Genomic DNA, 144179 nt, shown 5'->3' on the forward strand with positions numbered 1-144179 from the left:
TTGCTACGTGCACATCTACACCAGCTTCATGGCAACACGGTACACAAGTGAACCGAGTCCAACCACTTTTTCCGGACGGGTAGGGTCTTCTTCCACAAAACTCATAAAAACACCGAGCCTCGCCCCCCTACACTGACACCGAATCACACCCAGCGCCTAAAAAATCAAGTGACATCTGACTGTGTCAGAAAATCTCGGAAAAGTCGCCGGTGTCCAGAAACCGACCTGTCAAAAATGGTTCATTCCCAAAGTAAGACGTGCAAAACCGAACGCACCGCACCCCAACTATAACTCAGACTAAATCCACCTAACGCGCTGCTGCGGCTCCGCCCTCCCCCCGCCGCCTGCGATTGGACGCTTCGGTTCGGGGGGCGGGGTTTGTCCGCGAATCCAAGCTTGCTGCTGGCCGAGTGTCAATGCCAATAAAGCACGATTTGCATAAGCAGGTCAGGTTGCAGAGGCAGAGGAGTGGGCAGGGTTGGGGTAGCGCAAGTGGACTGAACTTCTGCACTGCTCTTCTGAACCAATTCTCACTTTATTAATAAATGACACTATTTGGACGAGCGAGCGCACTTTTTTTTTGTCAGTTTGAACAGCAGTGCCCTTTTGCCAATTTGGACTTTTTATTCTGTGTTTGTTGATGCTGTTTGACGGGGGAAAACTTGAGCGGTGAGTAACTGTGGCTCCTAGTGTAAATATCACTTATTATAAATATTACCTGATAAATAGATGACTTATTGTGTTGTCAAATGCTGTATTGCTTTCGTTTTAAATGTGTTTGAATTTTTTTCACATTTTGTCTCGAGATTATTTTTAATAATCTGCTAAATATAGGGGTGTACTAAGTATTTCACCACAGTAAATGTTGCCCCTTTGCACAGTGGCCTCATTTAAAGACACTTCGACAGAAGCATCACTCATCCTATGTTAAACGGTTCATTTCCTGATAGAATCTCTGAATATTTATTATTTGGGCTCTTTTTTTGCCTCTTCTTTTTTTAATGAGAGCTGAACCTCCACGAGTTTAAATAAATCTCAGCGCTTTAACGTCAAATGCATTTGCCAGTGAGGTAACCAGACCTGTCGTTGATAGGCCTGGTAGTTCAACTCGACGGCTTATCCGTGTCCTGTCAGTGACAGTGACGGTCTAATGGTGTTTTCCACAGTCAATGTTTTTCAGTGACTTTGTCCTTTTGTTCCCTATAGCATGATATGGCGCGTTTCTGCCTATGTGAGATCTCTGAAAGCAGGTAAGCCACTGACTAACGCACATTGCGCCTCTTCTCCATTCCACTGTGCGTGTGACAGCGGCTAACCAGCTTTTGGACTCGGCTCTAGAGTTCTTCAGCGCTCCTACTGACTGCAGAGAGTGCTTAAAATCGCCCTCCGGGGTGGCTCTAGCCCTCTCCGTGCTGCTCCCTCTCCATTACTGTAGTGTAGCGTACGTGCCACATGTCACAGGAACGTACTTCGTCTACAGGCTGCTATACGTTTCCCACTGGAAGGTGCCAAGACTTACTGGAAAGGTAACCGGACTCTCATGCAGTTTTCTCTGTGCCTAATAAACTTTCTCTCTTGCTCTGACCTGTGCACTGTGTAGTGCCTCTCTCCCAACCTCCTGAACTCTTCAACTCCGTACAGTTACAGTAGGGCCAACTGTAAAATGAAATGCACATGCTAACCCCACTGTAATGGTTCTGCTTCTTGAACTTCATTAAAAGCTCAGTTGAAACTTATTTGATGTGTTTTCGACTTTTTGCTCTATCATGTAATCTGTACTACTGTAGAGTATAAAGAATAAATAGTGCCCACCAACCCTAACACATGGTAGGTTCATGGCTTTCATGTATGGCATCCATGTGGTGGAAGCATGGTAGTATGTGGGTAAAGGGTGTGTAGGACAGACACAGATGGCTATAAAAGGCTCTGCAAATAAAGAATAAAAAAAAAAAACAACAACCGGGAGCTCTTCTCCTTTTTGTATTATAATGACTTACTATCTTCCACATTAATATTAGTTTATTATTCTGTGTGACCTGCCACTCCTTTTTTGCCCTGTGTGCAGCTTAAGTGTAGCCTATGGAGACAACATGAACACTGTTTGTTATTCGAGTGCCATATAGAACTAGAGTAGTGTCACTCCACTAAAATCTCCAGCTTCAATCCAATATTAATGGGATTTACGTTTCCAAGGAAAGCGGAATCTCCGTAATTGCCAGTCATGCTGAGTTTGAAGAAATGACTGACTTGGACCAAGAGCATCATGAATGCCTGTTGGCCCGTCAACATGAACTCTTTAATCGTGTTTGCAGTGAAAGCTGGACAGTCATTAAAACTGCCAACGCGTTTACACTATTAACCGTCTCACAAATGTTTAATGCGGAAACCTATTTTAATTGGATAGTATTAATACTGTGGAAGATGAATATCGATATATCCATATTTTTTTCAACAGAGATGTACAGAGCCTTGGCAGACAGGACTGATAGGTGCCTCGGCTCTCAAATCTGTTGGGATTTGGGGCTTAGCTTCCTCTGGCTCCACCAGACAGGTCCCTGATCTTATCACCCTAATCCGATTTCACCTAATTAATCTTAATTTCAAAACAGCCAAGCCCATACAGAATAGCTCAGACACACTTTGTGCATTAATGTATGTGTCCGGATCCTGTAACATAGCTCTCTTAATGGTTATGTAACCATGGGAATAAAGTGGTGAAGTTGTTTGTGGCATAACCCAGCTCATCTATGGTTGCCAGAGTTGAGCAGCAAATCAAAAGTGAAAACTGTAGACTCGCTGCAGGTAATGCAGAGCAGGAACTAAGGCATGATTCACCTGCTTGCCTGAAGGGGTGTTGGGAACTGCTCTTAACAATTAAGGCGCCACTAATGGTTCTTTGAGCGATGCTATAGAATATTTATTTGGTTCCATGAAGAACCATGGGCCTTATTCAAGAACCATTCCTAAGAAAACATTTCTACTTAAAACCCACTTATATGAGTCTGACATTCACCAATGTTTTCCATTTTGTTCCATTCACAAGGAGAATGTAAGAGCTGTGAACATTTCTACGGTATAAAACACACCTAGAGTAGGTTCTTCACACTCACATACATATTGATATTACAAACGGACCAAAATCCTTACGGACCAAAAGTGGTTCTCCTATGGCAGCGCTCAAAGAAGCTTTTGTGGCACCGTTATTTTTAAGAGTGTGAGCCATGTGATGGTTACCCAGATGTACTTAACTGCCACAACTGTTATATTTATAGACTCTTCGTAGGTCATGCTATAGAGGCACACACTATTCTTTATATTCTATAAGCCCATTGAAAATGCACAGGGTCTTCCAGCTGAACAGGATGTGCTGCTTCCTTTAGCATTAGGGGGAAAAGCTTTTTATATCTGCACCACATATTATGAAACGTGTTGAGATCATAACACTGCTAGTGCTACTTCACATTCCCCAGTGAGAAAGAATACATCATACTTCACACACACTGATTGAAAAACAGACACACAACCAGGCCCGAGCCCGAGGTTATCTAAAACACAACGCACCGTCTTTATTATACTTAAATACATTGACAAAAGTAATAGTTCTCTAGATATAATCTTTCTGGTAATATCTTACAGTAAATACATGTTTCTGCAGTGTAACAAAATGTCAATATATAGATTTGTATATACAGACAGGATATAATAGGTGGTTACACTGATGAGCAGGTCATTAAAACAGTAGGTGGTTAAGTACATTAGGGTGCAATAAGAGATCCTTGGCCCTGCGTGTCCAGGTTTTACCTCCAAGACGACTCCCTGGATGTCAGGACTGCAAGACACACAAAAATATGATATGGAGTGATGCTTTCAGTGTTTCATTCTGGAAAGGTGACACTCTCGGGTCACGCAAAAGACCCTTACAAAAATAAAACCCATGCACTAGAAGCTCTCCTGGGTCGTCCCATGCCACAGAGGAAACCTGGAACCACACAGTAAACAGCTAAAGAAGAAGCCCAAAGCCCAAAGGAAATCCAAAAAAAAGGTACTTTTTTTCTTGACCATGTACTTCAACTCTACTGGAGAGATAAAACAGATTCCAAAAAGCCCAATCTGAACACAATGAGAAGCTCATTTATGAAGTATGGTATGAATTTGTAATAAGAAATTCATAACATAGCATTATTAATGGGACACTTCAATACTTAAATTCTGTTATATATGTAGCACACAGTCAATTCATGCCCCTGTCCTTAGAAAAGACTAACAACAACACTCGGAATTCATAATTTGTATTGTCTGTTCTTTTACTGTACAGAAAACAGAGCAAATGGATTTTCTTCATTAACTGCACTTAAAAATAAAGGGGCTACAAATGGTTCTTTGAGCGATCCATTAGAAACCATGCTTGTAAAGTGCAAAGAACCTTAACATCAGTGGACACTATAAACCGCTTTAAACCTTTAAAAGGATCTTAAAAGGATCTTCACACTTCAAACTCTTAGGGTTCTTCATGGAACCCAAAGGTGGTTCTTCAATGGCACTGCTCAAAGAACCATTTGTTGCATCTTCATTTTTAAGCATGTGCCACAGATACAGTAGAAGGTGGTCAACAATCAGAAGGTTGAGAGGAGTTCTTTGGACTAGCAAAACAGTCAGCTTTCCATGCCATGGAGATTTCCACAGTGGCTTCAAGAAGGGTATGAAAAAGTACTGAGCTGTGTTCATCTCTGTCGAGTCCACTACCATTTTTCACTGGTGTCCTTGCCTATAGATTACTGACCGGACAACAGTTGGACGTGCTGGACTTCGGCATTACATTCAGACATAGCCGTAGCCTTAGAGGCCAGAAGTTTTGGACAAAACAAGTTTAGGACAAGTACTCTTCATTTCATTAGCTACTATATGAAGAAAAATCAGGAATGAATACACGTCCCAAATATAGAATAAGGAGAATTAGAACAGTGGCGGACTCACAAGCACAGCATCAAGGGGCTTTTTCCAAAGCCCAATACCTGTACTGTCTGTACACTGGTCTGACTTTTTTAAAGTTACAGTCTGACCAACATACTGATTCATCATCATTCATGCTCCTTTATGTCTGTGCAAATACTGTACAGCAGGACCTACAGAAAGGGCAGTGCTGTATTGTGGTAATCCTTCTTCGTCAAGCACAGTCGTGTTCTGTTGATAAAGCAGCTGTTACAGAGATGTGTGCTGTCTGTGGAATTGTCGAGTTACACACACACACAAACACACACACACACAAAAAAAACCCAAAACCAACACAGGGCCAGAATCAGCAACACACTCAGAAGACTATTCATCTATGTTGATTTGTGTGCTTAGGCCAACCAACCAAAAGCCATAGATAACAGAGATTACCACACAAACATGGCACATATGCCAAACCAGCAGCAGAAAGTCCAGCAAAACCAAGGCAAAGGCTTAAAAAGTGTGTGACAGAGCCGAGCAAGTCATTACAAAAATAAACATTCACAGATACAGGGAGAAGAAACACTTTAGCTTGTTATTATAAAGCCAGAGCCAAAAGAACACCTTCACAAGCTACACGTAAAGATTCAACTGTTGCCTGACTGCCAATGAGTGTAGAGGTGGGCAATATGACTGTATTTCATCAACATGAACAAAATAATCAATGCTTTTTATGAGCACAACATCAAACACTGACCAACTAACGTCCTGTTACACCACAAAGAGCATAACTAGTCCCGTTTACCTGGATGTACTGAATCAGATTCTGGATAAGGAATCACTTTTGACGTTTTCTATGTGCCAAAATATTGTGTAATGTCAAAATGTCCAAAGTATCATGATACAATATTGCCCACCCCTAATTTTGTGTCTATAAAAACCTCATACAGATAGTAAGGCTATAAGCACCATGCTATGAAGACACTGCAGGATGGCCTTGGGTTAACAATGGCTTACGCTATGTACTGAAGTAGGGGTGTAAAATGTATTAATACCAAACAGTCACGGGATGGACATCACAGTTCAGTGCACGCAGTCGCACAGAGAATGCACAATACTTATGAACTGAAAATATCCTAATGATTCTGACATTCTGACCATCTTATTTCAGTTCATAAAATCACGATGGATCGGTTTTGCTGGACAGCTGTAGGGTCAGTGTGCATGTATTGACACACATTCAATATGGCAACATCTACAATTTACAGATTTACTCCCTACAGGCTGTAGCAGCTACCACAGGATTAATTATGCAACAAACTATAACTTGCACGACTATCAAATGTTTATTTATTTAGTTTTGGGCTTGTTTTTTTCTTTGTGTTTCAAACTATGAGGTCCTGTGGTGTGAACCCACCCATGACTTTTGTGAACCGTTACACCCCTGACCTTAAGCGTAGCTTCTAAAGATGCTGTTCAGCTCTGGCTCTAGGTTGTTTAAACTAAAGTGTTGAGACAGATATATGTAGTTAACACTTCATCTGAAGGGCACCAAGTAAGGACTCCAAAGCGTTCACAACAAGATCTTTCATGTCAGGAACTGATGCTGTGCACTTCTGAGATCTAACATCTGATCATAAACGCTTCATAAATGCGATTTCTAATGCGATTTTGTTTACATTCATAAAATACTACACATTAACAATGAACGCAGCTACCTCTGAGCTCATAGATACCTCAATAGCTCAGTTAATGAACAGTCATGATCCAACTGTATGGAGCTTTATAATTGTTTGCAAACACTGATGGCGTAAACAGAAATCTTGTGCTTAATGACATGTTCTATTGGATTAGAGCTCTGTCTAGGAATTTAAATGGTGCACTGCTGCTGTTCAAAAACACAAATTTGTCTTTACGCAGGTTTACAGCTTTCTCTTACGTTGAGTGGAAGTGATAGAACAGCTCATGGGAATCCAGTCTGGACATCTCCATGGGAAAAATGCACAAAGCTTTAAAGTGAGCCCTAATTTATTTAGCAAACAGTGACATTTCTCCTGTTGCGCACAAGCACAAAAAGTGTTGCTGTTTTGTAAATAAACAAAGCGTAATTCCAGAGTAATTCCTGCTCCTTCAAGAAAACGTGGAGTGTGCAAATTGTCTAGTATTTGTCTTCGCTGGTCTGTGCACTTCTAAAGCAATAAAAGCTTACATCTGATGCATAGATGGCACTCATCCAAAACCACATAAACGGCCTATACGTGAATATTTAAACACTGCTTCCCTGCCATACGTGCCTGCCTCTCAGATGAGTTACTTTCACAACCTTGTGTGGGGCCCTTCAGATGAAGTGTCAGTGCAGACATACAGATACAAGCTTTATTAGAGGAGGGCGGTTAAGAAAGGGACACCATGCAGGGACCTCCACCCAGAGAGGGCTGCCACCAACGCTGGGCTCGGCTGAGAGAGGAGGGGTTGCAGGGCAGGATGGTTGAGCAGGCAGGGCTGCAGCAGCACGCTCTCACACATACACACCCTCAGGGTTGAGGCTGGATACCAGCGGGTGCTGCAGGTTGCGCGGATGCCCCAGAAACTGCTTAGCGGTGGGGCGCGGGGGGGAGTCTGTGAAGAGAGTAGAGGGTGTACAGTTTAAATGATAACATGAGTTGTATTCCAACTGAACTGCCTATGATCCGTCTACAAATGTGTTAACAACTGTTAAGCTGTGGACAAGCGAAATTGTAGTGTAATCTAAAAATGCAATAATAATAATAATAATAATAAAAATAATAAAAATAATAGTAGTAGTAATGTAGTATTAATGGCAAATAACATATGATGAAGCATGTGAAGAGATTACAATAGATTTCCAACCTGCCCTGCTTTAATGAGCTAAACAAAAACAAAAGCAAACAAAAATGTATGTTTAACAAAAAAATAAATAAAAATAGTACCACAAAATGTTATTGTCTTTTATTATTTATATTTCTGGTTTATTACCCATATATTATTTATGGACTTTCCACACAACAGTTTCTAAACAGTATTTTTGTAAACACTCTACAGGCTGTCCAACGTCACAGCATTAGCTACAGCAGAACAGGCCAATTATAGCCATGGTTCATAATGTGGCTAAAATAAAGGTCTGCTTCCCATCCTAAGCCCAACATGGACAAACAATATATCTGGTTTCAGGCCAAATTTTCATGAACCAGATTGGGTACTTTGGTATGGCTTTGGCCGGTTTGTCTAATGTCATTTATTTTACATGCAATATGCCTATGCTGCACTCTCTCTCCCTCTCACATTTTATGTATTTATTTATTTATTTATTAGCTCTGGAGTTTTAGGAGCAGGTAAATGTGCCTCTGAATGAAACCTGGGATAAAATCTGAGAGTACATCAGTACCAATCATACCAAGAATGATGAGAGGGGTGTGCTGGGTGGATGGAAAGATCATAGTGGATCTTTCCCATTTTGTGGAGCAGCAGTAAATGAGTGGAACTATAACAAATCAGGTGATTAGAGGTTGGAGGATGCTGTTCTCTGCCAGGTAATAACACCTATACTGTTAATAAATGGAATAATAATGGTTTTTAGGGTCAGGTTCTGGATGCAGCAGTTTCAGTCAGGCCTGTTTTGGTCAGTTTCGGGTTTCCGTTCTTCTGCAGATCTCTAGTTTGAATCAGTGCTGGTAGTCAGGCCCTAGTATGAGAACTTTAGGATCGCCCAATTTAAAGCCCGACACGTGTGTGAGAGGCACTGACTCCCTCCCCATCTGGTTTAGGACCAGTCCGAGTGTATCAGAAGTCTGCAGTTTCTCTTGTTATTAGCATCTATTACTAGTGAGAGAGCAGCACGTTTTTTTAAATAAATGGGACATGTGAAGTTCAGGTCATCAAAAAGTAACATGTTAGTCTCAAAGACACACCCCGTCCTTTTATGATCTAGTATTTAAAGGCTTTATTACAGCCTAAAGCCTACAAGTCGTTCTACGGCCAGTTCACAAAGTATTACAGATAAACATGAGAGTATGTAAATCACCATGTTATCCAAATACAGTACGTTTCTTTCTTTTACACTGACTCCATGTTTGCATATAAGAGAGATATAACCGTATGCATGTGTTTTTCTGTCTGTATTTGCTTACATGCGTGAGCACCATACCATTGTCTTTAGATCTGTTCTGCAGAAGTTGAACAATTTCCAGTTGGTCCAGTTGCTGGTGGAGGTCAGTGCGGGAGGATGACTGGGGTGGGAGTGCTCCCGTCTGCTGGATAAACTGCTGCAGGTTGCACTGCCTCAGCTCTTTATTCAGCTCCTCCAGCTCCTCCTGCTTAGTCTAGAAACACACAAGGAATGTAAGAACATAAGAAATGAGTCAGAGCTGTTAAAAGAAAAGCGTTGACAAGAAAAGCTTTACAGAAGAAGGAAACAAAATGTATTAACTATTAACTTTTAGTGGAATGTCAAGTTTTTATTCCAATAATTTTTGATGATTTGTATTGGTCCATACATCAGTTCATTTTGACACAATGTACAGAATAACTGCCAGACGCAATTTAAAAATCAAAAAGTGAGAAACCATGCCATGGGAGAGCTTAGTGATCCTTGTATGGACAAAACAGATTATATTTGTAATCAAGTAACCAATCATGATCATGATAATTGTCAGTTGTGGTCAAACAGTAAAACATAACAAACTGACCTATTAAAGCATGCCCAGATTGTTTACCTTAATTATTATTATTAAAGTCATGAAACATTGAATGGGCATACCTGACCGGCATATGGTTATCTCCAGAAACAGACTGAAAGTCTATTTAAGGGCAGTCACAATTAAGGCCATTTCAGCATAATTCACATCTGCACTTCTCCTACACACCAGAAGAGGGCACCACTCTTCCAATAACCACTGCAGCATAAAGTTTATGCCTTGTAGCTCTATTGACGGTACTCCAGGGATTTGTCCTCTAAGGGTGTGTTTTAACGCCTACAGACTATGGTCTATTAGTGACATGACACAAGCCAATTACTTCAGAATCAGACAAGTCAAGACTAACAACAGTGCTCATGTGCCAGACACAATATGACAACTGACACTCTTTATAAACACACTCTGCTCCATCTCAGGCATCCTGTACTTTAGGGAACAGCTGATAGCTTTTCTGACCAGTAAGATTGATGGTAAGAATCATTTCAGACTGAATTAAATTGATAGCAGCTAAACGCAATGAAAGAAATCAATTCTTTCAAGACTTTATGTGGACGCTGCCCAAAGTAAGGTTAAGAGAAGATGAGATTAACAATAATTATGTTTAATGTTTTCACCTCAGGAAACATAAACCTTCATACTGTACAGACGTTACATAATCTGTATGGAGAGAAGGGTAATGGTTAGATTCTTTCCTAAACCCTATCACCTCACCTGCAGCAGATTCTCTGCCTTTCCCAAAGCCTTCTCTGTCTCCACAAGCTCCACCTCTAACTCCTCACCACGTTTCTGTCGATTCTGAAGTTCTGCCTTTACGGCACCTACAGAGTCGTCTGCCCCTGCCTGGCCGGGTGGACTCTCAGCCTGTAGCCTCTCCCTCTGAATGTCCTGCTCCAGCTGTGCGGAACGAGCAGTGAACTCGAGGAGCCTGCGGCCACACTCGTCCAGCTTTGCGTGCAGTTCACCAATTCGCCGCCTCATGGCCTTCTCGCGTTCCGTTTCAGCCCTCAGCTCCTCCTCCCAGAGCTCCTCGTGAGCAAGCTCAGCCTGGTTTCTCATCATCGTCTTCTCCAGAGTGTCCATCTCTTCCTGCAGTCGTGGTTCCGGGCCAGGATGTCGCTCCCACGACTGCGACTCATGCTCGAGCACCTCCAGCTGGGCTTCTAGAGCCTGCAGACGCTCCTGCTGCTGGAGAACATGCCGGAACACCTCCTCTTTGGATGGGCCAGGGAGAAAAAAAGGCACTGGAGACGGAGACGCTCTGAGCTCAGGGGAGTCTCTGTGACCCAGACTTTTACGGGACTGTTTGGGTTTGGCACGCGGAGAACTGGAAGGGCCCAGGTTGAAGGTTAGGGATTTTTTGGGTGCTCCTCGTTTTAAAGGCTCTGGCTCAGAGGCTTTGTGGAGAGGCAGAGAGCGGTCATGCTGGTCCTGGCCGTCGCTGCTGCTACTGCTGGGGCCGGTACGGCGCAGGTAAAACTGTACCTCACTGCCGTGCTGCCCAAGCTTGGCCAGAGACTCCAGAGGACGCTCATTGGCCAGAAGCTGCCGTTCAGTGTCCCTTAGTCTCTGGATAAGGACGTAACGGCCCGTCTGGCCTGGTAGAAGCAAAGGAAGGTAAAAAGAAGTTCATTATTACAGTGTTTTATTTTCTCACTTTCTACTTACTCAGAATGTAAATGAGAAAAGGTAATGGTGTATGCATGATCTTCCAACACTGCATTGTACACCATCCAGATAGGCTTCTGATCTACAGTTAGACTTTCCTGGACATACAAGCCTATGCCTTGATTAAAGTACACTGTTCTATAAAGATCCTTCCCTGAAAACCCTTTAAAATGTACAACTAGACTTAAAATAGGAGCAGCCTAGGGATTCACACTGTAAGCCAATCCTGTCTATGAAACTTGCCTATAGCTTGAGCGAGCGCGATGACCACATCTTGACAGGATGTTTCTTCAGACAGGCCGCATACCACCCGCACCACACCGTCCACCCACACCTTGAGCTCCATCAGCTACGCACTGGGCCTCAGCTCAGCCAGGATCAGAACAGATCAGGTGCGATCAGCACTGCATGACCTGGTGCAGGTTCTGGAGCAAAACAGACAGAGAACACCACAGGTAAGTAAGGGAGCACCAACAGTACTGTTCAGGTAGAAGCTGAAAGAGACGTTGCTCATGTTCCACAAGACATTTACAGTTTTGGCACCTGTGCTGACACTCTTCTCCAGAATGGCTTCCATTTGTTAAGCACTTAGGTGTAGGGTTACTTTCAACAGACAGACCATTTACATTCAACTTAGAGTTTAGTTACATTTAACAGCTATTCAGTTGAAGTTCAGTAGAATTTCAGGGGAGCGTTGACAAGGCATCTACAATGCATCCAAATAAAGTGATACCCAATAATTAAAAGACCATCCATTTTTTTAACTGCTTCTTCCTAATCAGAGTCACGATAGGCCCAGAGCCTACTTGGATTTGATGCAAAGCAGGAATAGGCCCTGGACAAGACCCCAGAATATTGCAGGGTACCTCTCACACATTCACATCTAGGGGCAATTTAGCAAAGCCAATTCACCTACCATGTCTGTTTTTTTGGGAAGTGGGAGGAAACTGGGATACCTAGAGAAAACCTAGTGGACACAGGGAGAACACACTAAACTCCTTACAGAGACCAGAACAAGGATTGAATTCATAACCCCAGGCTTCTGTAGCTGTGCGATACATGTACAACCTACCTGTAATTTCAAACTAGGAAACCGTACTGAATGTGGATTGGTCACATAGCCAGACCATTGAATAATGCTGGTACAAGCACCAATAACAAACTATAATATCGGATTGGCATATAATTGCAAAGCATACACATACAGACACAGAGAATATCCAAATTCATCTTTCTAGCATTATAATGATACTACTGGTGTTTAGAGGGGCATTTTAGAGCCTTCAGAGATTTTTTATTTTATTTTTTATTTACTGCTTACTAACTCATGCTGTCTCTCTACTGCTTTCTTCGAAAAACAAAGCCCTGCAGGTATGCCAGAATTGCAAGTTTGAATAATGAAGAACAACTATTCCAGTGGGTAAGCAAATTTCTAAAGTTATCATTAGCCTGAGGAACCTCATGGCTCAAAAGAGTACCTCTGTTCCAATTAAATGCACCACTGGCTCTCTTCAAAGGAGGTATGGCAGATTAATTCTTAAGGGAACAGACAAGCAGAATGGAGTTGCAGTGAGAGAGTGTACTTGTGTGGGTGTGTGTGTGTGTGTTTTCACATGTGTGTGAGCATGTTTGTGTAGCAAGTAGCCAGTGCTTCTACTTCACAACAGGAACACTGCACAGCTCTGGTGGGGTGTAACATCAGAGAGTTTGGCAGTGCAGCAGGTAGCAAATGAGGTCCTAAGTGTGAGATTATTGTCAGTGTAGCTTGATGGTTGCTGACTCTGTGCACTTTTTCTGCACTAGTTTACAGCCTTTGTAAGCAAACACCCTGGCAAAGTCAACTGCACTGAGTCAGAAAAGCCTCTTCAAGTAGGATCAGACAATAGTAGACAGCAAAAGCAATGCTCCTTCAGGATCAGCCCACGAAACAAACAATTATTCTCTAAGGATGAGAAACATGCAGAAGAAAAACGCACAAAGGTAGAGGACATCATAGACAGACATTACATTTGAATCATGTTACACATGTAGGTACTGTGGTTGTACTCCTTTTAGCATAGAGATAAGATGCTGTATAATCAAAATCTGTTATGTGGGGGCTCCCAAAAGAGGCTAAGCTGACCATCATCAGGAGATGCCATAGCCATCCGGGGCTGCAAGTTTAAGACAGCATAATTAGGTGGGTATGATGGCTCTCCCTCTCCTCCCATTGCTTGGTGTGATGGCTAGATAGCTTGGGCATCTGTTAGCTGACAAAGCAGAATTGGCAGTCCACTCCTCACTCCTCCAAGCTCGCTGAGCTGTCCAATATGTCGCATTGGAACAGAAGCTGGAAAAGATGTCTTGTCCCTCTCACATGACTCTTAGGATGCATGTGCTAGCCTTCAGTCCCCTGGCACTGGTGGCATCATGTGACAAGGGAGATCAAGCTAGTAAGTGGGGTAAAGTGGGGAAACCTGGGGAAAGCTAATAAAACTGGGGGAAAGATTGTGAGGCCGAAATGCAAAGATTTAAAGAAACGCAAAAATCAGACCAGATCGGTACCCTCAGATACTCAGAATTAAGGTTCTCTGATTGAAAGGAGATCGCAAAAAAAAAATGGCACGGGACTTCCTTAAACCACTGGACTCTGTTTTTAACCATATAAAAGCATGTCCTCTTAAAATCAGCATCTTTACATGATTTTGGTCGGTTCTAAGTATCAGACCTAAATATGGCTCCTCCTTAAGATTCCATTGTTCTCTGTTATCACATATGAGGAGAGGGTGGGGATGGGAGGTACCAGTGCTCTGCTCTGAGAAAGCATCAAAAAGGAGGTGCTCGCTGGAATGCTGTGACTTCATCCTACACCGCAGAAACTGCAGAAAGCCAGAGATAACAAAACCTACAGGACAGCCTGACCACATACTGCCTGAGTCATTGACCATTGAGTCAGGCCATAAACACCCTGTTTAAGTGCAGATGAAGTGACCGTTATCTCCTTGGGAACATGGGTAAAGCTTGGACTACTGAGAGGCCAAAGTAAGCTTGGTGATATCATGCAGAATCTGCCTCAATCAGCTAGATCTGTTCAACCATGTTTTAAAGAGTACTCCGCACACAGATAACAGAAACCAATTGTTACCAGTAGCAGATGGTAGAGTGAGAGGAGATTTCATTCAATCAAAGCGCTTCCAAATTCCTCTCTGACCACAAGTATTTTTAGTAGCGGTAGGTTAATATGCTGTCATTAAGTTCCAGGAAAAAATAGCTGTGGGCATGATTTCAAACATTCCAACATTTTAGCCAACGTTCATTCATTCTTGTTACTATGTTGGAACGACACCAGTGGGAAAGCTCAGTGGTCCATCTCTAAAATCGTCTGAAATCTTCCCTCGACCCTCGCCCATTAGTTAGCGGAGGAATGCTACCTTTCAGGCCAGCGTGAGGGGGAGAGACTAAAACAAATCTTCCTTTGTCTGCAGTGCTCCGACAGGCTTACACACTAAATCAAGGCCAGGGCCCCAGGGTACACGTCCCTACACAGGCTGCGGGTTACCACGGCTACCAGCCACCCAAGCCCTACGATAACACAGGCTGGAGGCGCGGCAACAGGTGCCACTGGAGTTAGCTTGAACATTTCAGACACGGGCTAAGACACTAGGTTCTCAGGCCTGGTCCTGAAGTACCAGCAGCCTGCATAGTTTTTCACGCCCAATTCTACAACAGAAGGGTGATCCTTCCGGTGACCTTTTGCATCTGTATGGTTGAGATGCAAGGAACAATAATTTATATGTGCTTAGAGAAGAATCATTGCCATCATTGAAGACAACGAGCAGGTGCTGAAGCAATCCACAGGAAATCCACGCTGAGCTGATTATCTTAAAAAATGCTGGAGAATTGCTTTAAGGCAAGTAGGAAAAGGAGGGTACTTTACAATTAAATGTCATTTTAGTTTAAAATAACTTATAGAACTTTATAATATAATGTATTAGCTATGATAGAAAACACACCTGAATGAGTAGGGCAAGGTAAGTACAGAGAGTGGACCAGGGGCGTCTTTCACAATTCAGGACTTTTACAATAAGTCGGGTAATTTAAGCCCAAAGCCAAGCCTATGCATGCTTAACCTTAAAGGGTCCATATAATGGGAAAGACATTTCCATTGCCTTTTTTGAAATGAAAGAGTTTGATGTACTGCTCACTCTCCAGTCCCTTACAGTCCATATATATATGGAAACTTTAAATTCAAATTTTTATGTCACAAGAACCTACATTTACATATATGCACTTACATATATGCACTAATTCAGTTATTAACCCCACCCATTCACATCAATCATGTATCATAAAGAGCTCATTTACATATCTCTGTCTCACAGTAATAATAAAAAAAAAAACAGCCTGTTTAATTCAATGGAGATGTTGGACAATTAATGATGACTGTTTTGGTACTTAAACACACACAACACTAAAAAAGAAATAAAAGAAATATATAGGGTATGAGCCCTTTAGAGAGATTTTAGTCCAAAGACGGTCAAAAAAGACGCTTTTCCATGTATCTCAAGACATTTTTTTTTACATTAAAAAAAAAAAAAAGAGTGGCAGCTTTTTCAGAATGTATTCAATTTCAACACTGCTACCCAAACACAGTCAGCCAGTGCACTCTCCAGACCTCTCGGTGTGACATATATTGATCTGGGCTGAGTGCATGGAAAGGCCTGGGTGGATGGTGAACTCTCACTTTGATCTTTGGGGTGAGGCTCATCTCCTCAATCTCGCCTGATCGCTCACACATGTTCTAGCCCAGAAATGACAGCAGACCCGCCCCACAGCAGCCTAAGCCTCCTCTCCCCTTCCAGAGAAGACCTCTAAAGCTATGATTATGGGAATCATCATGTTTTTCTCTCTCATCATCTCACTACAGCTTCAGAGAAGAACCCTGGAGAAAAACGCACACAAACACAGGAGCAGAGTGTTTGTTGTAAGGCTGGAAACGCTCCACGGGGTGTGGCCCAAACTCAATTTCCCCAGCATGCTCATGTCTCCTCAAAGGGAACTGTTAGAGTAATTACCCCAAAAGACAATTATGGTGTTTCATGCATAGTTATGGAGGACAGGAACTATGGTAATACAGTGAGGAAAAGTTAAGGACACAGTGTCAAGAGATTAAGTACACATACTGTACTATGCCAAGGTTTTAGGCACCTGTGAAAATCTTATCTGTAAAGTAAGGGTACATTTACACAGTAAAACACCACTATTAGAATAAATACAAATAACATTCATACAGAAAGTAGTGGATTTACATCACTGTGTTCATTAAAACATCCAAAGCTCTCCTCGTGGAAGTCTAGTATTATTTATAGTCATATATAAAGTATTTATACTTCAAGTATGATATAGTATTTATCATACTTGTGGGCAGTTCAGAAACTATAAATCCCTAAAGCCCAAGGACATTTCATGGGTGCAGGACCTCCATTTCTACGTATTGTATTACAAATGTCATTACAGGAAAAAAAAAAAGCAAAAACATCTGATACTCCTAAAGTAAAGAGGAAAGTGGACTGTAGGATATTATCCAGTCTTAACAAGACCAGGTTAACCCATTTCTACTACCCTGCCTGGATGTCTGTTATTAGCATAGCTAATCCAAATAATAGCATTAGCATTGGCTACTATAGAAGACAAAAAAAAAAAAACAGAACAGAAGACAATATAATCTTACCCCTTTCAACCAATGGAAGAAGGTGAAGTAAGATGTAAATAATCAGAGTTGAATACAGAACAGCCTTTATATAGAAAACCACCAAAATGGTCTCAAAATGAACTTACGTCATCTTACAATGACAGACATGTACAGTAGAACTGAACACTCACCTCCTTTTCTAGCTAAAAACTAAAGAGTTACTCAAACCTTTTACTAAAATGCAAGACTAGGCAGTTCTTTAATAATGGAAGATCTGACTGACAGTGATGACTTCAACAGCCAACAAGGAGTTAACACCAAAATATTATAGCATGAACAAAGACAATCTGTGAATTTGATGGTCCACTCCAAAAAACCCACAATCATTCCAAATCCTCATCCTCTGAAAGGGTAACTCCATAAGAGAAGCTCATAACTTGCCACCCATTACTGTGACAAGCAAAAAAAAGAAACATTTATTTACAGAGACAATTAAAATGAAAAGTATAAGAAAAAAAATTCTTATGACAGCAATGACATGTTCCCTCACCACAAGCGAATACTACGCTTCTCAAAAAACGCTAGCACCTGATCATATGTGGATAATGTCTTTGGCCAGAGGCCAAGCACCAAGCTGATCCCCTATCCACCCAATTCCACCTGCCTGCCTGAGCCAACTCATGAGTGTGGGATAATGGTCTTATTTTTTGAGAAACTATCATCACTGAGGCCTTTCTGACCACAGCACCACACTGCCTTATCCTCCTGAAGCCTCCTGCATACCTTCTCAATCCTTCCTGAAGATGTTTAATAACCTTAAAATAGACCACGGATCTTATTTTAGAACACTTAGTAATACATGCTTAGTAAGATGAAGAAGACCGGATCAACAAACATCTTCCCATGAAATGACTTGATGTCTGAATCACTTGCTGACTAAGGCTTGAGTAAGCCCCTAGAGCTAATGCCTCTCTGGTGTAATAGTGCAGACCAGTGGAGTTTTACTATGTGAGGACAGTTAGACTTCGTTACTCCTCGCTGGTTCGCGTTGCTGGCTGACTCCAGGGAGATTTACTCACAACGCCATCTCCAGCTAGGTGATGAGGAGTTGTGTTCTGACACAGGCGACTGACTCCACTGACAGTGGCTCATGAGACAACAAAGAAACAAATGGATGCACCATGTCTATATGTGTTCTTAGTGAGAAATGGCAAGCACTGTGTAAAAATAAATAAATAAATAAAATCAATAAAGACAAGCAGACACACAACACAATGAAGTTCTAATGAATCATGAATAAGCCTTGGTTCTATACAGTACTAAAAGGGTTCTTTACTCAAGATCAAAATAGAAATCCTGTTTGCTGTTTTAAAGAACCACTTTAAAAGGCAGAAGGTTTTCCAATACAAAGAACCCATTACCCAGGCAAAGAACCATTTAAGCATCTGAGCAGTTCTTTGAGTTGGCTTGGTTTTATGTGGAACAATTGCCTTTACTAAAGAACCCTTGGAAAAAAAATACCTTTTAACAGTTCCTACTTTTACACTGGGCATGTATGTGCAAGACAAACTGCTACCGTGTTGAATTCAGAGAATGCAAAATTTATAGCATATCAGCCTGTGGCAAATCCATGCTAATGCCTGAAAGGGGAATTTCACCAACTTTTCAAAATATGCACATAATTAAGTTGTTACTACATTTCTTATTTCCGTTATCTGTAATGTTGATATTAGTAAAACAGCAGTAGTCCGAAATAAAAGTTTATTATTTAAAAGGTAAAGGTGCACACATTTGTCACTGTACACTGTACAGCGAAATGTGTCCTCCGCATTTAACCCATCTGGTAGTGAACACACACTCACACACTCACTCACACACACACACGTGTTAGGGGCAGTGAGTACACACACACACACCCAGAGCGAAGGGGAGCCAACTCCAGCGCCCGGGGAGCAGAGAGGGTAAAGGGCCTTGCTCAAGGGCCCAACAGTGGCAGCTTGCCAAGCCTGGGAATCGAACCCACAACCCTGTTATCGATATCCCGGTGCTCTAACCGCTGAGCCACCACTGCCCCCAATGGTGGCATTTTTGAGTGGCATTTCACAACACCCTGCATGTACCCTGCATGTACCTTCATTGCACTAAAAGATGAAATGGAAAAGAAAAAAAAAAAAAATCAGCCACAATCTGCTTAACACTATTGTAATACAATAAGAAGCATTAAACGTTTCGGACACCTGGTGCCCATCACCACCACCATAAACTATTCTGGTTGGCAAGTTTCTGTAGAACAGTTAATTTCTCATCAGACCATTCTGAATTACTTTGCTTACATATTAACCATTTAAATGATGCTGCAGTTTTCATAAATCAGTGGAATTCCTCTTTTTTAAAAAGCAGAGCAGCTACCCTAATGTGATAATTGCAAAAAACGCTGTCTGCCATGAATGAAACATGCAGGGGGGAAAAATAAAATATTCCAGTAACACAATAAACGTGGGAAAAAATGAAAAAGATATTTCTGATTAGCCTCAAATTTACGAAAAGAAAGAAAATAAATAAATACATTTTTAAAAATCTGATTTTGCTCTTTATTTTGTTCAGTTTATGAGACCCAGAAGCTTTGCTAGTCTTCAGACTTGGAGTTTCATCGTTTTGGATGGAGTAGAACATGGGGAGTGTAGTTCAGAGGAACTAAAAGTGTTGTGTTTAAGGAAGGCAATATGACAAAGATCCACAGGATCTACCAGCTATCGCACCCATGCTGCTTTAGCCCTTTCGAGTTCATAGGAAAGTGGCATTATGAGGTGCATGGCCATGATGTTGATACCAAATTACTCAAAACAATACTGACCATGTGCAACACACGAAAACATCAATAACGTCCAGATCACACAAACTTGGAAAAAGTCAAAAAATATATATACATATTTTTGGCCCCTGGGTCATTTTTCTGATTTGAGCATAAAATTTAAAGTACGGAAAACAACCCGTTACTTGTTTTTTTGACATCAGATTCACAAATGAATAACAATAAAAAATATTTTTTGAATTTTCCAATTTTAGATTCTCAATTGAATATGAAAAGAACAAATACTGCACTGATTTAACAGCTACCAAAGACATTCAAACTAATAATGACTGCCTAACAATAAGCAGTCAGTTCAGTTCAGTGTGCTGTTCTGTACTTTACTGTACATATACACTGTATGTGCAAGCTGCAGCAATTTTGCAGCTGTAGTTCCATGGCACCAAGTGGCCGGGCCCCTATACAACCACCTCCTGCCGCAACCAGCCAACAGAACAGCTGTGCAGCTCCAGCATTCAAGCCAACAATACATCCTCGTGCTTCCTGTAGCTCGATCATTATCATGCTCTGACAAACGTGTCCTGAACATGCCCCTGAACCAAATTATGAGTAAGCTCATTATTATAGCTCACTTATACTCTCCCGTTGAATGATTACCCATGTTGCCGCCAAATCGGATGCATTTCCTCTGACGGTGTTCCATGATTTCCTTTGAGGCTCAAAGGGCAGATACAACACTGTTCTTGCTGTAACTGTATGCGAAGGTCTACATTAGTTAAGCTAATGTCTGATGTAGTTCCTCATGCATTAGACTGCGACCTGATTTCAGCAGTTGTGCTTCTACAGAACAAAAAAACCCCAAAAACATTCACGTCCATTCTGATTCATAACCCGAGCGCGGGTGAAAAATATTGCTCAATAATGTCTTTGCACTCAACAGAAGAAATTGCAGTCACAAGCTAAATCAAGTCAGTAATGGTATGTGTGCCTCTTCTGTTATTTCCTGTTGAGCATAGCAGCAGGCCCCATTTGCGTTTTAGAGCCAGACATGTGTGTGCAATGTCGCTACTCGTATAATGCAAAAGCATAAGGCTTGGTAATTAGGTGGAACGGTTGCTTTGCTGCATACAAACAAAAATAAATTGCCCTGAATGAATAATGTATTGCTCAGTACGTTCATTTAGCAAATATCATTTTCTAAACAAATCCCAAACACGCACAATCTTCCAGTCAACATACTTCTGCCTCTGTAGAACTACAAACACATTAGCTAATGAGGAGAGAGAGAGAGAGAGAGAGAGACCCTCAAAACAGGACTAGGCCCACATATTTCTATATGTGGGATCTGGGTCATACAGATTCTTGTTTAGTATTCCAGTGTAAAACCATGGGCTTGAAACTTATTAAAACAAGATGAGAAAATGAAATAGAAAAAGAAGACCTGGGCCTCAAGCCTTCAAACAGCTCAATGCTGAGTGAACCAAACACTCAGGCCTCACTTCAACGTCAAACACAAAGCTTCTACTCACCTGGTTCCTCGCTCTGGGTGAAAACCCCGGCCTTGGCATCAGGGAACAATAAACACTAACGCAAACAGACACACAAAGACGCACACTGTAATTGCTACTTGTGCTTGTGGAGAGCTCTTTGTGGGTGTCCTTCTGGAAATTGCACCCTGGGTTTCTGACTCAGTGCATCTTTTACTGCTGTAGACAACAGCCTAGACTACGGCTTACGTTGCAGCGGCCATGCAAAACCATTACTGCTGATTGTCTGTGCTCGATTTGGCCAAGTGAGCTCATCCTTGTGGCACAGAGAGAGTTCCTCCTAATGCAAATCTTATCACGGAAGACCAGAATTTCACCTTTCGTAAGTCAGACAGTCAAGTCAGATCCTGACGTACTCCATGCAAGGGTATCCACAGAGCAGGCACGGCTAGCTGGCGTTAAATATAACCCACCAACAGTGCCTGAGGCTGGGGAAGGCCCAGCACACATTAAATATGAAATGATATTTCCTCTCAACTGGCCATGGAGCTCCGCTCGCTTTGTCAGATACAATTTGGAGAATTCTCTCGGCAGAGGAAATGAAATAAGACGCACCTGTTTATTTTCAGGACTAAATGACCACACTTGTTCTATTCGGTGAACGCATCCTCTCCTCGGCTGACACGCATACGCTATTCCTGGACCCTGTTTCCGTTCAGCACGAACACAGTGTTAACATGGTGGAAAAAGAGAGATGGAGCGTGAGAAAGAATAAGAGAGAAAGTGTGAGCAGGAGAGATAAGAAAGAGGGCAGTAATACACTTGGTTCATTAGTTATTTAAGCTCTTTTCTCCATGCCTGCTGTTCTGAATAATTTACTAATGTTTTCCTCTTCACTCCTGTATAATGTCGCTGGCTGCTCCAAATTTCTCTAAAATCATAAATATGAAAGCTTGGGGCAAAACAGACAAAGACTGCCAGCAACATGAGGGGCCTGGGGGACCAGTCCATTTGCAAGGTAACCCAAGAAAGGACAGGTGCATCTATTATAAAAGACCATAGAAATACACCACTTATGATACATGTCAATTGGATCCATATTGAACCAGGTATCAAGTTGATAGAGAAGACATTCAAGTGGACTTACACCCTAAATAACTTCCTAAAGAAGATTAGCACAAACTATCTCTATGGAGGCTGGAAGGAGGTCCACTTAATTACGGTCTGTAATGGTTAACGCATATAATGTTGTTTTGCACAATTAGCCAGTCCCCCTCAACCTCATTCATCATCGTTTACCCTCTGACCACAAAACCACTGTGTAATATTTAGGTGGTGGATCTTATTCAGCTCAGCACCAGCACTTACATGGCAGTGGCATGAAAGTGTGTCTGCTGTGCCTGATATATTTGCACCACTGCCAGTGTTGATGGGGTTTTACACAAGCCTGCGTCACTGCTGAGTTGATAACCGTCCACTACACAAAATCCAGCAAAGGTTACCAGAATGGTTCATAAAAACTGTGCATCAAGGAACAGGCTAGAGTCTCTAGCTGTACACCAGTAAGATATACTCGCTGTATTTCTCCATCCCAGATTAGAAAGCCAGGGTCAGAGTCAGCTATGCTACGGCTCCCCTGGAGCAAAGAGGGTTAACGCCCTTGTTCAAGAGCCCAACAACGGCAGCTTAACAGAACTGGGTATTGAACCCACAACCTCCAATCATTGAGCCCAGCTGCCCAATGTTGAGGGGTGAGACAAACATGACAGCATTCTATTGTTTTCTTGATAAAGTCCATGTTTTTGAGCCTACTTTAATAGCACGAAGCAGCTGCAGGTTTCATTGTGAATTATAAGAATAATTAGCCCTGTTTAATTGGTTGTAATGCAGAGCAGGACCATGAGCTTATCTTTTTGTCATATTGCCCCTATAGAGGAGTGCCCATTACTTGCACTCCAGGCCTTGTTGTGCTCACTCCTCTTTAAAACAGAAGCAGGTAGAGGTACGCATGTGAAATGTGTGGTTTCAGGTGGCTCGGCCGGTCACTGAGGTCTGAATCTGTAAGATGGAAGAATCCCTGCGGACTCGAGCACAAACATCCAAAGGAATGTCTGTTGCAAAACAATGCATTCCAAGAGTGGGAGCTTTTAGAGATGCGTACATTCCAATCGTCCCCCAGCCTGTCCAATTCCACACAATGATAACAGAACGTGCAGCGGAGTTGAAAGCTTATATAGAGAACACAAATCAACTCGGCACCCCTTTTGTAGACAGGCAAGCCATTGGTTTGGCAGCGGTGACGCTGTTCAAGTTCCTACAAGCACAGAACAGATGCACATGCAGAAACATCATGCTACATGCTACATTAAGCATTAAGCTATGGCCATCAAGCGCCTGGTGGTTTATAGAGGAAATATCTATTATAAAATAATGTATATGTAATTTGTGGAGCGCTGCCTGGATGGTTGATCTTCTGAAAGGTTCCCCTATCTCCACTAAGATACACTAGACTTCTGTCAAAGGTAAAGGTAAATGTGAATGGAACCCACAACCCTGTCATCAATAGCCTGGAGCTCTAACACCTGAGCCACCACTGCCCGCAGTGTCATATATTTGGTATATGAGCCTCGGGTACCTGCTTACCTCTCTGGCCCCCATGGCCTGTCTTCCTTGATTGCCCAGTTTGAAAGGTCTACGAAGATTCTTGGTGGTACCAAACCTCTTCCATTTAGGAATGATTGTGACCACTGAACCTGTAAAGGACCTATAAAGCTGCATCAATTTTTCTGTACCCGTCTCGAGATCTATGCCTCAAAAGAAACACTGTTTCTGAGATCTGCAGAGAATTCATTTGGCCCTATGGCTTGGAGTTGGCATGCACAGTCAACTGTGGGACCTGTATGTACGCAGGTGTTAGCAATCCCCAATCATGTGCAACCAATTGAATTTCCCACATGTGAACTCTAATAAGGTTGTAGAAACATCTCAAGCATCAGCAGTTTAGAATTGTAATAAACCGGCACAAATGTCTAAAAACATACTTTCCTGTTGCCATTGTGGGCTATTTTTCATCTTTACAGTGAAGTTTACAGTGGTTAGAACACATCAAGAGACCGATTTCTCACAGTCGTGAGACGTCTCTACCCAAGGAACGGCACATAGTTCCAACAGATGATGAGAGAACAATCAAGCTTTAAAAGAGACAAGACTACAGCCCTCTTAATCAGGCATGAAAAAGTGAGAAATAATCATATTCAGTCTTTCTAAAAGCTCCTTTAAAGCTGTGATTCTGTAGCTAAAATTACTAGCAGACACAAAGGCTGGCTCAGGCTGAAAACGAGATCCAATAAGGAAAGAAAGCCACATGAGAGGATGATATCTTTACTCATTTTTGCCAAAAGCCAAAACCCTCAAAAACACAGTTTGTCATGTGGACTTGATAACCTTCCGTCTCTGCTTTTGCCTGCCAACCATCCAATTCGTTGCGATCAGGCATTTTGAGGCACAACCAGTTGAGTACTCTGACAAATAACAGTCAAACCACCTGACAAATCATTGGTGTTTCAGTTGACTGCAACCATGTGTGCTGAGGCTAGACTCCGTGAAACTAAGCGCACCACCCTGCCTATCTAGATCCCCTGCCATGCCGCTTGTCTACTGCCAGACCTGGAATGTAACAGATATCACTTACTTCAACAAACCCAAAGCACGTTGTCTCAGCCTTGGCTGATGCAATCTGTCTCCATGCTGGAGATCTGCACAGATAATAATCACAAGTCCTTCAAGAGCCGCTAGTGTTCTTCAAGTGAATGTGTGTGGGTTTATTGTGTGTAGTTCAGACTGGTAATCAGACAGGCCGGTGATCCAATGATAAACATCACTGCTGAGAAGCACATAAAATTGGGTGCAATCATAATACATACATAGTTGCCAGATTATTAGCTACAGCTACCTGGTACCTAGACCTGTTAGCCATCAGAGACACTTCCCAGATAAAAAAACAAAACAAAAACACTTAGTAGATTGACAATTACTCATTGTAGTCCTATTGTTGTTGCTATAGACACTTAGTCACCCTCTACCTAATCCATTAATGGAAAGGGACCACAGTAGAATGACTGCTGATCAGATATTATATGGGTGCTGGACCATTCTCAGCACAGCAATAGTGCTACCCTGGTTGTGGCATGCTGGCAAGTTAGTGGGTCCTCAACGTCTGGGTTGAGAATAGCCATCAACCAAGAGTGGGGTCCTGGGGTCAGAAACTGAACACTTATGAGGGTTTGGAGGAGAAGTCACCAACCTCCTCCTGGAGACCTATCTTCCTGCAGGTTTTACTCCCAGCCAAAATGTAGCACTCTTGATCAGGCTTGGAGTTAAAGTCTGCTGGATGGTAGCCTAGATCTCTGTGAGCAGGGTTGGTGACCACTGCGCTAGAAGAGGACTAACTGTGCATAGGAAAAGAAAAGCTATGGTCTGTAATTGCAATCCTTCAAGGTATAAAAACAAGGTGATGGGTCTTTGGTGGTAGCGGACAGATGGACTTCCTTTGAGTGCAGCAACAGATCTCAGACTATGGCCAGTACAAAGTACACATATATGGTGGGTGTATCTGATAAAACAGTCAGTGCTTGTATATACAAGGGGAGTGGGAAGCCCAGTGTATGTGTAAGGTCTTCAATGGTGGGCTATTTTGAGGATTTCTGCCTCTGATGTGTGTGTGTGGCAAACAGCAAAAGTCAAATAGGTGAGTAACAGCACACACACACACACACCTCTTTTCTAGTCCTCTGAGAAGGACCAGATTCACTACCTGACAGGGACACACCGTCCAAATCGATTACAGTCCTGTCATCCTCTCTTTATTCAGGGGCATGTCCTGTACAAGGTAGAAGTCAATGAATACTCTTCAAACACACTTCACGACAGCTTGTGAAGGAAGACCTGTCCCATGGGTTGTTTGTTCTATAGGCCTGTATGGCGAATAAGGGGACATTTTTTTTCTCTACCTTACACTCACAGTATGTCTCTCCAATGAGCAATGAAGCAGCAGGGGCAGCAACAGCTCCACATCCAGCTGCTTGGGTCACTGAGTAGCACTTATCTGTGGCGAGTGGCAGATGGCCAGTTTCATAGGCACTTTTGACTTTGCTGCTCCTAAACTGTTGAGTTTATTCAATACTGTAAAGATTTTTCACCCCTCTTCTTCAGTGGACGCTGACCTTGAGAGCTTAAAACTGGTTTATGCGTTCTCTCTGGAAAGTTTTTCTCACTTTTGTGCACATCTTTTCACACCATGCCAAATCTGTCAATGGAGTGTGAATGTACAGACAGTCACTGAGTGAGACTGGCAAGACATGAGAACAGAGACAAAAAGAGAAGGGGGGGTGGGGTGGTGGTGAGAAAGAGAAAGAAACTTGGGGGAATAATAAACAGGGATAAACTCCTTTACAAAAAGTGGTGATTCATGCTGTATCTCAGGTGAAACTGAGGACAAGGCACATAGGAGCCCCCCCCCCACACACACACACCCCTATATATATATAGTGGTTGGTGTGGCGCAACAGAGAACACCACCACCTACCATTGCGTTATAACAACACCATGTGGGAGACCAGGGTTCGATTCCCGGTCTGGGTGACTATGCTGCGCTATATATATATATATATATATATATGGAGTGTTTCATGCTGAATTGCTTTTCGTATGAGAGACAATACAGAGCAGCCAATCAGAGCAGTAGGTTATTTACATGTTTCAGTTTTCGAGGTACAGTTTAAAAAGAAATAAATAAAAATAGCAAGCATTATCCTGCACCCTTCTTCAGAGTCATATTTGTGTAAAATACGGTAATATTACTCTCCATCACTATCACTTTAGTGTCGGCTCTGTATCTTTCAGCTTGTCCAGAAAAGTCCAGTGTGTCCTCTAGCGGCGGCTCAAAGCCTAAATTACACGTCCCAACTGTAGGGTTAGACCAGGAACAAGACATGCCAGTTTTCCATAGCACTGCTTTAAAGAAGCAAACTTCAAACATTAAGCGTGTGTTGTGTCGTGAAAGCTGTCAATTAGGTCTTAGACTTCAGTGTTTGAGACGGAAACCCTACAGCATTCAGTATCTTCTAACTCCCTCGCTAAGCAAGCTACGTAGGAGGATAGGAGGATCAATCCTTAGTGGCCAGCCGCAGCGTGCCTTCATTTCTAACGGATGGCTGTGTGCTGAGATGTGCTGTTCTCCATCAGAAACGGTGGGGCAGGCTGAGCGAAGCACCCAGCCTGTACATCACCTCTGTCAAACCCACCTCACATCAGCTTAACAGGCCAAATGCTGAAGCACTACTTCTGGCCCTCACCAAGGGGCTACTCTTGGGAAGATCTCAGCCTGGTGTCCTCAGAGACATGCTGCTGGGCTCAGTCGTCCATCAAACGTCTGCAGGTGCAAGAGAATCCAACTGACGTGACTTTATCTACACTGAAGCTTGGTGGAGTTTTGAGATCACTTGAAGGCATGTCAGAACGGGGATTTGGTTGACTAATGACAAGTTACAGCTGTATATAATCAGCAGATGACAGGGTAAAACCAGACGAAGAATTGAAGCACTGTAAGCTCAATATGAAAGGGAAATTCGACACAGTATTCAGTAGCTGTGGGTGATGAACGGCTCTCCAAAAGGCATAAAAATAAAGATAAAGTTCAGCATTTTTAGCAAGATTAGCATATTATTTCTGTTCTGTTTTTTAGACTGAAACAAAGCAATGGTGCATCATGCTAAAGTTTGGGCACCCCAAGATATCTAAAAGCTCTAATCCCTTTAACCAAGCTCTTAGACCTTAATTAGCTTGTTAATTAGCAGATTACAATCATCGTTAATAAAGGCCAGGTGATGCAAATCAATGCTTTATAAGTACACTGACTCCTCAAGCCTTGTCCTACTTCTTCCTCAATCAGCAGCCACATCATCCTCTAAGCAGCTAATTAACACAAACAATTTAAATATTTTTTTCCCATTTAAGCAGAATAAGGTTATAAGAACGTCACTGTTTCCTCAGCTCATAATGCAATTAAGAAATGTCAGTTTACAGGAAATGCAGAGGTCAAGTTAAGGTCCGGAAGACCAAATAAACTTAAAGAGAAAAGAGAATTGCTCGCAGAAACTGCAAAAGATCTTCATGAAGATTTGCCAGACTGGAATGACGGTGCACTCTTCTATTGTGCAGCGACACCTGCACAATACGATCTTAAATGGAAGAGGCCTAAAAGCAGTACATGCAAGATGGCCAGAGAATCTCACAGAACTAGAAGCCATATGCAAGAAAGAATGGGCACAGAATACCATGAACTACTACATGAACTAGAAGATAAAAACACACCTAGAAGCTGTAATACTTGACAAAAGAGAGTGTAACTAAGTACTGATCAAGCAGGGACAGCACAGTTTCCTATTATTTTAAAACTGAAATAAAAGATGAAAAATAAATATCTCGCAAATATTAAAGAATATTAAAGAAATGTCTTTAACCTTTTGCCTGTAGAAAATATTGTTTTCACAGTCACACTAAGTGGCCAAACGTTTCCTTGCCACAGTAATCATGAATAAAAAGAAAAATGTGACTATGATAATCCTTAACTGTCCATTTTAGGAAACTACCAATTGTAGTTAAAACACTACCAAGCGGTGAAATGATCTGAGGCACAAGTGGACTTCATGACCTAATATCAGTTTGACCACAACTTCCATAAGGTTAGCAGACCAAGCTAACAGTGTAGATCAGGCGAGATCTGAGTTAGACAGAAAAAGACCTAGCGAGAACAGCCCACTTAAAGGGCATAAATGACCACACACACACACACACACACAAAACTCACACCCTAACACTGCTGTTTTGTTTCTCTTCTTCCAGGTCATCTATTATCTATGACATTATCTATCCTGTCCCACTCATCTTACACTGACAGATAGTTTAGTCACGACTGTTTACTGTCAAGGGACCAGAAACACAGAAACACCCCCCTCCCCTAAAAGCCTTCAAGCTAAAACATCAGCAGTTTGTCTGAATGCTCATTTACAAACCTCCCAGCTTTCATGGGTTTTCACATTAATAAGCTTCTCTACTCATGAAGGAAGTTGTTAATTGATAAAGAACACATGATATAGCTACAGTTTCAATGGGCAAAGAACTCATTGACCTGAACACCTACGATCATATATCAGTCTTCCTTCTGTGCAATAAACTAAGCTTTGTCTGGAACATAGGTTCCTCATCATCAAATGGGTCACCTGTGGGAAAACAAAGACGCGCAGTGTAGGGTACTGCTGGCTGCTACAGTATCTTGATACATCATGGGAACAGATGATTTTTTAATTTTGCATTAATAAAGCTGAAGAACCCATGGCCCTCGATACTAATTTTTTTTATAGCCCAGTAATGTGATGGCAGTGAACAGGAACAGTGGAGGTCAAGCTGAACTCTGGAAGACCAAGAAAACTTTCAAAGACAACTGCTCTTAAGAATACTAGAAAGACAGTAGAAGGCATTAGACTCCTCCTTAGTTATGAATGCGCAGTTCAGAGCTGGTTTAGAAGAGCATTTCCACAATAGTTTTGTTTCTACGTACTTATCAATTAAAAGCTTTTTTGTTTTGCTCATCAAAATAATGTCACAAATAGGAGATAGGGTACTGAAGTTTGTCTGCAGCAGCCGAGGCTCATGGCTGATAATGGCCAGATGTCACTCTGCTACAGCAAACCTAAGGATCGGTAGTGGATCGGAACCTTAAAAGCCGATACACAATCCATTCAAAATGTCTGCATCTGTCCCCAATCCTTATAGAAAGCCTAATCTAAACCCTCGAATGACTGCAATTGGCCTTCAGTTATACTAATCAGACTGGAAAGGTGGTGCACTATTCTACTGTGCAGCGACACCTGCACTTATAATACCTTCACAGAAGAGTTGTCGGAAGAAACCCTTCCTGTGAAACAAAGTCTTTCTCTTTGAAGGCTTCAGGCATCTACATTATATCTGAAAGCTAATTTACGACACCCTGCTTGCATGAGGACATGCATTTTCTCTTTATGAAGGTTCTCTACTGACTGATTGATAAATCACTACAGTTTCAATGAGCAGAGAACTCAGTGACCTGAACAACTATGATCATATCAGTCTTTCTTCTGTGTAATAAATTAAGCTGTGTCTCTGCCTGCAACACAGGTTCCTCTTCATCACAGGGTGATGACCCCATGGGACCTCATATAGCCGTATTCTCAAGTGACAGCAATATCTGTGAACAGGTATAGAAGATAGATCACCCAGCACTAGCATAGCTCCAAGCTCCGACACCAACAGCAGGAGACACTCAACACCAACAGGTTGATTTAAAGCCACACACACACACACACACACACACACACACACACACACACACAGACACCAAGCAACTGCAGCACAAAGAGTCAAAGACAGACGGACGGACAGACAGACACACTCACATTCTGTGTCTTACCTCCTCCTGTACTTCCACTCTTGACCTGATAAATCTATGGTTCTCCGGCAGTTCCACTCCTTCAGAAGGATGGAAGCAGGGCAGCCTAAGACAGGATAAACTCCGGTAGAGGTGTGTATGTGTGTGTATGTGTGTGTGTTTGTGTTGCAGCTGTGCTGGGATACACTTCAAGCAGAGCTGCTAGCGGTTAACGGCTCTAAAAGCTTGAGAGGAATGTAACCCTCCTGTGTCTCTGACAGCACTTCCCACTCACATCTGAAGCTGTTTATCCCTCCCTCTCTCGCTCCAGCTCTCTCTCTCCCTCCCGCACCCCCTCAGTAAGCTCTGCTGACACTGCAAGCACCTCCCCCTCTCCAGGTAGGAGGAGTGTCCAATTTCCCCTTGCTTATTTTCTGTCCTTTACACTCCGGCTGTGTCTGAAGTGGAACAAATGCAGCTTGCTTTTGTTGAACAGATTTTGGAAGGTTAGCTAATGGTCAGCAGTAGGCGGTCAGCAAATTCGCAGGTATTGATCCATTCTGAATGTGTTTCAGACACAATGTACATGTGCCTTTTAAGACACAAGCTTAGCTTGCATAAAGAAAGTTATCATTTCATTTTTTTCACTGGTCACTGAAATCAAAAACAGCTTGGTGAATGTAGCTTATAGTCCCTGGAAAGTTAATATATTAACCGAACTGGGCCTCTTTCACAAAAGTTTAGTAAGAATAAGGCGACTTTGGTAGAGAGAGTGTTCGTTGAGATGCTCGCTCTACCATTTAACAACAATCTCTGCGCTAAGAAGCTTCGGAGAAACACGGTTTTGGCTACTGAATTGCATTCAGGCAAACTACAGTGCACTTGCCAGTCACACCTCTTTGCTCTGCTGTACCATTATCATAGTCGTTGCAGTAAGGCACTCGTAAAGTGTGCACTGTATTCGTCCCTAATACTTGAGTCCGCACCCTGGACAGACTCTGGGCTCGTTTGTAGGAGGGGCTCATTATCGTTGGTTTGGATTTCACACACAAAAAAATGGTAGGCACTAGCTTCATCTGTTCAGGAACACCAGAGATGGGTTCTTCTTTGTGTTTGTGTTCTTTAGTAAATACAGTGGTTCTATATAGAACAAGGACAACACAGTTGTCTGCATATACAAAGAGAACCTGTGTACTGGGCTATGTCGTATACAACTCTGATCTCGCAGGACCAGATTCCTGCACAGTTTTATGCTTTTCCTGCTCAAACAGACCTGATTTGACTCACCTGTTAATTGCCAGGTTTAGTAGATCTGTTAGAGCAGAGAAATCAGCAAACTGTGCTGGACTCCCGCCCCCTGTTGCCCACCCTGCTCTAAGCTTACCTCAGTCAAAGAACCCTTTTTGAATAGTGTGTACATGTGCATAAGCTGTGCTCAGTGCAGTACACTGTTAAAAGTATAAGATCTTTGAGGAACTTTGGAAGGTTCTTCAGTTTGAAACAGTGGAGGAATCTCTTAAGGTGCTTTGAGGAACCTTCAAGGAACCATTTTCTTCTAAAAACCTTTTCCTGAGGGTTTTCCTCAAAGCCTTAAGAGGTTCCTTCCCAAAGACCTTAATTCCCAAAGTTAATGTATATGGTGGATCCTCTTGCTTCTGATTCTTCTACTATGGCGATACTATCATTTATAGTTGGTAAGGCCCCTCACCAGCAGAAGCTCTCTCAAATTTACAGGAAGCATTTGTAACTATTCAGCATAATCTTTACTCTCTTAACTCTTTAAGGTTAATTTATAAAATGATATTTTATATAGTCTCGTCCCAAAGACAGCGCTGTGCTCACTAGGTTCTGTTTATCGTTCTGCACTGAGATTTAGAACATGCTAGTTATTTAACTCATCACTGCAAACTCTATGAAATGACAGATTGGGTTTCACTTTCAGTACGACATCAAATACACTGGGTTATTTTTGTGTAGAGAGCAATTATTGGGCAGCTCCCTTCATACTTGTCTGAATTCATATCAACAAACAGGTCTTTGTATATATTATGTTTAAATAACTGTAGATACTAGGATATTTCAGTTCACCTTTTACATGGAATGATCTTCAGAAACACTTTAAATTTAAGCAGTGTATTTCTTTGAATGAATGAAATAAACAGTCTTAATCTTGTTAAAGTATACTTGTATGTCTAGCTCTTCTCTGTTATTATTTAACAGTAGTCTGTGTTTGTGCTGCTGTCTCAGACAGGGCTCACATGTAAAATGGGATTACCCTGGTTAAATAACGGTTTATATTAAAAAAATAAATACAAAAGTGGGGTTTTAATACAACAACGATGAAATCTAAATACACCACAATTCACACAAACACACTGCATTCATTCAGTAAAAATACTAACCTATACAAACCTATTCTGCTACTCCTGTGGCTGGAGAGATCGACAGAATGAGCGAGAGACAGACATTATTGTTAGGTCAGACAGTAGGCCATGTGAGTGTAACTAGAGGCTTGCTTCGGATGTACCCGTTTCATACGGTCAAATGACTATGCAAACAGCATTCTCCCTCTCTCTCTCTCTCGCTCACTCATTATTCTTCTCTCTCTCTCTCTCTCTCTCTCAGGTGAAAAGCTCAGTTTCGCAACTGAGGCAATAGCTCCCCACACATATGCTAATATGTGCTGTTAATTCAGGTTCAAACTAATGGCTTTTAAAAGGGAGTGTCCCACGTAAGCAAAACACAGGACAGACCGAAATCTGAGCCTTCGGGTTGTGCTGAAAGGAGACACCACACCGAAGAGTTTAAATATTTAAACAGATGTAAAACACATGCACCTCTCCCAGCGATCATACACAATTTTCATACACAAACAGACCGAACAGCTACGCAGATACAGACATATGGATGTCGGCATGTACCACTGCACTGCAACACAAGTACATGAACCACACAGTCTATGAGGGAGACATAATCAATGAAAACAGATTAAAAGAAGGAGGCCAGGTCTGTTTTCCATTAGCACTTATTTCTCTCTCGCATGCACACACCCTGCAATCTATCACTGATAGCTCATCTTCCAGCTTAGCATCTACACCTACAACAGTCTACAGCTAAACCAGCGACACCTCAGCAGCAGCAGCAGCCGCCTTGTTGTCCTAGCTATAAACTGGTCAACTAGGGTAAGGCATTATAGTATAATTTATTATATCTCCAGATGAGGAAAGTACTTTATAACATACATGATAGGCGGAGCAGGTGGGAATGCTTATGGGGATTTTTTGTTCTTAAAAGCCTGAATCTTTTCCAAAAAATGAAGTTAAAAAATAAACAATATCTTTAACCGAACTGGCAAAATCATTGCTCCGAAAGTTCTGGGGAAATTCCTCCATCTATGGATTTGTCCTGTTACGAGTTGTGTTGTGGGTCATCAGAGACGTTATAAATGAGGAGAGCGGCCAATGGTTGAAATGCATTCTTGTAATGGTCAACATGACGTTTGTTAACGGACAAATTCCCACCCTTTAACAAAAAGAGCCAGCTTGATGGTTACACTGCGAACAAAGGAGGGTCAATGTGCGAAGGGAGGAAAGCCCCCCCCCGCCCCCCTTGATTTGGAGATCTGCACAAGTGCATTAGCCAGAACAAGCCTGGAAAAGTATAGTCTTATTAATAAGTATTTTGTCCGATTTTATCAGTGATATAAAATATGCCTTTGAAACAGTCATTTGACCTTCAGTTTTAAGTATTTTAGTCTCTCCCTATTCACCTTAAGCTTGGTAGTAGGTAGCTAGCTAGGTAACCATGGATATAAGAACATTAGAAAGTGCCACAGAAAGTGATTCAGCTTCAGCAGCTTTCGCATTGACTGGTGAACAGCGGAAAGATGTGGTTGATGTGGTTGATGTGGTTAGCATAATTAAACGTTAGCTGCAGTTAGCTTGCTGGCTAACATCAGAAGCCTTCAGACAGAGATCTGGTTAACGTTAGTTGAGTTTTACTGTGGGAATGTTTTTTGTGTGAATATGAATATTTCATTAGTCTATAACTACGTAATTAAAAGAATCAGAATTGAATTGTGAAGCCTAAATCTTCTGAGGCAAGCATTGTCCTGGATATTTGGGCTAAGCTTCGGATGTTAAATGTTCTGTTTCTATCTAGTACGTGACCAAATAAGCCCATTCACTCAAGTGCATTCAAGACAGCCACAGGGTGGGGGCGCTGTGGGAGCTCACTGATTGGTGGAAAACAGACCTTTCATAACTGTAAGTCAATTAGCAAACTAATTGAATCATTCCAAATAAAATGGAGAGCAAGCAAAATTGGATGAACCGGTCTGCTAAATGTGCCTGAAAACAGTCGCAGCCAAGGATGAAGACACATGGAATTCCTCATCTTCATCCTTCAGATTTGAGACAGTACTGTCTAAAGGTTTATATTTCAGTCAGACTTGAGTGTGTTCTGCAGCTAATGCTAACCAGCTTCTCTCTCCTGATTGGCAGCAGTTTAACATTTGCTATGTTGTCAGAACATTTGAACATTTATTGAATGACGGATTTAAAATTTTGCATGGTGAGCACATGGTGACCTGTGAGCAAATTGAACTTTGTATTTAATCGTAGAGCTGGGCGATATTGGAAAAATTACCATCACAACATTTAAAGACATTTTTTACAATTCATGTAGACAAAATGCACCAAATGCATAACATTTTTAAAAACTGCTATCCAAATACTCTTCCATAGAGATCACGGTGATATCTACTTAAAATATGCTGCACTTTGTTCAATTCAATAAGACTGATTACACTCTTTGTAATGAAATGTGCAGTTAATCGGTATTCTGTAAGCACAGACAATATGCACCATGTACTCATAAAAGCATATTGTGTACCACAATAACAACAACATTTATCATGATACAATAAAATATTGTCATATTGGCTAATTCTATTTAATCTTTTTTCTTTTTTTAATAAATGCTGCATGAGATACACAGAAACATGTGAACCTATGCTACTCACACTGCTCCCCGCTGATACCTTATATTGCGGTAATATTTGGAGACAGTATGAGAAAAATTAATAACCCCAAACTCTACCATCAACAGACAACATAAAGAGTAAGAATAAAAGATCTCCATACTCCACTTAGACTAGCCTACACTACACTACAGCAGGAAGACTGATAAAGACTATAAACGTATAGTGCTGCTTAATACTCATATAAAGTGCATTCCTTGAGGCATTACAGTGTGAAGAGCTTTTGACACATGTAAGGCTTTAGCTGTGAGTCACACTCTCTGATTTTCCCCACCAGGCCTAAAACACTAAAAATAAGATTCTCAGAACTAAAGCATCACCGTATTCCCTGGAGATTAAAGGGCAAAAGGAGGGAATTTTGCGATGGTTACGGGACGGAAATAAGCAAGTCAGAAACAAACTGGCTCGTAAATATGAAAAGTGCCCAAAATAGCTAGCCTAATTATATCTTTTAAAAATGTTTAAAAATACAACAATGACTAGGCAGCACTATTATTAAAAAAATAGAAAACCACCTTGTGGGGTTAACACCAGCCTTGGCTGTGTACTAATCACTCAACCTTTTAGTTTATCCCCCGTCACACTTCATGCCTGCCTTCCAGGCATTCCTGGGGGTTGCTCCCTTAACCTTTCCCTCCCCCCCACTGAACCACTGTGTACCCCCCACCTACTTGGTGCCTATGATAAGACAGTGGGGTGAGACTGTGGTTTTGGTAATGATGAGATGTTATGAGATACCATATTGATTTAATTCAGTTCTATTTTGCAGGTCATGTATTCGCCTGATTCAACACTGGCTGGTTGTCTGCATGACCATTTTCCAGCTCTCCACACACACAGCACCTTATCACCAGTATGTTACATTCCATTTACTACTGTTAAATAGCTTAAAATAGTTTATTTCAATGTTTAAACCCCAAAAATCAGTTGTACTCTAAGGCTGGCTGTGTAACTCCTCATTTCTCATCAGCATGTCACATTCCATTTACTACAGTTTAACAGTCTAAGGTTTTCCTTAGCACTTCAGTGTTTAAAATCAGGATGCACAATGATTGCAATATCAGAATATTATCATTATTGGAAGCTTATCATAAAAATAAAAAAAAAAAAAACCCACAAAAACACACAAAAACAAATCGGCACATGAAAGAACATTCCAGGGTAGCAGAACTTTTAGGTGCCACTTGAACACTTGTGTTTCAATGAATTCCCTCCATAAAGAGATTTATTTACATTTATTTATCTAGATAAATAATTATTATATGTCTCTGTAATGCCAATATCCTGTACTTCTTAAAGATGCGATACACTAAAATGGAAAATTGTATTTCCTTTGGCTTGGTTGAATAATGAGAGTTCGGTACATGGAACTGACGCACCATGAATGTCTGATGTCTGCTCCTTCAGAAGACAATTCTGCATACTCAAAACAGAGCTGTAAAACAAGCCAATTCCACCCCCCACCCCCCCCGAAACTGTTATGTAAGAGTCTTTACTCATAATATTTATGTCTCCACAATTTACATACACTCAGCCGACTAGCGAAAGCCCTAAAGCTGGTGAAGTGATAAAATGCAATGACGAATTTGGGAAGATATGGTGTAGTTTATATTTTAAGTGAGTTTTCAAATACAAGCAGCTCCTTAGTTGCTACCTAGTTGATGCAAACCGGGTCACTACACCAGCTAGGCTTCAGGACTGTGACTTTGCCTGTGCCAGTGTCCACAAAGGCAAGTATAGATTATCCAGGCTTGTGCAAATCCCTAGTTGCATACATCGTCTGCTTCTTCAAAAATAAACTGGACTACCTCAGACTAGAGCTAGCCTCACATTAGAAGGGGAAGCAGCATGCAAGGAAGCCAAACCTGGGGAAGCGAGTGGGTGCTAGGCAAAAAGCTAACCCTCTAACAATCTATGCAGCTAACCAGCTGGTAAGCTATGGCATGCTATGCTACATGGCTACTGTGAGTAGTTATTGTGACGTCAATCTCATAATTACCCACAAGGTCAATCAATATGGTTCATCCTCAGGAAAAATAACAGGGTTGTAAAAGGCTTGTGAAACTGCAACCCAATCATTGCATTCTAGCATTCTACCACACCTGTAATGTCTGGATTTTTTGCATCAATGTTGGCAGTGACAGAGAGGCACATGGAAAAACTATAAGGATAACTTTAAAAGGTCCATGCATTTCATGTTTTCTTGGTGGTCTACTTATTAAGTTTAATCTCTGTTCTGATTGGGGGCCCTGTATCATGCCTGACTGAAAATCTGTCCAGGCTGAAACACTAATAAAGGATTCCTAAAAACCTTTGAATTATGAAACTCAGATGCTGTGGGTGGATATATGTTTGTTTCACATGAACAACCTTCTTGCAGGAGGTTTCCATATATTGATTGTATGAACTAGGTGGAGAATGGTTTGTAAGCACACACTGTTAAACATTAAATAAAAAAAATAATAAAATAAAATAAAGACCACCCTGATGTTCAACACAAACCAGCGGAAACAGTCTAGCAAGGGCAAAGGGAAAGCCATTCACATCTTAAGGCCCAGTATCTAAGAGAGCTTATCTCACCTACTTTTCTTCAATGACCATAAAGTAAACAGCAGCAGAGTGAACAGGGGCACAGTAATTCATTCCTGGCATCTCTGCAAGAGACAGTGTTTGCAGAACAAGGCCATCAATGAACAAACGGCCTGTCTATAGTGTGCATTACTGAAATGGAAATCTCTGCACTGCAGCGGATCCAGCAGGTGCCAAAAAATGGGGGAGCGCTGATGAAGCCTACCTGTTTAAACTTGACCACAAATCTCACTCTTCAGAGAAAACTCACACTTTCTCTGGGCTTTAAGCGCATTTCATTCACCCTGAGTGTACAGGTGCACATTAAAGAATCAGCCTCAAAGGCTTTAAGCTCTTAAACCACATAGCAGAGTTTAAAGACACCACATGGCTTCTCCTTTCCTTTTTATGGAAAGTGCAGGTCAGCTCAAATGAGTCGAACAAAACTAGGTTAATGATCTGAACTGTAAAAAAGAAACTTGTTTGGCAGCAGCGTTGTAATTGCGAAGGCTAGTAGGGTATGACTGTCTGTAAAACCCATGGCCTAGTGTGCAACTCTCCAGCAGACAGATAGACAGACAGATAACCTCAGCTCATGGTTAAAATTCACCGTAAGCTCCTATTATTAGCCCAGGTGTTGAGCAACATGAGTGCCAGATCACAGCGTTCTTGCTTTTGTTGACATCACTTTCGCATTGATGTGAGGAAGGAAGAAAACAAGGTAGTGGTGTTAGATTGCTGTTTATACTCTCAGCAGTTAAATATAGATTCACACTGTCATTATGGTCAGTATGATAACACTGTTCTGTAACGTCAATTACACTGTGTGCTTTTTTCGGCCCCATAACAAAACAGCGTTGTGATATTCAGCCTGGCTGAGCTCGTCAACAATGAAAGTTTAAACTTTCTTCCCTTGGCATGAGGAGCAGACAGTCTTTTTAAAGCACCATTGCAAGCTACTGATTTTCTCTTAAAATACACTTTCAAGCTTTGCTACCCTTTGTGTCCCTGCACCCTTTCTGCGTACCCTCTTAATCTTCAGAGGCCTTTTACACACTCCTAACAATACTAGCACCAATACTTTACCAGAAACAAACATAGAAATATGTATATTTTACTCACCATTACCGGCACAAGCGTATCAGCAGTTCACCCGAGTTCACCAAGTGCTTGTGACTAGTTAAATTAGTATTACCTGGCTAGTGTGACATGTTTTTTAATGAAGCTCTGTGGCTAGATGGGAAGAACAGCTAGATTTTAATCATCTGAGGTCAGACAACAGTGCCATCTGATCCCTCAAAATCCCAACAATCTAGCCACTGATTTCACAAAAACTGGAGAAGGCTATAAGAAGATTGCAAAGCTTTTTAAACTAAATGTTTGCTCAGTTTATATGTAGTTCAATGTAATTCAAAAGGTTGGTAACAGGAACAGTGGAGGTCTGAGAGAACTGCTCATAAGATTGCTAGATTGCTAGAAAGACAATCAAAACCCCTGTTTGACGGCAAAAGACCTTCAGAAAGATTTAGCAGCCTCTGGAGTGGTGGCACCATTCTACTGTGCACCACTACACCTGCACAAATATGACATTCATGGAAGAATCATGTGCAGAGAACCTTTCCTGTGCTGTGGAACATCTAAACAAGCCTGATACGTTATAAAAAATAAAGTCGTCCGGACTGACGAAATCCACACTGAACTATCCCAAGAGGTGACAGCTGAAGGTTCTGCCATGGCCTTCTCAGCCACCTGACCAAAACATCAACGAGAGATCTGCAGATAGACATCAAAAGAGCAGTACATGCCCAAAAATCTCATGACATTTGCAAGAAATGAAGAAAATGAAAACCCCCAAACAAGAACTGAAAGAAGCTACAAAGTCATCTGACATTTGCCAAAGGTGTTACTACGTGCTGACCATGCAAGATGCCCACTTTTCCTTTTTTTGTTATTTTGCCTGGGGTACCAAAACCTTTTCATGCCATTATATAGAACCATGCCGTTTTGACTAATAGTATATTCTGTTAACAAACAGTGAACAGCTCCTAACTGCACAGAAATAGTCTGACCCATTCACATACATCTTTGCATACCCCCAGGGCAGGGATGTCCAATTTTACCTGCTAAGGGCTGGTGTGGCTGCAGGTTTTTATTCTACACAACCAGCAGCACACCTGATTTCACTTGTTAAATCAATTGGGGAGTCTTCAAACAACAGATAACGTGATTCTGCTTGGCTGAAATGAAAACCTGCAGCCACACCGGCCCTTTGCAGATAAAATTAGACACCACTGCCTTAGAGTTAGACGTAAACGTACCTACCTTTGCGTAATACAGCAAACTTAGATCAAAGCTTACCATCAAGGAGAACATGTTTTATCATCGAATCAAACCTGTTTGTTTGATCACTAACCACTACAGCAGCGACAGAGGCTTTAACATACTATTAACAGTGGTGTCTCAGTGGTTAGAGCTCTGGGCTATTGATGACAGGGTTGTGGGTTCAATACTTGGGCTCGGCAAGCTACCACTGTTCGGCCCTTGAGCAAAGCCCTTCACCCTCTCTGCTCCCCGGGCGCAGGAGTTGGCTGCCCACCACTCTGGGAGTGTGTGCTCACTGTCCCTAGTTCACTAGTATGTGTGTGTGTATTCACTACCACAGATTGGTCAAATGCGGAGGACACATTTCGCTGTACATAGTACAGTGACAAATATGTGCACCCTCACCTTCCTTCAGTTCGTAACTCAACTCTATAATGTGATGTTAAAAAATCAAATACCAATTTGATCACGCAAAAAGACCCTGGAGAAGACAATGAGGAAGACTGGAATGTGTCAGCGGCCAGTCACAGTCAGACGCCATTCATCCTTCTCAGCAGCGCGCTGGCCCGGGTCAAACAGAGGGCACGAGAAAGATGAAGAGAAGAGCATCAGGAGACAGCAAACAGCACACGACCAAAGCACTCTCTCAGTCACATCGACCCTCTATCTCTACACACACCGTTAAATATGAGGCAGCTGGAAAGATAATGTTTTTTTTTTAATGCAATTAATTTTTCCGGTAAGAGAAGGAGAACGGAAATGTTTCAGTCAGAGCCAGGAAAGATAGAACAGTCCCAGAATCTCTATAGCTAGAAAAGTAGTTAGCACAGTTAGTACCAGTATCCTGTCTGAACTATTGTCCAGCCCTGGCCCTAAAGTCGCTGCGTCATTGGTTCTTAATACTGATGAAAATGGCTCTGTGGGTGATTTTATACAGAACCTTTTAAAATGGTTCTCCAAAAAGAACCACTTTTCAGTACCATATAGGAGGCTTTTTGTTTAGGTGTACATAAATGAGATTCTGACACACTCCAGAACATTAATACGATGAGCAGGGAGATGGCTTGGAGTGGGTGCATTTTCTGTGTGTGTGTGTGTGTGTGTGTGTGTGTGTGTGTGTGTGTGTTTTTTTCTTTGTGGCCAAGGGCTTTCAGACACACAGAAAGGGAGTTATAAAAAAGCAGCCCATCAGGTGTGTGAAGGTTAAAGGTTATGAGCAACAAAAAGCATGGAAACTCATCCTTCAAAGCTGAGGCACCTCCACCCCACTGCTGCCATTTGTGTCCCATCTCTCTCTCACTCTCTCTCACGCTCGCTCGCTCGCTCTTTCTTTTTCTCTGTCAAACACAGAGACAGCAGATATCCAGCGAGAACAAAGATGCTTTCAAAAGCTTTCACTTTCATCCTGATCTCCATCAAGAACCTATGTTGACAGATACGCACAGAATTGGTAGAAAGCCAATGCATCAAGGCTTGACCATAACTTCACTTTTCTTCCACATATTCTCATAAAAACCAGGTTCATTTCTAGGGTGCTAACTGGCTGCAGGGCTCAAACAGCTTCCAAAATGTTATGTCCGGACACTGGATTCTAGGAGTTTGTAGTTAAATGCAAGCTGCGGGTTTCTGGGTGGAGGAGAGAAATGAATAATTAAAGGAATGTTAGTCTAAATGACGGCTGGTGGGCGGCTTTCTGAAAGAGGCAGCCATCAGGGGCCACGGGGGCCTCGGGAATACTGCCAGCAGGAAATTCAGGACTGCTCTGTCAGCCAAGGATGACATCATCTTGTCAATTAAGTTTCTTTGTTCCTGATCACTGAGCACTGGTTTGGGTTTTAATTAAAGCAGATTTGCTTTATTTATTTATTTTTTAATAAAACGTTTGTGTGTTGTTATTTTGATTAATGTGGCGCTGACTCACACGCTGTCTGATACTTTGAGCTTTGAGTTTTGATCTAGTTAAAGTATTTGAGTCACCACAAGGCTGGTCTTGAGAACTCCTGGAGCAGTTTCTGCACATTCCCCATTTCTGGAACTTGTCTCTCTAAGCAAAGCTTTTTTTAAAGTTTCCCCTGGATGTACAACTAACCCACAGTCTCTTAATGTTCACAATGCTTGATTAGATCCTAGAAATTCATGGTCGATTAAGATACTTAAGCAAGAACCTTGCAAAAATCTTGGGAACAAGAAAGTTCGATTTTTTCCTAGGCTCTCGCGAAGGGCATTAGTGGTCTACTGAGTCAATTAGAAGTTAGTCAAGAGCCAATTATGGACATTCTGAGTGCAATAAACAAACTAGTACATCTCTTCCCAATGAGTTTGGCAACCTCCCCAATTGGATTAATCAGGCTAATTTTATTCTGCAACTGTGAAAGGATCGTGGAACGTGGAGTGCTCGGGGAGAACTGGGCTTACTCAGTTAAGAACTGTGGATTAAATGCAGGCCTTTGTGCAAACAGAACAGGGTAAAACAGGATTTTAACCACTCCCCCCCCAAAAAGAAAAAGGTAAAAGGAGAGCTGAAGGCCTCAGCAACGTCCTGTCTGATGGGACAAAGCCTGATGCACCTCATGTGCTGTGAAAGCAATCAGCCTAGTACTTGGCCCCACACACTGCACTCAGTCATCTTGTCAACAGGTGTCTTCCCACTAGATTCTATAGACTCCATAGCTTCATGTTCACTCTTAGAAATAAAGGTGTGACAAAGGGTTCTTTGAGTGAAGCCACAGAACAATTTTTGAATGTTTTGGTTCCATAAAGAAACAAGAGATGCATGCGTGAAGACCCTTTTAAAGTCAATTTAAAGGGTCTTTACCAACTTACAGGATCTTCTTGCTCATCTCCTTTAGAGGTTCTATGCATTGCTCATTTATTTTTAAGAGCATACCTGCCTACAGACTATGCAACAAAAGGACCACACAATAAAAGTCGAAGGTGAAAAAGCAATGCAGACCACACAGACCAGCAAACCAATCATACGAAGAGGTTGTGGGTTCTTATGGCAAATAAATATATAATATTGATATAAAAAAAAATTATATAAAAAAATAATATATATATATTAAATGCACGACAAAACTAAATACAATACTATAAAATGAAAGTAACTCTACTGCAATAAAACATTTCCCTGCTGTTCCTCATCTGTGAGGAAGATTTGACTGTTTGTTTCCATGGTAACAAAGACAGAAACTTTCCATTAATTACAGTGAGCAAGGAGGTTTTTGAAGATCTTTATATGAAAAAAACTAAAACACACCTTTATAAAAACACACTTCACTCCACCTGCCATCCTGGGACAAGTCCACTAAACAGAATTCCCACTCTCAGCATTCGAAATCCACTCACCTTTGTTAACTCTGTTGGAGGCAAAAACCTTGTGCGATGAGCTGAATCAGTAGAGACTACCAGCGATCACCTCACGGAGTCTGCAGTCTGCACAAACCACTGCTGAGAAATCCAAATAAGAGGCAGGGGGGGGAAAAGTGAAGTGGTGCCGCCATGCTCTGTTGCCCTGGGAGACCGATGCGCTTTCAAAGCAATCGGCCAATGACAAACACTGCCAATTGTGTGGAGACAAAAATCACATGACAGCAGGGCTGCTGTTCAGTGTGCACAAAAAAAAGAAAAAAGAAAAAAACAAGGAGGGTTTTGGGGGGGGGGCAACGAAGGCCTGGGAGAGTTACAAAAGAAACCCAACTGAAGCAGCCCACCATGCCGAGCCCCGAACTTCATTGTCTCCTTTTTGCCTGTTTAGAGGCCCTTCTACCACTTTGGTCATCCAAGTTAACCTAACCCCAACCTGTTACTCTGACCTGGAGCTAAATCTGTCTACAGAGACAGCTTCACCGCTGCATTTAATACCCAGGCTAGACACTTTTAAAGCACAGCAAAATCCAATGCCTTTTACACAACAAGCGGATTACCATTTATAGTTTGCGAGCCAAATGAAAATGTGCTGAGAGGGCCTGATGCAAAAAGCAGAGACAGTAAAAGAGTTTACAGTATGTGTGTTAAATTTTAGTCCCAGATGTAGAGACACACAGAGCAAAGAGAACAAAAAAACATGTTGGGAAGATGGTCAGATGGTGCATTTATAGCAAATGGCTGAGAGCTTCACTCATAATATTGTATTTTAACACCCCATACAAACCGCCAGAGTCTCTCACTCACCTTTGCCTAATTTTTTCTTTCTTACAAAATCAAGTCATAACACTGCTATGATTATAGTTACCCAAAGTCACTCAACCTGAAAAGAAAAGACCCAGACACTACTTCAACTGAAGAGAAAGGAGCTTATGACACAAAACTCATGGTCATATGTCAAAAAATCATAAAGTGCATAAAAGAAAGAGTACTGATTAAAGTCCCAGAGAACGCAGTGTACAAATTTGCCAGTGCTTGTATGTTGCTACAGTTAAGTATTATATTTTGTTAAAATGAAAAAGACAGAAATATGATCAAATACAGTTTATTTAATCATATTTCTGCTATATCATATAACTGCTAACTGGTGCTGCTGAACTGGTGACTGGTTAGGGTAATGATTCACAACAACACTAGAACTAAACAACAGCAGAGGAGAATGACAGGATCCACTTATGTCTTGGCACAGTTTGGACCGTTAAAACAAACTGCCCATCGTTTGAATGCCACAGTCTATTTAAGTAGTGTTGCTGACTATTTGCATCCCTTCATGACCACAAATGACCGATCTTCTAACGGCTACTTCCAGTACGATAATGTCACAGAGCAAATGTCAGCTCTTACAGGATTTATGGACACGAACAATGTGTTCAGCAGTAGCCATTAACACCTAGGGTCGACAGGCAACATGTAGGTGCTTCTGAAACATCTGCAGGTAATGCAGGATGTAAATTATAGCAACATGGACCAGAATCTCCCATTCTTGTGGAATCCATGCCACAAAGAACTGAGGCTGTTTTGAAAACAAAAGAAAGCCTTATCCAGTAGTAGTAGTACAGTGTTCATGTTACTTTGCTTGGTGAGAGTATATTTTTAGTGTTCTACCTTATTTAAAGTAGTTAACATCTAGTTACCATCAGTCAGAGTAGTTGTATAGGCCTGTATAGGCCTCATAAAGCACTGAATCATCGTTCAGCCTGTAGATTTCCTAAATCTACCAGTAATTAAGTGTAATACAAACCTAAACTGTGATCAACATTTAAATGCTGACACCTCAAACCGTTAATGGAGTACTCACATGCCCATGCACATCACTAGTGGAGACACTGATGCATCTGCACTCCTACTAAAAAAAAAGGAGAAAATAAAAGACAGATGGACAGACAGGCAGGCAGGTGATAGAGGGGGTGAATGACCGTACGAATGAACAGACGAATGGATAAACAGAGATAGACAGGTGAACTTGCGTACTCATTTTGTAAAAAAATAAACACATCAGTTGGACTCAGTTGGAGTCTCGGACTCAGGGCAAGTAAGGGCATTGGGAAACGCATATGTTTTGTTAAAGCTGCAAGGGCTTGTTGTGAGAGTCTTGTGATAAGTGTGGATACTTCTTACGTGAGTGGTACCCAATTAGGACCTCCTAGTTTACACTCAGAGGGTAGAAATATTATGAAATATAGCGCTCCTGTATCCAGCGTTATTTACGTGACATACTTTGAACACTGTGTGCCCACACAAGCAGGATGAATCTAATTAGAACGAAAACACATCTTCCCTGGATGTTTAAAAACAAAAGTTATGGTATATTATGAAAAATATAAGTTTAAAAGGATATGTGACTTCATTTTAACTTAAGAAATTAAGATGCAAAAGGAATGCAGAAAGTGCTCACTCTATGGGACAGATGCCAAGTTCAGTCAAGCAGCGGAGTGTGAGAAATTGCGAGGGGTGGATGTCTGTGAATAAGTATGTGCTATCTCCAGCTGGTACATAAGCCTTTTTTGTTCTTCCACCAAACAGCTGGACAAATGAGTCAATGTGAAGGCCGTTGGAGGAGAAGGAGGAGGAGGAGGAGGCAGAGGCTGACACCATTTGACTTAAGCCCACGTTTTAGCCTTCAAATCACAGATTAGCTACAACAAGCAAAAATATTCTGCAAAAAAAGTAGAATGTGATACATGTCACAGAATAACATGGCATCTTCAAAAATGTTAATTTTACAGAGGAATTAATGGAAGTCAAAGTAAAAAGATTTGGGAGCATTTCTATTGACCCATTTATCATGAAATATTGACACAATGCATCAACAACTGCCAGGCACAAAGTTTGCCAGGAAAACAGCAAAAATTGAGATGCATGGTTGTGTGAGACAGCGATCATATAGAGCTAGTACACGTCAGACAATTAAACCATGGTGGCATGATGGTACAGCTTCATCTTGAACTCTGCAAAGAGTAAAGAGTCTGTAAAGAGATGCCATGGTCATCACATTAAAGCTTTAGGCTTTAATACTACGTGACTTGATGAGTAGCAGATATAAAGCCCAACACTAACCTACCTCACTCTTCAATGGCTATGCCCACAGCGGTGTCAGACTGCAGCCATAAATGTGTACTCGAAGCATCACGATCAGAAAATGATTAGCAAAACCTGAAGACAAGCTGTCAGCTGTTTACAGTGAAGCGCTGCTACATCAATCACCCTCGCACATATCAGACTAATGACAGTGTCCAAGCAGCCAGCCGAAGACAGGTGCACTGCATTGCCTAAATGACACCAAACATTAGGGGCACCATAAGTCAAACTGACCGCTGCTCATCACTCACTCCCAGACTTGTAATCTACATGACACCAAATGCTTGTTTGTATGCTGTGAGGGCAACAAATACAAAACACAGACATACACGTCAACGGTTCCCCCATTCTGCTAGTTCGATGATCAGCTTCTGCGGTCTACCTCAGCACCTGACAAAACCATATACCACTAGATGCGTGGTATAATAAGTAGTGTCAGGAAGTGCTGGTAAAAGTCACGGCTGACAAAAAAAAATATACCCCAATATGTCCAAATGTTTGTGGACACCCCTTCTAATGAATCCCCTTTTTTTTTTTTTTTTAGAATAAAACAATGAATTAGTGGTGTCCCAATACTTTTGTCCAGACATTATGCTGTATCACAAGTACTTAGCTACACCTGAAATGACTATCAAGGTTTACTAAAACAAAAAAATATATCCCAATATGTCCAAATGTTTGTGGACACCCCTTCTAATGAATCCCTTGCTGTGCAAACGCTCACACAGCACACTCTAGTCCCTGTAGAGAAAGATGTATTGCCATTAGAATAGGACTCTCTGGAGCAGATAAACATGAACCTACTGGCTCCATGCCTAACGCCAGACATGGGCTAGAGGGGTATAAGGTGGGGAGCTGGGGATGAGATGATGCAATTAAATGCTCACAGCAATGTTCCAAAATATCATAGAAAGCCTACTTTCTTGGACAGTAGAGAGAGAGAGTTACTCCAACAAAAGCAGGATAAACAATTTTTTTTTTTTTAGAAGAAGAAAGAATGAATTAGTGGTGTCCCAATACTTTTGTCCAGACATTATGCTGTATCACAAGTACTTACCTAAACCTGAAATGACTATCAAGGTTTACTAAAACAACAAAAATAATAACTTAAAGTAACAGGTGTTAGCCTCAGTGGCATCGAGCAGGTGCACTGTTTCATTAAATAAGCTGGTGCTGGCAAACTCCGAGCACTACAGAGACAGAGCTAGCTGCTACTCTCCTCTGTCAGACGTGCTGAAGGCTCACTTCATCTTCTGGCTAAACACATTTTCAGCAGCCTCACCACAGCCTGGCTCGTATGCAGCTAGCTAGCAGTAGCACTGATGTGACCCTGATTCATCGACGCTAAAACTTCTCTAGCGCGCTTGGTTCACTGTGTGTTATTTAGACAACTTCAGCACCGTGTGAAACCGGCACGATACTGACGGTCTTCAGAGGAGCTTCATAAAGAAAGCTGAAACTTACCAGCCCGGCTGCTTCTGCTCTTCGGCGTCGGTCTGCTTCAAGAGACGCGCTGCCACATTAGACAGAGAGAGAGAGGGTGTGTGTGTGTGTGTGTGTGTGTGTGTGCGCGCGCGCAAGTGTGTAAGTGTGTTTGTGTGTGTGTGTAAGTGTGTGTGTGTGTAAGTGTGTTTGTGTTTGTGTGTGTGTGTAAGTGTGTTTGTGTGTGTGTGTGTAAGTGTGTGTGTAAGTGTGTTTGTGTGTGTGTGTGTAAGTGTGTGTGTAAGTGTGTGTGTGTGTGTAAGTGTGTGTAAGTGTGTTTGTGTGTGTGTGTGTGTGTGTGTGTGTGTGTGTGTACACGCACGCACGCTTCATTCTGTTGCCATGGTTCATCTTAAAGGTGAAGAACGGTTAGGAGTTAGCAACGCAAACCGTCCATAGCTACATTTATTTTCTCTGCATAAACTAATAAACAAAACCTAAGATAAAAAGAAAAGCTTGTAATTTCACACAGAAACTGTGCAGTTTAAATTTTAATTTTTTAATTAAAATAATTAAATTATATTAGTTTTTTTTTTTCCCTCTCTCTCTCAGGACCAGTCTGGTCCAACAAAACGACCTTATTAGCCTGTCCAGAAACCACCCTTCCTCTGTATTATGTGTATACTGAAATTATTATTATTATTATTATTATTAGGTAGGCAGTGGTGGCTCAGCAGTTAGAGCTCCGGGCTATTGATGACAAGGTTGTGGGTTCCATACCCAGGCTCGGCAAGCTGCCACTGTTGGGCCCTTGAGCAAGGCCCTTCACCCTCTCTGCTCCCCGGGCGCCGCAACAATGGCTGCCCACCGCCCCGGGCATGTGTGCTCACTGTCCACTGTGTGTGTTTCACTGGTGTGTATGTGTGTGTGTTCACTGCACAGATGAGTTAAAGGCGCAAGCCAAATTCATCTGTGTCAACACTAATGGTGAATATGGTTGTCTTGTTCTAGAGACTTAATATTCATGCAAGTGAAGTTTACCCCGCCTACCAGTACCTCGACATCATTTTATCCACAGATTAAATGCACTGTTAAAAAGCTGGAATCTAATAAGTAAATAGAAATTAAGTAAAACTTGAAATGGTGTTGAATGGCTGAAGACCAGGGGTGTACAGTTTGCCGGTTTCCCTGCCCTGACACACCTAGTAAACCTGGCAGGTGAGTTAAATCAGGTGTTCTTGAACCGGAAAAGCACAAAATTGTGCAAGATTCAGGCCCTTCGGAGTTCTCCACCCCTGTTGTAGACTATAGTCTTTGAATGAGAATTTCACCAAGGGTGCATTGTACAGAAACTGCTGATAGGGGTTAGAGGTTGGGATGCATGCAATGCAGATATAGCCAATTATATAGTATTATTTGCTATACAAATAATGTTTTTGATGATAATAGGGCACTATGGTACATAAATGGTCAAACATTGGTAAATAAGACACTATGGTTACTCTTCCTTGCTGTTTTTAACAGTGTTTAAATGCAATGGTGAGATGAGTTGTATTCATTCATTAAGACCAATAGACAGTACCCATAGCCTAATGAAGTGTGAGTTAAATGTGTGTGATGTACATCTGAGCAGGCTGTGTGCTGTTTGCTCCTCACTTCACTTACTGTAAAGGTCATTGCTCTCGCTTCAGCCTCCACATTAGCAGCCATGCGGATGTTTGCTCTTTAGCCGAAGAGGCCAGGTGTTAAAATGAAATAAGCACTGAAGCTGAACTGAAGAAAACAACCAAGTGAGGGTTAACCAATGGTAGCCTTGAAGGTGTGTGTTCGGGTGTGTGTTTGAGTGTGTGAGTGGGTGGAGGAGGCGGGGTTAGAGGAACCATACATTGTTGACGGAGAGTAGAAACAGATGAATTAACAGTAAGTAGATATGTGATAGTTAATCTCTGTCAAACTAACCCCAATTTGAGAATTAGTAAAGTTCAGAAGATGTATACAGATCTTCCAGCTCAAATGATCGATTTCAGCACTATACACATCATAATATCAAGTCACATCATTCATGTGTTTTATTGTCAGATAACTCTGATTTCCATGTAAATAGGAGTGTTGTGTTTCCTCTCTCTGTTGTGAGAGTCGCTGGATTAAAAACTACATATTTAAGTGACATGTGGCAAAGCTTGTCGTTTATCTGTACTTGGAATTCCTTTCCACATACAAGGAGGTCTGCCGCACAGGATTGGACTTGCTCAAAAATCCCAAAACAACAGTGAAGGATCTCACCTGGCATCGACATGGACCCCCACGTGAGGAGACAAGATAAGGTTAAACATAACTTTAAAGCATGTGTTGCTAAGTTCATCTGTTATGAATATAAGGTCTTAATGACATAAATCTCTCTTGCTTGATTGTCTTAGCACAGATCTCACAGCATTGCTGATAACAAAACTTTGGAAAAGCATTGGAACTTCATTTAGGCTGGTGATGTTGAGAAGAACTATCATATTTCAGGGAGGAAAAATACCAACTTGACATTGGGTGTATGGTGAGGCATGTATGTAGTACATGTTTGTTGACAGGGTTGTCATGGTTGGTACTCAAATAGCACCCCCAAGTGGTTGATACAATATTAATTTTATCTCCAGTTTAGAGCGGTTTGGGTGGTCACACAATGTTGTTCAGCTATCAGAAAATTCCATATGAACTAAAAGGTGAACAAAGAGCCTAATCCATATGGAAAAAGAAGCAAAATGCAGAATCTTCACTTTGTCCACTTATTCACAGCATGTTAACCATAATTTACTCATCATGACAGTTGAGATGAGAGAGAAAATCATTCCTCACAAACAGAGATTTGCTTAATTCAGCCTGTGTCCACACACTTTTTTTTGAAGGTGAGCAAACAGGATATCCTCAGGAGATAGTCCTCCATGAGCAGTCCACAGTATCTCACAGTCCACAGTGTCTCAAAGTCAAAAGGCCTCAATCCAAATGCAGGCTTCCTCTGCCAGGGAGGAGACTGCGATATCCAGGATGTCTCTGAAGAGTGGCTCTGGCTGTGTGTGGGCGCGTGGGTGTTGGCCTTTGGGGTGTAATGGAGCAAATGATCTGCTCACGCTCATTGATGGACAGACTAGTTCTTCCAGGAGGTCCTGAACTAAAATAAAAAAAAGGCAAAATACCATAACTGTATCAACACACAAGTAAAGAACTAAAGCAAGCAAACAAACAAGAATGGAACATACCAAGGTTCCCTAAGCGGGGGGATCACAGGGTTGGAGTCTGGTCGGCGAGGCTTGTGCAGGATTTGAGGGGGTGCAGGTTGAATTGTCATAGTTTCTGTACTCACAGACTTAGGGACTGTGTCCCTTCTTGCCGCTGTTTTGTTTGGTAAAAGGATTTCTCCTGTAGGTTTCTGTGCGCCAACACCTGAGTTACTGACTCTTAGTCTACGAGCACGAATCTCTGTTATCCGCCTGCTAGTGGAAGGTGCCATGACTTTGGGTGGTGGAGAAGGAGACTGGGTGTGATCTGATAAGTAAGAGAGTCTGGACACCTCAGGGGACACTGCACCTGCCTCAGACAAATCTGATATAGAGACAAAGAGGTTGTGTGTGAGTGCCTGATTAATATAATTTAAATAAATATTTCAGTACTTTTCAACCTAATCTTTAATTGCTGCATTAATAGCTTAATATTGATTACGACCACCAATAATTTTGTTTGATTCAAAACTCCAAACAGACCCAATATGTAAAAATCCATTTGTTCAAATAACTGTATTTAAATCTAAGGGTGCAAGTTTTTGTCACTGTACTATGTACAGCGAAATGTGTCCTCCGCATTTGATCCATCCGTGATGGTGAACACACACACACACTAGTGAACTAGGGGCAGTGAGCACACACACACACCTGGAGCAGTGGGCAGCCAACTCCAGCGCCCGGGGAGCAGAGAGGAGCGAAGGGCCTTGCTCAAGGACCCAACAGCGGCAGCTTGCTGAGCCACCACAGACCATAAGTTATTTAGATGTTTAGAGGCAACTAATTCATATTCATTTCCTCTCAAAGATTCTCGAACGAAGAGATACAACCAACTGTCTCTCTTTCTCACTCAGAACAATCTAGGACCCTAACCAGTCTGGCTATAAAGCTGCACACTCTACTGAAACTGCTCTCATTGCAGTTACAGAGAAGCTCCATGCAGCTAAAGCTGCCAGACTGTCCTCGGTTCTGATCCTTCTTGACCTCTCTGCTGCTTTTGACACAGTGGACCACAAGATCCTCCTGTCTATCCTTGCCGGCCTTGGAATTACCGGCTCTGCATGGCAATGGTTTGCATCATACCTGCAGAGACGCTCATATCAGGTAACATGGCAGGGCGACACGTCCGCTCCTTGTAGTCTCTCCACTGGCGTTCCACAAGGCTCGGTTCTTGGTCCTCTTCTTTTCTTACTCTACACTCACTCTGTGATATCCTCTCATGGAAGTGATATCCTCTCATGGATTCTCTTACCACTGTTACGCCAATGACACTCAACTTATGCTCTCTTTCCCACCGTCTGACACACAGGTTTCTTGGATGGCGGCTCACCACCTCAAACTCAACCCCAGCAAGACGGTCATGTTGCAAACGTAACTCGGTCCTGCAGATTTCTCCTATACAACATCCGGAGAATTCAACCCTTCCTCTCTAGAGAGGCCATCCAGGTGCTTGTTCAGTCTCTCGTCACTTCAAGACTTGACTACTGCAACTCTCTTCTGGCTGGTCTTCCTCTGCGCACCATCAGGCCCCTGCAACTCATCCAGAATGCAGCGGCACGGGTCGTCTTCAATGTCCCTAAATTCAGCCATGTCACTCCACTGCTGCGTTCTCTTCACTGGCTTCCTGTAGCTGCCCGCATCAGATTCAAAACCCTGACGCTGGCCTACAAAGCCAAGAACGGACCAGCCCTATCTGATGGCAATGGTCAAAAGCCGATCCGCACCTAGAGCCCTTCGAGCTTCAAGTAGCTCGACCCGCCATCCCTTAAAATCCGCAGAAGACAAGCGTCCAGGCTTTTTTCTGTCCTGGCACCAAAGTGGTGGAACGAGCTTCCCCTGGGTGTCCGAACGGCCGAATCGCTTGCTGTCTTCAAACGCAGACTGAAGACCCACCTCTTCCGAGAGTATTTGGACGATTAGAGTACTATGGTCACCTTATTGTCTTGTGTTTAGTAATGTCTAAGCTTAGAGGTATCCTTTGAATTACTGGTCTATTCTAACTAAAAAGGTTTTTCTTGGGTAAATAGCAAAGCACTTTGTAAGTCGCTCTGGATAAGAGCGTCTGCTAAATGCCATAAATGTAAATGTAAATGTAAATGAACCACCAAAGTACAGGCCTGACATGTACAAGAGGCTGCTGGTATACCAGTGTCACTGTCTACTGTCATGCAAGTTTTGCATCGCCACGCACTATGAAGGTGCCGTCTAAGAAGGAAGACCCTGCTCCAAAATTGCCACCTTTAAGCTTAAAGTTTGCAGCTGACCACACGGACAAAGAAAAGGCCTTCTGGAGGAATGCTGTATGATCAGATGAGGCAAAGCTGTTTGAAGGACTACAGGTGAGGCATTTAATCCTAAGAACACTGTACTAATTTTTAAACATGGGGTGAGAGCAGCATTCTGGGGCTGTTTTGCTGTTAGCGGAACGGGTACATTACAAAAAGAATTCTGCTGCATAGCCTCAAACCATCAGCTAGGTGGCTGAACCTGGGAAACAATGACCCCAAACACACATCAAAGAGGGCTGTGGATTGGATGAAGCAGCTTATAATGATCTTCCCAAAATCCTGATCTTAACCCTACTGAAAATATGGGGACTGTGCCAGGAAACCAACACACCTAATTGATCTCTACCAATTCTGCCAAGAAGAGTGGTCAAATATCCAACCTAAATTCTGGTAGAAGCTTGTTGATGGCTACTAGCAAGTTTGTCATGGTGCAACTTGCTGAGTGACACTTGGTCAAATATTAGGTGTGCTGTATGTATATTTTTGATCCTGTGTTGCTTTCAGAAACTCCCAATTCCCACTCTGTAATCTTTCAATGATCGAACCTGCAAGCTTCTGATGATAGCGCCAAAGCTTAGACGGCTACGCCACAACTTTGATTATTTTAAGACTTTTTAAGGATCCTTGTGATAATCACCAGTATGCTAAAGATGTGACATATAGAGAGTAGGTTGAAAAATACTAGTATTCCCCTAATGAGAAAGCAAGGCCTGTAATGTGTGAGGAAAAAAAGGTCTACCTGGTCCCCCAATGAACTCTTCTTCTTTGCTGCTGAAGAGGTCCAGACTATGGCTTCTTTCGTCAAACTCACTGAAGTCTTCAGCGTGTACAATTCTCATGATCTGTGGCTGACGGTCCTTCTCAATGGCCAAAAGACGCCTGCAATGTATCAGAAAAACACATAGGGTATAAAACACTATGTTACACATTTGTTATATGAAGCATGGATTTTGTTGGATGTATATGGACAGTGGATTTTGTTGGTCAGTACTTGCTATGTTCTTTCCTCCAAACTCTGAGTTCGGCAAAGACATCACTGCGGTCCTGAGTGCTTGTGTCTTCGACATCATATGTGTGCTCAGGAACGTAACTACCCAGCTGAGTACACGGCCTGGAGTGGGACTTAGTGACTTGGTGCTAGAGAAGAAGACCCAAGAATAGAAAAAAAAAGTTTGATCTTCTTTTCAGTTTGTTTTTAATAATTTTGTTTCCTCACCAGCATGAAAGGGAAAACGCTATTGCTATATGTTTTCAGCATGTAGGGTCTATACTGGTAGCTCTGCCTGTTTGTCAGTAGCTGGCCTCCACAAAACTCATCACCTAAAGCACTGCAGCTGCATACCAAATACTTTTCTATATGTATGCTCTAATCCCAACTACTATAGCAGTGCCCTCTGGTGTTTGCTCTGGTTAAGGATGCTAAATGAACACAACACTACCTTGATTTTCTGGCGCCGTGCCCGAACAGCTTGAAGTGGATTCCCACAAAATAGGACTCTTCCCACCCCTAGGAAGACAGATTCAAAAGTAAATTAGAGATGACTACTAGATAGTATTAACAATATGAATGTGTTTGCAGAGGCTACAGAACAGTTCAGGGTTATGCTTAGTGGTCAAGTATTAACTAAGTCACTGATATACAGCTGATGTTGACGATGATACGCACTCACACACCTTGTATCTCACTTTTTGACATTTTCACTTTGTGACTTCATTTGAAGCGGGCAGTTATTTACCTTGTGTCAATATTTTAAGGACCAATAGAAATGTTCCCAATTGACCTGGAATATAGTATTTTTAAATAGACTTTTGTAAGTTAAGATGGTTTTGTTCTTCTTCTCCTGTACAGCTGCCATATTAGAGATACAGGGTTTTCGTGTGATAATGATGACATACAGTCCAGAGGTTTTAAGCACTAAACTGTATCAAAAAACATTTATCTCACCATTGAGACTGTTTCAGATCACACTAGAACGTGTATAATGTAATATGATGATGTAATGATGTAATAAACATTAATGACATAAGGTTAAAAAAAAAACATAACAAAAAGTAGTCGAAATCTTGTGAGCTAGTTTAAAGAACAAAGCTTGGTTCCATATTTCCCCAGGATGCCCTTAGCCAATGCATGGATTTGTTCAATTCATTGACCAGCTCACGTGATTTAACATCATTAGGCACTGATTTGCCAAACCAGATGTTGTTGATAATAACTATAAAAAATGTGCTCATTAAGAGAGCTTTTTTTTAAATGAACACAGTTAAATCTATCAAACTGCTATTTTTTTTATAATATATATTTATATATGTATATAGTCATAGTCACTCTCACATAAAAACATTGTATCTCCACAATGGCAACTTCAAAGGAAAAGGGAAAAACTATTCTGAAAAAAACTTTCAATGAAAGTACTAGAATATTTGATTCCATTTCTATTGGTCCATTCATCGAGTCATTTTGAACAACTACCAGATTTACTTAATGTCAAAAAGTAAAAAAAACCCTGCAAAAATGGAGATACAAGGTAAATAACATATTTGTTCGTTATGTCCATGGCAGTTAGGGGAACAATTATTATTTAATAATTATTGTGATTTTTGTCCACAGGGAGGCAGTGTTCAGCAGTGAAGACAACAATGATTCACACAATTAACAGAGACCAAACTGTGCAGAGCACCTCTGCGATGGATATGCTGGATGGACAGACAGATAGATAAACTAACAAATACATGAAAAAACAGATGAAAATCCAAAGATGTCTCACCGTGGGTTAAATCACTGGTCTCGTGCTCCTGGGTGTCAGGATCAGAGCCAGCTGAACCAGGTCTGGAGCTAGAGGAGGATGAGGAAGGCCTGGCGGTCGCAGGGCGACTGGAGAGGCTGCTGAAGCTGAGACTGGTGCCTGGACGTTGGGCAGAGGCGGGGCGGGACAGGCCGCACACAGAGGCAGCTCCCTCCTCTGTTTTACAGAGCAAATGACACAATTAAGCTTGGACTTTTGCATAAAGATTTGCATACAACTTTTATCTTAGGTAAATATTTTGTCAATTACACATTTTACACAATTTTCCCAGTTACTGTTGAGATATTTTTATCTCTAAAATGTACAAAAGCACTGACAAAATCCAGGCTTTGCGATTTTAGCTTTAATACATACTGTTTCTATATAACAGTGTGTCAAACAGTGGTTAGAAGCCACATAAGCAAATCTATTACTTAACAACTAAGCCAAGTGTGTGATGATTTAGCATTTACACAATGCTAATTGATGGGGTTCATGCTTCTATTATTTGTTGGCACATTTGCATTCTCAAGCATTGCATTCCCTGCAACTCAAGAAGGATGATGAACAAATGATCTAATTTGAAAAGCGTATATGAAAGCAATCAAGTAATGATTGATCAGTACATCGATTCATTCAATGGCTTGAGTGCTCTTCATCTGCCCACACCTTCTAAACAGTCACTGGCACTGTCTATAATGGATGCACTGTCTTTAATTGACTCTTTGAGCAGAGTCCAGTCCTCCATCGAAGTGCTGGAACAGCGAAGCTCCACGTCCTCCGCTGGAGCATCATCTAGGCAATGTAGCTGCGGAATCAGCTTCCTCACAGCAGCCCTATAGTTGTATTCTGATACCTGTTATTCAAATACATTCAGATGAAGAAATGATGCACTGGATTCAACTGTGTATATCAATTTCATGTAAACAGGTTGTATTAGATCAATGTTGTTGTTATTAATTTGGAAATGATTTATACTGTACATTTAAACCCATGCATTTATTTTTCTGGTGTAGGACATAGATTTTCAACCCAGACCTAAAATTGTTTCCCATCATTTGTAATTTGCAAAGCACACTCTCACTATCATATATACAGTCAGGTCCATGCAGGATGTGATTGAAGTCACAGTAAAGAAACCTGACACTCGCCACTACTGAAAGCACACATTTGGACCAAAGCACTGCCTAAATTCAGGTATAATTTTGAAAAGGTTCATATTTTTATTGACAGTAATAGCATTGAAACATTTAAACAACTATTAAATCAAGGTGTAATCTCACAGTGAATTGCTATCTGGTAAATCAACTCAAAATTCTGTGGTAGAATTCTCATCTGCCACGCAGGAAACCCAGGTCCAATTCCCGGCCAAGTGCCAGCTTTTCTAGTGCTCAGTGGTTAGCGCACGAGCTATTAATGACAGGGTTTGATACCTGGTTTGGCAAACTGCCACTGTTGGGCCCTTAAGCAAGGCCCTTAACACTGTCTGCTCCCTGGCCGATGCAGTGATTGCTGCCTACCTCTCGGGGCACATGTGCTCACTGTCCACTGTGTGTGTTTGCTCACTAGCGTGTATGTGTGTGTTCACTGTATGGATGGGTTAAATGTTAAAGCCAAATTTTCTGGATAAATGAAACCAGAATTAACTTGAGTAGGAAAGGTTCATGATCTAAAACATTCCATTTCAACTGTCAAACATGGTGGAGGCACTGCTAGGGTCACTGGTGTTTACTGATGATGTGACTGCTAATAGAAGTATCAGGATGAATTATGAAGTGTAAAAAGCTATACCATCTGCACAGATTCTGCCAAATTCTGCAAATCTGATAGAACAGTGCTTCACAGTACAGATTTAAACGATAGTACAAATGTAACCAAAGAGCATCTTAAGGCAAATAAATAAAGCAGTCTTAAATGGCAGAGTCAAACACCTGACCTCAACCCAAACTAGGCATACTTTTCGCTTACCAAAGACAAAACTGAAAGCAGAGAGACCCACAAACAAGCAGCAACTGAACAAGCCCTGCAGCTACAGTCAAGCCCTGGCAGACTCTCAAAGGTGATGGTCCATAGGTTCCAAACTTCAGGCAGTCATTGACTGCAAATGAAATACATCTAGTTACGTTAATTTGTCCAATAATTTTGAAGTTTGTAACTGGAGAGACTATGTAAAAATGTTTGTAATTCCTAAACGGTTAATGCATTCATTTTGTTAAACCCATTGAATTAAAGCTGAAAGTCTACACACCAAACACAACAACTCCATTGTGGTTGTGTCCAGAGGCAAAATTACGAAATAATGGACCTGACAGTAAATGTTACACGTAAATGACAGGAAACACGGCATGTGAAAGGTCACAGCGGAAAAAATAGTGTGCTTCTAAAGAACCTATTGACAGACTGAATGACAAACCAGGGGGAATACTCATGTACATGTTAATGTAATGGATGTCATCATGATGAAACTATGGCCTTCTAGGTGTATGCAAAGGCCAAAGTCTAACAGGTAGACAGACAGGTCATATGAGCTAGTAACCAGATGAATTAATTGTTTCCAGTTGCTCATGTTCAGAGTCTAATATGCTGAATGCAGCTTACATCACTTCAAGGTACACACACAAAGGCATTTCCTCTGATAGGATGTATGTCTGAGAATCTGGTACTCGCAATGCAACCAACAAAGCAAATGTGTGACCCAGTTTTATCACCAATAAAAGAATTGAGGGGGGTGATCGGCAAGCACTACAGCTGCAAGAGCAAATTAGCACCAGGCCTTTCAAACACACATCCATGACCAATCCAGAGAGGGAGAGAAAGAGAGAGAGAAAAAGAGAGGATGAAAGAAAGACACGCAAACGAGGACATCCCTTATTCACCACAAGAGCTAATGCATATTCAGCAGTGTCTGGCCCGACTGCGGCTTTGCCCCAGTTTCATAACTGCTGGTGGTGAGTGAAAATAAACTGATTACTGAGAGCCTGGAAACCAGGGTAAGAAATTAAATTGAATAAAAATTGGGCTCTGCAACCACAGTGCTCTCTGAAATGTGCCCTGATTTGGTTTATTAATGAAAAAGTTCCCTTTTTGAATGAAATATTCACACATGCTGTCTTTGGAGCCTAGAAAAGCAACACTAATAGACCATTATCTTCATGCTCTTTATGACGGACACATTATTATTATCATTCACAAAGCAGCACATGCAATAAAAATCCAGAGGTTTGATTTGACTTACTGTTTACGATCTAAAGGTGTACAAGAAGAACTCGAGAGAGAAATGCTCCAAAATGACTACAAATACACTTCCGATGAAAGTTTAGAAGATTTTTTAAATATTGAAATATGAGATTTTATTTTGACATTGGCAATATATACTATATAATTATAATTAAATAATGATGATTGTTTAATTTACCTTTTGCAACAAAATAAACTACAGCAACAGGGGAAATGTACATGCTTTACATAAATGATTACAATATGATATCAGCGTAATAGACAATCATGCAATCCTACCTCCCACTGCAGTTGATCTAAATCTAATATATTGGTTTGGGGAGGAAAAAAATATTTCTCGCATAATGCTGGTTTTACTGCATATGAAACATTGTGGGTCAGTCTCTGGTCAAGTATTAAATCTGTTCTCAGACTACACAGCATCCTGAAGGATGATTTCCCATTGAAGGTAAAATGTACTGTAGAACTAGGCTTGGTGGCTATAATTTTTAAATGTTTGAGAAAATATGCAAACATTTCACAGCTTTGTTGAAAGTCGTTTTACATGAAGAAATACATTTTGCTTTTAGAAGCTGGAGATTTACAAGCTAATGGCAAGCCTGGACCTTGAGCCCAACATGCAAAAGATTGCTTATCCTCTCTGAAATTGGGATGGGGATCTAAAATATGACTTTTAGAGGTACTGATGATACTTATGGTGTACTCAGAAAAGCATGTGGTGATGTAATTTATTACAAAGATGATACAGTTGCTTCCTTGGATATTTTCATACATGACAACACACTGTATAAAAGTGCTTTACATTCTCATCCATGATCTCACTAATGGACACAGGCTGGCTTGGTGAGATCAAACATTAGATAGCAGCTTTCATGTCTCAGAGGAGGCTAATTGCATTTCAATGACCTACAGAGCCATTATGTTTCTGGCCCTCAATATCAGCCTGCAGAGACAGTGAAGACACTCACCCACCAGGCATGAGGCATGTTGTCATGGCACAACATACACAATGTGAGACTGTCTCTCATAGAGGGCACTTCTTAAGCAATAAAATGACTGGCACGTGCTGCTTGGTTTTGAACAGAAGAGGTAGTCGTGGCTATGCGACTGCTATAGGTGCATCTGGATAGCGGCTAGTGTGCTAGCGCCTTTAAGTTTGTGATCTGAAGCTCAACCACAGAGAAGAGTTAAGTCGGTTAAAGTTAAGCCTAATCTTATCAAACACACACACACACACACACACACTCCCTGTCTTTCTGCCCAATCTGGAGCTCCTCCACAACAAATCCTTGCAAATCATCTTAAACTGCTAAAGCTGTAAGCAGTAGTCACTGATATCAGGGCATAACATTAGGTTTTAAATTAGGCATGAATGACTAAGCGGCTCCTTTTGTGGCTAATGTATACTGACGATTTCTTCTTAATGTGAGTTATCTGGTCCATTAGCAACAAACTGGCTACAGTGCAATACATATAAATAAACTGTCCTAGATTACGCTCAAAAATCCATACTATGTAAAAAAAAAAATGTTATAGATATAATGTGTAGTCTTTGTTACCATTTATTGCAAAGTGTGAAACATCAGGGATAGAAGTATCCAGCTGAGAGAAGTAAAGTAAGTAAAGTAAATGGTGCACTGGCCTTACCTCTGTTTTCTTTGGGTGAGGGCACATACATACTGGGTTTCCCACCAAGGACAGGATTCTGAGTCGCCCAGAGAGAGCCAGGTACTGCACCTGGACCAGGTCATCCACATCGTTCCCCTCAAGGTCCAGCAGTTCTAGCTGATCCAGCAGGCCAACCTGGCTCAGGTCTGACACGTTGTTGTAGGCCACATAGAGCTCCTGGAAAAAAGAGAAAAACATGGACAACTGACAGAAACAAGCTTCTTCTTAAAATACTACAATAGTACAAATAATCCAATTAAAATAGCACAAACTTCTACTTTATCTGGAATGATATGCCATACTTATTGTAAGGCCTAAACTCTAAAGCCCACTATTCAATTCCTCATCCTGTCATTTTGCTGAAAAGTGATCAAGCCTAGTCCTGGACTACAGAGCATACTCAGATTCTCAACTAAACAAAAAAATACAGTCAATGACCAGGATTATACTGACAAAAAACAACCCTTTACTTTATAGCTTGGCTGGTGTAATGGGCAGTAGACAATCTAGGCCTTCAGATAAAGATTCTCTGCAGAATTCTTTCCTTGGTGAAAAACTCTTATCATCTAGACAAGTCGAAAACACTCTCAAGGAGGTAGGTATTTTACAATCAAGATACACAAATAAAGATGCAAACCACTGGTAACATTCAAGACCAGAAAGGCCAGATTAGACTAGAGATTAGAGAAAAAAAACCCTGTCTAGTACTGGAATAATATTCTTTGGGCAGATGAAACCATGACGAGTTTTTACCTGAATAAAAAAAGTGCAATTGTCCGAAGAATACAACATTATCTGTAAAACATGGTGGTGGTCATGATATTGCATGGTAATGGCTGCCAACGGAACTGGGTCACTGGTGTTTATTAACAATTAAATAGAGTCAGCCACCTGACCTTTTTCACTTATGGAAGAAGAAAGACCCACAAACAAGCAGCAACTGAAGGCAGTCCAAACCGAACAAGTTAAATAATAGCCTCAAATAAAACAGGGAATGTCTCTGACAAGCTTTTAATATCTGTGTTTAATATAGAACAGCCAAAAATGTTAAAGGCCAGCTGAACTTAGCATTATTATAGATGCACTTTTTCACATGAACTGAAGGCCTGTGTAATACTTAGAGTTTACCATAGGTAGTGGGTAACACTGCTACCCTCCATGTGGTTTGGTGCCCACCCAAGCAAGTACATCCTGATGTACAAACATGAGTCCTTGGCTAAGACTTGCACAGACATGTACCTTTATAGCAGATATTCCATAAATGTAAATGCAAACATACATACATAGAGTAGTTGCTGAATTATTCATAGTAGCTGCTAAATAAGTTACCCCTTAAATCCCTATTAGTCCCAGGAACCACCGCTAAGTCCTGTAAGACCGTCAATGCTGATTTCAATAATAAAATGTAACTCTTCTCTCTCTGTCATTACTGATTTGTAACCCTTGGGAATTACTTGGGAAATGCATAGGGGTCTCACCTCCTTCTTAGAAAACTGAATCATTTTCCACCCTCTTTGGGTTCAGTTGATATGCTCTGATACAATCATGATGTGCTCATTATGTGGTATACATGTACATAAGATGTGTAACAGATATTCCAATTCCATCTAAATTTTATATTTACACTGCCTTGAATGGAATCAGAGTTACGAGCAGGGAAATGTAGTTGTGTAATTAATTGAAACAATGGTAATTACAATGTGTGTCTTTTTATTAAAGACAAACCAAATAAACACCAATTGTTCTTCATCTTCTGAAAGCTTCAGATTACCTTAAGAGACAAGAGCAAAGAGATTCCGTTTAAGTCAGCCAAGCCGCAGCGAACCAGCGAGAGCACTTGAATGTTTGAGAGAGTGGTTCCGAGATCCCTGAGGAAACACAGTGAACAATGAGCAACCACTCCCATCTGCTCCTCCAGCAGCCTGCCCTCATCCTCTCCCCTCGGCCATGTGCTGGACCTCTCCATTCCCCCATTCACCCCACCATCCCAGAGCAGGAAATGCGATCAAGTCTTTCAAGTCCCTTGTCAGCTTTGAGCTGTCCAGTATTCCCGTCTGCCTGTATGTCCCCTCTCCTCCCTTCCGCCACAGAGCCTGCACATCTGACTAAATCATCCAGTGCACCGCTTAAACCCCACAATTCTTGGAAGGGAAGATTAAAGGTCAACTTACAACCTTGGCAAAATCACACTGAAGATCTAGAAAAGAGATTAGGCGTATTCATTCAGAGTGGAATTATTTGATATCTTATTGTTGCAATTTGAAAATGACTTTTTTTTTTGTCTTTTACATTGTGCAAATGAACATACTAAATGAGCTGTCCAATGGCTCATAAAAATAGTCCAAATGAATTAAAATGGAATCTTGTAACATTAACAAATTGACACCAACTTTACAAAGCAAGGCTTCTTAGCTTTCAATGGAAGTCAATGTAAAAAGCCATTTTGGAGCATTTCTACTGGTCCATTCATCATGATATATAGGTACCATAAAAGAACAACTGCGTCCAAAAATTAAAAACAACAAAAATGCATGAGGGTGACGATATATTTAAGTTAAGAATGTTTTTTGCTTCTTCTGTGAAGTTACCGTTTCAGAATTATGAGGTGTTGTACAACAGCAGTGTTATACTAAATGATCAGAACAGAGTTGCATATCAGTCTCCACCTGACTGTACTTCTCTTCTTTTCTTTTCTCTCTCTCTCTCTCTCTCTCACACACACACACACACACACACAGTTGCTTAAAATCCACACACGTTTTCTCCATTTGCCTTCCCCAGATGGGTCAGGTCTACAAAGCCATCCTTTGAGACACAGGGTCATTCTCTAAATATGCAGCATCACCGCATTCCGGAAATAGGATTTGCTGTGCTCAAAGACTGAGTACTATACCCCAGCACAGGCTTTACCTCTAGGGAAATGGAGGTCATGCACCTGTACCACACAACAGATCACAAGGTTCTACTGATCAACAGTGGCTTCACTCTGCACAATTCCCGTTCCTGACTGCACTCTTGAAAATAAATGTGCTAAAATGGGTTCGTTTATGCAAAAAGCACTTTTTGTTCTCTAAAACGGTTTCATCCCCTTGTGAAAACAATTCCACAGACCCCCACAGATTTCTTTTTTGACTATAACCCAGCTGTTGAAATGTTATTCAGTCTTTTACTCAAACATTTGTAAATGTTTTGCTGGTATAATCAGGGTTGCCAGCTGTAGTTTTGCTAGCTTCAGGCCCCTTTTTGCTGGAATCTGGAGACATTTTGGTTTACTATCACTGCTCTCACTAAAACCACACTTAATATAGTCTTTTAGTTGATTTTAGTTGACCAGGTGGTGATCATATTGGTTGCTGTGGCATGCCAAGGTTTACATTGGCTCGCAGACCACCTGTCTATACAACCTGTACCATTGTACCCTACCCATGGCATATTTTTAAATTTTTTATATCTGATATAATATAATATTATATAAGATAGGATGATATAATATACTATAATATAATGCAAGGTCTTGGGTATTTTTACCTTACATTTTTATATCTACAGTATACGACATATATTTATCTATGTACTGGCTCGTTTTGTCACATAGGACGTTGCATGTAACAAATAAACACAGTTGTTTTTTGTTTTTCATTTATAATATTATATAATTTATAATTGAATGTAATAGATTTAGAACGTACAATCATATAAGGCTTAATAATAATAAATAATTGATTACAATAACATATAGAAACATGCTAAGATTTAATTTTAATCATTTCTATTAATATAAAACATCAAATAATATTTTAATGCTTTAGTTCCTGGTGCACAATTGGCTTTCTCAATCACATAAATTACAACACCACCAAAATTCGTACATTCACACACATGTTTTATTTTTTCTATCTGTGTATCATTTGAGCACACCAAAGCATTACTCAAACGCTGTTGACTGCATGTTATGATGTTATGCTTGGCAAAAGATTCTAGTGGTAAGAGCAGTAAGAAAGCTAGAGCCTTACCGCACTGATAAGATCAAACTGTTGTTCATTTTCAGCTGCACAAGCTTGGGCAAGTACACACCTGCAACACGACAAATGAACAGAGACATCACAGACGCTGATGATGCAAATCAGTTGAGTCTTTCATTGGGTTCTGTCCAACCACGCCCAATCTCTTAAAACCCTGATCATTAGCGGGAGGAGTATCTCTAAAGAGACATGATTCACTTCTGGCCTCATTAACTTCCGTTCTGCCTGTATACATTGCGCAATCATGGTTTTCCTAGGTCAAAGGAAACCCTAATAGAACAAATGAATAAGGCCAAGAGCATGATTGCAATTGTTTCTGCACCACTGAATTCTGAAGGCATACATTTAGTGTTAAAGGACATTTAAATGATCTTGAATTGGATACAGATGACCTTTGTAATCTAGGCCACAACTGGATATGTATTACATAACTGACTGATCTCATTCACATATTGATGCCGTCATCCCTCACCTGCACATTATATAAAAAACAATTATGTTTGAAGCCGATTGTGTATGTGGAGCTCACCAAAGTTACCCAAGGTGTTCTCACGAAGGTCAACACACATCTCTAGGGTTGTGACTTGATCAAGATCATCAGATCCAGTCAGACTTCTCTGCAAGGCAATTAATAATCACATTTTGGCATTCGACTTTACTTTCAACTTGTGTTTAAAAAAAATGTGTTTTATGACCTTACCAGCTTTTCTGGGGAAAGGAAAAGTCCTGTCAGTAAGTCTGTGTCCACGATAGTGGCAGGACTCGGGTTTATATGGCCAGATCCATCAAACTCAGTCACAAAAGCTGTACCTGGACGTCTCACTGCAACGATACTCTGTGAAGAATCCATCTTCTCCTTCCACCAGCCACCTAAAGAAGGTATTCATAGATATTGCACTTAGTGAGCAGAACTGACAGCTGTATATCTGCATCACTGTGCAAAAGCTTTGCCGCTAAGCAAACTGTTTAAGGGCATTTATCTTGCCAAATAATGCAATCAGGAGTAAGCCTTTTCCCTATTGTATTAAATTAGGCATTTACAATTATATTAGGCAATATTCGCTGATCAGTCATAACATTAGTACTATTGACAGGTGAAGTGGCATCTATAGTGGCATCTCTCAAGGGGTGGATATATTAGTGAACAGTCAGTTCTTGAAGCTGATGTGTTAAAAGCAGGAAACATGGCCAAACATAGGGATACCAAATTGAGAGGTTTAGGCGACTGTGACAGAGCATCTCTTGGCGGCAGATACCACAAAATGCCTTCAGACGTCTTGTGGAGTCCATGCCTCGAACGGTCAGATCTGTTGTGGCGGCACAAGAAGGACCTACTCAATATTAGGCAGGTGGTACTAATGAAATGTCTGATCCTCGTATATGCCAATTATTTAAATATAATACAGTATAACAATGTTTTAAAATATGAAATGTATCCAACATGACTAAATGTTGGTGGACACCTGCTTGTCCACAGTGCTGCAGTAACTGTCTACTCTTTTAAAGAAGACATACCACTACATTCACTAACAGGACCCTTAGTCAGAGCAGGGACCTACGTGAATTTCAGAACTTCCTAGCTCTTAGTATGCTTGGTAAACCCACTTTTTTGCTTTAATGGTTGGTATTGGTATCTTCACTACAACTATAGCTATAGGTTGTTGTTTTTTGTTAGCTAGCTAGTTTTTTACTTTCTAAAGCAAAAGTCCTAAAATCGTAGCTATCATGTCTATTTATGCATTATTCCTGACCTGATATTAGGGCTACTTGTAGACCCTCCACCATTTAACCGCTTGAAGTTAAGCTACACTTCACGTTAAATAAGCAGACTGCTGCGTTTCCAATGCATTTTCCTTTACGATTGATAAAAAGCCCCCCTTACCTTAGCTACATTACAGCGCCTTTAAAATGTAGCTACTTTCAGTTTTGCATAACTTTTCTGTCCTTTTCCCAGAAGACGAGTGTCCAGCTAAACTGGATGTGTTGCAGATGCTAGCTAGAAAAGTTTGCTTGACAACGGGAACATAGCTTCCTGGATACGGCGCGAGCGCTGGGTGGGGGGGTGGCTACAGGGAATTGTAGTCCTTTAACGTCGACTTCTGTCGTTGTTGTTGTTTTTGTCAACTCTAAAAAAATGTTCTTCATATTCGAGTAGTAACTAGATATATGGAGATATATGGAAGCATTTTAAAAAGTACAGAATCTTTAAGAAAACGAAGAGAATAGCGATTTCTCAGTCAACCACACAACTTAAAAGACAAGCATGTCTTTCGAGAGTCATTTCTTATTTATTATAGCTACTTATTATATTAAAAATAATATCATTGAACATAATAAAATGCGTCAAAAAGTAATATATTACTACAACGATTGAGTTTAATGGTTATTATTAATATTAAATGTACGAATTTAACAAAATTGTTGCACATATTATTTTAGTTTAGTTACAAATATTTTTAGTTTTAATAATTTATTTTTGTCTAATGGTGTTTATTTTGAGGACTCAGAACCACTACTGAAATATTGTTGACAACAAGATGTGATGTTTGGCCAAAAAAAAAAAAAGGTGTTAGCTATAGTGGTATGAGCAATAAGAACGATCACGTTTGGTTAACATTATATAGCTTTACCGACATAAATGCTGTTTTGTGACAAGAAACCGTGTGTGTTTGTTTTTGAAAAATAAAAAAGCCCCCCTGTGATGTCAGCTATGGCGGTGGTCAGCTGCAGCCCTCCGGCAGCCCCACTGGAGGCCCTTGGCCTGGGCGGTGCTGCCGTGTGGGGCTGGGCGTGGGCTGCCTGCCTGCCTGCCTGCCTGCCTGCCTGCCTCACTCCTTTGCACTCGGGCGGAGGAGCACATTGTTTGCGGCGGTCTGGGGCGCACACGCAGCAAAGACCACAGACTTTCGACAGAGAAAAGCGAACAGGCTGTCTGCAGCGTCTGTCTCTCAGACCGAGCGCAGGTTAGGGGAGTCTGCTGGCGGTTGAACCACCTTCCTGTTTTGAAATTTCACCGAAACGTTAATAGCTAGCCTGAATCAAGTGGACCGAAATCTCCCCGTCCGTTGGCTGGCAGATTGGAGCACTGCTTGTTGTAAGTAGGACATTTTCTGAACACAGGTATCTGGCTAGCTACCATCCACACGTACGACCCGCCAGCTTTAAGAAATGTTGGTTAGAGCTGAGTTTTGGTGTTTCGCTTATCGTGATTTAACGGCTGTTTTTCAACCAAGTAGAAATGCTAGACGCTCCTCGCTCGCTCGCTCGGCCGGCCGGCCAGTCAGTCAGTCAGCTACCGTTAGTCAAAGATTTCAGGGAGCTTATAGCTAGCTAACGTCTAACGCGTTTACTCGTGTCCTCCAGAATAAGAAACACACACATCGCTGTGTACACCGCCACCAGTTAAAGCAACAGGCAGTGCCGCCAGCACAGGGAGAGGGCTACCCCCGCCTGTACCACCCAGAGCGGCCGTAAACCGAGCAAACGCGGTGGCTTCGGTTCTTTTAGGACCTCTGATTTGAACAAGCTGTGGACCCCCGCTGTAGTGATGAAGGCAGCGGGAGTTAGTGAAGTTTGGGGTGGCTCCATGTGACAGCTGGGAGTGGGCTTCACAGACAAACAGGCAGAGAGGAGAGGAGAGGAGACGCCCCACCATACTGGAGTGAAGAGGAGGGAGTAGTGCGGAAGCTGCATACCACTACAGCCTTCATAGACACTAGTGGTGGTGGTGGCTTCCTCCTTGAGCAGCTCATTCAAGCAGATGTTTCAGTGAGATGCATTAAATGCACACCTATTAATAAAAGACTGGGGGATGGTTTCCTAGGCGTAGATTGAGCCCATGTCAGGGCTAAATTGGAGTATTAATGGTGGAAAAAAAACAGTAATGTTGTTTAGTAGTGTTGCACCTTATCTGTGACAGTGGCCCTAGAATTGGGAGACCTTGAGATCTGTACATCATATTTGTCCACCTTAGGAGGAACAGTCTGTGTGTTTACATTCACATTGATGGCTTTTGGCTGATGCTCTTATTTAGGGAGTGACTTGCACAAGTAGGCGATTATAGTGTTAGGAGTCTTGCCCATTGACTCTTATTGGTGTAACGTGGTGAGCTTGTCCAGCCGGGGAATCAAGTCACAGGAACAGCTGTGTTACCCATACAGTGTATATGTATGTATATGTGCATATATATATGTGTGTGTGTGTGTGTATATATATATATGTATGTATGTATATGTCCTTTCGTGCCTGCATGAGCCTGTTACTTGGCTGACGCTCCTATCCAGAGCAACTTCTATCTGGATTATGTTATCCTGCCCATTGACTCTTATTGTTAGCATGGTGTGCTTGCCTGGATTGGGAATCGAACCCTAGTCTGCCACAAAGAAGGTGGTTGTGTTGCCCACCACGCTTCATAATACTGTGATTGATGAAGACTTGTGACTGGTTGGCTTTTGTAGATCTATTTGGATTAGGTCTATTAGCCCCTTGCCTGCATCTGACTGTGGAAATAATGTTGTTTATAGAACAAAAAAATATATATATACAATTTAATTTCATTAATTGTGTTCATCAAGTGTTTGGATGATTGAATTGTGTGCTGAAATTTAGGATGCATTGGATTGAATGTAACTCAGTGTTCTGGAGATGTGGAATGAGGTTATTTTCATACAAAATAAACCTTCATGTGGTTTTATTTTTTTCTGCCAATGAGAAAATGATATGTAGAGGTTATTTAAATATGAGACAATGTTTATTAAAAAAAATAATAATAGGTGAAGTCCTTCAGCAATAACCATTCAGTATGTTTATTCTTATTTTCTAGATCCTAACTGTTTTAGTTTTTACAGTAATGTACACAAACATGCACATCTCTGCAAAATATTGCATCACAACAAAAACAGACAGACCATCAAACAAACAGAAAAGACAAGGGAGGAGGTCATGGAGTATAAGAGCGTACAGCAGCAGTAAAAACACAGATGTAAACCAGTTTGATCAACAAGGTGTTTAACAAAACTGGCTGTGGCCAGCTCTACAAGAATACTAGATCCTAATTTTCTGAGTGTGAGATTTACTGATCTTAAAAACATAGCCTAAAGGTGTTGAAGCGCTCCTACAGGCGTGACAAGAATAAGACGGATCTGGTTGTGAAAAGCTGGATCACTCGCATGCTTTTGAACTCTGAATATTGTGTCAAAAGCCACGGCCCATGTAATGCTGGCCATTTAGACCGGTCTGCACACGGCGTATTGTTTTTGTGGAGGGCACCAGTTTCGTTGCCCTTATGTAATGGCACAGGCATCAGTAGCTCAGGTTATTTTTATAGATGCAGCCTCTAACCATGCAGCAGTTAAACAGCTTCTGTAATGTACTATTAATTGCTCCTTCTTAATAAAATATTTTTGAGATCAAGCTAATGCCCTGTCATGTAGAGCTCATAATGTAGGGCACAGTGTTGTAGTACCGGACTTCAACGATCTGTGTTATTTTGAGGGATGATGTCTACCCTGCCTCTCTGATGGCTCCACAGTGTTTGATTCCGTCTCTTCCCTGGAGAGATTCCTTTTACCATCTTCACTCCATTGAAAATCAATTATCGCTGTAGGAGGCTAACAGCTTAGCCTGGGTTGGATCCTTTAACCAATAGACTGGGTTATAAAGAATCTGGGAAAGGAGAGATTCTCTGACTGTTTTTCACTCTATAAGGCTATTTTCTATTTTCCTTTGTAGCCAAATTAATGTTAGCTATGTAAACTCATGCATATTATGGATGATATATATATTATGCACATATTCTCAGGGTTATGGCAGTTTTTTTTCTCTAAGTAGAGATGGCGTATCCGTTTTCATGGGTATGGATACTGGGCATATATCAGCAGAAAATGCTGGATCACGTATCGAGGGGGGGGGTGGGTTGGGGGGAAGAATAGGTGGAAAGACAGCTTACAGGACTCACAGCATGATGTAGTATAGTATAGAATAGCTTTGTTTTTAGCACTATCAAGAACATTGATATCTCACCACGTAGTGTTGCCGTTCACTTGTGTGTGTGTGTGTGTGTGTGTGTGGGGGGGGGGGGGTTAGCTAGCTGAAGAGATTGTAGGCGGTTGGGAGGGTTTGGCTGGTACTCAGTAATGGGATGGTTTGCTTATTTATTAATAATTTTTTGGGCTTACAGTAAAACTCAGCTTATTTGCCTTTTTAGCCTTGCTTGATTCTACTGACGTAGCTGCTGCATTTAGTCTTAAAAGGCTTTCACTAGTAGTCTAGATGTATGTCAGGTTTGGTGTTGTGAATCTGAACTGTTGCGGAATAGTCTTAGGGGTTCAGAATTTGCCCATGTTACATTTCCATGAGGACTGAACAGTGTTTAAGCATCACAGGAGGTCACTTCCATATACCAAACTCTTATTATGCAACTATGCCAAGGAAAGTACAGTTTTCCGTCATAGAGCACCTTTTAAGAACAAGTATGGGCCCATGTCACTATTCGACGATGCTCAAGATAGGGAAAGTAAAGTGGTATTGTGCTGTCTCTAATTGTAAAGTCACTATTTGAAGTTTTTAATTTTATGTGTTAAAAGTCTTCAGAGCTCGAATTATGCACATAGATTGTTTTGATCCAAAAAAGAATCAAAGATTGTATTTTGGGCACACACGATTGAGATGTAGCAGTGTTTCCTTGTTTAAAAATAAATCAAATGGTGCAAACAATCCAAAAATAGTAAGAATACACCCAGACGTTGGGTTGTGATCACTGACAGTGATAAAAACAAAATCTAATACAGTAACTGAAAGAGCCTTGAAACAGAGTGAAGGGCATATTGGTGATATACGTTTTAAAAATTCCACACTTTCTTAAACACTCTTTTGGTTTTTACTTTTTCTGAAACTGTATTGAAATTGTTACACCCATATCATTAGTTATACTGGATCACAAGCACAATATTCCTTGTGCGTTTTAAATATCAGGAGGAAATCATCTCCTGAAGTGAAAATGTCTCATCAGATTTGCCTTTTTACGTTGAACAACTTTCTCTGTCTCTCTCTCTCTCTCTCTCTCTCACACACACACGTGCGCGCGCACACACACACACACACACACACACTCTGGCCTCTGTGCCCTTGCGGTTGTAAGTAAAGTGCAGCCTTTGGGCTTGTCTGTGGACTCTCCCACTTACAGTCGGTGTGCTGTCATGTAAGATTACCCTCAGGGTCCAGGGGGGCTATAGAGTTTCAAAATGAGCTGTTCATTTACCCAGATCACTGTGACAGGCTATATGCAGCCCCTGGCTCTGACATGGTGCCGCAGCAGAGCTGAAGAACTGGGTGGGTTTAGTTGTTGCCCCACTTGTCGTGTGTAGTTCTTTAGCTCTGGCATCTGTTTCAAAGGCTGAGACCTGCAAACGTTTTTCTCTTAAGTACAGCAACTAGAAAAAACGCCTGGAGCTGATTTTCTGTCTGTGGGATCTCTATCATGACATGGTGTGATGAGCTTATCTTAAAGGAACACTCCAGTGCTTTTTCAACCTGATCTCAATCTGCTGCACCTGTAGCTGAGAGTCAGTTACCATGGAAAATAAGTTCAGTGTGTTTTGCCCTTCTTGGGAAAAGAAAAGGAAGACTATTGAGTCAACACACTTCTAATTGAAGCCAATGGGCCGATGCTTCAACTTATGTTATGAATGTGTTTTAGTACAATGATTTTTCTGTTCTGTTTCTGGTTTCGCTTCTATTCTGTTCTGTTCGAGGGATATTATTGTCCATATCAAGCAGTCAAAGAATTTATATCTGTAGTATTCTTTTAAATCTCTTTACATGGTAATTGCTTGTTCTGACCTAAATAAAAATTGACCGCATAGCATTTATGGGGTTTTGGTCATTACATTACACCTGAAATCTGTATTAAAAGCAGCTATGCATTCAAGGTATGCTATACCTGGGTGATATTGAAAATAGATAAACGTCTGCTGCTGATGTTTTGATTTCTCCAGCACAAAACATCCAGTTTCAGACACAGATCGACGGTGCTTAGAGGGCTCATTATCTTTCTGAAAGCAGTCTGTGCTCAGTAACTAATTATAAGAGAGAGAGAGAGAGAGCAAGAGAGACAAACACTAGGGAATATTCGATGGGCTCAGAAGTCCTCTCTCAGCACCACTATCAACAGACAAAATGCCCCAACAAGAAGTAGCGCTGGCGACTGAGAGTGAGTGCAATCATTTCCATCTGTTTGCTTGTATTATTAATCCTCTCTGCTGGTCCTGGCCTGTTCTGATTGAGATGTGTGGGTTGTTATGAATGATTATTTCAGAGAAGACAACTTGTAGTCTGAATTCAAAGCTACAGATTGAAAAATAAGCTTTTCTTAATAAATCAGATCATGTTTACTGAAAATGTTAATAGACTAAGGGTCTTTTTTGTTAGCAGTAGCATCTTAAAACAAATAGACTGATACTGTTAATAATTATTAATATCACTTAAATTATTGTGGATGAAAATATAACAAAATGATCACTGTTTGGTGTATTAGATCAAATATAACTAGTCAGTGGCATACATGTTTAGTTTAGTTAATTTCTTTATCGCCCAACAAACACCGTAGTCTGTACAGTCATCAAATGTCCTGCAATGCCTGCTTGGACATCTTTTGAAGAAAAGGAGTACAACCAGGTTGCGAGCTCTTAAATAGCAACATGTATTTATTTGGAAGACATGAAATGTTCTATATTAGGTCAGCAAATGTTGGAACATGTGAAGTTGATTAGTTAACTAGAGAGCAGCACCTATTAATTTTGTCTTCAACATGTTAAAACAAATACCCATGAATCTACATATAGATCTGTCTGCCTTTTCTTGGTTTGTTTGCTCTTTACACCAAGCTAATGGTTTAAAGATGGTGTTGTGTTTCCCAAATTTTATTAATTAATTTTTTTTAGGTTCATTTCTTCAGTTGGCATTAAAAAATGTCAATAAGGTTAGATTAAAAACCTTAACCTTACTGGGTGATTTTATCAACCAAACAATACATTGGTTAGACCCTGCAATCAACATCTGTGAAATAACTCTATGTTGCATCTTTAAATATTGTGCCCTAGTTTGGTCAAACATTCGTGGTATACACAAATCAGCCATATCATTAAAACCACTGTCAAATGGTACATTGATGAAAACATTGATTGATTATCCTAATTATTGACATCTATCAAGAGGTGGATATATTGGGCAGCTAGTAAACAGTCAGTTCTTGTGTTAGGTGCTGTGTTAGGTGACGTGTTAAAAGCAAATGAGCAAGAAGTGATGGCTGGACGACTGGGTCAGAGCCTCTCCAAAACATTAGGGTGACAGGTGACAGGGTAATGTCGCTGAAGTGATCCCTTGAGGACCCACCTCCCAATGTGGAGGACTTACTGTCCTAAGGATCTACTGCTAATGTCTTGGTCCCGAATTTTGTGGAGCCCATGCCTTTGATGGCATCAGGGGGGCCTACACAATACTAGGCAGGTGGTGTTAATGTTATGCCTGATCAGTGTCGCTGTGTTTTATTATTATTTCATAAACAGATGTGAGGTATGAAAGGCTTCTTTTTCCCCATACCAGCATTAGCACACTTAAAGTAACCTTAAAACATGGAGTTCCCCTGTAAAGGTGAAAACTGAAAGTGGAATGTTTGGGGTTTTCAGAGTGTGTATTTGCCTTTTGACAAGCCTTTGTCCTACCATGTGTCTAACCAATCTGTTGATGTGATTCTTCCTTGTTCCTGTAGCATGCCTCAGAGGTCCGGGATGTGCGTAGAGTTGATCATTCTCATGTGTTAGTCTTATGTTCAGGCGTGGGGAGGGGCCTACTATGAGAGTGGGGCAGAGAAATGGGATCTGGGCTTTTTATTTAAACATAGTTTGAAACCAAAATCATAGAAAATCTGTTAAAAAGTCTGCCTCATAGAAAAAAGGGGCTATCCTTGCTTTTCAGTGTAAAATTCCAAGCATACTAGTCTACTAGATTTTAGAATGAGATTCAGTTCCTTTCAGAGCAGGGCATATTTTACATAGTATCAGCACAGTAACATAATTGTAATTGACAAAGAGACATTAGAAATGGACATGTAACAAAGGATCCTGACTGTTTTGGTGCATAAATCCATTTACATAGGAATTTGGCCCTTTAAATATGACTGGGAGCAATAAACATGTCCAGTACCTTTCTGTCATCTCTTTCTCTCCCTCTCTCTCTCTTTCTTTTTCTCTTTACTTTACTGACCAGGCCTTAAAGGCCCATGTCAACGAACAGCAAACCCCAGCTGTGCCTTGTTTAGTGGGAGGGGTTACAGATAGGCAGATGCAATAACGCTCCAACTAGTTCATCAGCCGTGGCAGGGTGTGGTTGTGATCCTCTGCCTGCTAGCAGAGTCCAACAAATCAGTTTTTTTCATTATAGAGATCTGCTTGCAGGGATCTGCTAGGCTACTGTTAAAGGAGTAACTTTAGGAGAACTGCTAAATCGATATTTTGTTCCATATTATGTGCAAAAATACCGCTTCTCACTTCTTAGTATGATCAGTTATTTGTAGTCAGGATATCACTCCAAACTGACACTACGTGTCTATGATGGTGAATCATTGCTCACAGACTCACTGAACAACTTCTACGCATGGTTTGAAGCACATAAAAACTAGCCGAAAAGAAAAAAACCCACCTCCCATTGACCAAGGACTGAGAGTCTGTCCACAGCTGACATCAGGGCAACCCTTTCCAGAGTTGACACCACTTAAGGCTGCAGGCCCTGTTTGAATACTAATTCAGGATACTAATTAAATGTTCTGACTGGGAGACCTGAGTCTGTCAGGATTGGGCATATACCACCTCCAGCATCACCAGCACCGCCATACTGAAAACCCTGCTATTTACAGTACTGACTCAGGACTGTGCCGCAAAGCTTAGCTCAACTCTGAACCCCGGCTGGCAATAATTGCTATTGTTATGATAAATAATTGATAAACCACTAGGTATGTCTAATTTAATTTAAACATATATGAAAGAGAGAAATCTAATATGAAATAGAAAAATAATATGAAATTCTGTTTGTTTTAGAGGTGTAACGGTACACAAAAGTAGTCACCATAGTGTTATTCCTATGGTAAGCGTAGTGGATCTCCCTGGTTGCAGAGGTTGTTTAGACTTGATAAGAGGGGAGAGACATGTTAGCCTTGTGACTGGTCAGAGGAATAAAAACCTGAAAACAACAAACACTTAAACTGACCCACTTTTAGGAGCAACCCTGGTAAAATACAGCAGACATTTATTAGACTTTGGGAAGATGTTCATAAGACATACTTTATACATTTACACTGGGAACCATTGGAAGCCAAAAGAAAACTCCCAGAGGCTTTAAGATTTACGGGTTGTGAGATTTACATTAATAGTAGTCTCTGCTGTGTGTTTCCTGAATTGTAATATACTGTCTGAGAAAGAATCCAAGCTTTGAAATACAGAGTAGGTGTTCTGGTGGTTTGTATGTGTTGTAAAATAATATAATATTAAAAATAATGTGGGAGTCACATAAGTGTGGGTGCAGTTAATAATAAGTATAAAAATCTTGTTTGTTTATACTGATTATCAATTACACCACCGCTTAAAATGCCATCTCGGGGTGTTTGTTAAAAGCTAGATTTGTATCTAACTCTAACTGAGAGGCGTGATCCTGTTGCCGTTTTTTTTAAATCCCTGATTCCCCTATCTCTGAACATTATTCCCTGAAGTTTGGTAACCAGGGTATTTTGGCGGCAAGTGCTTGTTACAGGTGCTTTTTATTCCGTCAGGCAGCTTTTTTGCATGTAGAAGTTGTTGTTGTCATCTCCGGCACAAGCACTGGTCCTTCTCACAGGGCTAACAATGGCAAATATACTTCTAATTATATGACAACACACCCTGAGATCAAGATAGACTGTGTTCAAGGTCTGCTGGTTTCACTGCACAGGATGTTACTACTGTGTTGCTGCAGGCATATGTGGCTGTGTTTCTAACGAGGTATCTGTATTTTGGGACTCCCTGATAGTACTAGTTTTGAATTGCACTCCTGTAGTGCTTGTTAACTTATTATTGTTGTATATCTCAATGCATCTCTAAGTAGGTTTGCATCAGCTGATGTCTTCCTGAATGACTAGAAGCACTGTCACATTGAGCCATTACTAAATGCATCAGTGCAGGTGCTGAAATCAGACAACCTCAAATGGTCATTAATACATTCTTAGATTTGGGTAGATCATTGGATGTTTTGGATCGTTTGGACCTACAATTTTGCTTTGAAAACACTTTTACACAGAAAGTGTGACCAATTCCTGACACTTCTGGATGATGTACAAGATGGTGATGTGAACCTGACATCGTAACCACAAGCCAATTTAAGAGTGGAAGATTATAAGGAAATGTCTTTATATTCTTTATTATTTATTTAACCCATACAACTTAAAGTGTTCTGCATGGCTTTATGATTCATTTTTGATGAGTTTAACTTACAGCCATGATACATGTATCATAACACTAAGCAGGACTTGCAGCCTCTCTTAACTATATAGGAATTATGTATTAATACCACACACAGTTCATAGTTGCATATCTAGGAGGGACGAAATTTCATTAACTGACTTGTTGCAACGGTGGTGTCCTATTAAAGTACTACACTGGAATTCAATGTGCGATAACACTTTACTTGGTTGGTCCATATATCTCCTCAACCAGTATTGCTGTGTCATGACTGCACAGCTTGGCACAGAAGAACAGAACACAACTTTCAGTATCATCTGGACAACTGGTGAAGGGATGATTGTAAGCTTGACTTATCCTGGTAGTAGATGAAGGTTCATAGAGAGTCAGTAGCATTTTTGTTCATTTTTCTTCTTCTTTTTTTAAATATTTATTTATATTTCTAAATATTTCTGGAATATATATATATTTTTAAAATTTTCTTTATTTACACTAACCGTACTTGCATGGCCAACTGTAGATTACACGTAAGTGTGCATTAATTTAGTCTCTATGCTTAGAATCAGTGTAGCTGGTTGTGTATACAGTAATAGGATACTGGCACAGTAAGAGGTTAGGGTGCAGTGTGACACTGTTGGGCTGAAATGAATCCCATAATAAAAGGGTCCTGATTTATGTTCGTGACTGACTGCTTTAATGGCCCACTCCTTCACATAGAAACATAAGATCAGGAGAGGTAATGAAAGGTGCATCTGGTTGGCATAAAATATAGACAGCTGAGGGCACCATCGCAATGTTGGTTTATATACTTATCCAGAGACTGTACAAATGCTCCAATTACACTTGCATATTTGTATTTGTACCATATTAATTTCCTTATATACTCCTACTATCCTTTCTTGTCATTGTTTGCTCTGTTTCTTCGTCTATAAATCAGTTGCGTTAAAGCTGTTTCCCTATGGAATCCTGCAGGGCTGAGCAGTTGAAGAGGAGCTGAGAGAATGACTGAGTACAAGCTGGTGGTGGTGGGAGCTGGAGGCGTGGGCAAGAGCGCTCTCACCATCCAACTCATCCAGAACCACTTTGTGGATGAATATGACCCTACCATAGAGGTAAAGTGTGAGTGTGGGTGTATGTATATATGCCATATAGATGTGCATGTAGTTTAAATCTTTGGTAACTTGATCTCTGTTTGTCATTAAGCTGTTGAATTCAGCAGCTTTATTGGAACAAATGTTTAGAAAATACAAGATCATGAACAAGGTTTTCACATTGGTGGAACATAACAAATACACATAGTGAGCGACACATTAGGAACAACTCATTAATATAATTATATAATTAGCCAATCGTGCGGCAGCAGCACAGTGCATAAAATCATGTAAATATGGGCCAGCTGCTTCAATTTTGGCCGTGGCATGATGGTTAATACAGGATGAGCTAGAATATTGTACTATTAAAAATAAACATTAAATAATAAAATCCAAAAAGGCCTCTCCGATTATATAACATGTTCAACTTTGAGACAGATGACACAATAGCAACAGCAGAATACACATAGATTTTTGTCAGCTAAGAACAGAAAGCGAAGTCTGCAATAGGCACAGGCTCACCAAACTGGACAGCTAAAGACTGAAGAAACCTAGCCTGGTCTGACAAATCTTGATGAGATACACATATGGTAGGGTCAGAATTTGCCCAAAATGTGAATCCATATCTCTTGTCAACAGTTTAGACTGGTGGAGGTTGTGTAATAATGTGGGGAATGTTTTCTTGGCACACTTTATGCTTGTTAACCACAGATTATCCATCTTCTAATGGCTACTGCCAGCATGATAATGCACCATGTAACAGAGCAAAAACCGTCTCAAACTGGTGTCATGACCATGACAATGTGTTCAGTGTTCTTCAGTGGCCTTTCCAGTCACATTTAAGTAAAAAGATCTCCATATGAGACAAGCTGCCATAAAATGAACCTAATTTCTAAATTCAATGTTTTTGTCTTTTGCTTTTGTTCTAGTAGTAATCGGTTATTGTACTACTTTTGTTTTCTCCGCCTCTCGCACTCTGTCCCTCCTTTCTCTGTTCTACATGTCTATCTATCTCCTTCTTTCCCTCACTCCACTGCACTACACTCTTATGCTGTCACATGAACCTCAGGGTTATCTGTATACTGAAGCTTGAGCCAGTGATTGCTCTCAGAGACATAGGGAGGGGTGTGTGTGTGTGTGTGTGTGTGTGTGTGTGTGTGTGTGTGTGTGTGTGTGTGTGTGTGTGTGTGTGTGTGCGCGCGCGCACGCGCGCGCATGCATGTCCGCATGTCCGTGTCTTTCTGCCCTCTCTTTTCTCCTTTCCCACCACGCCTGCCTCTGGACAAACAATGTCCTTTTCATAGCTGTTCTCACTGCACTAACATTCAAGACCACTGGGCTGCATGTTTGTGTGCACTGGGCCCTACTGTCAGATTAAAAAAACACCACTACACTTCATTCAGTATTTCTTTTGACCTTTATTTTTATAAATAGTTCAGCCTCTATTACCTAATTAATTATCAATTAACTTGTATACCATACAGCTTGCCATGAGGATTTAGTCTTGTATCAAAACTGTTACTTACAAACTCATTTGGATTGGATTGGAGTGGTTAATAGTGTGTACCCGAGTTTTTGTTGACTGCTCTAGCTTTAGAACATTTCTAGATTTTATTTATTTATTTTTAGGACTCATACAGGAAGCAGGTGGTGATTGATGGAGAGACATGCCTACTGGACATCCTGGACACAGCAGGTCAGGAGGAGTACAGCGCCATGAGGGACCAGTACATGAGGACAGGAGAGGGCTTCCTCTGTGTCTTTGCCATTAATAACACCAAGTCTTTTGAGGACATTCACCAGTACAGGTCTGTTTTTCGTGTCAGATCGCAGAGTGATTGGCAGTGGCCGCTGTTTGCATGTTTAGTAAAATTTCCACTTAGTAAAATTCACTTTTGACGCATGTATTCACCGTATATAACTGATACAAAATCTTTTAAAATTGCAAGCATGTGGTTGGTGTGACTGGCAAACTCACATTGATTAACGCAGGTGTTGCTGTGTTTCGGCAGCATTGTAGAGACACTCTACACTGTTTGTTGTTTACTGTGGGGAGCAGGTTAGATAAACTAGTGAAATTAAAGCTAATTTTGGCATCCCATTCTAAGCAGAATTTGCAGGAAGGCATTCTTTTTTTTTCTTTCTTTTTTTTATTAAGGTAACAAACTCTGATTGAATTTAGTTACATCCAACTTAAATCCCACAGGGGAAAACTACTGAAGAAATCATTTTTATAGAGAAACTATAAAGAGGAGAGAATCATAAAAACTAAGTAGATGGGGAATTTAAAGTACTGTTTCAGGAAGACTTTCTTCTGTGTAACAAAAGAAATAGACCAACATACAAATAAAGACTTGAACATGGCTGCTTTGTCCATTTTTGTAGGTATCATTGGTACATCAGTGTCAGAAACCACAGAAAGAAGCTTACTAATAAGCTGCTAATTAGTGACTATAAGTTTCCCTTACTAATGACCTATATTAGCCTCGTAGCTCCAGTGCAAAAAAGAAGCAAACCTCAGATATCAAGCATGTCTTGGCTGATGGACTACTTTTTGTCCTGAACCTCTAAGCAAATGCAGATCTGTGTTTTTCAGTCATTTTTACAAATTGTGAAGCAAGAATTACAGATGAAGAACACAACATATGGCATCTGCCCCATTTCTGCTGCCTCTATTGTGGCTAGAGGAAATATGGCCTCAGAGTGAAAGATTACAGTAAGCTGCCAATGAAATCGATCCAAACTCAATTAGAGAGCAGACGGGAGCGTGGAAAGGAGATAGCGAGCACTCAAGGACATAAAAGAGGAACTAGAAAAGGGGGATAAATGAATTATGCTCTTTTTGTTATTTATGGGCAGTACATAGAGATAGTGGACGTTGTTTTGCTTTGGTGGAGTATAATAATGTATGTATACAATAGACAAAGCATCGGCTTGACCTGTTCAAGCTAATCTTGAAACATAGTTTAAGTCGTGATCATTAAATTTTAATCTTTGTTCATTCAGTGTCCTGCCCTCTTTAGGTCATCTGTGGTTTTATAATTTTCTGCAGTGATGAAGGGAAACTTCCTTTTGGCTTAATGTGAGCTAATCCTAGCCCTTGAAATTCAGTTATTGTTGATAATTAATTCAATACAAATATTATTTATTAATAAGTATTTAAAAAAAAGTAATGTAACACCACTGTTACACAAACATTGAATCTTCATTTTTAACTTTTTGACATAAATTAAAATTTGGCAGTAGTTCATTATGTTGTGTTGGAATTTCATGATGAATCGATCAATAGAAATGCTCCAAAATGACTTGGATTAAGATCTCTTTACATTGACTTCCATTGACAGTTAGAACTTGTTTTCCTTCTTCTGCAAATTCGCCATTTTGAAGATGCAAGGTTTTTGCATGACAGCAATAAGTTAAATGTATGTCAAACATAATAACTCTAGATTTTAAAGAGTTAAATTCTCACCTACATAAATCAATACACACTTTAGTTTTTTAGTTGCAGCCAGGGTAATTAAATTGGCACTCTGTCTGTCAGTTTTCCACACACACACACACACAACCACATACAGTTACAATACATGCTGTACAGTGGCATCGTCTTACTCCTAACCCCCTCACAGCCAGTACAGAGACAACTGGCAGAGCCCTGAAAGACACCCAGGGACATGATCATTGGCTCCATAGCTAACTACAAGCTTGAAAGCAAGATTGAGCTGCTGTGAGCACGCTTGCACCTGCACGTCATTTTACCATGAATTTGCAAAACATTAGCCGTTGCACAATAGACGCATAATATCCTCTTTGTCTCTGACCAGTGAATCTCATCACTTTGTGTTCCCTTTCACAGAGAACAGATCAAACGGGTAAAGGACTCGGACGATGTGCCGATGGTGCTCGTGGGTAATAAATGTGACCTCCCAGCTCGCACAGTGGATACGAGGCAAGCGCAGGAGCTAGCACGGAGCTACGGCATCCCATACATTGAAACCTCAGCCAAGACCAGACAAGTAAGCAGAGAAGAGCCACTGGAGGCTTTTATCCGCACACTTGCAGTACTGTGAAGTGACCTTGTCCTGTCACTTTTATACACAAACATGCGCGCAGATTCGCTCATACACAGGGGATGATGTGAGATGAGTGCATTGTATAACACTGCAGGTGATGGTGACTCATTAAGAGTCTGAAGACTGTAGAGAAAGAACGTCATTACAGTGTTCATCATCCAGTGCAATAAGTAATAGGAATAATAACGCAAGTAACTTTTATACAAAAAGTAGTGATCTAGTATGGTCACTTTTCTCAAGCTCTTCTCTTGGGAGACTAGTATTATTTTTAGTAATCACCCAACACTTGGTTTAGTAAATCAGTGCTTAATGCTGTTAAATCAGGTTGATTTAAAGTCGTTGAGCATTGATTTGCTAAATCAGGTGTTGGGTGGTAACTCCTAAGAGAAGGAGAAGATCTCTGGAAAAGTGACATAAAATCACTATGTTTTGCATAAAGGTTATTTGTATTTGTGGTGCCCCAGAGAAATCTGGAATCTTTGTTTTTCAAACCAGCTCATACAAAAAAATCCACTATTTTAGATTCTTGTTGTTATTTGTTGTATTTATATTTACTTCTGTTCTAATGTGATCTGATAATTTTGCAAGCAAAATGACTCTTATTGCTGAAAGAAATGGTTTAAATAATGTGCTTTGGTGCCTAAAATCTCAGTATAGTTCTGTGTACATATGTTATATATTAATGTTTAGTTCATGTCTAGAGTGTTTTATTGTCAGCATTCCTTTCACAAATGAGTGTGCTGATCTGTCGGACCTAGTGGCAAAGATGGGCCACAAAAACTGCTTTGAGTCTTTTTTTTTCTCTCTTTTTTTTTTTTTTTTTTAAATGAAAAGCCCTGGGTGTGACGAGAAGCATAAATAGCAGGTCCAGGCTGGCAGTAGAAGTTACAAAAACGAAAGTGTAACTTATTAAAGAAAATCCAAAACCAATACAACTCTAGATGCCCCTTTGGTGTCTGTTAAATCTTAAGTCTGCTCAGTTCACAGTGTTGTCCAAGTGCATAGGATTGAACTGTAACTTCAGTTAAATATGTAAGCTTGCAATCGTCTATTTCCAAACACCTCTCGAGCATAACTTCCTGTGATTCGGAATCACAGAGTTGTTGATTCCAAACAAATCAGGAAGTTGCGTAGATATTTTGAGCCTGTGAAAAAGAGCAGACTCTCTTAGGCATATTCCTATCAGATCAGATGGATCTGGAGCTCTGTTTTAAGAGTGTCTGAGACTCTATTGGAACTGCTGGCGTGTGGAGGTTAATGTGTGGATGTACTGTAAGGTGACCTTATGTGGAAGGTAATGTATGTGTACTGTGCTCCACAGGGCGTTGAAGATGCCTTTTACACACTAGTACGAGAGATCAGACAGCACAAGCTGAGGAAGCTCAATCCTCCTGATGAAAGCGGACAGGACTGCATGAACTGTCGTTGTGTGGTGTCGTGACTTAAGGTACTTAACACTTAACATAAAATCATACAATCTATTCTAAAACATCAGGTGAATGCCTAAGAATAGTCCTCTCAAGGGAATGCTAAAGTGTTAACCTTTCTATCACATTCAATCTATAGTGAAGCTTTTCTTTTCTCAAACATGGACACTTTTGTAACTCTGTGGTCTGAACACACCCTGCAGTTTGAATAGGAAATGTTATTTACTGCCTCCCTTACTGTAAATGAAGGAAGTGTGAAACAACAGACATAAAAGATAAAAATCACAGGAAGCTGTAATATCTGGGGTCGTCTTGGTCACGCGCACCAGAGTGCTGAGCTCTGCTTAGATTTTGTCCTCATAAATGCAGTTATTGCAGGCTGGGTGAGCTGGTCTTTGATCAGTCTCAGAATCTTACAATATAATCATTGTTGTGGAAAAGTGTCTGCCTGGGCAAAATGTCTGAATTGTTGCATGTTTGTCACATTACATTTTCTCTGTTTTTATAGTGGAGTGTAGTAGGGCAGGGCGATGTGGTAAAAATATCAGGATATTTAAAGATATTTTCACAATGCACGATATTTCACGATAGACGTGATTGCAGACAAAATGCATCAATAGTGAGATTTTAGTGAGTACCATCTAAACACTTCCATATTTAGTACAGTAACTTTTATTCAGACTAATTACACTGTTTGTAATGAAATGTGTTCTTTAAGCAGTGACCATATCATTGATATGCTTAGAAAAGCATATTGTGTATCACGATAACAAAATGTATTACGATATGATAAAATATTGTCATATTGCTCTACTTTAGCGTGTAGTAGTGTATAGCTAGTCTGGCAAAAAAAAAGGTTTGGGGCGTCCCAACATATTTCTAAAAGAAAAGTAACCAAGTACAACATCTAATAGACTGCAAGCCTCCTTAATGAGGGGGGGGGGGCGCACTAGAATAGGATCATCGGCAGAAACCATTGCTAAGTAAAATCAATATAAATGCTTGTCTTAAGCTTGCTAATAACCATCTAGATTATCTTCCTGAAACTATGTGTTCTGGATAGACGACTCAAAAGGACTGTGCTTGGCTGCATTAGAGCCTGGGTGCCTTTATGCCACTGAGGGAACTATGAATTCTGCTTTGTCAGAATGCAACAAGGAATGTCAGATCTGTCCATTTACTGAAACTGAAGAGCACGTTTGCTGCTTAACTCAGTAAGTTGGGTTAAGCAGCAAACTCCAAAGTACACAAGGCAGTCTACCTCACAGTGGTTTAAAAAAAAGAAAAAAAAGAAAGAAAAACAAGACATTTTTTTTAATGTATAGTTTAGGCTTGAAGGCCTGCAAATGTCACTGAGTTGTAGCAGTTCTGCTAAAAGGAGTTAGGTAAAGTAAAACGCTTTTTCACATAGAGGTATTGGATGTTTATTATCTTTTCTTAATAGACATTTTTGTTTGTGCACATTTTTAGTTTTAGAACTTTACAAGTTACAAGTTTGGATTTTGGTTTTCTCTGGTTCATAGAACATTTGACCTGTTCATTATAAAGAGGTTTATACATCTTAACAGTTTTTTTTTTTGGTTTTGTTTTTTTTTTGTTTTTTTTAAACAGTGATTGCCCTCAACATATTTAGTCATCCAAGGTACAAGGGTAATGTAGCTAAAAACAAATGTCAAATTGTTAGTATTGCCAATACCCGATATTACTTAGACGTACAGTAATCCATCTTGGTAACAATATATCAACCGTGTGTGAGACACACTGGCATTTCTTGCTTGTTGCACTGGCGGGATTCTGATAAATTGATTTCTCAGCATTAAAAACTTTCCTTTCCTTTTCCTCCTCAGGTGACCTTTAAGAGTTGAAAAGTGGACCTATGGTTCCACACGGCAGAGTGAACCACAGAAGGAGGATTATAGACCGAAAATCACAGCTGGAGATCAAACAGGCAAACACGGGGACTAAACTGACTGCAAAACGAGCAGTTTGCGGGAAGACGTTGCCTTGCTGTGACTGCAGTGACCTCCTCTGGCTGTTCATATCTGCCCCACAGAATACCACTAATGACTTGTATTGGTTTTCCTATTCTTTAACTCCAGTGCGCTAATACTGGGCAGCTCCTTGGATTTCATCTAATTTATTATACTCATGTCTCAACACTGGCTTTTACATGGACATCAGGCCTCTCGTGACCTATTTCACACAAACAAACCTCAGATTCTAAGGACTGGACACTAGTGACCTCATCCCAGGCACCCTGCGCCCATCTGCTGCTGTCCGAGGAAAGCATATAAAGGTCTACAATTGAGAGTGCTGCCGACTGCAAAGAGAAAGAAACGACCTCCCTCACAGGAGCTACTCTTCTCTTGACTGTTTAGCCATATTTGTTTTGCTTAACTTGCCGTCTTTTTAACATTGTTACTTGTGATTTGGGGGTTTGCTGCGATAACCATTGGGACTGTGTGTGTGCGTGTGCGCTCTGGTGCAGCACTAGAGACTGTATGTGTGGCCATTTAAGTGTATGTGTTTTACAAGATAAACTTATTGGGGAAGAGCTAAACTGGCTGACCTTCGGAATATTGGATTCCAATAAAAAAAAAGTAATGATCCACAAGTTTTGTTAGAGATATAAAGAGTACAGATGTTTGTGATTACAAAAAGGCATCAAAAACAATTTTCTGTGTGGAAAATGCAATGAACAAATATGTACACAATCTAATACTGTTCTGGGTAAATGAATTCACTGACAGCTGACATTAAAGTCCATGATTTTGGCTGACATTAAAATCCATGATTTTGCAAAACTAGATGAAAACATTTGTGTTTACACTCATTGAATTTCAAAGCAAGCTCATTTCAGTGGGCTTGAATTTGTAAAGCTACTAAAAAATGTGGAAGTGGAAAGAGTGGAAGGCATTCTGATGAATTTCTAGTGAACAACTTACAAAAGATGGCAATAAAAGGGAGGTGTCAGACACAGCGCCATCTACTGTTTTTACAGTTACTAGTTACAGCTTGATCTTAACTAGCTATATATATAAATTGTTTGACAAGGGTAATCATTTTATAATAATAATATTAACATAAGGGCAATCCTCATAGTATAGAATTATTATTCTGAATGCTCAACTGTGTTTTGCTTCAGATGATCTTTTTTAATTAAGTCATAGTTTTTGGTAAAAAAAAAAAAAGTTATGGTAAAGAATTGTTTGAGCCATAAGCTGAACCTTAGACAGCTTTACCTGTAAGATACTGAGGGGGGAGTTGTGTCAGTCTCTAGAGGAGTCTGATAATGGTTGTGGTGCAAAATGCTTGTAATGTAGTACATTTTTATGTTGGTTGAAGCATACAAGCTTTCCAACCTGAATACATAAAGAAAATATCTGCATCAAATAATATTGCATGATGGGCAGAAAGAGGCTGGTTCAAGCCCCTCAGTTGTCCTTAAGACTACATAATAAAGACCACTTGTTTTGTTTTAGTAATTGTTTTGAACATGTATGGAGCAGTTTAGAGACCCATTTACACCTGGTTCCTTTATATGTCGTTAGTATTAGGATTATATTTGGATGAGGTCAAGCCACATTTAAAACGGTTACAAATCCGATCCCTCAAACCACTTCGGAACGAGCTCTGAGACGCATTTGAGCCACATTTTACAGCAGTGTAGATGTATATGTCTCTCCAAGACAACTGAAACACCTGTAATAATTGCCATGTAATGAGCAAAATTGATTTGCATAGCAATCAGATTTCAGTCTGACTAACCAGAGACACTTTTGACTACTGAGTGTAAATGCATGTGGCTAAAATCATATCAGGACACAATCCAGATACTAGTTACACTAGTGGCCATGTTTAAAGGGGGTCTTCTTTTTTTAATAGCTTACATCCATTAAAACTAGTTAAAACTGCTCTGCAGCTAACCCTTATGTATGAGGACTGTTCTTTTGCTTGGTTAGCTCTGGCAGTAAGTTATTTACATGTTCCAAAATAGGGCTGTGTTACAGCTACCAAGAAAGTGATTAAAAATGTAAGTGGGAATTATGTGACTTCAAAAAAACAGGTGGTATGGTCTTCCAGATAAATCTTAAGAAACAGCAAAGTGTTTACAACATGTTTATCACTTTAATTACCGGCCTTTAAACAGACCTTAGAGCAAGGGTGGTTCTTGAAAATGCAATAGGCGTAACATAATCTATGTAGGCCAACCCGGAAGATCTGCACAACAGTTTCATCAGAATTGGTAAAAGAATAACCTACAAGAAAACAGGACAGACATGCCTTTTACACCTCTGTGTGTGTGTACGAGTGTGTGTGTAGCACAATTTATCTATATTTTCCTCTTGTGACTATTTGGTACTGACTCTGGGTTTATATAATTGTTTGTATAGTTGTTGTTTACATGTTGTTTTTTGCCTTTCCTGAAATGTTTGCTGTGTCTTATCAATAACTGAATTGCAGCTGCTCCCAGCCTTATCGATGTTGTGAACCCCATCACTCTAATGCTATTGGCTGTCGATGCTGGCAAAGACCATAATAGTGCAATAAACCTTAAGGAGGACCCAAACTAGTGATCCAATAACTACTTAAGCAAAAAACACACAACACTTATTCTGCTGGGGAGTTCAAGAGACACAGTTCGTTCCATCTGTTTTGGATTGGAGATATCAGAATCATGACGGTCACTACTATAGGGTCGGTGAAGAAAGTGCTACCCAAGGTAAGAGCTCTCTGTGGTCTTATATAACCATTGAAACTACAGGCGTATTACTCCATATATAGTATAATAACGTATTCAGTACCAACTATAAAACTACATGTACAATTGCTATGAATGAAGAATTTAAATGTAAGGTCACAAAGAGTGTGAGGCCTTGTAATGTCAGCCATTAATACAGTTACAGAAGCAAGGAAAGAGCAAACAAGAGCACCTAGGCCTAAGTGCTGTGCTATACGTGTGGTGTGATGTTTGCTGGTGTCTTTACAGACATATCAGCACAGGAGAAAGATGCTTACAGAGATCATGGCTGTCATGTCCCAGTACAAGTACCTGGAACCAGTGATGGACAGGTTTGGTGAGTGGGTTACAGTTTCCAAGCTCATTTACAATTCATCCTTATCATAACACGCTTGGTCGTCTTTAACACACACATTACCTTCAGCAGTTCATGACATTAAAATGCCACTTGTCCATATGTTGATCCAGTTTTCAACGATGGCACTGCCAAAGATCTGCTAAGCCTGGTGGGAACGGTTACAGTGCTGTACCAAGGTAAGTGACCGCACCACTTTCTTTTACAACTGTTAAGGTCCATGACAATGAGACTCGTCCTCATCTTGTCTGACACTGTGGTAATAAAGGCAAAGCAAAGTCTCAGAAGAGATAAGTGCGATGTGCTCAAGATAACAATACTCTGTGTTACAGAGAGACTTTATAACATCCCACTGTGCCTTTGGCTGGACGAAAGCTATCCCCGCACTGCCCCAATCTGCTATGTGAAACCCACCAAAGAGATGATGATCGTTCCGAGCAAACATGTGAACAGCAATGGGCAGATTCTGCTACCCTATCTGGAAGAATGGAGACATGTAAGCTTGCCATTCAGTATCTCACAGAAATAAGCAGAGAGTGACAAACACAAGTAAACAGGGGTGTAAAGTACAAAGAAACAGCGCTTAAAGGAATCGTTTGGTGAAAAGTCATATTAACATAATTTACCACTGTCCCCAGAGGCAGACATTAGACCTGGACTGTCACCAATCTCATCTCTGTAAAACTTTTTTTTACTTGTTTACAAAGATTTGAGAGCTACTTGAAGCAAATAATCAGATGTATATTATATATTTAATATAATTATATACAGAAAAGAGTGTGATGACAGTCCACGCCCAGTGTTTGTCAGCCATGTTAGCCTAGCATTTCTCCTTCTAAACTGAAGAGGCAGATGTCAGATGTGTCTTAGTTGATTGTCTGCGTCTGTTATCGATGCATCTGTCGAATGTGTCCACATTTAAGTAGTAAATCATTAAAAGTGGGTCCAAGTATGAATCCAAAAAATATTCTTGAGTTGAAGTCAGAAAACATCCACAGTTAAACATATGCAAGTGTTTAAAACTTAAAAACTTGTTATTTAGGGCCCTGAATAAGGCGAAAAAGGGTGCTGTCACTATGACCAGAGGATCGCTGGTTCGAATCCTGGTCATGCTGCTAACCATAGGCAGCTGGGGCACAACTGACCTTGCTCTCTCTAGGGTGGGTAGAAGGCTATTTCTCCCCACATCACTCCAGTGCAATGCTGGTCAGCACTGTCATCTGCTGGCTGATCAGAGCTGGGTGCATGTTGCTTTCCTCCAAGCGCGTTGGTGGCCCATGCACTAAACTCAACATGTTATATTTTATTATTATTATTTTTTTTTAAATTATTATTAGCTTAAGTCTTATGGCTGTGTGTGACAAGGCAATAAATCAGCAGAATTAGTAAACTACCATAATATTTGGTTAGATGTTTAAACTTATGGAAGTGTTTACATGCTGTACTTTGAAGGTCTAAGTGGAAAAGTAGAGAGTAATAAGCATGTACCAGTATTCGATTTCAGTCATACTCAAGTACAAATCTTCCAAAATAATTCTTAAGTACAGTAATGAAACAGTTACTTGCATATTTTCAGATTTGCATATCTGTTTATTATGGGGCAGTGGTGATTCAGTGTTTAGTCACTGTGTGTGTTTGATCACTAGTGTGTATGTGTGTGTTCAGTCGCTCGCTGTCTTCAAACGCAGACTGAAGACCCACCTCTTCAGAGAGTACTTGGACGAATAGTTCTATGGTCGCCTTATTGTATTGTGTTTAGTAATGTCTAAGCTTGGAGGTATCTTTTGTATTATTAGTCTATTCTAACTAGCTAAGGCTTTTCTTGGGTAAATAGCAAAGCACTTTGTAAGTCGCTCTGGATAAGAGCGTCTGCTAAATGCCGTAAATGTAAATGTAAATGTAAATGTAAATGTAAATGTTCACTGCACAAATGGGTTAAAGGCAGAGGCCAAATTCCATTTTTATCCAACCCAAATGGTGACTATGGTTGTCTTGTCTTGGAAATAAAGTCAGGTTAAGCTAACCTATTCAATTCAAATGTGAAAACTGTATAATTACATAAGTCATACAGAGCTTAATGGAACTAGGCCCTAGTTGTAGTTTATAGATGCAGTTTTAAAATAGGACAAACAGTTTAGAAAGATCTGTATAGCCACTGTTTATCACCTCCTGACAACGATCTGTCTTGTCTGTGTTTATCCCATGCTACAGACTCAGTGTGATCTCCACAGCCTGATCCAGGTGATAATGGCTGTCTTTGGTGAAACGCCTCCTCTGGTTATGCGGCCAGGTAGCTATCAGCATGAGTCACTCTACTGGAACTCCATCATTACCTCCTCAGACACGTTTTTAAAGTCAGTGTGTGCTGGTGAAATGTGTGTCTGAAACCACAGTGCACACGTGAGCTCTCGTGTTATCTTAATAACATGGCTTTGGTTCCATTTCTACCATAACAGCAGCTTTCTTGTGTCCTCATTGTTATAATCTTACACGGAAGTGAGATACAACAGGAAGGCTCTTCAACCTAGACCATAAAATACAAATGTCCAACAAAAAGAAGTAAACAAAACCATTACACTGACCTTAGACATTATTGTGGACATAGATACAATATTAATCATTGAATAAAAGTTTTTTTGTTTTTTTTGTAAATTTAAGATGAATGTACATCGTTATTGTTAAAGAAATAAGAAAAACTACTAATACTAATATTATTTAAAATAAATATATAATATGTGCTACAAAATGCATATCTGTTGTAATTCTAAGGGATAAAGAGAGATAAAAAAAAGTTATGTACAAATGAATTATGGCTGTTTTTGGTAAATGAAACCCCCCAAGCACCATTAGACGTGCCCAGGGAAAAAGGCAAACATTATTGGCCCTATAAAGTTCAGTGGTTCTGCAATGAGCAGAACAAAACATGTTCTTTGTGTGTGTTTATCTTCATAAATGAGGAGCTGTGAGAATTGAAAACATACGATGTTGTGTTTCTTCCATTATGCTAACAGTAAATTAATTTTCTGCAGTTTCAGAAGAAGAGCCTCTGAGAAATTCCCACGCCTGCTCAGTGGCAGACAGATCCCACATGTCACTGTGGAGAGATGATGGGTTATCTTTCCAAGAAAACAATGAAACCAACTGCTAGCTGTGCAGCCTGTATTCATATTCTGTAATATAATGTCATTGTATATATTCATATTTAATGATGTATAATGTATGCATTTTATGTTTGATACACAATTAAAGAAAACAAAACAGGATTGTGCTGTTAATTGACATATTTCTCATGTTCTTCTTAACTAAAGAATGTATTTTTTTGTTTTTTTTGCTTTTAAATAAAGTAAAGTTGGATAGCATTGCATATTTACCTGTAATTCAACAGATAGTTTTGATCTTCATGGTTACAAATGTACAAAAAGACTTGATGGCATGAAATGGATGAAGGTTTCATATATTGTTCTGGTTTTGACTGTTAACCTTACCTCTCTTCTTTCTTTTTTTATTAAAAAACTTATTTCACACACATCTTTCATGATCTCTTTCACTTTTCTTGGTATAAACTGTAGACGTCTGCACTTATGATGAGAACGAAAAAGACTCTTATTTTGAAATCTGCACTCAGCGTCTGAAAGGGCTCGAGCTGTCCATTTTGGCTGAGTGCACTTGCTTTATTTACATTTCCTGAGAAGCTAGCTTGCCTCGGAGTTTGCCCTAAGTGGGACGATTAGCGCGGAGACAGTGTTAATGTTACCTGTACGGTTTATTAGACAGGTATCCGTCGTGTGCTTGTATTAGAAATTCAGATTTAGTTGCTAGAGTTTGTCGGTGAGACAGTTTCCTGGCCCTGGCTTGGATTAGCCGGGGACCAGGCCAGCGTTGCGGGAACTAGCGCTAGCGAGCACTAGCTGGGCTAACATTATCGCTACAAATATTAGATACAGCTGTATTTCACTTTACTGCAATTTATTTCTAAAAGACTGTAGTTCGGGGGGTCAACTATGGCTGTTGTCAACGAAAGCGCGCTTAAGAAGATGCTGAAGGTAAGCAGCTGGAGGGCTAGTGCTAGCTAGTTGTTGATGGGATGGGGTGAATGATTTTTAGGCAGCCTTACAGCTGGTTCATTAGCTAGATAGCTAGTGCTAGTCTGTGAGCTGTAAACTTTAACGATAAACACACTGGTCAGGTATCAAAAACAGGTTGTCATTAAGAGAAAAATACAATGAAGGTAGTTAGCGAGCGATAGATAATCACGGTAGATACATATTGAGACGGTTCCTTGATGGTTAGCTATAGTTAATAAACTGTTCCCTCAAATCAACGTTTTCATTAAAGTAAGGAAACAGCTTGTTAAATCGTGGGCATGGTTTATTAAATCAGATTATCAATTTAAGTGTGTAATTAGTATTATTTTTAGTGTGTAATTGTTTATTTCTATCTTGATACTTCAGGGCCTCCATAGATGAGTATCTACTTGTCTACAGTAAACTGCTGTTTCAGAATTTCAGAATCAGAATCTCTTTATTTCACCAAGTATGTTACACATACAAGGAATTTGTCTTGGTGAGAGCAACACATATGACAAGTAACAAAAAACACAGAACACAGTCTTAAACTAAAGGAAAATGACACTAAACAGTAAATAGGGTAGGGGATAAATTAAAAAAGTAAAAAGTACTAAAGGTAATACAGAGCTGAAAATATATTTACAGAAAAGAACATCTGTACAGGTGTGCAAATAGTCATAGTGCAGTTTAATGACTGAAGCCCCTTTATAACCACTTACAGTTAGCTATAGCTACTGTGCTTTTGACAACACTCGTGTTTTAGGCAGGGCTGTACGAAAATACAAAAGGACATTATGTTTTCTCGTAAAAACAACTTATTGTAATCCGAAGACAAGCTGATTCGTCGAGATCACAACTCCTACTTGTTTTGTCAAAAATATAGAAAGTGTTGCCACATCTTCAGATCCCAAGAAACAAAGTTCAGATCATGAGGAAACTTTTTTTTTTGTTGTGCTGAGATCACAGTACAGAAATATGTAATTTGATATATATTTAAAGCATGGGTATCACATTTTTTGTTTTCCCAAGAAAAAAAGTTGTGATCATTAGAAAACCTTTCGTTTTTATTTCTTTTGTTATCTTGAAATCACAAGAAAAGAAGTTGTGGCCGTGAGATAACTATGTATATAATATGATTATGGCCCTTCTGGACTTGTGTAGGGCTGATGTGTTTGTGCAGAGTGTTAAACTTATGTGGAAGCTTTACATTAGCAGTTAGGTTTGCTTAACAGGCTGTTATTGTCTCTGTAATAAGAGCCAATGTAAGACCATGTAATTCTTTTAACGTGTTGCAGGGATGTTTTCCCTAATCACTTATCACAAATACTTTTCTATCATCCTGTTCATCTTTGTCCACCTTTCAGCAATATAAATACCGCGACCTCACTGTCCGTGAGATAACAAACGTTATCTTGCAATACAAAGACCTAAAACCGCTGATGGATGCTTATGGTAAGTTTAAAAAATTTTTTTTTTTTAGACTGACATACTTTTATTATCCCTTTTCAATAACTATCTACCATGTGCTTGCATTGACTGACACTTTGTGATATCCACCTATCTTGAAAGTTAACTAAATAGATTAAAAGATGGACAATTACATACTGTAGCCTCTTTAGGGCAACACATTCAACTTGGAGAGCCTCCATGCACTTCTAATGTTTGGGCTTATATATAATATTTTTAGATAATAATAGTAATGATGATGATTATAATAATAATAATAATAGGCATCATCCATTTTATTTATTTGCTAAGAATTGCATACACATGAGGCTCTCTGGTGGCCTAAACCCCTAAGCGACTGCTTTTAGCGGTTGTGGTCAGTTTGTACCCTGTATAATCTTTGGTCAGTTTGTAATTCAAAAATGTGTGCTTTGTTTGCAGTGTTTAATGATGGAACGTCGAGAGAGTTAATGAGTTTGACAGGAACAGTGCCAGTAAGCTATAGAGGTATGAGAGGTTGACAAGCAAATATTCTGGCATTTTAATTCTGTTAATCTTTTATCTAAATAAATGCGTTTTATTTAAGGTTTTCTTCACATATCTCTCCATAGGAAATGTGTATAATATCCCTGTGTGTCTATGGCTGTTGGACACGTATCCCTACAACCCTCCTATTTGTTTTGTAAAACCGACCAGTGCGATGATGATCAAGACTGGGAAACACATCGATGCAAATGGCAAGATCTACCTGCCCTATCTGCATGAATGGAAACATGTAAGACACAATCAGCTCTGTTGTGACTTGTGTTAACTGATCATGAAACTGATCTTGCACATTTAAATGTATATAAGCAGCATATAGCTGCATTGCTTATGCCTGCTCTTACAGGTTAGTTTGGTAATGAATTTGGGGTGGATGTTACTGTTGTACTTTCCTTGTATGGTTAAATGTTTGGTCTCATAAATAAGGGGTAGGAAGACATTGTTTATACTAAGGCATTGAATAAGTGAATGTTTATAACTAACAGTATACAATAAAACACTATAAAATAGTTGGAATGTTTAAAATATGACTATATAGGCTATTTGGATAACTGTCAGATACTATACAGTATACCATGTGTAGTTATTTATGTGGGATAACTGCTGTTGGCCTGACTACATACCTTTTAATATGAATTGTAATTAATAATGTATTTAATGTCATTTTTGACTCCCTTTGATTCCCTGCTTGTGCAAGCTTATCACACTGTACCAATAAGAGGCTTTATTTTATTTAAGATTAATATTGCTGTATATCTTAGGTCTGTAACATGAGTATATTGTAAGTCAGTCTAGATAAAAATGATCTGCCAAATGCCATAAATGTCAAGTTTCAGATTTGCATGATTGTGACTACTTTCATCTGTGAGCTATGGCTTGGTCTATGATTTAAAGTGTTCTTATGTACATTTTGTCTCTGTGTGCGTTTGTGTCTCCAGCCTCAGTCGGACCTGTACGGTCTGATCCAAGTGATGATTGTTGTTTTTGGAGAAGAGCCTCCTGTGTTCTCACGGCCCACGACTCAGCCCCCCTACCAGGCCTTTCAGGCCACCGGGCCCCCAAATCGTAAGATGCCTCATTATGCTTGATTCCCACTTACGGGTTATATTTGGACATTTTTCCTGTGTGCCTGTATCAGTTGAGTATTAGATGCAAAATGCATCTGTACAGAGGAATGTATTCTCCCATGTAGAGAAACCTAACCTGGAAACGTCTATTTAGTGAAATAAGTGCCAATAATTATCAATGATGAGATTCATTTATTAAATTATATTTGAATGGTTCTCACCCTTAATAATAGTAATAGTCTTCAGTGAGCGGTCTAGTCATAATCTGTTGTTGAAAAACAAGCTTTTAGACTATTCTTTTTTTAAAAGGCAGCTCTGTTTTAATGTAATACTTTTTTATTTTATTTTTAATTTTTTTTTTTTTTATAAATATAAAAAAAAGATTAGTTTGTGCTGTGTTGCATAGAGTGACAATTCTCTCTGGTCAGTCCAGTGCTCTGCAAGGTTTACATCACGTTTTAGTCCCTACTAGGTACCGGTTCCAGGTACCAAATTTGGGAAAAGTAAAAAACAGAATAGAGCCAAACTGATTAGTGTAAGTATCATGCAGTAGAAAGGTTAATAGTGTGTCTGTGTTTTTCTGTGTGTATACAAGTGAGCTGTGTAATGCCTGCTTTGGACAGTAGATGTCGCTCATTACCAGCAGTGTTATACATGTTGCTATGTTTACTTTGTCTCCTCCCCTCTGTTCTAGAGTCCTATATGCCTGGCATGCCTGCTGTGTCTGCCTATGGGCCAAACCCAAATCCATGGTAATGCATATTTCAAATTACAGTATAGATGAAAATAACTTGCAATGTAATACACAGTTTGTGTATACAAACAAATGTTTGTTTGATTATTATGTTTGTATGATTTATTTATTTTTACCACATTTATATTGCATCTGTTTGTAATGTGTTTTATATGCAAAAACGCTCTTAATGCTGAGACAAATGGTTTTAAATAAAATGCTTAGGTGACTAAAACCTCTGCACAGTACTGTATATTTATATATATTTATTTCATAAATGTATTTCTTTCCCTGCTGTAGTGGTTACCCAGGCTATCCTTATCCTGGAGGGTCTACATATCCTGCCTCAGGGGGTCCTGCACACTATCCTTCCCAAACTCCAGTCACTACTGTGGGTGAGTTATGCTGCCCTGATGGATTCTGGGATGTGTAGTACATTTAAATACAGTATGTTTAAAACACATGTGTATAAACCATGCCATTGGAATGTGTTTAGAATTTAAACCAATGACAAATATCTGATCCGAATCTGCTACATGGAGCTCGGAAAATCATTGCTTTGGCAGCATAGAAATAGGAGTGTAATTTACTTTGACAGTTTTAGTCCCCTTTGCATGTTTGATCATAAATATATATATGATTATTTGTGATTGCTTTGCAATTAGGCTCCAGAGGGCAGTACAATAGACTGTATTATGCACCTGTTAATAACTCATCGCACCTGTCTGCAATTTCTAAGCTTTGCCGATCTGCTGACTGAGCAGTGACATGAGGCTGGGATAATGTTAGAGGTGAAGGTACAAAAGCATGTCACTTTCATGCCACTGACCTTTTTCTGCCCCTGACCTCTGACCTTTTGTTTGGGTCTACACCTATTCATTGTGACCTCGGTGGAGCGCTGGGAAAGGTCGAGTCTGTAACTGGATTCGGGGGTATAAAAGGTCAAAGTTCTGTTTGGATGTAGTTCGTAGTTTGAAAGGGCCAGCATGTAGCCCCTTGGCTCGTGGGAACCTATATTTAGAGTGCATGGACTAGGCTGGGAATAGGATATGGTTCCATGAAGAGCTCTCCAGTGCGGCTCTGATATTAACCGTGACATTCACACTGCTGACCGAAGGCTGGCAGCCTGTGCAACCTGTACAGATTTGAGGAGTAGACGTGCAGGCGTGACTGCATGAGCTACATAGTTTGTAAAATATTCAGCTTTTTCAGCATGTTTGTCGATCTTCATGTTTGTTCTGGACTTCTCAGACACGTCTTTAAAAAATATTCCATTGTCAGCCCTGTGCTGATTAAGAATTACGATGTAATTACTGTTGAACATAGTAGCATCAGCAAAGAAGGGGCTGGTGACTGAAGTAAAATCAGTGCAGACAATAGACCATTTATACAATACAATAATACTATACAAGCATTACGCACAGGACAAGAGACACAATAGACAATATGGTAACTTGTGGTTAGGACACCTATATTGCAGCTATATTGCATAAACATTCACTGTATTTCAGACTTCCAAATGCCTCATTCTCTAATGTCTTTCTAAGACTTTAAAAAACTTTTTATTTATTCTTAAAAAGTCATATTAAAAAGTCTACGTCTGAATCGTAATGTGTTTTTAAAATTAAGGTATTTCCTGGCAACTCTGCTCTTATAAGGATAAACTATGCGTTTTTTTAGCTCGATTTTAACCAAGATTCTGCACTTCCAGCTGCACTTCCAAATGAAAATGATACACTGGTCGGGAGGTGTTTCGGAAAACGATTGTCACACGGATAATCTGGTAGCCTGTCCACAGCAACAGGTGAATTCTAAACCTTCCGAGTAGGCCCCTGAACTGGTTTGTGGCCTTCCGATTTTTATTTATTTTTTATTTTATTTTTATGTTTTTATTTTTTTCACAACTGAAACCTTGAGTGAATCCTCTTGCATAAGATGACTTGTGGACACGCTTCAGCCAATACCATTCTAAGAGAAAATATCAAAGTGAGTAAGCCCTTGCCATGAACTCCAGAAGTGGAAGCTGCACTCTCAGAGCTCTGGAAAACATGTGTTGGATGTTACATGTGTAGTTCACTTTTCTTTTTCTTTTTTTTTCTTTTCTTTTGAACACAAAATCACAGATGACGAGGGCAGCCAGGTTCGCTTTTTTCACGTCTGTGTTTGTATCAAGCTGATTCAGACAAAGGAGGGTGTTGGATATTATGATGTTTGTGTCATTCTAACTACCAGTTTTTTGCCGGGTTACAAATTTATCACAAATTTGATAAATATCTGCTTATAGGTTTCCTCAAAGCTGCCAGCTGACCCTAACGGCACATAAACAGCAGCATCATAGTAAAGGTTGCGTTCTCTTCCCCATTTCTCCAGGGCCGAGCCGAGATGGCACCATCGGGGAGGACACTATCCGTGCCTCACTCATATCGGCTGTGAGCGATAAGCTCCGCTGGAGGATGAAGGAGGAGATGGACAGGGCTCAGGCTGAGCTGGATGCTCTCAAGCGTACAGAGGAGGACCTAAAGAAAGGCCACCAGAAGCTGGAGGAGATGGTGTCTCGTCTGGACCAGGAAGTGGTAAGAATGCGGCTACAAGTGGCCTCAAAAAGAAGCATGCTTTTCAAGTCAGTTTCTGCATTTGGAACGCTCTGGGTCATGTCTCATTGGAAATAATGTAAAAGGCAAAAAGCTCTGAACATAACATGGGTAGAACTCTTTACAATGCATCAGATTTGTGTGGTTGCAACTAACTGTGATGTATACATTTCAGGCTGAGGTGGACAGGAATATTGACCTCCTTAAGAAGAAGGATGAGGAACTGACAGAGGCTCTAGAGAAGATGGAGAATCAGTCGGAAAACAATGACATTGATGATGTCATTGTTCCCACAGCACCGCTTTATAAGCAGATCCTGAATTTGTATGCGGAGGAGAACGCCATTGAGGACACCATCTTCTACCTCGGGGAGGCTCTGCGTAGAGGCGTCATCGATCTGGAGGTCTTTCTCAAGGTACATTCATCTTTTTAAATTTCAGGACTTCCATCCGATTTCTTTGTCACTTTGCTCACACTAATACCTATTTACCTAATACCTGTCTGGAAGCTTCCTGGAGTGGACGCTGACTGACCTCTGTGTATTTCTTTATTACAGCATGTGCGGCTACTGTCACGCAAGCAGTTCCAGCTTCGAGCACTGATGCAGAAAGCCCGAAAGACTGCTGGACTCAGTGACCTCTACTGACCCCACTGCCATCTGATTTCCCCCCCCAACCCCCCCCCCCCGCCCCCTTCGTTTTTTCTTTCCTCCACTATGAGTGTTTTACATAGATTTCAACAGCATCCCTTTTAAACTGACGACTACTTGCCTCCTTTGAATTCTGGAAAAATTGAAATCTTCAGGATGCCAAGGCTCTAGATCATGTGTTGATATCAGAAGAAATTTTCTAATCAGTAATGAAGCACAACAGTGATTAACTGTTCAACAGATTGGGGACAGGATGACCGGGTGACTTTGTTTCTTCATGCATGTAGGAAGAATATTAGATGTTCTGCACATCTTTTGCTATCTTAGGGCTTCCTTGACCTCTGTCGCTGTTGGTTCTTCTGGGTTTTCACATGCTTCACGTAGGTCATGATGACTCTTATTTTACTCTTATAATATCAAAGTGTGTCTCAGAATATTTTTTGGGGGGGAAGGGGGGGGGGCTTGGGAATACTGACTCCAGCATGTAGCAAGTGAGAAACTGCTGAATGACTACTCCACGCTCCATCAGAAGTTGTTTTTTTGTTTGTTTGTTTATTTTTCTGTGGAAAAAGAAAGTTATTACTTTCAGAAAGGAACTGTTTAATGTACTGTGAGGTTCTGCATCTCAATAATTGTATTTCACTGAGTATTTATGTTACCCCTCAGCTGTCAAGGGGACGACCTGCTGTGTTTTGTTTCTGAGTTGTTGCTATAACGGTGCAACTGTCATTCATGTAGCTATTTAAACTGAATTATATGTCTGACATTTCAAGTGTTACAAATTTAGAAAGGCTGCAAAGCATTTTCCCTCACATTTCTGAGAGTGAGAAATTGTGTGTGTGTGAGAAAGTGTTCGCACACATCTGCCGAGACCTTGACTCCAAGCTTGATTCCAACATCCGCTTTGGGGTGATGACTACTCTTATTTTTAACAAGTTTCAAAGGAATTAACAAGGAAAAGTGCTTTTGACAAAATACTTACAAAAATAACTTTCTGGGTTCATTCTGGGTTTTTTTTTTATGCACTTTTGTGACCAGCAAGCTTTTGTTCATTTGACGAGATCTTTTTATTACAAGGATTCTTCCTACAGTTTCTTTCTTGTTTTTAGATCTTTAGTTGTTAATATCTGCAGCTCAATAAAACCGAGAGGATTTGGTTCTGTGAGACGTCTAAGAAGTAGCTCACCAGCCAATGTGGTAAAAAATCTATATATAATAAATAAGCAATCGCTAAACTGCTGTAAGCATACTTTCCTGCATTGTGCTTGAATGCTGCTGTAGTCTCTTAAGCAAGATTGTAAAAACTAGAAAACCACTTTTTCATGATGTAGCTGGAAGCCTTGGAAAAAATATAACTGCTTTGGCATGGGTAGTACATTACTCGAATGACTGAAATGTGTTGAGCTAAAGATCTAGTTAGCAAGGTAGTTAGCTGGCCCCCAGTTTTCTCATTTGTGCTGAATAGTAATAATAATATTATATTACCAAATGTTTTTGGTGATTGGTTTGATTGACTGTTGAGGTTGCTCCAGTGCTAGCTAACATGGTTATTAGTAATCTTAGTGGCTAGGCTAAGGGTTAAGATAACAAACCTTTAAGTAAACTTCTTAAGGTTTAACTTCTTAAAATCTTTTAAAAGGTGTCACTCAAAGGGTACTCCTACCTTGTACTCGGGGTAGACTTTGTTCAAAAGGCGATGGAAGGATATTCCCTTTCATGTAATGATCAGTACACTGCTCTTTTTGCTCGTTTGGCCTTTAATGTAGAGGGTAGGGTATACAATGCCTCACTTTGTCAACCAATTAAACTCATTCAAAAACATGCTAAAACCTCTAAAAAGAAAGTGGACCTATGAGCCAGTGTGTGCTTCTGTGCAATCAGCTCTTCTTTCCACACAGTCTACAAGCCTTTCAGTCTTTCCACACACAAAAGAAGGAAACAAAAGCATGGATTGTTTTAAGTCAACCTTTATTTCGAGGTGGAGTGAGTTGATAGCAAATCTGTTTGCTCTGACACAACAGGTTCTGTGTTCAGCTCTGTGTCGGAGCAAAATGCCACTGGGAGTGCTTTGGTAGGAACCAAGCTCAGTTCACAAATAAAAATACAAAAATAACCTTTCTAGCTGATATATAAGGTGTACAGATATACATATCACAAGTAGGTTCGACTGTCACGTAAACGCACACATCTCTATTAGTAGTAATAATACGTTTAACATTTACTCTGCCAGAAGCTGCAACGAGCCACAACAAAATTCCATTTGGTTCTCAGTCAAGTTATTTGTCCCACATTCAGTTTAAAGCAAATGAGCCAGTGAAATGAGCAGTTCTGTCCAGCTGAACCTGTATTTGTATTACTGAGCTGTGAAGTGCTTGTCTTTAGCGATAAAGACTAGCCTCAGTGCACTTGTGGTTGTTGATATTGTGTACAGAAAGGCATGCCTCGATGCAGGCCACTGGCTAGTTCAGGTAAAGGTATAGCTTTGGTGTCACAAGTTGTTGGTCTTGATAACGGACTGTTTTTGCATTGGGAACAAAATGGTACGGAATGCTTGTTGAGCTCAGAATACAAATACCGAACTGGCAAGTTTTCCTGATCTTAAATAGGTTTCCTTCCTTTTTTAACTTGAAAAATAATCTATCAGAAGTGCGAGAAAAACACGAAGCACAAACATATACCCACACACATGGACACTCAACTTTACAAAGGCCATATAACATGAAATGACTAAGTACATATAACCTCCTCTGCAGCTATGACAAAGAGTGTTAAGGTCTATGGGTCTGAGGTCTGCTTCAAGACATCTGAATGATGGGGGGAGGAGGGGTAGGAACAGGGACAGGAAAAGGAAATGGGTGCCAGGACAGGTGAGGATAAGGGGGAGAGTTTGGGAAGTCACTTTTGAGGTTTGTCTTTAGAGACAGGAGGCTATATCTTGGAGGGGGGAGTGGTTCATAAGGTCAGCTCCTTCTGTACACCCCACAGTGTCTCGGCACTCTTCATCAGCTGCTTCTCCTCATCGGGCTTCAGGGTCATGCGCACTACGTCAGTCAGGCCGCTGCTGCCCAAGACGCAGGGAACGCTCAGGAAAACTTCGTCTTTCACTCCGTGCATTCCCTGGAAACACGGGCCAAGACATCAGCATGTGTGCTATACCAAGGTTCCTTATTGTCTCAATGACCCAAAATAAGTATTATATATGAATACAGCAACCTCGAATATTCTTTAGTGCAGTTACTAATGTACACAAAGCAGTTCATATCAGACCAGAGGTTTAATTCAGTACATTCTGTGATTCACTGTATACTGTAGGTGTTTTCACTCAGAAAAAGACATAGACACAAAGGTCAAAGGCCGGCCAGGATACAAACGGCATAAACACAGTCGTAAAAAAAAAAATCAATGCTGTAGGGTGTGGATAAACTTTTTTGCTTCATATGGACCGTGCAGATGGAGGCCGTACTCACCTTGACCAGGGTGGACACAGGGTGACACTTGTGCATGTTCTTCAGGATACTCTCACACAGGTCAGCCACGGACATTCCGATAGCCCAGGAGGTGTATCCCTTCAGCTTAATAACCTCATATGCACTGTGAATGCAGACAGAGCAACCAGACCACATTGAGATTCTGAGTCTGCATTTAAAACGTATTCAGTCGAGTGGTCCTTATTGGCCAAGAAGTTCCCACTAGTGAAGGAATCATAGATCAAAGCTTGGGCAAAGGGCTGATCAAGTAACCCTTTCAGTTTGCCACAGCATGTGATAACCTGGGCAAAGTACATAATCAAAGGTCTTGATCTGGTCATGAAGCTAGAACGTGAATGAAGCACATCATGGTACTTGGCCTAGAATGCCTGGGTTCACGTGTTCTCTAAACTCTAAAGGAATTGAAGCCACTAAAAAAGGCCAGGCTGGATCCCGTTTGTGACCTACTTCTCACCTGTCAACCACCATCTTGTGGACGCTCTTCCAGTCCTCTTTGTCCTTCTCTGTGCCAATGTCAGGGTTAAGACCTTGCAGAGAAACGCCAGCCACATTCACACCACTCCAGACAGGCACTGCAAAAGACACGGTAAATGTCACATCTCAGCCACAGGCTTTTAGATCATCTGATTTCCCTAAAATCACACTCTAATTATGTTAGCCCATTATTCTGCCATCCACTCTAATCTGGGCTGGGTTTCCTGAAAGCATCTCAGCACAAAGCTGATTCTCTGTGTGGTAATGGTGGTGCGAGCACTGCATAGAACACTCTCTCTTGCAGTTAAGATGATCTTAACATTAAGATGCTTTTGTAAAACTGGACCCTGGGTGGTTAATTCAACTTAATTTAAGTCAGTTTAAATAATAATTTCAAACATTTTAGAGAGGAAATAATATGTATGAGCTAACTCAATATAAATGGTTAAACTTAAAGAGTTGTAGGTCTCACCGCTGGAGTCTCCATGCTCTCCGATCACCCAGCCGTGGCAGCTGGAGGGGTGCAGGCCCAGTTTCTCACCCATCAGGAAGCGGAAGCGAGCTGAGTCCAAGTTAGTGCCGCTGCCAATCACACGGTTTCTAGGAAGGCCGCTCAGCTTCCAGGCCACATAGGTCAGGATATCGACTAAACAGAGCCCACAGTTCATTACTTTACTTAAGTGTGGCATCAAGAGAGAACAAATACATTTCGGTATCTCCTGAAAGTACAGTACAACCTGTGATGCTAGAGTTATTTGATGTCATTTGATCTGATACTCTTTTAATATGAAAGGTCAATAGAAGCTGTGCTGGAAAAAAGGGCTAACCTGGGTTGGACACCACGAGGATGATGCAGTTGGGGCTGTACTTTACGATGTTGGGGATGATAAACTTGAAGATGTTGACGTTCCTCTGCACCAGGTTCAGTCTGCTCTCACCCTCCTGCTGACGAGCCCCAGCGGTCACCACCACCACCCTGGAGTTGGCAGTCACACTGTAGTCTGGAGCACACACAGAAAACACTCACTTTGAAGCACGGTTTGGCCAGAGGTGGTTTGGCTTGGTAAGCCTGCTGTAATTATTAACTAAGGCGTGGCTATTAATTGCCTTTTGCTCAAATTCAGCATTCAGTCAACACATCTTATCTGAACTAATTTCATTGTCATCTCAACTTTAGGCCTTGGTGCAACATGGACCACACAGTTATTACAGGAACACACAGTATCAGTGATTCTTATATTGACTATAGTCGTGGGCTAATCACTGATATTATGAAATACTGTGATATGTGCTTAATGATCTGTCTTTCTTTTTCGAGATGTGACTTCAGTACATCTAGGGTAGGATGAGCTTAGGTTGGCAATATTTTGGTTTCAACCAAACAATCATAAATATGGATGTTAACAATGTTTGCACAGTAGATAATTATACAATAGTTATATTACTATTAGGGAAAATGTGAGCTGTAGTGTAAGGCTCTGTTATGCTCACATGGGGTACTTGATAACTGAATTTGGATCATTACTATAATATACGTTATTGTGATTTTTCTGTGGACCATACTTGTTTGTCTAATTTTAGTTAATTTTAATCTAGTGTACACTGTACAGTGACAAATACGTGCACCTTTAAATGACATTATCCAGACATTACCCAAGCTGAACAGACTACATATAGTGCCAGTAATCAAGACAGTACAGAATCACAACCCATTAAGTCCACAATAGTGCAAACTAGGCTTAATAGCAAAGAAACCTTATTCAGAGGTTCCCCTCACCTTTGTCAGCCACAATCTTGTGGGTCTTGAGGAAGAGACTGCCATGCTGCAGGTCCATAGCCTCACCCTTCAGCTTATCCTCCATCACATCAACCAGAGCCAGCTCATCAGTCAGGTCCTGGACAAAATTCACACATGTACTTCAGGTCAGGTTTGCTATTTGGTATTTGAAAGCTAAATTCTATAGCTGCTATAGCTGACAGGTGCCATAATTTCATTTATAGCTAAACGAGTTGTTGAAATGTTGAGAATTTGAGAATGAGGTACTCTCATACCCTGTTACGAAAATTAGGTGTAAGCCCATGGATGAGCAATTTCCTCTGTATAATACATGTTGACAAAGGGGAAGTGTCAAGAAGAATCTAGTGAATTTGCTTAGTCTTGAGCTCCAGGGATGAAAGATGATTGTTGGCAGAGCCTTCATTCAGAAACCTCAGCAAATAGCTTGAGGCCAGCATAGACTCTGCACTGTTCCTTTACATATAGAGTCAGCGTTTAGCTTATTTCTACCTAGTGAACAATGCTAAACTATGCTATGAAACTTGTCTCAAAGACTGCTGAAAACCAAGAGCAAACACATGCTATTCATTTATAGCTAAAAGCAACCGGAGTGGCTGGTGGAGTAGCTTTCAGCCAGTCTCCTTTTTGCTCCACTAAGCACTCATGGAGCTGGAATGTCCCTCGACCATCTGACCCTGTTCATGGTTGTCTGACCTCATTCTGTCTAGACACCACAAACATCCACATAGCTTAGATTTAACACCTCAGCATTTGTGGCCCATACTTAGGAATCATTTATTACGTATATTCAAAATATACTGGTATCCAAATGTATTTAAAACAGAGTACAATTTAATATGTTACATGCAATTACCTTACTTTCATTATCAACATGATATGATCTTTATCAGCACAGTAACAAACTGACTCACCTTGAGCAGGATGCTGACAGCAGCAGCCATGCCCACCATACCAACACCAACCACGGTCACCTTGCACTTGCTGCCCACTGCCTGCTCAGTGCTCACATGAGCAATCAGCTTCTCCTTGGTGGATGCCATTTTCTGTGAAGAGACACAGAGACATTTACTACATACAGGGATCAGTTTGTTTTATTGCACTATATCTATATCCCCTTCTACCAAGAAGCCTCATCTGCATGTGCTGCATATGTTTTATGAAATGCTGTGCATTTTAGCCACTGCAAACAGTGTCTGACAAGAGTTGATGAGCTTTCCACACCAATAACTCCAACCAGCTCTGGTTTCGCCTTTGTTGCCATTATGGGACGGCACTATTTTTACTTGCTTGTAAGGTGTGGTCAGTAGAAAAGGTTAAGCGTTGGAGATGCTATTTACATCCCAGCAGCCCCCTCCAGTGTTGCATGGAGAGAGGCACGTAGTGGTTAGGGCGTATAATGGATAAGTGGTTTCTAAAGGATAAATACTTAATCAGGCTCCTTGAAGGACATCCACACACATAGCATGTCAGCCACTGGAGATCAACACAGTGACCAAATTACCCATACCATTTATTTATATGCTTGTTTTTCAGTTTATACACACATTTCTGATAAATTCTGTGTATTAATTTTAGATTTAAGTGTATTAACATTATCATCTAGAAGTTATTTATTTATTTATTTTATTTCCACCCTTTTATTGTATTTATATCTCTGTTACAATGATAGGGTTTTTTCTTTTACTGTATGTCTATCTATCTGTCTGTCTAACTGTATGAATGATAATTAGGTTAAGTACACTCAGGCTAGAATTAGACTTTAGACACTGGCCTAATTTAAGCATCAGTCTTATCTATCTCCACACTCTCTTATGAAACGACCATCATTTACTGCCCTGTCTGGGCGGTGCAGCACTTATGCAACACTGGAAAGGTGATGATGATGATAGTATCCGGACAGCTGCACACGAGAAGCAAACGCCTGGGCTTTTTTTTCCAGATTGTGAATTAATTAGCTCCATAGTACTGAATAGAGATCACGCGTGTCAGAATAACGCACATGTCTACGCCGGGAAGCCCCCTAGCTTGTGAAACGTCCCCCGCTGCTCGATTACTAATAAGGAACTACAGCAACCATGATTCACAGCGGAAGCATCGTGACAGCACACTGCGGCTACTGCTGCGAGACGATTCACCAGGCACGTAGGCTCACAGCATCAGGAAGGTGGTGGGGGGCACATCTTGTCTCACGGTCGTGCTTTTGAGCAAGTTAACATGAAGCTTAGGAGGGGGGATTAGCGTAGCTACCGCAGATTAGGCTATCTAATGATGTGCTGCAGGTCTAGTCTTGTTCTGGGAAGGAGGTGAGGTCAACAGGTGATGTTTCTGAAACAGGGCACGCTCATTGGTTTGGTCGTCCTCTGAATGGACACACGATTACATAACAGCAGCATAACGATATGCTGAAGAATGAAGTCTTACAGTGTGCATTTTACTGAATGCTAATAGATCACTACACAGAGGGCGTGCCCAGTTCATATATACGGGATTGTGTATATTGCTACTATAAGCACCATATTATATATATATATATATATATGTATATATGCATTGCAAAACGACCACATATCAACATATTAACAAGTTGTACTACAGCCTATCGATAGTCCTTATTGATAATAATAACAACACTAATACATAAACATCTTTTTAAACTGTTAATAACTTGCTCACTCAGTTCAAAGTCTAAATGAATGAATGAATGAATGGCATGCTATTGAGTTTCCATAAAAAAAACCAGACTACGCCCACCACAGAATAAGCAGATCCCCCCCACCGTGAGCCCACTCACTCACCTTTAGACTGAGTGTGAATTGGGGCTGGTAAAGAAGCTGGAATGTCTCGGGCCGGCCTGCTCTTGCGGGATCTCTGCAGATGTGCGGCTCGCGAAGGGGCGGTGCGCGAGCTTTAAGAGGGAGCGCGAGCGCGCCCTTCTTTGCATATGAATGAGGCAGGCGTGGTCTCGTGCCTCGTGGTGGAAGTCACGTCCCCGTTATGGAAACGTCACGCGCGCTGCGGATGTGGTGGAGTGACTCAACTGTGGAGAGTGTCCGTCATCCCCTCCGACCAAGGGCCTTTTCTGTTACTCACGTACATCACTGCACCAGCACGGCTCACAAGGGCTTGCGCTCACGGGTGGGACTAGAGAATCTGTTCAGATAGACCGATTAATAGAGGTGGATCGATAGACAGATGGACAGGTAGATAGACAGGTAGATAGACAGACAGATAGACAGACAGATAGACAGGTAGATAGCTTTGAAATGTGTGTGTTTGTCTACTGCAAACGTTTATCTGGAGGCAGGGAGTTATTCCTTTATTGATATAGGAAACAATAATGATATTAGATTAGATTAGATTAGATTAACCAGAAGTGTACAGTAGCATCACATATAGTGCAACTGATATAGTCCAATTGACCAGAATGAGGTGTAAAAAGTCAAGATTCAAGTAGAGAATAAAAGTACAACGCGAGAAGGTGAGAACATTGGTCACTCTAAGGTGATCTATATTACCTGGGCAGGAAGCATTTATTTGTTTAAGAAAAAACACAAACATTGGCAGTAGAGCTGAAGAGGTCAGTGACTTTGAAGTGACCTTGACCTGGGCACTGTCATATGATGCCACTAGTCCAAGAAGCCACTGCATTCCAGTGCTACATTCATTGTAGATATTTTCTGTCATGTTCCAGTATGATGATGAGCACTATGTGAGGTTCATAAACAAATGGTTTATCGAGGGGCCTGACCTTAGTCCAATCCCGCACCTTAGGGATGAACTGGACCCTTGACTGCAAACCAGGCGCAACCAGGCCCAACATCAGTTCCAGACCTCACTAATGTTTTGGTGAGTGAATTGTCAGTGTTCCAAAATCTGGTGAAAAGCCCTCCCACAAAAGTAGAGGTTGTTATGGAAGTTAAGCACGAACCAAGTGGCCAAAAATATTTGGACAATCGCATCACATCCATGAAATTCAACAAGTGAATGTGAACTTACTTTACTGGCTTTGCTACCACTAATGTTTAATAGTACTACACAGTAATGTAATGACTATACATACACACACACACACACATATATATATATATATGACATAATAAAAGAACAACATATACTTATACATATAATCAGAATGCACAGTTTCTCTGTCTTTTATATAATAAAAAAGCTAAATAATTAGCATGGCCTGTGCAAAAGTTTGACCCACAAGGCAGGGGAAGGCTATGAGAAAAGAAATTGAGTGTGTTTAGCTTACGGTTTCTACAGGACACAATATTATCAAGAAATTACAGTTCAGGGGAACTGTGGAGATCAAGATGAAAGACTAAGGCTGCATCCCGATTTGTAATACAAACTAATACTATAAGGTAAATACTATATACTAACCCTAAAAATACACGTCTGGCATGTAGTACGCAAAATGTTAATGTACTTACCTGTTTTCTTCTAACAGGAAGTGATGAAGCGTTGCTATGCCAGCATAAGTCATTGCTTATGACTTATGAACTCACATCAACTCAAATCTTTTGTTCTCAGATCTTTAGACAGTTACTTAGATAGGCCCAGGTTTGATGTGGTTTAAAGAGTCAAAGAATTTACAAAGCTTGCAAATGTAATTCAGCTTGCAGTTCTTAAATATGTCTGGTGCTGTATTTTGCAAACACTTTGCATTTGCAGTGTTTACACTAATACACTAATATACTAGCGATTTTGTATTTTGTTTATATTATGACTGTATCATTTGGCCAAGAGTGCTCAAAAGTTGCAAAATACATATATCATATATACATGTATATATCATAACACCTTATTGGATTGATATCACCTCATTACCGCATTTTGTTTGGCTGTGATTCTGGCCAGCCATGTGTATGATCACATTATACTGTAAACCCCTGGATTCACAGGTGTAAATATTGGCAGTGCAGTTGTATCCTCTTGCAGCAGCCAAGCCCCTAACAACCACTTATATTGCTACTTTTGCAACTCATTGATTGCTTATTGATAACAATAATCAGTGCACTTCAACCATTAGCCAAGATCAGCATAGTGCCATGTGCCACTGCAGTGCTTATTGAGAAATCGATGTAATTTAAGGGGGTTTGCACTGTGGGCCCATAAAATCCTAGTTATGCGACAGTCTGGATTTATTGAATTTAGCATGTTCATGAAATATAAACCCTTTACATCCACTACAAACAAACCTTCTTCCTGAAGACTGTGGTCTTGTCTGCCTTGCCCTTTGGTATCCTGGTGCACATATCTACTTTATCACCCCTGAATTGGTTTGTAGATTTTATGGCCTTATTCATGACCTGTTTAATGGCTAAACCAGAACACCTTGTTATGTTACCAGATGCTGAACCTTTCCTTTACATAGCCTACAGTATTAAAACCCTTATCATCTGGACTAGGCTATTTATCAGATGTTTAACTGCCAAAATTAATTTCGATAAAATGCTTGTAACAGTCAGGACAAGCCAGACGAATGCTTAATAAGCAAAAGCAGAAAAGACTGAGGAAGAAACCAACCGGTTTAATCTTGTCATGCAAACCTTTAATAATCCTGAATAATTCCCCTACTCATAAAATGATGGATAAAGCATGTGGTCTGTTTAATTGCTCCCTCTATAGAAATAAATGTATGCTTCATTGCTTTAGTAAGTTCTGATTAAGAGGCCATCATTCAGATGAGAGCTCAAATGATGAAGATATGTGAATATAATTTAAACATATTAACAAACATAAGGTCTAAGAGACAAGCATAGACCAGCCCAGACAAGCATAAAGTTGAATACATTTTTTTGCTCTAAAAGTGGTGATTTAACACTGGCAAATTTACTGTGTATGGTATGATGACAACTACATGCAATGCTTCACCAAAAAGACTACTAGGAATGTATTTGGCTTTTTTGGGGCATTTAATGCATGGTTATTAATACTATACTACAAAATGTTTCATATTTTCAAACATCAAGCTGATGTTTAAACCAGTCATTCATGTTTTTATTCCTGACAAAATCCTTTGGTGACATCTAGTGGTGATGGACTGTAGTGCCATTCTTTTAAACAGGACAACTGCTGTGCCTTTCATACAAAGTTTGGTCTGTGTCTATTGGCAATATTATACTCCAACCTAGAGTTAAATATAAGTGACCAGTGGGAAATTACTGCAAAAATTGTATCATTACATCAATTACACCAGATTTTACTAGAATAATAAATAATGACCAAATAATGAAAAAGTGATACCCTGCGGTGGACTGGTACCCTGTCGAGGGGGTCTTCCTGCCGTGTGCCCTGTCATGTTAAGCTCTGATATAGACTTGTGATTTATACAAAGGTTCATGTCTAATCAAAATGTACCCTCGCCATGGATGGAATTATGGAATTATGGGGATTAGGACCACCAAAAGGGGTCAAAACGACAGTTTGACAACATTTATGTAAGCTTCTTACCTGTGCGTGTAAAAAAACTGCAATAGATTCCTTAATTAATGCCTGTATATTATGTCTTATAATCTTATAATGAGTTCTACACATCTCTAAAGTGGACTGTATCATTTCTTGGCCTTGTCTTTAGTTTTCATCTCGCACAGTGGCTCGCGTCCCTTTGTTGTGTAAGCCAGTCAGACACTGTAAAAGCTATTTATTAGGCTGATTTACTACACTTCACATTTTTACCTTCAGAGTTTCTCAACCAAATTGTGTAAAGCATCAATAGATGAAGGCTAAGGTTAGTTTTCAACATTTGCTTTTCCTATCTAGTGTTAAGTAGCTAGCTAACTAGCTGATAGCCTGTCCTTCCATTTGCAGTGTTGGCTTGCCATTTAATTACCAATATTAAATATCATATATTACCTAATGTTGGATAACACTGGTAATTAGCAGTGAGATAAATTAGGATTAGTTAGCTAGCTAAGTAGTTAGCCATAGAGATACATTTTGACCTCAGTGAAGAGGTTAGAGATAGACTTTATTTTGGTGTTTTAATGTTAGCATCTCTTTGTTTTGACTCAGAAATTATTTTTCCCCCCTGGGTGGATAGTTGAACAACATTAAAATCTGGATGTGTTGGATGCTGAGTAATTGTATTTCATTCACAGGGTCAACATGAGCAAGAGGAGAGAAGATGCACGGCTATTGTGTTGGTGCTAAAAAAAGTGAATCGAAAGAATTAGGACATATTTACAGCTCCGGAAAAAAGAAAGAGACCACCCTACATCACTTTCTCTGGTTTTACTATTTAAAGGCAATGTGTTTAGGGATTAATGAACATTTGTGTTGTATTTCATAAACCATGAACATAAAACATTTCCCCTGAATTTCAAATAAAAATATTGCATTTATTTGCAGAAATAACAACTGCTCAAAATCAACTGCTCAAATAATGCAACTAAATGATTATAATAATTAAAATGCAAATAAGTTATTATTCAATTTAAACAACACTGTACTAATATTTGAACTGTGAGAGCATTTAGAACTCACCTTGACTGCCAATCACAGCTTTCATGTCTTTGCAGGCTCTCCACTAGTCTTTCACATTGCTGTTGGGTGAATTTACGTCAGTCATAGTCTGCAGATTCAGCTAAGTCAGCTTTGTTTGATGAAATGCCTGGTCCCACTAGCAAACAGGTCAGTTAGACAGGAGGCTGCACTTAAAGATTCAAGATGTATGTTGTCACTGAAAACTGATGTGATGCCCAACAATCATACCCTACTGTTCTCCACTAAACACTAGGGCTTTTAATACAGTGGCTACTGAGTCAAGAAATAACTAAGAAGGCTGAGGCCAAAGATCCTGTAGAATATGGACGTTCAAGAGAAGAAAAAACAGCAGATTTTTAGACGATTGGGTGATTACATGGGTTCATTTCAGCAGGAGATACAGCATGTTTAACATTAATTAGTGATGGTGCAATTCATTAGGGACATACTGGATAGACAGATGGGTGGATGGATGAATGCATGCTTGATATGGGGTCATACTATTACAGTAATGATGAATTTTAATTCTTTAATTTTAGTTTTTTGAAGAGCCAGATCAAGCTAGTGGTCACCAACTTCTCTCTGGTGAGCAACTTCCCAGCAGATCTTACATTTCATTTACATAAAGAAGCCCTCCTAAAGGCACTAATTAGACAGATCAGGCAGGGTTGATTAGCCTTGGAGATGAAGTCTTGGTGACCACAGCTGTAGCCATACAGGACTTGAAAGAACTATGACTTCTAGTGGTGATAAATGGTAGTGCTGCTCATTTCCAGATACTGTACTTACCTGCTTCCTGGCCTGCTGAGTCATAGTGAATTTCTTTTACGTTTTCAGATTGAATTGTTCATCCTTAATCATCAGCAGGGGTTTTACTGTCATCGTGAATCAGTTGAAATGAAGCCTAATAACCCTGGAAATGCTTTGCAAGTTATTTCACTGGTGGTTCATTGTCATTTTACATTCTGTTATAATTCAGGATCCAGCAGATTATTACAGAAATGAATTATTATCATTATGAAACCTTGTGAAGAGGTCCTCATTTATTTTATTTTTTTTTGTCATGCTCCTACCTCAAAGCTGCCCTTAACTCTAGCCTAAAGCCTTCAGAGTTCACCTCCCCGTTCCAGCTCCCTCGGGTGTGGTCCATACTGGCAAAGAACAGTCTTAAAGGCAAGAAGTCGCATAAAAATGTATTGCGATTATTGTTGGTATCATAAGTAGACCTCATAGGGGAAACAGTGGAAGATAAATGTAGGATATGGGTAATTTTTCATGTTACATGAAGCTTTATGCATTATGGTTTTAATGCTAGACAGAGGTCAATTATAACAATTTCTGGAATATATATGTTGGATTGGACTATATGTTGATCTGACTAGAGACAGTGGTTTTGCTAATGTGTTTCCTAGACAATAGAGAATGTGAGTAGAAAATATGCAGCTAATGTTGATCTATAAACCCTATTACAACCCCATAATGCTACATTAAATATCTGTGATGAACTGATGCAATTTATTGAATAAGTTGGCAGCTTAGGCCTTTAGATTTGACACTTTTAAAACATTAGCAGGGTCTGTGTGAAACAGCTTTGGCAGAAATTTCATTTTAGTGCGAGTCAGTCACTCTGCTGTTCATATTACAGCTCGGCATTCGGTACTGTCCCCAACCAAACTGTGAGGGGAGATTTATTTCATCATTTATCGTTTCCCCCAGCCCACCGTCACGGCTCCATCGTAAATGTTTGTGTGTTTCCTCGTGTGTTTGGGGTCAGCTGTCATCAGTGTGTTATTACACTCAGTGTCTTGCTGAGGGCGGCTGTCACTGTGTAATGGCCCATAATCACATCCCAGCTTTCAGCACTGTAATTCCTGCCCCGGACATCCAGCTGGGCCAGACGGGCCCCAAAACACATCAGCATTCATCATCACACACACCGATGTGCCCCGCTTTTCACCTTCAAACATTTAAACCCCTCTGTCCTGCACTGCGTCTCTCTATCTTTCCACTATCTCTCTCCTTCACTACATCTCTTTGTAATCTCCCCCTATTTACGGCGTGTCCAATAGTGCTGCATTATGAAGATTGTAAGATATGAGCTCATGCAATTACAACCCAATCAAGGCCAATTAGGTGCTGATAGAAATTTCAGGCTCTGCTGGGCCACAGTTTGAAGGACACAGTGTAAGCGTTGGCCACCGCTCCAGGGATGCTGTAATCTGTGTTATCAGAATTATCCCACCACAGGGAAGCACAGAGTTCCCCACCATATAATTGCCCCTATTACACAATATTCCAAATAAGAAGTGAAATCAGTGATTAGTCCCCAGATCCTAATCAGGTGTTAACTGGAATGATCAGTGTGTATTTGTTCACATGCTGTGTGTGTGTGTGTGTGTGTGTGTGTGTGTGTGTGTGTGTGTGTGTTTGTGTGTTGGAATAGAAGGCTACAGGCCTGGTGAGATCTGAAAGGTGAAAAACAGAAAGTGAGGTTATTTTATTTGTATTATTTTATCAAAAAAAGCAAAAAGCAACCCCCCACCCCCACTACAGCCCCCAGAGGCACCATATCATACTAAAGCAACATTATGTAGACGTTATATCTTAAAAGAACGTCATTGTGATGGTACACTTGACTTAAATTAGATAGAATGGCATGTACAAGACCTTTTGAACAGAACAGCATAACACTGTTTAACGCTAGTCATAAAATAAAATCCTGTAAGGTTATTTCATCAGGATGCTTATCACATGCTTCTTTCATGGTTGTGTAACATTTAGCTTGTCAATGAATGCATGTGTACAGCTGTCCATGACATGGGGTCTCAAAGCATGATCTGTGTTTATGACAGTAGTGTAAAAGTGAATTACACTCCCTAACTGTAGTGGGAACACACCAGTTATTGCATAATACTGCTTTAAGCAATCAATTATTTCATCAATTATACCTTGCTAGATCTAAATGCAAATATAGAGCCTTAAAGGAATAGTGACTGACAACCATAGCGTCAGAATTGTATGACCTATATAGTGCAATACACAGAGAGTAGCGAGCTATTTAAGATGCAGCCTCAGAGCAAATGTGTCTAATTCAGTTCCTGGCAGGCCACAGCTCTACAGATATTAGTGTACTCCCTCTTCTTATTAACAAAGGCCTTTATAATTAGTTAAGAAGTGTACATTTTGTGTCATTGTCATTTCTTTATAACCTTTGACCCCACCCCGGCCATGCTCTTCTAACTGACTTCAGTAGTACGTTCAGATAGGTGAAGTTTCTGTGTGTGTGTGTTTGTGTGTTTTGCCTGCAGCCAGTGTGTACCCTGATGTCTTGCTGAGGGAGTTTAAGGCTGGCTTGGGGTGTATACTCTCTTTATGTTGGATCATAGAGCCCACAGGCAGTTTCCGGCAACTCTGTGGCTCCTCAGGCTACAGCTTTATTCATTGTGGGCAGAGACTGCTGTTCTATTGTGCATTAAGCTGGAAACATTGGAAATCTGCATCTTTGGTTTTAAGTATCTTTTTTCAGTTAAATAATATTCAGCAATAGTGAGGAGGACACTGTGATGAAAAAATAGTGCATGTATCTGTGGGATTTTTCACAAATGCGTCCATATTTCAAACTGAATCTTTTAAAAATGAAAACTACCAGGGCACTACACAGCGTGAGGATAGAGATGCAATATTAAAGTCTGTGGAGGACAAGATCTGTCACGCTGAAATATCACAGGAGCCTTGTCTGCCCATCATTTCTCTTGATTTCAGTGCTGAGATCCATCCCAAAACCTCACCTGACACTATCCCATCTGACATGTGTGTGTCATGATCTACTGTCTTTAATCTCACTCTATCCATCACAGGGCTTGAGCTGGAACAGCAGTGAAAGCAAAGATGCCTCTAGCTGTTGCAGATTTTGTTTGACGGTCATACTACATTTGTGTTATAGGGACACAATCACCCTGACAACAATTCTGACCTAAAAATGTCAATATAAATGAACCAGAAGATTGATTAAAAGTCTTTGTTAAAACCTAGCTGGACACCGTCAATAAGCATTGATATCTAGTAGAATGTAGGTTTTGATGTCAGGCGAACAAAATTCAATGTCAGGGTGTCAAATTGTCATAGAATTCTAAAGACTCCCCAATTTTAGTTACACATGTAATGTTCCCAATTTTTGGATGAGGATTAACACATGCCTCCCCCGAAATGCTGTTGATGCAACATCACTGGGCAACCAATGCACTCAAAGGAAAACGCTGGAAACCCCACATTGATACGGGGTACAATTTGCACCCCCAACTTGCAAACCCCATGCTGGCTAGCATTACACTAAAGTGATGTAGAGAGGCAGCGAGCCACTTACCCACCCGGAGAGAGCATGGCCACATGACCCAGGATTTGAACAAGCGATCCTCGGGTCATGGTGGTGTTTTGTTGGACCACTTGGAGACCTTACATGTTGAATGATTTTTAGTCATGGGCCAAAATCCAACATTTGGTCAATGTCATAATCTTAAAGCCCATGCAACTTGATATTGTAACATCCATAAACGCTGATATAAAATTGTGGTGTCAGGTAACCACAATGCAATGTTGGTGATGCAAACCCAACGAAAAAAAGGCAACTAGTGATGAAAATCCAATATCTGCTAAATGTTGGAACATTAACATCCACACAACATTAAATTCTAATGCGGTTAGATGTTGATATGTTAGTTGTTTAAACTCTGAATAACAAAAGTTCAATATCTGTCTAACACTGGAGCATGATGTCAACCCAGTGCTGGTTTTAGACGAACTTTCATTTCCAATCAAAAGGACGTTGATGTCAACCCGATTTTCATTTAGAAACTAACATTTAACATCTGTCCAACGTTACAGTCCAACGTATTTCTGATGACTGGGTATATAAGAAGATCAGTCTTAAATACAGTGCACTTCATAGTCTTAGATGTGAGCAGGGCCAGACTATTATTCAGGCCGGGAATGCAATGTGCGCACCGATGAGCCTAAATATTATACTTTCCCATGTCATTACATGGTTCTGAACTTTTAAACAGTATCTGTGTCACGACATGAGTCTCTTGGAAATGCTCCACTTCATTCTGAACGTTTGGACACATGGGATTAAAGCTCAGTACACAAATGCTACACACAAATTTGAATGTAAATATAAACCCTACATGGACAAAATTATTAGGACACACCTCTTAATAATTAAATTTGGTTGTTTCATTCCGTCTCATTGCCCCGGGTATATAAACATGAAGCACCTAGCCTTGCAGTCTGCCTCTATAAACATAAGTGAAAGAATGGGTCGTTCTGAAGAGCTCACTGAATTCCAGCATTGTGCTGGAATAGGATTCAACTATTTCACCAGTTCATGAAGTTCATGAAATTCCATGGTCAACTGTGAGTGGCATTATTAAAAAATGAAAGCGTTTAGGAACCACAGCAACAGATTAAAGTTACAGAACAGGGTCTCAGAGTGCTGCCGCTCATAGTGCATAAAAGTCTCCAGTGCTCTGCAGACTCAGTAAGTGCAAATGTTCAAACCTGCTGTTAGAGCTGCAAAGAGGGACCAACTCCACATTAATGCCATTGGATGTAGAATGAGCTCCTGTCAGAAGAGCTCCTGTAGGTGTAATGTGTAGGTGTTCCAATACTTTTGTTTAGGGTCAGTTTAGCTAAGTGTATCATTGCATCTGGTCTGACAACCCGGACCAACTGACAGGCCAGGCCGCTGGGAAATTGCTCATTCCTACCGATGGCAGTAGGGCCTGAATAGGAGCCATCTTTCCTGAGAGCTTTGTGAAACTGTGTAGTGCAACTGTGAAACATGAAGAGGTGATATTTGAACACTAGGGACTGGTTACAAAGCCCCAGATTAAACCTGGACTAATAAGGATTTTCAGTGGTGAATAATCATTGCCATTGACATTTAGGATTTAATATTCTAAACTAAACTGTTAGGTTAGTGGAAAATAAGATAATTGCTCATTTTGTGAAGCACTTCTTTTGTTGTTCTGTTAAGACTGAGATGTAACCTCCGTTCTGACTGACTCATATATAAACCTATTGGTTTTTGTGACATCTGAATCTTTCAACAGCAGAATCTCATGCAGCTTGACTTTCTCATTCTGTGTCAACTTGGTCCACAAGTACATTTTTTTTACCTTTCATTGCAGCAAATAATCACATGTTGATGCTCATCAGTTCATTCAAATCGGGAAATGGGGGCCATGATCTGATTTGAGTGTTATATCTCACCGCATACTCTGTGCATTGTGGTTTGGACTGGAAAGAATTTTACTTAGGATGAGTAAAACACCAGAGATCATCAATTCCGCTCCTCTGAGGCTAGCTCTGTTAATTACACACCACCTAAACCTGCTAATTAACTGCTGAGATGAATCAGGTGCATCTGAGCAGGGGAATCATCAATCTATGCTGGACACTCCCCCCTCCTGGACCAGAATTGATGACCCTTGCTTTAAACTGTCGTGTTATTCATGATCAGGTTACAGTAACAGCTTGGGCCTCCCTCCATTAATGTACAACTCTCAGCTTAGGGTGAGAAGGCAGATGTCATGCTCAGGAGGTGAACTGGGGTTAATTGAAGTTGTTAAAGTGGAAGCATCTCTCACCATGGAGGGCAGAGGCTGAGACAAGGTGAGGTGAGGCCCAGATAGTGATAGTGTACAGAGAAAAAGAAAAGAGAAAGTCGGACAAAGAGAAAGATTCATTGACACCCCCACCCTCTGGCATGATTCATGCAGAATATGAGTCTGCTTCTTCTCCTTCAATCTCCTTTTTCTCACTCGCTCACTCCTCCTGAACCTTACCTTGTATGGAAGTTCCTCTATCTGTCCATCTCAACCTGATTTCACAGATGCCAGGCTCCAGTGTGGGATGCAGCAGCTGGCCATGTAGTTCGGCATGGGACGGGTTGTGGAGGCGTTCCTGACTGGACCCTTTTGCTCTAACCAGTCTTAATTGCACTCAAGGGACAGAATAGAGCAGGTTTCTGACTCCTCAGCTGTTCTGCTTCTGGGAAAGCTCTTCTCCTCAGCATAGTGGTAAAGGATGAGCAGTAGGTAACGACTATGGCCATTCAGCTCGGGACCTGGAGGTCCTTGGTCCAGAACAGTTTGTTGATTTTTTGCTTAAACACACCTCATTAAACGCATCTGTTGGTTATCTGGTTTAGTAGGTGTGGTAGAGCAGGGAAATTGCCAAATTGTGGAACTGAGCATCCCTACTGTAGACAATCAGGGTGCATTTAACAGGTCAGGCTTTTGACCTAATGTACAAGTTAAAGTATAGTGTGTCTGTATATCTGGTTATCATTACTCCACTCAGCACATGGTATGCTCTCAGGGAGTCAGGCAATCTGTCACTAAATGCCACCCCTCTGATCTCACCCCTGCTGTCTTTATTATGTGTCATTAGCTCAGCACTGGGGCAGCCCTCATTATTATAGCCACACATTTCTGATTGTTTTTGAATAATAAGACATACTTTTTGCTCACTCTGCGAGCAGCAAGTGTTTGGTCATGCTAATTATTTTTTAGTCTTCTAAATGAGTGCACACGGCTGCTGTGTTATGTTAATGCTGTGCATCATGATAATATTGTTAATATCAGATGAAGGGTTTGTTAACCAAAAAAACATTCATTAAGATCTGTTATAAGCCCCAGGAATTACCAATATGAATGGAAAGAAATACCAATTTGTCTTGGGTCTAACTGAATGCTTCTTGTCCTGGCTGTGGCAAAAACACCGTCCCTGCCTAAATAATAGTGTGTGGGCCTAAGTAAAGTGTGTGCCTAACTCTAGTTTGACCCTCCAAGAGGAAAACCCGAGTCACAGATTCACCTTGAAAGGGGGTTGGGCCAAGTTAATCCTTGAGTCTGTGGTGAATAGCTCAAGCAGTGTTCATGGTAGCGTTCAGGTATTTTTGGTTAATGGGTTGGGCACTCCAACATAAAATCAAAAGTCCAGGGAAAAGCTGTTGCTCCCATCAGTTGACTGCAAAGTAGAGAGAGAGAGAGAGAGAGAGAGAGAGAGAGAGAGAGGGAGGAAAAGACAGAGCCAGTGTCCCAGCTAGCCATTCCTTTTATACATACTCTGTGCATATGTGAGTGTGTGTGTGAGCATGTATTTGTCTAGCTCAGAGGACATAGGCTGGGATAAGACACAGACGGCCGTTAGTTGCACAGCTCAGCTAGAAGCCATCCAAAGCTCTGCTTTCAATCCATCAGTGTAGCAGTCAGAGGGAGGTGGAGTGAGCCGGACTCAGCGGGGATAGAGTTGTCTGTGCTAATGCATCTGCCATCACTACTCACACTCGGCAACCCCCGACAAGCCTGCATCCACCGCTACTGTCGCCTCCTTTCCTCCCTCCATCCATCTCTCTGTCTCCTTCTCTCTCTCCTCTCCCTATCTCTCAGCACCTTCCCATTCCCTCTCTCCCTAGGAGAGAAAAGACAAAAGCTGGGGATTAAAACCGCTTTCTCCTTCGCTTTCTCCTTCCTTGACGATGTAGCCCTGAGCTGTTAGCATACTGCTAGCAAATCTCAATCAATGTAGGGAATGGCAATGAGCAGGCCTTTTTCCCCTTATTTAGTAAATGCTCTTATCCAGAGCAACTTACAGTGTAATCATGTTACCAAGCTGAGTTAATGGCAGTGGTGTTACCATTACACTATACAAAGTACTTTTTCTTGTGTATTACAGTATGTGAACATACCTGACACATGTGCCCCCCTCAATCTTCCCCAGATTCCACCCACTAGCTAGGCCTCTTCATGTTATACTATCAAGCCGGGAGATTAAGAGCAAGCACAGGCTTCCTCCTAGTCTTGTGAAGCCACCAGTTCATTTTGAACTAGGCATGTCTAAGCAAAAATAAGTCTGTGAGCTGTAATTATAGTGGAACTCTTTTTAACAGATGAGTTTAAAATATATACAGGCATATACCAATATGATGACCACCCCAGCTCCACTTGCCTTATAGGCGCACTTCCATATAGGATCAGTTCTATAAATATAGACGATAGTCCATCTGTTTCTGTGCATACTTTGTTAGCCTCCTGTCACCCTGTTCTTCAGTATTAATATTATAATCATTCTCAGCACCGCAGTGACACTGACATGGTGGTGGTGTGTCAGTGTGTGTTGTGTTTGTACAAGTGATGCTGGAGTTTTTAAACACTGTGTCCACTTACTGTCCACTCTATTAGACACCCCTACTTAGTTCGTCCACCTTGTAGATGTACAGTCAGAGACAGAAGCTTATCTGTAGCTGACACACTAACACACCACCATCAGTGTTACTGCAGTGTTGAGAATGACCCTCCACCCAAATAATACATGCTCTGTGGTAAGTAGAGCAAAGTAGTGCAAAGTATTCATAACATTCTGCTATGACTGCTATGATATATATATGGAATATATATATATATATATATATATATATATATATATATATATATATATATATGCACCAATCTGAGGAACCTTCTAGTTAGCCAAATAGCTATTCAAGCATTCAAATACTTGTTATGATTCTGGATAGAAACATTGCCTTTACTAAAAACATTGAAGAACACTTTTTTTAAGAGAGTGTATCAGTTGTGCCTGTTGTGCACAGTTGTGTGTACAATCAGTTGTGCCTAGTACTTTTAGCTTTACACGAGTTTAAGTCTGACCAATAAGCTCAATGTCAACAGCATGCCTTAATCCTCATAGCTGTGAATACACTAGCTGTGGGTTAAAATATTATTACACTGCAAATAGGCAGAGATTATTAGTATGTTGCACTTATAGTCAAAATTCTTGATTTGACAAAAGAATGAGAACACAGGGATCTTGTACCACATCCTTAATGGCCATTTCAGGAAAAAGTGCTATTCTCACTGGAACAGCTTGCTCAGTTACTTCCAACGAATGAAGTGTAACCCATTTAAAATGCCACAGAGCTAAGGCCTTTGTCAGAGACACCAAGGTTTGTTTTGGGACAAACAATTGCAGAGCTGTGTGACGCTTTTTGTGAATTTGTAAAGCTCTCTGTGAATAATTACGTTGCTTGTGCTTAATGTAATTGCAGTGATTATGTCCTGATGAATCCTCAACGCTGCAATTCGCATTAGCACAGGCTGCAATTATTTAGGCCCAGCAAACCCAATTATCCACACCACTGCCAAATTCTGCATTTGATGGCCAACAATTAGCATCTTATATAGCAGTAACTCACCTTATAATCAGTACAGATGAAAAAAAAACACTTGTTTCCATGTGCTCCTTTCTCTTCTCTCCCCTGGTGCCTTGTTAATGGTCTCCTTAACTCTGCCCTGCCACCTCTTAACTACAGTGCCCTCGGGTGCATTGCTTAATCACCATTAATAAAACGGCATTGTTGTTTCAATTGGGTTACATGTTTATTCGTTTTACAGCTTTGTTAGGTAGCATTCCTACTGAGTGTTTGTCATTGCTCAATAAATAAATTCCTCTCCTGGGGAAAATTGTTTCTCTGGCAGACCTGTAAGGAACTGCTGTGTTTTAGTTCAGTGGCCTGCGAACACTAGTATTTGAATAAAACTCAGAGTGCTGATATTTAAATGCACAATTTGTTTTCTAGTCACAAACAGTCGGTTTCACTGTTGTGCTGTCAATGGTCCACTGTCTAAATAATACCTGGTTAGTGGTGGATCTAGGTTGGCCCCTTTCTATTGATGGACTGGTGGAGGGTGGCTGACAAATTGAGTGCATCAGTACCACTGTTGAGATCACTGTTGTGTTGAGAATGGCTGGAACTCATGGCAACATTCAGAACATGGAGCAAAGACAGGCTTGCACAAACAACTGTTAAGTAGTCATGCTAATATTGTACCATAATATGTCAAAGCAGAAACATTAAGTTACTTTTTACTGTGTCACACACACTTTAGGGCACTTTTTGTGCTTCAGCAATACTCCAATGCTTTTGGTCATATACTTTTAAAGGTGTTGCAGAAGAACCTTTACATTGGGAAAGACAGTTTACATCATGTTAGGGTTCTCTAGACCTTTACAAGATGCTTGCAAGACACTCACACATCTCTATTACTGACATTAAGACTGTATATTTATTCACAACCTCTATTTCTGTATATATTTCTATTTCTGCATATATGTTTTATTCAGTTTTATCTGTTCATATTTCTATTTTTTAAACCCACATATTTTGATCTTGTCTTCTCTCTAGTTTTTTATATGACCAGACAGTGGTTTGATTTGATTTGATTTGACATCACTCAAATTACCTTTTGTAGAAAACCGTTTACACCTGGTCACATCATGTTTTTAACCACATGCATTTACATTTGGTAGCTGCTTGCTCCCTCTTTGTCCAGCAGGTAGCGCTAGTTCTCTACCTTTTCTCCCCTGCTCTATGCACTGGGTAATCTGTTCTGGAACCAGCATGCTTTGCCACAAGGCACAATGAGGCTGGAACAAAGCCAGCCAATGTTTTGTGGTCTGCAGAATCAATCGCTCACTCTGAGCGCTCTGTAAGAGCATATCAGATTACCAGATGACATGTTTGTGTACCTTTGGGCTGTCCCTTCACAGTGTACACACACACATATTCTCACACATTTTTCTTGTCCTCATGCAGGCATACAACACACACAAATCCACTTATGTCTGAAAGTAATAAACTAACACATGCTGAAACTGACATGCCATATGAACGTGTCTCTGTCCTGTAATGTAATGTAATATAGTGTAGTCTAAAGGGACTTGGCCCATATCACTCCTTCTGCCATAGGGTAATCTGAGAGGAAATGCTGTGTCTGCTGTGTTACTGTATATGTGCCGCAATCTTTGGCCTCTATACATAGCTTTAAATGTGCACATTGGTTAGATGAACAGGGTTGGAAGAACACAGCTAGAAGACTGTTAATAGGAAAATATACGTGAGAAGTGTTTGGAGGTTTTTCAGTTTACAAATGTGGTGAAACTTCCTAAGATGTTTTAGGGAACCTTCAAAAAAGGTTATTAAAAGGCTTTGCAAAGGAACCCCTAGATTCTTGGAGTAACCTAGATGTTCTTCAAGGAACTACTTGTTTTTTACAGTGAAGAACACGGGTTTATATTAAATACATGTTTATATATCATGCCTACTGTACACATGACCATTAGCCATCATTATCAGTTGCTCAGACAAAATCTTGCTAACTTTGAGCCAATACAAGTGAAGAACACAGGTTTGGGTGCTGATCTTCTCTGTTCACTCCAGACACTGTTTGGATTTGTTCAGTTCCACCAGCAACTCACCTGGTTCACTTCAATGGAGGACTAATTAGATACACCAGGTGTTAGATAAGCAATGATCAAAATGCTGGGGTTTTGTTTATATATTAAATAAATGCCTACTGTATATATGACCAATAGCAATCATCATCAGTTGCTCAGACAAAATCTTGTTAACTTTGAGTCAATAAAATGTAAAACATTAAGAGTCTTACATTTCTCTGTTCACATATCTCAGAATGTGCCTAGCAATATAAAGAGGCTACAATGTGGAATGAAGTCAAGCCCAGATGTGTTGTAAATTACGTACCATATGGACTATGGCTACTGTCCTGTTTTTAATGTTTTTTTTTTCATTTTTAGCAGTTGTGTTTTTCTTCCTGCGAATGGCAGCCCATCAAATTAGGACTAAACAGGATTGTGGACTAAACACTTTGCATACAGCAACCCTGGTCAAATGTCATATTTTATTGATTTCTTAAGTGAAAATGCCATATGCTGCACAGAGAACACACGTCTAAACATTTAAATGCAAATGTACTGTTCATTAGTTTGTGTGTGTGACTGGAAGTAGGACAGTCTTCACATAGAACAAATACAGTATGTGTACATATTGTAGATGCCAAAACAAAATCATCAACTCCGAAATGGTCTTCACTCTTCATGTAACTTAATGCAACAATATTTAAGTAATTTCAAGTAATTCTGAAACATTTCTACTGGTCCATTCATCATGAGTGTTTACATAATGTGGAAATACAATGAAGTGACAATATATTTCCTTATATCCAAACTGTATGTTTAATATATCCAAACATAAGGAAAGTCTTACTGACAAAATGTCTAATAGTGCAGCTAATATGGAACTTTTTCCAAATCCTGAAGAAGGTTGCAAACCTATTATTAAAAAGGAAAGAAATTAATAGGTCAAAAGCTCAGACAGACAATGTCTCAAAAGCATAACGTTCACAAAGCACGTAAAAGTGGTCTTAACCCTGATCAAGGGAAGGAACTTCTTGTTAGCTTGTGGGCCCATAAAACCCTTAACTCTCACAGCGGGTAAAAGTGGCCCAAATCCAACCTTTTTGGTCATATGTGACACAGATGTGTTATCTGTGTGGCAGTGTGAATGGCAAAATACACAGAATCTGACATTTTCAGATCTGCTTTGGGACACTTTCATATGTGCAAACCAAATATGTGTGTGTGGCCTAATAATGTGCCCCATTTGCAGCGAGCTTGAATGCCTTCTCTGTGATAAGCTGTTCAGCTGTCAGTCACTGGAACTCCTTGATAGTTCTTGTGATGCTGGCAAAGTTAAAGCCTAAACTTCATGTGAAGCCTCAGTTTATGAGCGTGAACTGTTTAGACGAATGTCAGAAATAGGTAATATTAAAAAGACGTTAAAAAGTGTTAGATTCTCAGCCTTTGTTGATGAGAAAGTAGGATTTGGTCAAATTTACCTGCTGAATGTACACTAAAAATTCTTACAAAAGCTTTAAACTCTAAATGTAGTCAGTCTGAGGACAGGAAACAGGTGTACATGGTTCCACGAAAGAGTTAGGTTCTTCTTAAGCATTGCTGTCAGTAGGCCTCCTTCTCCTGCTTGGATGAGGGTTCTTTAGCATCACTCTCGTCCAAATGTGTATTTATTATCACTGCTTATAAAATGGATTGTAGGTTCATGATAATCATCTGAATATCTCCACTATCTCCATTAAAGTTAGCAAGGCAGCGATAGCGACTTTCTCCCTCTCTCTTCTATCTCTCTCCATTTCGCCCAGTCCCTTCAATGTGTGTTCCAAACCTTGGCGCACTGGTGTGCCAGTAAGGATGAGAGATATTGGTGACAGAGAGGGAGAGTGCTTCTCCAGCTCCTAAACGCTTACAGATGGAGCGTAATGGGCTCCTCTGTCTAACACTGACGCTCTCATTAATCAGCCTCTCTGGCCAGGCAGCTCAAACTGATATCCATGCCCAACTCTGACTACATGATGCCCTTTTGTACTGAAGCCAGTTCTCCATGTCCAAAATCCTACTTTAACCGTTTTAAAAGTAACCACAGTAACAGTCAGTCAGTTGGATCAGTGTGAAATGAGAAGCTCTGCCAGCTAGCCATGTGTGTACTCCAGGAAAGTTGATATCCTAGTGCTCACCAATCCAACTACTAGATATCTACCTTTAAGCACCCTAATTGACCATTTTAGTATGGTAGGAACTTTCTGTTACCTTGTGGGCCCATAAAACCGTACTCTCTCATAAAAAAGGGGTTCTTCGGAGTTCCTTTAGAGAAGAATAGCATGCAGAGCCATGACCACATCAAGCTTAAATTAAGGTTATATGCCTGTTTTAAAGCTGAGTTGTGTAAAAATTGGCAGAGAATCCTTGCTCATTAGCAAGTACCCCTACAGTTGGGAAATGTAATTCACACTTATAGTCACCCCTAAAGGACACACTGTACACATGCATTTTTGGACAAGCTGAGAGATACAGACCCATTGTTGAAATTGAAAAAGCATGTGGACTGACACAGTGGAGGAGTACTACAGGATTTTACACAAATATGACTTCATCAGACTTGCTGAGCCTGGAGTGGCAATGATAGCGACACTATTCTTCCTATTACTGGTCAGTGGAGCATCAGCAAGATTTTGAAGCTGTTATTTTAAGGTAAAAATGCTACATAATGTTGCTTTAATAAGTCTTTGCAATGGTGGAAAACCTTTTGGTGATGGTTAAATACAGTTCAACAGTCAATATAGCATCAGAAATGGTTCCACTATTGTTATGAGTGCTCAGTACTATATATGGGGCACTTTTTGCTTAGAATGCAGGAAGGCCATTAGATGATGAAGCTGCCCATCTCCAGTGTTTTTTGCAAACTGAATCCAGACACAGTTTCAAGGAGAGCTATAAGCACTTTTTTAGAAGAGCTGAAGAAAGGGTAAAGGTCCACGTATTTGTGTCCTCCACATTTATCCTTTAGCCCGGGAATTGAACCCACAACCCTGTTATCAATATCCCGGCGCTCTAACCGCTGAGCCATCACTGCCCTGGTGGGTAGACGTTGAGAAATGTGTACTATATAGTTCTTCCTATCGTTGATTATGTCTTAAAAGCTTCCTGCTTATTTGGAAGGTGAATGTAGCTCAGTCCTTGAGAGAAATATATTGCTAAGTGCATCCCTGTGCTGTGCACAACTGTATATATTGTAATCCCATCCTTTTTATGGGCTGTTTATTACTCAATGTACAAGAACAAAGCATGTCACCTAAGACTAAACTAGGAATCATGAAGAAAGTTGTGAGACGTTCTGCAGTTTCTCCACTGTAGCACTTTCTCACTCATGCTAATGTAGGTCATTTTCACTAGGAACAAATTTCACCCTCACATCTGCCAGCCCTTCTGCTCTCTTTCTCTCTCTCTCTCTCGCTTGCTCTCTCTCTTTCTAACAGACACACATGCATAGCCGAACACACCCCTTTAAACCGTGTTCCTGTGATAAGCAGAGGTGATGTGTTAGCCAGTGTGTTGGCTCCCTCATTACAGGCCCCCTTAGATCTATGGGCCTCGTTTCGCTCTCCATCCTTCTATCTTCCATGTGTATCTGCATGCCATTAGCATAGATCTGTATAATAATCCTGACCTGCCAGCTTCTGCACACAAACGGTGGGGAAATTGCCAATCAGACACACGGCGGACGATGTTTGCTTGGCTTATTTGGCTGGGCTTGTCAGTGTGTAAACAGTAAACAACGTGGCTGCTCACTTCGCCTCCCGATTAATCTCGCTGTGGTGGGAGCGCAGGCGAGCGGCTGGTCTTCATCATTACACACAACAGGTGCAGATGTTTCTGAAGACTTCAAAGTGTTCTGGCTGCAGATTCTGAGCGAGGTATTCTGCGCCTTGTCTGGAGATTCTGCTGCAGGAATTTGGTGCCATATTTCTCAAATTGATGGATCTCTGTGAACAAGAACTGTAGAAACACCATTACACAAACTAGAAGAATGGCAGGGGCATAACCCAGCAGAGCTTGGCTTTTGAGCAAATTTAATACATTTATGGCATTTAGCAGACACTCTTATCCAAAGCGACTTACAAAAGTGCTTTGCTATAATATTTTAATAATAATATTAATAATATTTTAGATTCTAAAAGGTGCATTTAATTGCAACAGATGGAGGAGCTAGTTGTAAGAGTCACTAGGCAAATCTGGTGGATGCATGCAAACACACCTAATTCAATGCAGTTTTATACCATTGGAACAACACAAGCTGTACGTCTAGAATGAGGTGTAGTAATTGTCAATTTGACCACAAATTGAAAAAGAATCATGTAAAAAAAATCAAATGTATTTTATGTGATTCACATATATAATACTTATTTCATGAATTTGTCAATAAAATGTTTTACATTGTGTTACAACTAACCCCTGATGGACCCCTTGTGGAGGTAGTATAGCCTGGTGTCAATAGGAATTTGTATATATGTGACTACAAGACCATGTGCCTGAATATACACCTAAACCTAGTTCTAACCTTAACCTAAACCCTACCTAACCATGACTTTAACCCTAATATTAACCATATTAGAATGGGAAATTCTTACTGTTTCTGCAGGATATAGCCACACTGTTTTCTCAATTCTTCTTAAAGTATATGGCAGAAAGGTTGTGTGTATTTGACAAAACAGTGCCATCAGTGGATGGGAGCTGTAGTATGAGTTGTAATAAATGTTTAAAAATATCTTCGTACAAACGCTATGAATTTCTTGGGGTACACCTTCAGTCGTATATGTACACATTTTATAAGATCTTATTGAGCTCTTACTGGGAGTTGTTTACACGCTTCAAAATGGTGCTGCATTACAGTCACGAGGCTAGGTGTGAATTCTGAGTTCTCACATCTCTAACAAAAAATACTTTCATGGTCTTCACGTTGAATCTTGAGAAATATCAGGCCTATAGTGTGGTATGAAAAGATAATCACAATGCAGATTCAACTTCAATCTGTTTATATATGTTTAGAAATATATATTTTAAAAAGCTGTATTACATTTTATCCTGAGTTAGGTCATGCCCAGGTTATGTGTCTGGTATATCATTCCATGTGCCACTTATACACTTATACTCTTGAATAATAGAATAATCTAGTCTGTGTATAATAATAATCTGTGTACAAACTTCTGTATCCAGTAGTAAACTACAGTGATTGTCTGTAGTAATTTGCTACAGGTTTCTAAGAGGAATTCTACCAAAGTTACAGTAGTAGTACTGTCACTCTTTTTCAGGAGGAATAAGTGATGAGGGACGTATTAGAGTGCCAGTGTTGGTCTTTGCAGATTTCTACTAAATGATAGCACTTTTGCATTTCCATTACAAGTACATTTGTGCCATTCTTTTACTACAGCTAACTCTCTCTTAGTGTTTGAAGTTGATATAGCAACTGTTGCTCACAACTCTCACTTTCAGGCTTTATTATTTTGTTTCGGATCCAAAAAAGAGAACAATAGGGCCTTACAAGTTTCACTTTCTGTGCTATGAGATGCAGAACTAAGACGTCCCACTGCAGCTGCTTCCTCCGGGTCACATAAAGCCAAGCCAACCATATATTTTCCAGCTGATTTGGGAGCCAGGTGACTTTTGAACTTTAACAGTGAATATGTTAAAGTTGGAGGAGAGCACTGACTGATCAACTCAAATTTACATCAAATTTAGTCATTGAGGGAGAGAGTGATGACAGTTACACTGTCTGAGACTCCTGGCCTCAGATGACTGTGGCATCGCCAGGGATCGAACCTGCAATCTTTTGATATTCACAGTGATGCTTAAACAGCTGCACCACCCAGGTTTTATGATGGGCTGTCTTACTTAGCTCTGGTTGTAAGATTCTGCAGCCAGTTTCTACAGTAAATGCTCTGATCTCCTCATCACACGGGTGGGTTATTTTCAGGCAAGCAGCGTCATAAGATGTCAGTGTTTTTTTCTGAGGCATTGCTGGCAATATATCCTCCATGTCCTAACCTTTGCAAAATGACCATTATGCTCAGCTACTGTGTGCCTTTGAGTGCTTGTCTTGTTGTTCATTGGAAAGCAGTTTGTTCATAGGGTTGCAGTTGATGCAGCTGTGAAATGAGAAATGGAGTGAATGAAACAATGTCACATATAGAGCTGTTCAGTATACACACAGTGTATTTAATGTTGCTTGCCTTTGTGTGGACACACACACACATACACACACACAGTTACTCACACACAGATGCAGGAAGGTGCTCTCACATCCCTCACAGCGCAGCGGTTAGCCAGGATTGAGTGCTGTCAGACTTGGAGAAGCATGTCATCATGGGAGTCCCCTGATACTTCTGCTTCACTACTAACACACACACACACGGGCCTATATTTGGACAGAGACCAGTAGTTAGTGAATTACGGGCAGGTTTCTCAAAATCTCAGAAAAGAAACCATGTATACAGTTTCCATTTTTTTTCTTAGATTAAGGAAAGCCTAAATTCACTCACTTCCAAATTTACCAAATTTACCAATCCCTGCAAATAACCTGGAAAATCAACCGTATGCATTCATGCCTTAAATAGCCTATGCATTCAGCCTGCCTGTTCATCAATATATCTTTTCAGTTCATGTTCAAGCAGAAAAATAATTTACACATATATTTACATATACAGTCATATCAGAATATTATCACCACCCCTGGTTTGGAATTAACTTGGCTCAGAATGTCACAGAAGCCACATGACGGAGTTTGCTGCACGTATAAAAAAGCGCACACCAGTCGGTTGTAGCAATAGGACCTGATTATAGGGTACCGGGCAAAGAGTGGTAGCATCTTGGAAACTGCTAGCATTGTGGGACGTTCTAGAGCCACTGTACTAAAGGTGTACCTAGAACAGACTTCTTGCACATTGAGTTTCTCCCAATGGCAAAACAGTGGTGCCCCAGGGGCCACTGATGCCAGAGGGGAACAACAACTCCAGCAAGTGGTACAGAGCAATTAGCGCACCACTATGGAGCGGTTAACCTCTATAATGAAGTCCCTACATCACATAATATGATCCATGCCAAGGATGGTTGTTCCTACAATGAAGTAGAGGTCATAATATTTGGATATGACTGTGTATATTGTCACTGTCACACAAAATCTTTGATTCTACACTTTTGCCATTTAGGACTTTTTAAATATGATATAAATGACATTTGTTTTTTAGATGGTAAAATTGCAAGCTAAGATTTTTAATTTTTTCCTGGTCAGGTAAAAATAATTATGCTGAGAGGCACATAATAATAAGTGCATCTCAGATGAAAGAAATGATAAAAATAGTACTTTCTATCCCTATTCTAATCCGTATTAGACAAGAAAACAATGATTACAGAAGGGTACACTAGGTTAAATACAATGCATATTTAATCACAAATGTACAGCAGCTAGTCACTCATTTAAATAAATCTCCATTATTTTAGGCTTATTTTCCAGCACTGGACTTGGTGGGTGTCACTGTTTAAGTGGGACAGCCCCCTTCTTAGCAGGTGCCTTATGTACCCACTGTCTTAGACTTCGCCTTGTTTAATATCACTATTAAAAAATATATATCTGCTTCAAATAAAGATGAGTTAGAAGTTAAATATATTCTTTAGGTTTTTCATCCTGTTCAAACCGACGGCCACAGCATTGCACCACCAACTCGTGGTTTGCGGCAAAGAGTGAAGCCCGCTGATTGGCCCGTTTCCACGTCAATCATTCTCAGGAGGTTGCGGAGCTTCCCGGCCACCCCTGCACCGGCACTGAGTTCATTTTTGTTTCCCACCTGTATTCGTACATAACCCCGCCCCTGCGGTGCAGGGATTGGCTGGGAGGTAGAAGTGTGTAGAGAGGACTGATCCCATGCTGAAGTAAAGACTCTCTCACTTCAGTGAAGTAATGACTCAACATAGAAGTAGCTAAAGACAGCTTGAGTAGGAGTAAAAAAAACTTGAGTAGGCATTAAAAAAACCCCAAAGGAAGCTATTTGTAGAAATGCACTTGACGTACATGTCATTATCGAGACTGGGGCCTTTTTAGGTATGAAATAAAACGGAAAAGCTCAAGGTAGAGGTGTAGGAAACAGCGAAGATGTTGAGATTACGTCACCAACGCAATAAAAAACACTAATTAGACGTGACATAGGGATGATTAATACAAATGTACATTTCGTACAAATAATTTTAAATGTGAGTAAAACTTACTGTTTAAAAAGCTAAGCGTCAAAATGATACATTTAGGTCGATATAACTGAATAATAAAAATAAAATAACCGTTTACAACCTGTGGTGGGACCGAGCAGCCAATCATGGCGCGGTGGGCGGGGCCTGTCTGAATACGGGTGGGGAAAGAACTGAACGCCCCACGCCGACAGCGGCAGGCAGCTCCACTCGGGCTTGAGGGAAGCCGCGCTGCTCCTCGCTCCACGATGCTCCTCGGACCATAAACACTCCGCTCACCTGCTCCAGAGGAGAGAGGAGGCACCACCACCGGACTTCTTTACTCTTCGCTCAGGAGAAAGCGAGCGACACAAAAAGAGAAAGACAGACAGAGAGAGAGAGAGAGAGCGAGAGAAAAGCAACCCAAAGGCAAAAGGGATTGTGGAATAGACCAAAGCCTCCAGTCCTCCCCGTTTAAGAGGATTGCGTTGCTCTCCTGCTAACGACGCTTTCACCGCAGACGGCCAACCGTCACGATGTCCTCGTGTGGGAAGGAAAACAGCGCTGCCCTGCACGCCAGTTACGTGGGACCGTACCGCTTGGAGAAGACCCTCGGGAAAGGGCAGACAGGTTTGTCCCACCTTTCTTCGTCTTCTTCTTCTAGGCTACTACAGCAAGCTCCTGGTCGCCACCAATGACTTGCTGTTTCCAACTGTCACGGTTGACTGGGGCTTGACTGCATGGCAGGTGGATGGCTACGTGTGTCTGTCCTTCTGTTGTTGGCTCTCTGGTTGAGAGAGAGAGAGAGAGAGAGAGAGAGAGAGAAGGGCTGGAGATGTTCCCTGTTCCTCCTTCAGCCTTTAACTTGGGTGTGTGCTGGGGATGCTCCCTGTGTCTCCTCCAGACTCTAGTTAGAGGCTGGATGAGACATGAGACGCAGGGAACATATCCAGCCCCCTGGAAAAGACCTGTGTCACATTCAGCCTCTAACCTGGGTGGAAGCCCAGCCCTTCAGGGCAGAGCCTGAGGGATTTACTTGGGGTAAATGGTAACTTTCCCTGGTTTTTAACATGCTGATTCCTCTGCTCCCCCTTTTTCTGGAATGAGGGTCCTTTGATAAGGCATACAAGTCCAGCTCCTTAGTTACATAGAAAAGGACTCTGCCTCTTTCCCATCACCCTTGTTGCCATGCAAGGACATAAGCTGCATGCTGTTGTGTATCAGGCAGATACGAGCCTGATCGTGAGACTGTGAAGATGATCAGGCCTGGAAATCACAGTTAGACACTGCATACTCTCTCTGTCTCTCTCCCTCTCTCTCTCTCTCTCTCTGTCTCTCTCTCTCTGTCTCTCTCTCTTTCATATGTGCATTGCTCAGAGTGCTGCATTAAGTGTGTTTGATGGAGAGAGACCAAGTAGCAAGCTGTGAGGGCAGAAGGTGAAGCAGCCCTGTAAGCTTTTGGCCCGGGCCCCTGCAAAGGGAGAAGATGTGGTGCTGTTTGCAGACACTCGCTCCATCTGTCCCCTCGAGTGCTTACAGTAGGCGTTAGCATGGCCAGGCCAGCCGGTCGAGCTGCTGTGTGAGGGAGTGAGTGTGTTCTACTAGCTGCAAAAGCTTTGCTGGAAGTGTGTTGAAAGGAGTGGTTCACAGAGAAATCAGATTTGCATGTGCGGTGTTTGATGCTTGCTTTTTGAGTTGGTACGAAAACTAATGGAAGTCTGGGTCACCCAAAATCCTCTTGAGGAACATGGGCTTCTAATGTTAGCCTCAAAGCTCTAGTACAGAACTTCATGACGAAAGATGCCAAACATTGTGTATTTGGGTTAATAGGGAATTCCAAAATGAGTATTCCTCATTACTGACTTTCCAAAGCAAGGTTGTTATTAACAGACAAATACTGCCTTTAGAGAGAGCGTTCAGCTTGTAGAGCAGGTGCTGAATGTGCTCTTCACGCTTTAGTAAACCCAGAGTGTGGGTGATCAGCTACTGTCCAGTAAGGTGAGGCTTTTCCATTTAGACTTTTTCGGAGACCAATACAGGTTCTGATGTATGCGGTTTGATGTTTGCTTCTTTAGTGTAACGCTGGAGCTTTAAGGCCAATGTGAATGAAATTGAATTGAGGTCTGTGTCACCTGACATGTCATTCAGTCCTTCTCCTGTAAAGTTTTGGAGCATTTTGGAGACACAACAAGATCTTTCAGTGACAGCAACGATAGGCTACTAATAGACGACCCTTGCAGCTCCAAGAAAGACAACTTCATGACTAAAGACATCAAACATCTTGGTGTTGGCTGGACAAGTATATGTGAGTTAATGGGAACATCTGACTTTTGCTTTTTAGGTAAACTGCTGGCATTCAAGTATTCCTCATTACTCATTTACCAAAGCAGACCTAGACAGTTATTAACAGCCAAATGCTACACTTTGTAGAGCATTTAGTAGACCCCAGTGTTGGGTGCTCAGCTGCTGTCCAGTATGGCAAGGCTTTTTAATTTAAACTAAGCAGGGAAAATGCACAGTTTGGTGTTTTCCATGGTTCAGCATACCTGATTCCATTCATCCATCAATGATCACGCTGAATCAGGTGGGCACAGACAGGGAAAACGCTGAACTGTGCAGTACTTCAGCCCTGTCGGACTGGAGTTAGGAGAACCAAGACTTCTTTAACCTACAGTGTGGTTGACTGACATTCTCACACCTCTCTCATGACTGTTGAACTGTAAATACTCATCCATACATTACAGCACGAGGCTGTCATTGCCTTTTGCTACATATGACAAATGTCACATCATGAATGTTATCGTGTGGATCACAGGCAAACCCCAAGAGGGTTAGAAACAGCAGCAGCACGGTAAAGAATGGTGTATTTTCAGTGTGCAGTGACTGATGGCTGTTTGAGTGTAAGTGTTCTGCTGTGGGTGCAGGTTTTGATGTTTGGCTCTGGATCTCTGCTGTAGACTTGTTATTTATAGTGCAGGGCGGAAGGCCTGGGCTGATCTGCCGATCTTGTGCAGTGCCACCATCATTATGTGATTAGAGTCCCACACAAACACACAGACGCACACTGGCCATGTTTGTAATCTTCTATGCTAAAGTCCCCACTGTACACTCTCCCTCACGTGGACCAGGAGCCGGCAGGACCATGTGTTCTGGTGCCTGGTGTTTCCAGTGCTGGTAATAGTGGTCATTCCTTTTGGGGATGCACAGTGATATAGGCACTAGATCGGTATCGGAGGATATTTGTGTTGGTCAGATGTTTGTAATATTTCATATTAATATCTGGCAGTGTATTTATAATTCAATTCCAGAAAAGGGGTAAGAGAGGTCCAGCGGAACAAGGCACTGTCACTATGGCCAGAGGACCGCTGGTTCAAATTCTGGTCATGCTGCTAACCTTTGGCAGCTGTGGCCCCAAGTGGGTAGATGGCACTTTCTGCCTACAACACTCCAGTGGTGTCTGCTTGCCGATGCAACAGAGCCGGGTACACAGCGCTGTCTTCTGAGTGCGGTGAAGTTGCACTGGCCATAAATGTCATAAATGTAAATTGAACAATCCCTAAAATGCATAATTTGGTTTCACATGATACAGTGGATCAAGTGAATTATGAGTTTGTCCAGCTTTTATTGGAGAAACTATCTCTACTGTCCAGGGAGTCCTATTGTGTTCTCTACAGGGACTACACAAGCTGTGTGCGTGTCTGTGTGTATTTGCACATCTGTGTCAGGTGCATATTAAAGTAGGTGAATGCCTTCATTAGAAGGGGTGTCTGCAAATATGTGGACATTTAGTGTAAGTTAACACAATGTGGGCTTTTCCTCTTTATACTCAATGTTGCTCTTGGATGCAGCCACAATAACAGTTGATTCACAGGTTGCTTGACAACTACCCACTGTGTAGCCGAATTCTCTAAATGCTGAACGGACATAGTGTGGTATATTGCTGGGATCTTCACTCCGGTGTGGCCGTTTCTACCCACAGTGCATTTCACCCATTCCCTGTCCATGTGCAGTGGCGCTTGGAAGGAAGGTTTATAGAGTCCTGCATGGCTGGCTCCTGCTCAGTAGCCCTAGCACCTTTTCAAGGTTGCTGATGCAGTGGCTGTGGTTCAGTGTAGGGGTTTTGCGTAGCTTTGATTAGGGTGCAGGAGGCTTCCTCAAAGGGCCATGTGCTTTGTTGAGTGGCAAGCCTGTTTCTCCCTTACATGACAATGTGTGCCTTGGCAGTTCATTCCATAGGTTGCAGAAGTGCAGTTTAAATTGCAGAAGAAGCGAGGATTGCAAAACTTTGTGACTTCTGTTGACAGTGGTTGTAGAAATGAGAAGTAGTTAATGCCACAGGTTCACCTCCAGGTGATCTGTCTTTGCTTTAAGGTTCATTAAGCATTAGAGCCAGCATGGGTTAAACTCACACCCAGCGGCTATAGCTAATGCATAGTCCATATGTGGTGTATACATATGTATGTTGAACCCAGAAACCAGTGGTGCCACATACCAAGAAAATCTGTTCTTGGCCTTCATGGTTCACTAAAGACAGTGGTTCTGTACCGAACCATAACAAGTCAAAGTAAAGTATTCTTTGGATTGGTGGAAAAAAAAATATTTTGTAGATTTCATAAAAAAGGTCCTATATACCACCAAAAAAGGTTCCATTATTCTGAGCCAAAAAAACCCTTTTGCTTAGAGTGTATACAAGACCAAGAATGTGTTTTCCTGGTGTTTGGTGCCCTTGGTTTCTGGGTTTAAGGTCAATGTACATGCCCAAACAAGAACTGTAGCTAGTTTTAAGGATTGGCTCACTTTGCTAATGGAAGCCCAGAGATAGGCTCTGTGTAAGGGTAGTATGTGGTCTTCTACCTTAGAAAGTAGTGGTTCATGTCTTCGCAGTCAAGCTTTATAGTGTACCATTTAAGTGAGCTCAAAGCATAGCTTAAAAAATAACAATAAATAAAAAATGTTTCCCCAAACTGGAAACTTCAGGAAACGGCCAAAAACGTCCTCAGCTTTCAATGTAAGTTAAAGTGAAGCGATTTTATTTAAGTAATATTATGATTATTCTGGATTATTTGTTGGTCCATTCATTGTGAAATGCTTGTGCAGTGATAAATCCATCTGCTGTGTTCAAATGATGAACATTTGAGGACAAATTATGTTGATTTTTAGGTATATTTATAAACTACTGCTAATACGGCGTCTTTGGACAGCTGAACACATTTGGGGGAGGCGAAAACTGCCAGTTCTGTTACATCAGTGAACAAACATTTGGTGTAGGCCCATCTTACCCATCCAAGGCCAAATGGGCTCTCTGGGACCCATGGACATGGATAAATTGTAGGTCAATAATGTATGTTGACGTGAGCAGGTTACGGATTGTGTGTTTTAGCCACAAGATTAAAGCCTCCAACGCCATTGTTATTTTGTTATTTCATAATTGAATAGATTATCTCATCTTATTATCTAAAGTCTTGGTTTCATGCCATTATATCATGTTTTTCTTTGATTTTTTTGTGTTCTAAGATATTTAATTCCAGTCCCATCTTTCTGAAGCCAAAATGAATCTGTATTCAACAGACTGTAAAACCTGACAGGCTATGGTATGGAATCTAGCTCCTTGTCTCCAAGCCGATGTAGCTTTAATTTGACTGTGAGTAATAACTGCCGATCAGCGAGTCAAATCAATAAAAACTCTTACAGCTGTTGTGGCAGTAGAGATCTATACCATTTCATTTTGGATTGGATGATGATAAATGAGCAGGGGAAGAACTCTGTGCACTCTGGCGGTCCTATTGTGAGCTGATCCAGAATACGATACTTGAGCAAGTCCGTTTTGGTACAGCAGTGCGTTCAAGCATAGCATAATCTTTATGTTCCTCTCTGAAATTCATTTGCATGAGGTAAACAAACACATCATTTATATTCCTCTCATGGCTGTGGCCTGTGCCGTTCCTAATTATCAGGTGACATGAGCTGATCTTGGCATCACTGCTGGAGAAGGCTGCGATTAATAATGACATGTGCACCCCGGGCTAGGCAGGCACAATGACCCTGCAACCACGTGCTTGCTAACCTGCTGTGCCATGGTAGCTGTACAAAAGGGATAAAATTCAGCTGCTCTATTTGGGCTGTTCTACTCGGGCTCTAGGGTGGAGCTCACATGAAATGTAGACTTTGATGCCTGGTGTATCCTAAGTCCTAAAAACCCCACTGCAGCCAAAACATTTTTGTCCAAACTCAACTGCAGCAGGCAAAATTTCCTCTGAACCTGGTTGCATCCAATTAAAAATCTTTACAACCTGACTGTGGGCCAACAAAAATATTGGCAACTGCAGCCAAGAAACTTCTTTACAAACCCAACTGGAGCCAAAAGAAATCTTTACAAACCCAACTGGAGCCAAAAGAAATCTTTACAAACCCAACTGGAACCAAAAGAAATCTTTACAAACCCAACTGCAGCTAAACTAAATCTTTACAAACCCAACTGCAGCCAGAAGAAATCTTTACAAACCCAACTGCAGCCAGAAGAAATCTTTACAAACCCAACTGCAGCCAACAGAAATCTTTACAAACCCAACTGCAGCCAACAGAAATCTTTACAAACCCAACTGCAGCCAACAGAAATCTTTACAAACCCAACTGCATAAATCTTTACAAACCCAACTGCAGCCATAAGAAATCTTTACAAACCCAACTGCGACCAATAAAATTCCATCTAACCCAGCTGCAGGCCAACAAAATACTATACAACCTGACCGTAGCCAACAAATTTCTGTTTAAACCTGGCTGCAGACAACAAAATTCCTTCCGATCCAGACTGTAGGCCAGCAAAATTCTTTACAAACCCAACTGCAGCCTGAAAAATTTCAGGTATAGCCTGGCTGCAGCCTGACAAATTTCAGGTATAGCCTGGCTGCAGCCTGACAAATTTCAGGTATAGCCTGACTGCAGCCTGAAAAATTTCAGGTATAGCCTGACTGCAGCTGACAAAACTCCCTCCGGACCTGACCGCAGCCAACAGAATTCTCTCCAAACCCAACTGCAGCCTGACAGACTTCCATCAGAATCTGACTGTAGTCCCACAAAATTCACTCTGAACCTGACTGCATCCTGACAGAATGCTCAAAAGTTTAGACAAAATTGTGTCCGATTCTGACTGCAGCAATAAGAAAATATGAAACATGTAATTAATGTAGGCAGGAATAATTAAATAAGAAGACGGACACAGAGTAAAGCCAGAGTGAAATCCGTTAAAGGTGGGACATGGACTCTGAACACGAAATTTGCCTACTGTTGGCTTCAGAAAGACATTTCAGCTCTATTTCATGGTGATCACAGCACCTGACTGGGCCAGTGGGGAGGCACTGGGTGAATACACTGCCATGCTGAACCGGTGTATAGGAATCTGTTGCTGTGTCATGCCTGGGCTCTGTGTCTTACTTTAGAGATTAGTGATTAGTGGGGATTGTGGTAGTGGTGATATGTGGGGGAGGGGTGGTTTATGTGTGGCGGTGGAGGATGGGATGATTCTGTTTTGTTAGTTTGTCCTTTTAAAGGTTACTCTTTCCCCTCTCTGCTCGTCAGTCTGTGTAGATATAGACAAGAAAAATCACTTATGTGACCAATTACTGTCTGGTGTGACTGGAGACTGGATGTATGTGAATATGGGTGTGTGTGTGGTCCTCTGTCTCTGTACGCCTATAAAGGGGAATTAAAAGGAGTCTGAATTCTCCACAAACCTAAAGTATTTAATGCCTCTAAAAGCTGCCTCGCAGGATGCTGTCACATGACATGGGTACAAAAACAATGCCAGCAGATTTCCCCATGAACTGTACTGACGTACAGCAGAAATGTATGGCTAAGGCCTCATGTATTTAATAAAGATGCGTGAAGTGTGAAGAACCTTCAAGAATTGGTAAAGAATCTTTACATCAATTGCAGATTATCTAGAACTTTAAAGCTTACACATGTCTATTACAGACTTGGTACCAAAAGTGGTTCTTCTGTGGCATTGCTCGAAGATCCCTGAAGCACCTTTATTTATAAGCCTGTTCCAGTCTTTCTGTTGTGGAACGATGGTTGTTAAATGCGTGTTAGGTTTACTAATGTTGCTGTGGTTAGCTGGGTAATGGATTTATTAGGGTTGATGGAAGGTTCAGCTTTTAACCCTGATTCTCAGGTTAGTTTCATAAGGTTTGCTTTCACAAGGGCGAAGCTGGTTATAGATTGGTGTGAAATGGCAACATCTCCCCAGTATTTGGCAGTGGACAGTTTGGACAGGTCCTGTTGGATTCTGTTTAGGGAGTAATGCACCGTGTCAGAAGCTCATGTTGCTAGCCCCTTTTTTTCTGACACAGGGAAAAGCAGAGGAATTGTTGCGGCACGACGGGGCTGCCATGGTCAATTTTCCCTCAATTTTGAACACCATCAGACATTTTGTGTTTCCAAGTCCCTGCCCCGTGGTGCTGACTGTCACCTCTCCACAGTACGTTGCCGATTGCTAGTTGTCCTCTCCACCTGAGTGTGTACATCCTAATGGAAAGGTTTGATCTTACTGAATGGGATTGGTCCGCAGTGTGCATTGTGCTTGTGTGCACATCTCGCATCCAAGCTGGTACAGCGCCTGTCTTTACTAATGCTCTCCAAAAGTGGCTCTTGTGTTTTAAGGTGACCTTGACTAAATGGACCGTCATGTTTGGATTTTGAGTGTGAAAGTTGCTCATTTCGGCATACTCGTAGGATCTGGGCAGTGACATTTAGTCAGTGGAAGGTCAGTTTCATGCTTAAAGTGATTTGAGACTAGTCACCACTATATAGCATTGGTCCTTTTTATCATGCCAGCTGATGGTAGTCCTCTTTCACTTATTCTTAGCAGTATATAGCGTTTTCTGACTGAACGGTTTCATTAAGCTCTCACAGACCTGTACAGATAAGACAGTCATTTCTCCTGTGTAGGTTTTGACATATATATCTATCCCTGAGGTCCTGGGTATCATTACCCCGCATTACACTCCTAACAATGATGATGCTTCCCTAGAGAACCATGTTTAAAATAGAAATTTGTGAGAAGGGTGTGAAGAATCTTTACATTTACACACATACATTTTTAGGAACCAAAAGTGGTTCTTCTGTCACTCAAAGAACTGTCCAAAGCATCTTTTTAGGGTCATCACAATACCAGTATTTGGAATTTGATACCAGGTGTAGTGTTACAGTACTCAGTACTAAATACTACAGCAAAGCAATTAAAAAATGCCCATCATTCTCTGAACACCAAGGGCTGGCTTCCTGGACACTGATTAAGCCTAGATCATGAATTAGATTGTTG

General features: G+C 40.8%; 7 protein-coding genes and 1 long non-coding RNA gene across 14 annotated transcripts in view; 5 read left to right on the forward strand and 3 right to left on the reverse strand.

Moving 5' to 3' along the window:
• Positions 1–488: 488 nt before the first annotated feature.
• LOC140549866 (uncharacterized) lies at positions 489–1736 on the forward strand. Its single transcript, XR_011979037.1, has 2 exons — positions 489–669; positions 1207–1736. It is a non-coding gene; the product is annotated as an uncharacterized lncRNA (long non-coding RNA).
• A 1830-nt stretch (positions 1737–3566) lies between these two features.
• rassf7a (Ras association domain family member 7a) lies at positions 3567–48720 on the reverse strand. Of its 4 annotated transcripts, none has more exons than XM_072669007.1 (6): positions 48642–48720; positions 11556–11737; positions 10359–11242; positions 9098–9272; positions 7465–7551; positions 3567–3829 (listed from the first exon to the last, which is right to left on the reverse strand). In XM_072669007.1, exons 2-6 carry the CDS (start codon positions 11656–11658, stop codon positions 3798–3800), a joined length of 1281 nt encoding a protein of 426 aa, XP_072525108.1. In that variant the 5' UTR covers positions 11659–11737; positions 48642–48720; the 3' UTR covers positions 3567–3797. The 4 variants fall into 4 exon arrangements, with proteins under 4 accessions (XP_072525108.1, XP_072525115.1, XP_072525123.1 ...); XM_072669014.1 differs by lacking the exon at positions 48642–48720 and adding an exon at positions 44022–44100; XM_072669022.1 differs by lacking the exon at positions 48642–48720 and adding an exon at positions 41132–41203.
• Positions 48721–50700: 1980 nt separating this feature from the next.
• On the reverse strand, positions 50701–67848 carry lrrc56 (leucine rich repeat containing 56). Of its 2 annotated transcripts, XM_072673616.1 has the most exons (13): positions 67743–67848; positions 66561–66730; positions 66390–66477; positions 65852–65912; positions 63610–63706; positions 61818–62015; positions 57603–57789; positions 56916–57110; positions 55590–55657; positions 55142–55287; positions 54890–55029; positions 51845–52187; positions 50701–51756 (listed from the first exon to the last, which is right to left on the reverse strand). In XM_072673616.1, exons 2-13 carry the CDS (start codon positions 66708–66710, stop codon positions 51582–51584), a joined length of 1848 nt encoding a protein of 615 aa, XP_072529717.1. In that variant the 5' UTR covers positions 66711–66730; positions 67743–67848; the 3' UTR covers positions 50701–51581. The 2 variants fall into 2 exon arrangements, with proteins under 2 accessions (XP_072529717.1, XP_072529718.1); XM_072673617.1 differs by lacking the exon at positions 51845–52187.
• An 850-nt stretch (positions 67849–68698) lies between these two features.
• hrasa (HRas proto-oncogene, GTPase a) lies at positions 68699–87745 on the forward strand. Its single transcript, XM_072669043.1, has 6 exons — positions 68699–68954; positions 79315–79454; positions 81063–81241; positions 83287–83446; positions 84825–84950; positions 86778–87745. Exons 2-5 carry the CDS (start codon positions 79344–79346, stop codon positions 84942–84944), a joined length of 570 nt encoding a protein of 189 aa, XP_072525144.1. The 5' UTR covers positions 68699–68954; positions 79315–79343; the 3' UTR covers positions 84945–84950; positions 86778–87745.
• A 1863-nt stretch (positions 87746–89608) lies between these two features.
• On the forward strand, positions 89609–92411 carry LOC140549629 (tumor susceptibility gene 101 protein). Its single transcript, XM_072673378.1, has 5 exons — positions 89609–89653; positions 89921–90008; positions 90140–90209; positions 90363–90522; positions 92238–92411. The coding sequence occupies exons 1-5, from the start codon at positions 89609–89611 to the stop codon at positions 92409–92411; spliced, it is 537 nt and encodes a 178-aa protein (XP_072529479.1).
• A 1251-nt stretch (positions 92412–93662) lies between these two features.
• Positions 93663–102361, forward strand: tsg101a (tumor susceptibility 101a). The gene is made up of 10 exons (XM_072669057.1): positions 93663–94069; positions 95458–95545; positions 95981–96046; positions 96151–96314; positions 97021–97147; positions 97844–97901; positions 98183–98277; positions 100253–100455; positions 100649–100888; positions 101030–102361. The coding sequence occupies exons 1-10, from the start codon at positions 94028–94030 to the stop codon at positions 101117–101119; spliced, it is 1173 nt and encodes a 390-aa protein (XP_072525158.1). The 5' UTR covers positions 93663–94027; the 3' UTR covers positions 101120–102361.
• Positions 102362–103073: 712 nt separating this feature from the next.
• ldha (lactate dehydrogenase A4) lies at positions 103074–109777 on the reverse strand. Its single transcript, XM_072673618.1, has 8 exons — positions 109678–109777; positions 107794–107925; positions 106862–106979; positions 105912–106085; positions 105557–105730; positions 105065–105182; positions 104590–104713; positions 103074–104239 (listed from the first exon to the last, which is right to left on the reverse strand). Exons 2-8 carry the CDS (start codon positions 107920–107922, stop codon positions 104075–104077), a joined length of 1002 nt encoding a protein of 333 aa, XP_072529719.1. The 5' UTR covers positions 107923–107925; positions 109678–109777; the 3' UTR covers positions 103074–104074.
• Positions 109778–135105: 25328 nt separating this feature from the next.
• brsk2a (BR serine/threonine kinase 2a) overlaps positions 135106–144179 on the forward strand; it is a 239743-nt gene continuing 230669 nt past the window's right edge. For all 3 annotated transcript variants that reach the window (XM_072669124.1, XM_072669138.1, XM_072669132.1), the window contains exon 1: positions 135106–135490. In XM_072669124.1, coding sequence (XP_072525225.1) covers positions 135397–135490 — 94 coding nt within the window. In that variant the 5' untranslated portion in view covers positions 135106–135396. The remainder of the gene's footprint in view (positions 135491–144179) is intronic.

Source organism: Salminus brasiliensis, chromosome 2 (genome assembly GCF_030463535.1).
Source record: "Salminus brasiliensis chromosome 2, fSalBra1.hap2, whole genome shotgun sequence".
Taxonomy (NCBI): Eukaryota; Metazoa; Chordata; class Actinopteri; order Characiformes; family Bryconidae; genus Salminus; species Salminus brasiliensis.

Excerpts from the sequence above, each read along its gene's own strand:
- rassf7a (XM_072669007.1), bottom strand. The coding sequence starts at position 11,658 with ATGGAGCTCAAGGTGTGGGTGGACGGTGTGGTGCGGGTGGTATGCGGC. Across the intron at positions 9,273-10,358 it reads AGGCAGAGAATCTGCTGCAG|ACTAAGCAGGAGGAGCTGGA; the intron begins GTGAGGTGATAG and ends GTGTGTTTCTAG. Across the intron at positions 3,830-7,464 it reads ATCCAGCCTCAACCCTGAGG|TCCTGACATCCAGGGAGTCG; the intron begins GTGTGTATGTGT and ends TGTGTCTTGCAG.
- lrrc56 (XM_072673616.1), bottom strand. The coding sequence starts at position 66,710 with ATGGATTCTTCACAGAGTATCGTTGCAGTGAGACGTCCAGGTACAGCT. Across the intron at positions 62,016-63,609 it reads CTTTGCTCTTGTCTCTTAAG|GAGCTCTATGTGGCCTACAA; the intron begins GTAATCTGAAGC and ends TCTTTTTTCCAG. Across the intron at positions 52,188-54,889 it reads AGAGTTCATTGGGGGACCAG|ATTTGTCTGAGGCAGGTGCA; the intron begins GTAGACCTTTTT and ends TCTCTATATCAG.
- hrasa (XM_072669043.1), top strand. The coding sequence starts at position 79,344 with ATGACTGAGTACAAGCTGGTGGTGGTGGGAGCTGGAGGCGTGGGCAAG. Across the intron at positions 81,242-83,286 it reads GAGGACATTCACCAGTACAG|AGAACAGATCAAACGGGTAA; the intron begins GTCTGTTTTTCG and ends TCCCTTTCACAG. Across the intron at positions 83,447-84,824 it reads CCTCAGCCAAGACCAGACAA|GGCGTTGAAGATGCCTTTTA; the intron begins GTAAGCAGAGAA and ends TGTGCTCCACAG.
- LOC140549629 (XM_072673378.1), top strand. The coding sequence starts at position 89,609 with ATGACGGTCACTACTATAGGGTCGGTGAAGAAAGTGCTACCCAAG. Across the intron at positions 90,009-90,139 it reads ACCAGTGATGGACAGGTTTG|TTTTCAACGATGGCACTGCC; the intron begins GTGAGTGGGTTA and ends ATGTTGATCCAG. Across the intron at positions 90,523-92,237 it reads ATCTGGAAGAATGGAGACAT|ACTCAGTGTGATCTCCACAG; the intron begins GTAAGCTTGCCA and ends CCCATGCTACAG.
- tsg101a (XM_072669057.1), top strand. The coding sequence starts at position 94,028 with ATGGCTGTTGTCAACGAAAGCGCGCTTAAGAAGATGCTGAAG. Across the intron at positions 95,546-95,980 it reads ACCGCTGATGGATGCTTATG|TGTTTAATGATGGAACGTCG; the intron begins GTAAGTTTAAAA and ends CTTTGTTTGCAG. Across the intron at positions 100,889-101,029 it reads ATCTGGAGGTCTTTCTCAAG|CATGTGCGGCTACTGTCACG; the intron begins GTACATTCATCT and ends TCTTTATTACAG.
- ldha (XM_072673618.1), bottom strand. The coding sequence starts at position 107,922 with ATGGCATCCACCAAGGAGAAGCTGATTGCTCATGTGAGCACTGAGCAG. Across the intron at positions 105,731-105,911 it reads CCTCGTGGTGTCCAACCCAG|TCGATATCCTGACCTATGTG; the intron begins GTTAGCCCTTTT and ends GGCTCTGTTTAG. Across the intron at positions 104,714-105,064 it reads CACAAGATGGTGGTTGACAG|TGCATATGAGGTTATTAAGC; the intron begins GTGAGAAGTAGG and ends CTGCATTCACAG.